Below are 115,734 nucleotides of genomic sequence, written 5' to 3'. Positions count from 1 at the left end.
GGGTGCCAACAATTTCGGCCATGACTGTATATATATATATTTACTCTTCCCAGCTATCTGGTCCGTGTTCTCTGATTATTTTTATTTTGGTCCTTGAAGAAATTCAAATTTTTATGGTAAAGTAAGCATAGAAAATAGAAGCTGAATAATAGTAATAATAGTAATAATAATAATAATAACAGCAAACACACAACTATTTTGCATTCCAATTAGAATGTAGGGACTACTGGCTATAGTATGTATCTCTAATCATCTCAGCAATTATTTCCAAATCAGGGCTTTCCTATTAGTGGTAAAAGTAAACAAAGATGGGTCTGAATACTTTGAAATTTCTTACAGGCCTAGATTGTAAGCTCTAACGAGCAGGGCCCTCTGTTTCCTCTTGTACCAAATTATATTGTAACTGTAATGTCTACCTTCATTTTGTAAAGCGCTGCGCAAACTGTTAGAGCTATATAAATTCTATATAATAATAATAACACAGGCCTTAAGAAGGATGTTGCCTGTCAGGACCCAGATCTGAACCCACAACCTCTGCTGCATTCGACTGAGCTACCTGAGATCTGGACAGCATCCTGTCTGAAACCTTGGTAATTTTATCTTGTACCTTGTTTCTGGGGAAACTTGAAATGTTTGCTCCTCCCATGAACTTCCATTTTAAACCATGTCTGTGCACTTCCTGTTTGGCAGATTACCGTTCTCTTTCTAGTCATTATCCTGCTCCTTTGCCTACCTGCAGCTGTCCTTATCTCCTCTACCATTCGATTCCGACCTTTGGCTTGTTTCTTGACTACAATTCTGCTTGTTCCCAACCTGCAACCACTTGTTACCAATCTATGGCTTGATTCCTGTCTACACTTCTGCTTGATCCTTACCTGCTATATCTGCTGCTGGACCCCAGCTTGCTGACCTTCTGGTGGGGCAATCCCAAGGATGCTACCCGGTATTAACATGCAGCAAAATCCATCTCCACCACCAAGAGCTCTGATGAATACCAATTAGTACTTAGACCCTGCACCTCGGGTGAGCCCGTGGCACCTGTGAGGGTAACATGCTTGTTTACTTATCCAGCTAGTGGGTGGGATCCTCCTTACTGCTATAGCTACCAGTCTCTAAGCATGAGCTTTGACCATGACACCAATCCTTCTTCATTCAGAATCAAAGATATCCCAGAATCCAAGTATATACAAAACAAAACCAAACAGCATAGATCAAAAATCTTTATTGAGTTACATATATGTTACAAATAAATATCTCATGCATGACAAAGGATTCATAGAACACAATGAGCTAGCTAAAGAAATGGCACAGCAAAGGCTGAAGCTCCATACTTTAATGAATTCTCGGACTGAGCTCTTTCATAGAGGACACGTCACTGCCATTATTTCTCATAAAAGCGTAAGTTTAGGTAAAAAATTTTTTACAAAATCAGTATAAGGGATGTTACCTACATTAATGTGAAGTGTCTTTTGTGCTGGTGCCAGCTGTCATTGAGGAAATAATCTGGAGTCATCAAGAAAGCCAACTATGCCTATCCCCCAACAACCTAACAACTCCAAGTCACTGTCATTGTCACAATATGCAGTCTTTCATTGCTGCACATGGCTCCAGAGGGATAAACATGATTAGAGCTGCAGTTGGTTGAGTATGTACTGTAAAATTGTGCAGAATATGGAAACTGGTGGGAAATTAACATAGTTTTTTTTTATTTTATTTTTTTTTTTATTGCACTGCACTACTGAGGAGTTAACCTAGCTAGCAGTCTGATTATGTCAGTATTTCTGTGCTCAAAGCTGTACATTGTTTTCAATGGAAATACGTTGTTTTTTTTATTGTAGGCCTGTAATTTTTAGGAATAACTCACTGAAATCTGTCCGAACAAGAGTCTAGTAAACATCCCGGGTATGATAAAATTTGAAACACAAAATCATAAATTATAATTTAATAAATAATCATAAAAAATAATAATATAATAATAATAAATTTAATTCAATAATGTAATCAAACCAAAAACACTGAAATTTGAAATATAGCGCCAAGTTCGCACATCACTGAGCTCAGTCGCAGAATCGTTTTCAGTGTCTGATGAGGAATTTCCCCCACGAATAATTAACACTCAATTCTGCAAGTGGTTCTGATTTACTATCGTTGTTCTCTAGCCGGTGACAGATCCCTCTGGGTCGTGGCGGTGCGAGTGCGCATGTGCGGGAGCGTGCGGGTGTGCATGCACAGAAGCACGGAACTGTGCGCATGCGCAGTAGAGTCCATGTCACCGCTAGGTTAGTTAAACCTGCTAAATTTAGGCTATTTAAACCGGCAATACAGTACAATCAATACCTTCTGGTCTACAACATCCCTGCACTTATTACCTGATCCTGTTGCCTGTATTCTGAGCTGACCTGACTAAGAAAGAACTCCGCCTGCACCGACCTCGGCTATCCCTGACCATCCGCTTGCCTGCTCCCTTGTACTTGATCTGCTTGCTTAATACTGACCCGGCTTGTCTGACTCTGCTGCATCTACTTACCTGTACCTGCACCTGGCTTGCATCCTGACGACTGCCACACTTACTTGCCGCTGCACCCACGGTCCTGCATCTGGCTTGCATCCTGACGGTTGCCATACTTACCTGCTGTTGCACCCACGGTCCTGCATCTGGCTTGCATCCTGACGGTTGCCATACATACCTGACTCTGCACCCACGGTCCTGCACCTGGCCTGCATCCTGGTCACTGCCATACCTGCCTGCTGCCGCATCCACGCTCCGGTGTCCAGTCACAGTCTGCATCCTGATTGCCGCCAAACCTGCCTGCTGCTGCACCCACAATCCTGCATCCACACCTGGCCTGCATCCGGATCTCCTGGGTCTTCAGCTACCTGCCACCAGCTCCAGATCCACCCGGCACTCGTGACACTCATGGCTTGGCACCCTCTGTTCCCACTATCAGGGGCTCTGAGCAGGAGTCATAAGAGGACGCCTTCTCTCCACGTCAGGCTCCCGAACCAGGTATGTGACAGTACCAGAAGGCCATGTCGGAGCCTGAGAGAGGGGCCTTTCCTCTGGAAGAAATCTGCCAGCATATTGCAGCACTGACACAAGCCGTCAAGGGCCTCCAAGAAGGGTACAACCGTCTGGAGGACCATTTCCAGGCCCTATCTGCACCTGCACCCTCTGCTAGCACCACAGCGACACCCTCTCCAACTGTCGCTCCAGGATCCATGGCGAGCCTTACTGTGATGATGTTGCCCTCTGAGCCTAGGGTACCTACAACCAAAAGATTTTCTGGCGACCGCCACAAATTCAGGGCCTTCCACAATGCCTGTGAACTTTATTTTGCATTGCAACCCCGCACCTTTTCCCTAGAGGCAACCAAGGTGGTATTTGTGATCTCACTTCTCCAGAGCGAACTGCAAGTATGGGCCCACCATTTGCTGGAGAAGGAAGATGCCAAACTGTCTTCCTTAAGCCGTTTCTTTGAAGCTATGGCACAGCTCTATGATGATCCTTAGAGATCTGCGTCTGTGGAAGCCGCACTACACTCTCTTCAGCAGGGTCGCAGGGCAGCTGGGGACTATGTAACTGAATTCCGGCGCTGGAGCACCGGTACCAATTGGAACAACGCTGCCCTATGATATCAGTTTCGCTTAGGTTTTGCCGAACCCCTGAAAGATGAGTTAGATCGAGTCAGAGTAACATACACATTGGAGGAAGTTCACCCCACATGGATGCTGCCCAGGGTACCACCTCCAACAAGCATGGCATCAACCAGCCCTGCCACACCCAACTCTGACGGATCTGAGCCTATGCAAATAGGGTTGCTACAAACCACACTCACTCCGGAGGAACGACAACGCCGCCGACAGGACAACCTATGCCTCTATTGTGGAGAACCAGGCCACTATGTACGGAACTGCCCTGCAAAATCGCGTAAGTCTCTTACCACCCTGCCTGCTAAAATACCCACTGTCAATCCTGCTCATCTCACCATTTCCGTCTCATTCCAGCTTTTGGAAAGAACCTTGCCAATACCCGCTATCATTGATTCTGGGGCCTGCAGTTGCTTTATTGATGCAACCTTCACTCAGCAACACCAGATACCCTTAAAAGCCAAAATTCAGAGACTGACAGTATATCTGGCCGACGGATCTAACATCAAATCTGGGGCAGTCACACAGGAAACAATTCCACTCCCTGTGATAATATCTCCATCTGGTCACAAGGAACTACTATACCTGGATGTTATCGCATCACCACTGTTTCCAGCCATCTTGGGGATCCCTTGGTTACAGGCTCACAACCCCAGTGTAAATTGAGTATCTGGTGAAGTGGATTTTTAATTGATCTATTGCCATGAGCACTGCTTTCCCCAAGGTCCTACCCCATCCAGGCCCCTGTTGTGCATAGAAAGTGATACCGAAGTAGGCCAAATGGTTCCAGCAGCATACCACGACTTCCTAGATGTCTTCAGTAAACGTGGTGCAGACAGCCTTTCACCTCACAAGCCCTACGACTGCCCAATTGAACTTCTACCTGGAGCTGAGATTCCTTTTGGTCGGATCTTTCCGCTATCAGAACATGAGTTGGAGGCATTAAAGAACCACATTGAGGAAAATGCTCAAAAAGTGGTTCATCTGCCCTTCCACCTCACCAGCAGGGGCAGGAATCTTCTTTGTAGAAAAGAAGGATCACTCCCTCCGTCCATGTAATTTCACGGTGAAGAATAAATATCCTCTGCCACTAGTTCCAGAACTCTTCCAGAGGCTCAGATCTGCGACCGTGTTCACTAAATTAGACTTAAGAGGAGCCTACAATCTCGTAAGGATCAGAGAAGGAGATGAGTGGAAGACAGACTTCCGTACCAGGTTTGGGCACTATGAATATTTAGTTATGCCCTTCGGACTGTGCAATGCTCCTGCAACCTTCCAGCATCTAGTGAATGACATCTTCAGGGATTTCCTAGACATATTCGTGATTGGGTATCTCAAAGACATCCTGATCTTTTCTACATCCATCGAGCTTTACCGGGGTCATGTGCAGAAGGTGTAACAAACTAGCTCATCAGAGCTGGAAGCAGAGTTCTTCTTTTTCTTGTTCCTTCTGTTATTTGAGGTATTCCTGGATCATTCCTCACATCCCCCCTTTCCAGTCCTTAGAGACCAACGTTATCTCCTAACAGATGGTGGGGGTCAGCCCAGGAGAAACATTCCTGGTGGGGGAAACTGTCACCTACGTCTGATAAGGCCGCATTTCTCAGAGGGCTGGGAAGCATTGACCCAAAACTGCGTAAGCCAACACATTATCAAACTGACCAGAGTAATTGCACATTCCTCAGGTCAACCGTATGTTTCATGTCATGTATTATGAAGCTGTAGTTTAATTCAGTTTCCCACTGACCACTCCCAAAACATGTAGTAAGAGCCCCCTCCCCTTTGAGAGGGACTTTTCAGAAGAGACAAGTGAGTTAGAGCTTGACTCACACAGAGATCTCCCAGCAACATCGTAACAAAAGGAGATCAAGAACTCACCCTGCTCTACAACTTGGATCTGCAAACCCAGGCATATGGGCAAGTAACTTAACCCTGTAATCTTCTTCCTAATTATCTCCTTGCTCTGTCTTTATATACATATATATATATTTTTGTGATATCTCTTTGTAAATATTTTATCGCACCTGTTTTGACCCTTTTAGTAATAAACCTTTCTTTCTGAAAGTGTTAAACTGTTTCTAAGTGCTTACTTGCAATTCACGAATCCCTGCCTTTGAAGAGACACTACTGTTTGGTATATCTCTGTATAACAGGTCTGCGGGCCGTGCTATATAGATCAATATTTCAATCATTATAGTGTATATTTGATAACGGGAGTTTCCCAGTCTCCGACAAAAGTGGTAGTGGCAGTAGAGGGTTAGTTGCGTAATTAACCCAACCCAGTAACAAGCGCATTTAGGCTGCAGGCACCGATTGTAGTCCATTAGCTGGGCAATCGCTGTGCTGGGTGCAGCTGAGTGTGGCCTTGTTACGCGCGTCACACCGCGGTTTTAGATCGGCCGGTCCTTCGGTCACGAGTTTGGTGAGAAGGTCTGGGGTCTGACGCCGTGGGCGTGACTGTTAGTCGCAGTCATGCGATTGTTGCCTGTTGGTGGCGGCGACCGTGGATCCCTGACAGAAGGTCCTTGGTCGCCTGCGACCCTATGCTAAACCTGAGAAATGTGAATTTGAACGTCAGAGTATCCAGTTCCTAGGACTAATTATATCCACTGAAGGCTTCAAAATGGACCCCCAGAAAGCTTCTGCCATTCTGCACTGGCCTTCACCATCTGATAAAAGGGAGTACAGCACTTCATAGGCTTCACCAATTTTTATAGGAGGTTCATCAAGGGATTCTCAGCCACCATCACTCCTATCAGTCAATTAACCAAACAGGGAGTCTGATTCCGTTGGACACCAGAAGCCCAAAATGCTTTTGATTAATTGAAAGGACTCTTTACCTCAGCGTACATATTAAGCCATCCGGATCCAGCACTACCCTTCGTGGTAGAAGTAGATGCCTCGGAGAGTGCTGTTGGGGCCGTTCTATCCCAACGGCAAGGTCTGAAACTCCTGCTTCATCCTGTTGCTTTCTTTTCCAGAAAATTATCCCTAGTGGAGAGAAATTACGATTTAGGGGACCGAGAATTACTGGCCATCAAATTAGCCTTGGAGGAATGGAGGTACCTTTTAGAGAGAGCAGCACATCCTATTCTAATCTACACCGATCACAAGAATCTGGAGTACCTGAAGACAGCAAAATGTCTAAAATCCTGACAAGCCAGGTGGGCACTCTTCTTTTCCATCTTCAGCTTCCACATCACCTATAAACCAGGCTCCAAGAACGTCAAATCTGATGCCCTGTCTAGGATGCTTGATGGCCCAAAGGATCTTCCTACCCCTGATACAGTGATCTCAACAGGTAACTTCTGCCTCTTACAACCAGACCTTTTTCGCAGATCCAACAGGCATCTTTTGGGGCTCCATCCCCTCCAGGAATAACCCTGTGCTCTAGAGAAGAGTTATTATTGTCAGGAAACAGAATCTTTTGCACCAGAAACTACCCGACTGGCAATTGTAGGACTGTGTCATGATCATCCGCTGGCAGGACATTTCGGGGTCACAAGACCTTAGACCTGAGTGGGAGAAGGATTGCAAGGCTTACGGAAACTCCTGTCCCACATGTATATGGAAGAAGGGTAATAGGAGCAAGACCTGGGGATTATTGAGGCCTCTACCAGTTCCTGACCATCCTTGGAGGATGATATCAATGGATTTCATTATAGAGCTGCCACCATCAGAAGGATGTTCAGCTTGTTATAGTGGATCGGTTTTCCAAGATGGCCCACTTTATTGCCATGAAAGGAGTACCATCTGCAGCAGAGACAGCCCAAATCTTTATAAAAGGTGGTGAGGCTCCATGGTGTTCCAGGGAACATTGTTTCAGATCGAGGGGTGTAATTCACTTCAAAATTTTGGAAAGCTCTTTGTGAGAAGTTGAAAGTGGGACTCTCACTTTCTTCTGCCTATCACCCGCAGACTAATGGCCAGACAGAGAGAACCAACCAGACCTTGGAGCAGTACATTCTTTGTTTCACATCCTTTTCTCAAGATGACTGGGTATCACTTTTACCCTTGGCGGAATTTGCCTATAATAATTCAAAACACTCGGCCACAAAACAGTCTCCCTTCTTCTCTAACTATGGATTTCACCCTGCATTCATTTCCAATCTAGTACCTGAATCAGTGATCCCAGCAGTCCAGGATACCTTTGAATTCCTTCAGCAGAATAACAAGATACTACGGGAAACAATCTCAAAAGCCCAGCTGCATAATAAGAAGTTCTTCGACAGAGAGAAGAAAGGGGACCTGGTCCTGGAACCTGGAGAAGAGGTATAGTTGTCAACAGCTAATCTAAGGTTAACCTGTCCCTCAAGGAAGTTAGGCCCCAAATTTGTGGTTCCTTTTCCTGTAAAGAGGAGAATTAATGATGTAGCATACAAGCTCATACTACCAGAATCAGTAAACGTCCATCCCGTATTCCATGTATCATTGCTCAAGACTGCAGTCTCTAACCCCTTCCCAGGTCGAGAATTGGGGCCAGCTGAACCAGTGATCATTGACGTCGAACAAGAATATGAGGTTGAAACTATTGCTGACTGCAGGAAATGGGGGAAACCAATTCCAATATCTAATTAAATGGAAAGGTTATGGACCTGAAGACAATTCATGGGAACCAGAGTCTAACATCCACGCTAAAGATTTAATCGTGGCATTCAAGCGCAGGCATCCAGAGAAGATGGCCTAGTTGGGCATCCGGAGGGAGTGCCCTTAGGGAGGGGGCTCTGTCAGGTACCCTGTCGCCATGCAGCTTTGTGACAGCGACAGATCCCTCTTGGTCACGGCGGTGCAAGTGCGCATGCGCAGGAGTGTGTTGACGCGCATGCGAAGAAGCATGGAAGTGCGCGCATGCGCAGTAGAGTCCATGTCGCCGCTAGGTGGGCTATTTAAACCTGCAATACAGTACAATCAATACCTTCTGGTCTACAACATCCCTGTACTTATTACCTGATCCTGTTGCCTGTATTCTGAGCTGATAAATATAATGTGAAAATGATATAAATATAATGTGAAAACAAAAACACCCTTTCACCTACACTAATTCCAAATTGGAAAAAACTTTCAACCCCCTGAAAGCTTAAACTCAAATCAATAGATCCAAACAGGAATCTACCCTCTTTCAATAAATAATCCAGCTATATGTGCAACAACAAAATTTTCCCCATATAATTTCTACAAAATCATAAAGTCCAGTGTCTCTGTGATTTAAATCCAATAATATAAAGTCCAGTGTCTCAGTAAAGAAGAAAAAATAATAAAATTCAAAAAGTGTATTTCTTGCAGTGTTGATTGTTGTGAAAAACCTCAAAAATAAAGAAACTCACAATAGTGCATGTTAGGAATGGACTGGCCAGCAATGGTGGGACTCACCTGCCTTTTGATCTGCAGTACCAGGGCTGGCCAGCGGGTGCTCCCAGCAATCAGAGACTCAACCTTTCAGCCAGCTAACACCTGGAACTGATGATGCTGGGGTATTTAAGGGATGGCCAGACCCACAGACTCTGCCTTGGTGTTGTGTTTGTCCTGGGCCCTGTATCTGTCCTGCATCCTGTTTCTGTCCCTCTGCCTGACCCTCTGTACTACGCTGCTTGTTACCTGTTTTGATCTCTGGCTTGTGACCCTGACCATCCCTCTGCCTGACCCTCTGTACTACGCTGCTTGTTACCTGTTTTGATCTCTGGCTTGTGACCCTGACCATCCCTCTGCCTGACCCTCTGTACTACGCTGCTTGCTACCTGCTGAACCTGGCCTGTGACCCCGACCATTCTCTGCTTGCTCCCCCTGTACCTACCTGCCCAATTGATATTGACCCGGCCTGCCTGACGACGCTTGCTTGTATGTACTGTTATCTGTGGGTGGTTTGGTTTGTTTGCACTGTATTATGTTTAGTATTGCACTGCGTTTATGTTTGTATGGTTAGTGTTAATAAATTGTATTGTTTATCACATATCTGAAGTCTGCGTTTCCCTGCATCAGTCACACACCTCTGGTCATACCTGGGAGCCCTGACATTACACCAAGGACAATCCTGACCAGAAGTGGCTGCACAGGGAAGCCATCTTGGCTTGTTGATGGGAAGGATGGATCTTGATGAGGTTGAATATTTATATCTGCTAGTGTTTGATGACAGGGAGTATGCTTATCAAACCCTGAAGGAGTATCCCCGGGATGAACTGCTAGAATGTATACGGCTCGCTCATGTTCTAGTAGATCAGGGCACAGAGTTCTCTGAGGTGCAGCCTTTGATTGAGGTTTGTGCTGAGTTGGTTTCATCTGGTTCCCCCGAATGCAGGGATGAATTTTTGCCACCATTTAGTGCAGACCAGGTAGAGTCCCTGGTGTGGTTATTAGAGGATGATGTGGGTTACTTTCTGGAGCGTTATTCCACATGTTCACCACAGACACTAAGAGATTGTATAAACGCAGTGCAGTCATTGACCAGACAGGCTTTGTGTAAGCTCAGCTTTGTTCAACCCATACTGCAGACATGGACAGACTTGTTGCACCCAGCCTCAGTCAGCTTACAAAATCCCAGTCCTGCTTCTAATCTATTTCCTCAAAACTCTATTCCTGCATTCCCAACAGCTCCTCCTGCCCTGCTATCTACCGCATGTCAGTACCCTGTTCCCACTCGCTGCACCTATCCTGCCTTTAACCCTGTAAAAGAGCCCTCTGTAGCAACCGCTCCCTCTCCTGTTCCATCCTCCAGTTCTTCTCTGTCTCCAGCTGCTCCATTCGTTTGCAGACCTGCGTTTACTTGCAGTGCTCCAGTAGTTAAAACCAGAAAAAAGCGAAAATTCTTTCCAACCAATACCATCCTGCCAGTATCCAAACCGGTGAGCCTGCCTTCCGTGGTTCAGCCTGAAGCCTCTACTCAGCCTGAAGCCTCTACTCAGCCTGAAGCCTCTACTCAGCCTGAAGCCTCTACTCAGCCTGATGCCTCTACTCAGCCTGATGCCTCTACTCAGCCTGAAGCCTCTACTCAGCCTGAAGCCTCTACTCAGCCTGAAGCCTCTACTCAGCCTGAAGCCTCTACTCAGCCTGATGCCTCTACTCAGCCTGAAGCCTCTACTCAGCCTGATGCCTCTACTCAGCCTGATGCCTCTCTTCAGCCTGATGCCGGTACGCAGCCTGATGCCTCTCTTCAGCCTGATGCCTGTATGCAGCCTGATGCCTCTCTTCAGCCTGATGCCTCTACTCGGCCTGAAGCCTCTACTCGGCCTGAAGCCTCTACTCGGCCTGATGCCTCTACTCGGCCTGAAGCCTCTACTCGGCCTGATGCCTCTACTCGGCCTGAAGCCTCTACTCGGCCTGAAGCCTCTACTCGGCCTGATGCCTCTACTCGGCCTGATGCCTCTACTCGGCCTGAAGCCTCTACTCGGCCTGAAGCCTCTACTCAGCCGGACGCCGGCATTCAGCCTGATGCCTCTACCCAGCATGATGAACTGATCCAGCCTGACGATCCTATTAGGCCAGTTGACTCGATGCCCGCTGTTGATCCAGATGATCCGGTACCTGATCCGGTGCCTGCTGTCGAGCCAAATGACCTGATGCCTGGTGACCCAGTGCCCGCTGTCATACCTGGTGACCCGATGCCCGCTGTCGAGCCAGACAATCCGGTACCTGATGACCCGGTGCTCACTGTCGTGCCTGTTGACTCGGAGCCCACTGCCTTGCCAGATGACGCGGTGCCCGCTGTCAAGCCAAATGACCTGATGCCTGGTGACCCAGTGCCCGCTGTCCAGCCAGACGATCCAATGTCTGACCCAGTGCCCACGGTCATACCAGTTGACTCGGAGCCCACTGCCTTGCCAGATGACGCGGTGCCCGCTGTCGAGCCAAATGACCTGATGCCTGGTGACCCGATGCCCGCTGTCCAGCCAGACGATCCAATGTCTGACCCAGTGCCAGCGGTCATCCCAGTTGACTCGGAGCCCACGGTTGTGCCTGGTGACTCGGTGCCCGCCACCCCGCCTGGGGGCCTGAGACCTGTCGTTCCGCCTGGGGGTCCGGCGCCCGCCGCTCCGCTTGAGGGCCCGAGACCTGTCGCTCCTCCTGGGGGTCCGGCGCCCGCCGCTCCGCCTGAGGGCCCGAGACCTGTCGCTCCGCCTGGGGGTCCGGCGCCCGCCGCTCCGCCTGAGGGCCCGAGACCTGTCGCTCCACCTGGGGGTCCGGCGCCCGCCGCTCCGCCTGAGGGCCCGAGACCTGTCGCTCCATCTGGGGGTCCGGCGCCCGCCGCTCCGCCTGAGGGCCCGAGACCTGTCGCTCCTCCTGGGGGTCCGGCGCCCGCCGCTCCGCCTGAGGGCCCGAGACCTGTCGCTCCGCCTGGGGGTCCGGCGCCCGCCGCTCCGCCTGAGGGCCCGAGACCTGTCGCTCCATCTGGGGGCCCGACGCCTGCTGCTCCGCCCGGGGGCCCGGTGCCTGCTGCTCCGCCCGGGGGCCCGGTGCCTGCTGCTCCGCCCGGGGGCCCGGTGCCTGCTGCTCCGCCCGGGGGCCCGGTGCCTGCTGCTCCGCCCGGGGGCCCGATGCATGTCGCCCCGCCCGGGGGCCCGGTGCCTGCTGCCCCGCCCGGGGGCCCGATGCCTGTCGCCCCGCCCGGGGGCCCGAGACCTGTCGCTCCATCTGGGGGTCCGGCGCCCGCCGCTCCGCCTGAGGGCCCGAGACCTGTCGCTCTGCCTGGGGGTCCGGAGCCCGCCGCTCCGCCTGAGGGCCCGAGACCTGTCGCTCCATCTGGGGGTCCGGCGCCCGCCGCTCCGCCTGAGGGCCCGAGACCTGTCGCTCCGCCTGGGGGTCCGGCGCCCGCTGCTCCGCCTGGGGGCACGATGCCTGTCGCCCCGCCTGGGGGCACGATGCCTGTCGCCCCGCCTGGGGGCACTATGCCTGTCGCCCCGCCTGGGGGCACGATGCCTGTCGCCCCGCCTGGGGGCCCGATGCCTGTCGCCCCTCCTGGGGGCCCGGCGCCCGCCGCCCCACCCGGGGGCCCGACGCCTGCTGCTCCGCCCGGGGGCCCGACGCCTGCTGCTCCGCCCGGGGGCCCGGTGCCTGCTGCCCCGCCCGGGGGCCCGATGCCTGTCGCCCCGCCCGGGGGCCCGATGCCTGTCGCCCCGCCCGGGGGCCCGGTGCCTGTCGCCCCGCCCGGGGGCCCGGTGCCTGTCGCCCCGCCCGGGGGCCCGGTGCCTGCTGCTCCGCCCGGGGGCCCGGTGCCTGCTGCCCCGCCCGGGGGCCCGGTCGCCCCGCCCGGGGGCCCGGTGCCTGCTGCTCCGCCCAGGGGCCCGGTGCCTGCTGCTCCGCCCAGGGGCCCGGTGCCTGCTGCTCCGCCCGGGGGCCCGATGCATGTCGCTCCGCCCGGGGGCCCGATGCCTGCTGCTCCGCCCGGGGGCCCGGTGCCTGCTGCTCCGCCCGGGGGCCCGGTGCCTGCTGCTCCGCCCGGTGGCCCGCTGCCTGCTGCTTCGCCTGGTAAACCGATGTGCCTCTGCCCGGAGTCCTGCCCGATGTGCCTCTGCCCGGAGTCCTGCCCGATGTGCCTCTGCCCGGAGTCCTGCCCGATGTGCCTCTGCCCGGAGTCCTGCCCGATGTGCCTCTGCCCGATGTGCCTCTGCCCGGAGTCCTGCCCGATGTGCCTCTGCCCGATGTGCCTCTGCCCGGTGTGCCTCTGCCCGGTGTGCCTCTGCCCGGTGTGCCTCTGCCCGGTGTGCCTCTGCTCGATGTGCCTCTGCCCGGAGTCCTGCCCGATGTGCCTCTGCCCGATGTGCCTCTGCCCGGAGTCCTGCCCGATGTGCCTCTGCCCGATGTGCCTCTGCCTGGTGTGCCTCTGCCCGGTGTGCCTCTGCCCGGTGTGCCTCTGCCCGGTGTGTCTCTGCTCGATGTGCCTCTGCCCGGAGTCCAGCCCGGTGTGCCTCTGCCCGGAGTCCAGCCCAGTGTGCCGCTGCCCGGAGTCCTGCCCGGTGTGCCAGTCTTTGATATCCCGCCAGTTACCAGACCCGGGCGGTGGAACATTTTGCCCAGCTAGGACTGTTTGGAGCGTCCTGAGGCCGCTCCTTGGGGGGGGGGGGTACTGTTAGGAATGGACTGGCCAGCAATGGTGGGACTCACCTGCCTTTTGATCTGCAGTACCAGGGCTGGCCAGCGGGTGCTCCCAGCAATCAGAGACTCAACCTTTCAGCCAGCTAACACCTGGAACTGATGATGCTGGGGTATTTAAGGGATGGCCAGACCCACAGACTCTGCCTTGGTGTTGTGTTTGTCCTGGGCCCTGTATCTGTCCTGCATCCTGTTTCTGTCCCTCTGCCTGACCCTCTGTACTACGCTGCTTGTTACCTGTTTTGATCTCTGGCTTGTGACCCTGACCATCCCTCTGCCTGACCCTCTGTACTACGCTGCTTGCTACCTGCTGAACCTGGCCTGTGACCCCGACCATTCTCTGCTTGCTCCCCCTGTACCTACCTGCCCAATTGATATTGACCCGGCCTGCCTGACGACGCTTGCTTGTATGTACTGTTATCTGTGGGTGGTTTGGTTTGGTTTGTTTGCACTGTATTATGTTTAGTATTGCACTGCGTTTATGTTTGTATGGTTAGTGTTAATAAATTGTATTGTTTATCACATATCTGAAGTCTGCGTTTCCCTGCATCAGTCAGACACCTCTGACTCTGACTGGGCCACTCCAGAAGGCGTATTCTGTGCTGTTGCAGCCATTGTTTTGTTGAATTACTTGTATGCTTTGGGTCATTGTCCTGTTGCATCACCCATCCTCTGCAGAGCTTCAGTTGGCGGACAGATGGTCGTACATTTTCCTGCAAAATGTCTTGATAAACTCTGGAATTCATTTTCCCATCAATGACAACAATCCGTCCAGGCCCTGAGGCAGCAAAGCAGCCCCAAACCATGATGCTCCCTCCGCCATGTTTTACAGTGGGGATGAGGTTTTGATGTTGGTGTTCTGGGCCTTTTTTTCTCCACACATAGTGTTGTGTGTTCTTCCCAAACAACTCAATCTTGGTTTCATCTGTCCACAGTATATTTTGCCAGTAGTGCTGTGGAACATCCAGGTGCTCTTTTGCAAACTTCAAACGTGCTGCAATATTCTTTTTGGACAGCAATGGCTTCCTCCGTGGTGTCCTCCCATGTACTCCATTCTTGTTTAATGGTTTCCTTATTGTAGATGTGTCAACAAAAATGTTAGCATGTGCAAGAGATTTCTGTAGGTCTTTCTGTAGAGCTGACACTCTGGGATTCTTCTTTACCTCATGCAGCATTCTGCGTTGTACTCTTGCAGTCATTTTTACAGGACGACCACGCCTAGGGAGAGTAGCAACAGTGCTAAACTTTCTCCATTTGTAGACAGTCTGTCTTACCGTGGACACATGAACATCAAGGCTTTTGGAGATACTTTTGTAACCCTTTCCAGCTTCATGCAAGTCAACAATTCTTGATCGTAGGTCTTCTGAGAGCTCTTTTCTGCGAGGCATGGTTCACATCAGACAGTGCTTCTTGAAACCAGTAAACCCAAAACAGGTGTGTGTTTTTTAAGGGCAGGACAGCTGTCAGCAACACATCCAATATCATCACACTGATTGGAGTCAAGGTTGGCTCACTCCTGGCTCCAATTAGCTCCGGGAGAAGTCATTAAGCTAGGGCCTCACATACTTTTTCCTCCCTGCACTGTGAATGTTTGCATGTTATGTGCAATTAAACCATGGCAACATCTAATGTTTGTGTAGTATTATGTTCAGCAGACTGTGTTCTTCTATTGTTGTGACTTAGATGACGTTCAGAGCACATTTTATGCCCAATTCGTGCAAAACTCCACGTAATCCGAAGGGGTTCACATACTTTTTCTTGCAACTGTACTTACCTGTACCTGCACCTGGCTTGCATCCTGACGGCTGCCATACTTACCTGCTGCTGCACCCATGGTCCTGCATCTGGCTTGCATCCTGACGGTTGCCATACTTACTTGACGCTGCACTCACGGTCCTGAACCTGGCCTGCATCCTGGTCACTGCCATACCTGCCTGCTTCCACATCGACGCTCCAGTGTCCAGTCCCAGTCTGCATCCCGATTGCCGCCATACCTGCCTGCTGCTGCACCTACGTTCCTGCATCCGCACCTGGCCTGCATCAGGATCTCCTGGGTCTTCAGCTACCTGCCGCCAGCTCCAGATCCATTTGGCACTCATGCCACTCTTGGCTCGGCGCCCTCTGTTCCCACTATCAGGGGCTCTGAGCGAGAGTCATCAGAGGACGCCTTCTCTCCACGTCAGGCTTCCCAACCAGGTACGTGACAGTATGTGAAATGGTTTGATACATTAACGTAATACTATCAGATTTTAGTGTATTGAGTGAATGTCACATTTTTTAATTTTTTAACTTTCCGTCAGCTCCGCCCGCCCCCCCCCATACGTACTGATGCTCGCAGGGAATGGAATCCGAAAGACGGATGCCGGTATCGGCTAGAGGACATGGCCAGCGACGCTGCAGCGGGGACATCGCAGGACCGCAGGACGAGGTATGTGCTCGAGGGATCGCTGGACAAGCACTGCAGTGTAATCCTTAGTGTAGCTCAGGGTTATCACTTCTGGTACTGAAAGTTAACCCCGAGCTACACTCGAGAATACCGTCGGGGTCATTGAATGTAAAGGTGCAATCCTAAAGCTAGCAGGATAACAATTATTGTTGTTACCTACTGTATAGATAGTAATGAAACTATTGAGGTGCAGAGGTTTTTAAAATGCAATTTTTTGGGGAAAATATATTTTTTGAATTTGAACGTACAAAAACACAATATAATATCCAATTGTTTGCTAAAATATAAAAATATGATGTTACGCCGAGTAAATAGATACCATACATATCATGCTTTAAAATTGAGCATGTCCGTGCAATGGCGACAGACTGCATAAATCTTATTATTCATTGGCGATGCTTTGAAAGTCTTTACAGGGGCCCACTTTAGATTTACACAGGAGGTCTGGTACTAGAATTGCTGCCCTTGATCTGATGTTCACAATGATGCCTCACATGTAGGGGGAGATCGCTGTTTGTGTGCCTGCTGGTATGAAGCATACATTTACCTTTGTGCATAAGCACAGGGAGACAGGGTGCTTTGATTTTTTTTTTTCAATTAATTTATTTATGTTAGTTTTACACTGTTTAATATTTTTTTTTATATAAATATTCCTTGTGATAACAATAGGCATTTTTTACTAAAAGATCTGGGGTCTATTAAACCCCAGATCTCCCTTCTGCCCTTCACAGCATCTAATCACACCTACATTGGTGTGATAGGATGTTTTCCCAATTTAAAAATGGTGCTGTTTACAACCGGTGAATCTGGGAGTGATGAATGCTCATCACTTCTGGTTTCCTATCCATAGAGATGATCAGAGCCGTGCTGGTCTTTGATAACCTCTATGGTCAGCTGGCTGGACAGTCAGGTCTCCCAGGGGTAAAGGAGAGCCTGAGAGAGCTGCAGAAGGAAGTTGGAAGGGGGGATGTTACCTCCTGTTGCAGTGGCTAATTAGCTGCTAGGATTGCTTTTACAACAAAGTGATTACCAGATGGAAAAAAAAGGTACTGGGACAATGCTTGCAGCTGCAGGCATCACCCTGGTATAACCACTTGAAGTCCAACAATGTACAGGTGGATTCTTATACATAAGAATCATATTCCCCCTTATAGATATTGTTCCTAGATAATGAGGTAGCCAAGAAAAAAAATATATAATGCAAAATATACTTAAAAAACTAGAAGTAGAATTAGACCCTAGTAGCTAAAACATATACAATATAGCTCAGGGTGTATTATTGTAACTCTGTACAAACCTACTATAACGTAGACAACATCTATACCAGAAATCCAATAGGTGATGAAAAAAAAGGTTTGGCAAATGCCAAACAAACTAATGAACCAGTGTTCCATCCATCAATGCATTCCTCGAGGAATGGGACCCACATGGTTAGTTGTTTTATTTTACATAAATCATCATGGTGTAAATATATAATTACTAACTCCAAAATAAAGACACAAAACCTTGGATGTGCATATAGCAAATTGTGCAATTGTGAAAACTCATACCAAAGTTGTAAAATCAGTGCAAACCTCAAATGTTTGTAATATATTTCTTGTTTCCATCCTGGCAAACTTTGAGCATCTAAAAATGTGGATGAAAAAAATCAGGATGAACAGGTACAAGCCAAGCACAGATAAAGGGGAAAAAATATATGAAAATGAATATAAAAATAAAACAAAATAAAATATAATTAAAAAAACACATGGCTCACTGAAGGAAAAGATCTCCAACAACAGGACCCAGACCTAGGGTCAGCATCATTTAGCCTAATGGAACTCCTATACCATAGGGGCTTATGTAGCCAACCAACCTGCTCCATCGCCCGTTGCAAGTGACATCACTTCCAAAACACAGAGAAGAGAGGAAACAGTTGTCCGAGCTCCCATGCGTTGCTATTGCCTGTATCCTGCATTGACTACTCGTGTACCGACCCCGGCTTCGTTCTCTGGCTGTGCTTGTTTTCCACCTGTCCTGACGTCGGCTAGTCTATTGGATTTCTCTTTTGTCTCCTCCCATTGTACTCTGCTCTCTGCGGTCTCCTCATTCTCAGCTGGGCGTACCAGGGGGCTGCGACCTGGTCCTAGCTTACTGCAAGTCCAACCCCACCATCTGGCTCTGGTGAAGAAGCAGGCTGGGGCTTAGACTCCGTTCCCTGGGGAACCCCAAGTTGACTACCTACAAGGGCTCACTACCACAGGTGCTGACAGTTTGCTCAGGCCATGAGCTCCTCGGAGACACTGCAGGCTCTCCTGGAACAACTTCAGTGTTTGGCACAGAGTTTCAGCAGACCTATCAAGAACAAATTATGCACTGTCTGCAGGAACTCTCCTCTCAGATGGATCAGCTGCAGGTTGTGTCCACTTCCTCACCCTCTGTTTCAGCTCCTATCCCGGCTCCTGCTCTGGTTCCTGCTGCTTTAACCCCCACTGCTCCCCCAGTGGAACACAGTCCTTCGAGACTAGTCTATCGGATTTCTGTTTTGTCTCCTCCCATTGTACTCTGCTCTCGCAAGCGGTCTCCTCATCCTCTGCTGGGCATACCCAGAGGCCGCGACCTGGACTCCCAGCTTGCTGCAAGTCCATCCCCACCATCAGGAGCTCTGGCGAAAAATCAGCCTGGGGCTTAGATTCCTTGCCCTGGGGAACCCCAAGTTGACTACCTATAAGCGCTCACTACCACAGGTGCTGACAGTCTGCATACTTAGGTGCTTTATTTTATACACCTGTGGCCATGGAGGTGATTGGAACACCTGAATACAATGTTTTAGGGGGGTGTCCCAATACTTTTGGCAATATAATGTATATGAATAAACTGTGAAACATTTGCCATGTTGTTTTTAATCTACCTAGCATATGTCATAGGTTTTGTATGAAAGTATACTTTACATATTCCAGTTATGGTAGGAAAGGAAATAAAAAGGACACACAGGTTGGAGGTTTGTTTATCTATGCCTTGTTCCATGCCAGAAAAGGTTAATAATTCATATTTCCACCAAGGGACTACATACTGTGTTCTGTGAATGGAAGATTTAAATTATTCCACAGAGAATGTACAATGTAAAATATAGACTTGAAAGAATCTATGTATATATAAAAACCCTCAGTCCATGAACATGTAGGGCTACTGCAAATATCGGTCTTCAAGTATCTATCTATCTATCCATCTCTCTTTATCTATCTATTATCTATCTATCTATTATCTATCTATCTATCTATTATCTATCTATCTATCTATCTATCTATCTATCTATCTATCTATTATCTATCTATCTATCTATCTATCTATCTATCTATCTATTATCTATCTATCTATCTATCTATTATCTATCTATCTATCAATCTATCTATCTATCTATTATCTATCTATCTATCTATCTATCTATTATCTATCTATCTATCTATCTATCTATCTATTATCTATCTATCTATCTATCTATCTATCTATCTATTATCTATCTATCTATCTATCTATTATCTATCTATCTATCTATCTATCTATCTATCTATCTATCTATCTATCTATCTATCTATCTATCTATTATCTATCTATCTATTATCTATCTATCTATCTATCTATATATCTATTATCTATCTATCTATTATCTATCTATCTATCTATCTACTATCTACTATCTATCTACCTACCTATCTATTTTTCTGTGTAAGCTCAACTCACCTGCAGATTTACTCACTTTACTTTTTCTAGAATAATATTAAGAGGACAGAATAGATATCTGAAAAGGATACACAACCAAACAGGCAAGTTTAAAAATTTGCTAAATCATTATTCACACACTTCTAGATCAATGTTCCATCACATTGTATGTGCTGTAGGATATTATAAGTTGATATATATATACTCGGTTTAAGAACACCTCGGTTAAAGTAATTTTCGGTTTACAAATGAAAATCCACTGAAAATAATGCCTCGGTTTACAAATTTTGTATGAATTTTTTTCGCAGTACGAAGTGTATGTCGGTGCTGATTTTTAAATGCAATTGCTGGCTCTTTTTTTTTTTCTTCACTATAGCTCACAGAATTAGCTGTCACTTTTCCCAAAGTTAACGGAAATGTTTCTTTTAAGAAACTAAAAAGAAACATTGTTTGCCCCCCCCCCCCTTTCCTGACCTGCCAGGCTGCATGCTCTGAATTTGGTCTGGTATGGATTTTGGGGAGGACCCCCACGCCATTTTGTTTTAAATGTTGACGTGGGAGTTCCCCTCAAAATCCATACCAGACACGAAAGGCTTGGTATGGATGGGAAGGGTGACCCCACACAGTTTTTAAAATTATTTTTTTAATTGCTGGCAATTCTTTTACATTCAGCTGTCAGTGGGGAACCCTGCTGACAGCTGAAATATTAACACATGGTTGTCACTACTAAAATGTTGCATGACTTGATAAAATAACTCATGCAGTATTTATTAGTGCTTACTTTTTTCTGATCTCCGGAACAGATTAATTGGTTTTCAATGCATTCCTATGGGAAACGGCATAAGAAAAGTCCTGCAGAACGAATTAAATTCTTAAACCAAGGTATTACTGTATATATATATATATATATATATATACACTGTATGTGGTGTATTCTCATGTTATTGAGTTGGCCAGCATAGAACTGAGCTAGATGTATTTTACACAACAAAAGGATAACCTAGGACTCTTTGCTATGTTCATTTTATGCAAGATCACCTTGGCACTTTGGGGCCAACTTGTTACATTTCAAAGGAGGTCATTTGCAAACTCACAAGGGTGATAAAATGCAGATTGCTCAGTCAGACTTGAAAGGACTTGGCCAGCATCTACTGTCTAATAATATGAAAGGGGTATTAAGTATGGTGAATAGCATTCTTCAAAGGGTAACTTGTTTATCTAATTAATAGTAAAATAATGTAGTTTAGGAAATATCTAGACAACGTTTATTAGAATTATGACCATGGATGCCCCATACTATGGGAGATATCACCGCAAAGGCACTTCAGCCATGGTCGGTGATCTCTCCTCTCTCCTAAAGTCGGACGCTGGGGGGTTCATATGATCTCCCCAACGCCCTCAGGATAGGAAGGTATAAGAATCTTCCATATTCAGAGTAGTTAGAATAGCAGTTAAAAGGTGGTTGGGATCAGGTTTAAGCACAGTTAAGAAAAGCCTGGATTTCTACTTTAAAGCACTCTAAGAATTAGAAAACATCTACCCTTGCAATCTCACGTGGAAGAAAAATATGTTTTAAATATATTTTTAAAATATTCTTCCCAAATATATTGACATATATTTGATATACTACAATTTTAGCGATATTCAATATATTAACAAAAAATTATATATATATATATATATATATATATACTGTATGTTGAAATTTGTTTTTTATTTATTAAAAAATATATGAAAAATATTTTTAAAGATACATTTTCAAATATACTGTATGTCTTCGAAAATACATTTAATCTACATTTTTGGAATGCATTAACAAACATATGTAAAATATATGTTAAAATGACTTTTTTATGTTAACAAAATCTGGACTATACTTTAATATAATTTTAAATATATGCTTTTAGAAAATGTATTTAAATTAAAAAAAATTTAGAATACATGTTACAATATATTAGCGTAGGCCAATTTACTGTGAATATATGTCACATATATATATTTTTTTCTAAATATATTGGAAATATATTTCTCTTCTGCTAGGGTTAACTGTCTAGGAGGTACAGGAACAGGCAGGATTACTTATCCCATACCCAGTTTTTACCAGCTCCAGTGCTCTCCTCTTCTCCTTGAAGCTGCGGTCTGTGGGTGGTCTTTCGGCATATTCACATACAATGCGGGGCTATTAGCCAAGTATTAACCTAAATATTTAAGTAATCAAGCATGGCCAGGAGTTCCCTAGAGAGGAAGGACTGATGAAGGGACCCTACTATGATACAGAATAGGGCACGTATTTATTCTTATTCTTGTAACCCTGGACATAGAATAATTTAACTCTTGCACTGCAAGGGGAGCTGAATGCAAGAGAAGATTTTTTTTCTAATTCTTGGGATTGGGCTTTACCTGTTTTATTCCGATTACAGGATGTAGCATTTTTTGGAATAAACTAAAAGCATGTTAAAATATTCTTTATCACCCTTTTACTTTTATACAAACAGATGGACACAGGGGACGAATGGGCAGCAACGGTAAGTAGATAGTACATTGTTAATGGGTGATGGGCCATCAGCACAAAAGCAAGAGGGTGGTATCAGAGTGTGGGGGAGATAATGATCTACATTGTAACATAGGAGATCCCAATCATTCTAAAGAATAACCCATTCATAGAAGGACTAGGATACGCACCCGCTGTTTCATAACACATTTTGGAATTCTTTAAAGTAACCCTGTAACAAAGTAAGGAAATTCAAAACTGGCCTAAGATGAAAAATTGGGTACACGGTACCTTCAGCAAAGAAATTAAGTGCAAAGTTCCAGTGTTCTTGTAAATGATGATCTTGGCTTTACCACCTCTGGCCTCCCAAGGCCCCCTATCTTTCAATAAAATAAATCTAAAACCAACCTTTTTACTTTCTAGCTTGGAAAGAGTGTTGAAGCCCAATTGAACCCTGGATGAAATGCCCAACTTGAAAATGTTCCCCTGCAGTGGGGTTGTGCCAACACTGCAAGGGTTATCAGCTTATTTAGGTCTAGGGGTCATCAAAAAGAAGATTTACTTACCTCATTCTCTGCTTCCCTGTGCTCCTAAAATGGTTTTGCAGTGTCTTCACTGCCATGCTCCAGTTGTTTAAGATCCAGACATCATCAAGACCACTGCAAGGTCTAAAAGCATTGCACTGGATGTGGTGATGTAGAGGGACAGTCCATCACTGGAGTAGAGAAGATCCCCATCTGCTGAGATAGCGGAGGATCTGGTAAGAATAAATATGCAAGTAACCCCTGAAGCCTCACTTCAAGGGAGATAATTTCTATCATGTATGCACAATCTTTAATTTGCAATTGTAGAGTATTTGCATTAAGAAAATAAATCTGATTTTGCTTTAAGGCCGAACTCACACCTGAATGTTTTGTAGCTTGAAGTTCCTCAACACTCAACATCTAAAATATTTCAATGGTGACTATCCACATATGAACACACTTGCACCTGTAGATCGACACCTGATACTCCAGAAGTTACACAAAATAACTTTAACACAGAATGAGCATTTTTGGTCCCATACATTTGAACGCTTAAAAATGCATAATTAGAGCACTTTCATGTGTTTTTTTCGGATGTTTCAGAAGCTACAAAAGACATGTAAAAGCTTAAAATGGCTCAACAAAAATACACCTGAAGACTCCTGAAATTCACTTTGTTCAGGTGTGAATAAGCCTAATGCAGCATGTATGGTACAATAGTATGTTTTATTTTTATATGTGTTACCACATATACCTCTCCCTGTCCCTCTCATCTTCCTCTCCCTCTCCCTCTCCCTCTCATCTTCCTCCCCTTCTCTCTCTTCCTCTTCCTCTCCTCTCCTCTCCCTCTCCCCACCATCTCCCTCCCTCTCCTATCCTCTCCCTCTTCTCTCTCCTTCACTCCCTCTCCTCTACCTTTCCCTCCCCCTCTCCCTCTTCTCTCCTCTCCCTCTTCTCTCCCTCTCTCTCCTTTGCTCCCTCTCCTCTTCGTCTCCCTCTCATCTTCCTCTCTCTCTTCCATTCCTCTCCCTCTCCCCATCCCTCTCCCTCTCCTCCCCCACTCCCCCTCCTCTCCCTCTTTCTCTCCTCTCCTCCTTTTCCTCTCCCTCTCGTCTTCCTCTCACTTTCCCTCTTCTCTCCCTCTCCTCTCCCCCTCCTCTTCCTTTCCCTCTCTTTTTCCTCATCTCCTTCTCTCCCTTTCACTCTCCCTCCCCTCTCCTCTCCTCTCCTCTCCTCTCTTCTTCTTCTCCCTCTCTCTCTCTCCCTTCCCCTCCTCTCCCTCTCTCTCTCTCTCTCTCTCTCTCTCTCCTTCTTCCTCTCTCCCTCCTCTTCCTCCCCCTCTCTCCCTCCTCTTCCTCTCCCTCTTGCTCTCTTCTCTCTCTCCCTCTGCTCTCCTCTCTTGTATACTGTTTTTTATTTGCCTACAGCACATGCAATGAACAGGACACATACTTCAGAAATAAAAATCCTTGGGTTTGGAAACCTTCAAGATTTTAGGTATTTTATATTCTTTATATTCTTAATCATCTACCTGGTGACCATAACTGGAAATGCTGTTATCATTTTATTGGTGTCAACTAATTATCGCCTTCAATCACCAATGTTCATCTTCTTGGGTAACTTGTCCTTCTCTGATGTCCTTCTAACCACAAACATTGTTCCTAGCATGCTCCAAGTAACATTATTGGGGGTTAGCACTGTGCCCCTTAGAAGTTGTATTGCACAGTATTTAGTGTATGGAGGTTCAGCATGCATGGAGTGTCTTCTGCTCACGGTTATGTCTTATGACCGATATCTGGCCATATGTAAGCCCTTGCACTACACCACAATTATGGATCTTAAGCTTTGTTTATATCTGGTTTTATGTTCCTGGTTATTGGGATTTACTTCAACACTCATCCCAGTATTGATCATGCAAACCTTGTGGTTCTGTGGTCCCGATGTGATTGACCATTTTTTCTGTGATTTTCTTCCTCTCTTGAAATTATCTTGCTCAGATGTATCTGTAGCAAAGTATGTGGTGTTTGCCCTATCCAGTCTAGTGACAGTTCTACCATTTGGGTTCATCACCTTCACATATGTTTGTATTTTTTTGACCATCTTGAGGATTACTTCGGTCACTGGAAAACAGAAAACCTTCTCTACTTGTAGTTCCCACCTTACCGTTGTATGCACTTATTATGGGGCACTGTTTGCCATGTATGTAGTACCCTCAGGACAGCAATCTTTGGCCATGAAAAAGGTGGTTTCACTGTTGTACACTGTGGTCACCCCACTACTGAACCCCATAATCTACAGCTTGAGAAACCAAGAGATCAAGTTGGCCATACAGAAATACCTATCAGTCTGCAAGACAAGCTATATAAATTGAATAAGGTTAACCATTTGACCTCCGGAAGGTTTTATCCCCTTCATGACCAGGGCATTTCTTTGCTATTCAGCCTTGCGCTACTTTAATTGGTAATTTCTCAGTCATGCAACACTGTACCCAAATTAAATTTATTAATCGTTTTTACACAAATAGAGCTTTCTTTTGATGGTATTTTTATAACCACTGGTTTTTTTTATTGTTTATTATACAAATTAAAAAATACTGAAAGTGTTGGGAAAAAATATTTTCTACTTTTCGTTATAAACATATCCAATTAAAAAAATGAATTTCTTCATAAATTTAGGCCAAAATGTAATGCTCCATGTATTTGCTAAAAAAGAAAATCCCAATAAGTGTGTATTAATTGGTTTGTGTGAAAGTTAGAGGGTCTACAAACTATGGAATTTATACTGGAATTTGCACAGCCATGATGCTATACTGGTAAGGTCAGTGACCAATGACTTATAGTGGGCCTGTGGTAGTGTAGTGTAAAATCTAGCACTAGATGATGCTGGCTGGGAGGTACACTAACTGACTCACTGGCATCAATGGTGACACTAATACAATAATCAGTGCTAATATTATACACTGTCACTGTACCAGGGACACTGGCTGGGAAGGCGTTAACATCAATCATGGGGTTAAATCAGAACTCCACCCAACAGGGGAAGTTCCGTTTGTCTGCCCCGCCCCCCCTCACTGCCACATTTGGCACTTTTTGAGGGGGAGGAGGGAGCAGGTATCTGGTTTTGACAGGTACCCGCTCCCAGTTCCAGGTCAGATCGCTCAGGCAATCTGAGCTGGAAGTAATTGTAGCTGCTGAATTTACATTTTTTGGGGGGGAGAGCCCAGAGCGTCACATTAAGTGTGTCTTACAATGTGTCATGTATATAATGATTGCTGCTTTTACTTTACTATCTGGCTGATTTTTATTCTGCTTTTTCAGAATGATTTGCAGGTGTGAAAGTGACGACATTTTTGTGATGAAAACGGAACTGATGTAACATTCTTTTGCTTCGCTGTGTGATGAGACACTTAGCTAACAGGCAGTGGTGGACTGACAACTCATGGGGCCCCCGGGCAGTAAGGGATCATGCGGCCCCTGTGTCCTCACCCACACTCAAACCACACCCAAAAAAGCCTATGAAAGGTACCAGGGGCATCTCATGGGGCCCCCTACCAACCCTGGGCCCTAGAGCAGTGCCCGAGTTCCCAAATGGTCAGTCCGCCCCTGCTAACAGGTGAGAAGCCTCACTTTGATCATTCATGGCCAGGGGCGGACTGACAACTCACGGGGCCCCCGGGCAATAGGGGATCATGGGGCCCCTGTGTCCTTGCCCAAACTCAATAAAGCCTATGAAAAAGGTACCAGGGGCATCTCATGGGGCCCCCTACTGACCCCGGGCCCTCAGGCAGTGCCCGTGTTTCCATTGGTCAGTCCGCCCCTGTTCATGGCATCCACTGTTAGTAATACGGAGTCATGTCAGAGCTTACTGAGCTTCAAAGAGGGAAAACTGTTGGTGCTGTTTAGCTGGTGCTTCTGTGACTGAAGTTGCCAATTTATTTGCCGTGCCATGAGGTACTGTATCAAAGTTTCTGACGGCATATACATTTTCCAGGAAAATGTCGTTTGATAAGCATAGGCACGGTCGATATGGTCAGCTGACCAAAAGAGACAATTTTGCACAGGATTAAGATCCAGAATATGGAAACAACTGCTGCAAAAGTGACTGCAGATCTCATTCTCAATCTTCACAGGACTCATGGGACTGAGATTGAGCTCTGCATTCACTTTTACATCAGTTGTCTACATGACTTCCAATTTTAATGCAAAACACGTCATCACTTTCACACCTGCAAATCATGTAGTGCTTCCATTTTTTGTATAACCCCTGTACATTCAGTCTTAGCTGATGCTTGGTCATACTATGGGTCAGCTTTCTAGGCATTATATCGGATACACTTGGACTCTTAACAATACAACTGTAATCAGATACAATTAGGTCCCTCCAGTAGACCCAAACACACAACATCCCGTCATTTCCACACAAGAAACACAACAAAATATACACAATACAAAAATGTGACATGAATACTATATGGAGGAGAGAGGAGCCGAATCTGGGAAGTCATGCCACCACCATCTTGCTAGCGGAGCGGTGAGCTGGATCAGGGGTGAACTGACCATTTGGAAACTCAGGCACTTCCCAAGGAGTCAGTAGGGGGCCCCATGAGATGCCCCTGGTACATTTTTTTTTTTTCTTCATAGGCTTTTTTGAATTTGGGCAAGGACACAGGGGCCCCATGATCCCCTATTGCCCGGGGGCCCCATGAGTTGTCAGTCCGCCCCTGACTGTACCCAAACACTTTTTGTATCATTTTTTCTCACTAATAAAGCTTTCTTTTGGTAGTAATTAATCACTGAGTTTTTAAATTTTTTTGCAATATAAACAAAAAAAGAGCAACAATTTTGAAAATAAACACGTTTCTATTATTCTATGCCCCTGGTACCTTTTTCATAGGCTTTTTTAAGTTTGGACATGGACACAGGGGCCCCATGATCCCCTATTGCCCGGGGGGCCCCATGAGTTGTCAGTCCGCCCCTGGGCTGGATGTGAACTGATTTTATGTGAGTTTTGTCTTTTACATCTGTATGTGTTATATGGAGAGCAGTATGTGTTGGCCTTGTTGTTTCATGAGACCTTCCCTGCTTGATGTGTGAGCAAAAACGAGTTCGAGAGAAGTTAGGAGGAAGACTTGAATCTGAATTAGAAGAGCTGAAAGAGCAAGAAAAAAAAAAGAAAGAAAAAAATAGTGAAGCGCTTATATCACATAAAAAATAAATAAATAAAATTAAAGTGCATTCAAAAAAATTAATAATATAAATTTCGTATTCTCATGTGACAAATCTATGTAGTACACACTAATGTACACAGTAATGAAACAAATAGTGCAACCAAATGTATTTATACTTTAGTGAATTAACACACACTGTGAAAAAACCTATTATGCAGTGCATATAATTAGAAACTCCAATGTACAAAATAAGAGTGAATAAAATAGTGAATAAAAACTCATATAATATATCGATTATCCACATAAAATAGTGCCTTATTCACACACACTATATATACATCATGAGTGAAAAAGAAAAAATGCCCATGCATGTGACTCTGTGCTTTTTTGAAAAACACACGTGTTCTCCACTTCTAGGCGCAAATTAAATCCACCAAATGGCAGCAATGCCTGCTCACCTCCCCTCCTTGACCCACACAGGGCCCCAAAGCTGTTTCCACCTCAGTGGTATATCTCCTCTGGCAGACTCCTTATTCCATCTCCTCTCTTTTTTTTTTTCCCAAAAAACAAAGTTTATTGAAAACAAGATACAAGTGATCACACGAAAATGTACAGATGAAGTGTACATAGGACATACAGCAAAGCATGTATCATACAAAGGTAAATGAGGTCCAACGCAAAACCAAACAGTGTGGATGAACTAGGCCACGACAGGGTTGTGCCTGTAATATTTAGGTAGGCTTGTCAAGTGCTAAAAAGAAAGAGACGTTTGGCCTCCTACCATATTGTCTTGCGGTAAAAATCTGTAGGGGGAAGACGAGCAAATACGATACCTAAGTAGAAGTCAATACTACAGAATACGATGATGGAATTGTGCGAATGTAGGAGTAATTGTCGTGGGAACCGCTGACGAATTGCGGGAGGTGATGCTGACCACCTACTCAATGTTCTATTGGAAAAATTGTCCGAGACGTGTGTAAGCATATGAAAAGAAAAGACAAGAGAGGGCGAGAAAAAAGGGAAAGAAAGAAAGAGAGAGAGAAAAAAAAAAAAAGAAGGAGGGGAGGGGGGGGAGGGAAGGGGGGAGGGAGGAAGGGAAGCAAATATGGAGGGTAAAATAAGAGAGGGGACAACTGTCAAAAATATCTTATCCTCAATACAAACAGTAACGGGAGTGGGTGGAACATACGCTTTCATCGGCGTCGAAAGAATGCGCATGTAACACAGGGGGGAGTATGATAGCACCCTCAGGTCAAATACTACTAAATGACACTATCGAGAAGTCCATATCAGGTTCAGACAGGCTGGTCCATGAGGGATCGATACTCCGGGGTAGTCAGAAAATGGGTCCAACAGGCCCATACGTGAGAGAATTTCGTAGGAGTGTCGAGAGCAGTCGCAACCAGTTCTTCCATGTCCGCCGTTTTACCCACTCGGGTGAGCCATTCACGTATAGAGGGAGAGCGAGTGGAGCCCCACAGAACCGGAATACAGAGTCTGGCTGCGTTGATCATGTGCATGGCTAATGATTTAAAGTACTGAGCCCTGGGAAGGGAAGAATGATGGAGGAGGAATTGAGCAGGAGAGAGAGCTAAGGGTAAGGTACTTATAGACACTACTAACCTGTGGACCTCCTGCCAAAATGGTTGAAGAATCGGGCAAGACCACCAAATGTGAAGAAAGGACCCATCCGGAGTCCCGCATCTCCAGCAGCTGTTGGGGAAGGCGGGGTTAAAATGATGAATTCTTGAAGGAGTTCGGTACCATCTAGAGGCTATTTTGTAGCTGTTTTCTTGTGTCGAGACATTGAGGGAACATTTATGAAAGTATTGGAAGACCAGGTCCCAGTCTGAGTCCGACAGCTCAGCATTAAGATCTCTCCTCCAAGCCCGACATGCGGGGAGGGAGTCATAAGACCGGCTCTCCACTAGAAGTGGGTAGATCTCCGAGATCAGATGTTTCCGCGGTTCAGCCTTCGCGCATGCAGATTCAAATGGGGTAAGAGAGCGATGCCAGTTATGAGGGGGTTTATGAGAGAGCAGATAATGTCTGATCTGGAAATATACCCAGAAAGGGAATTCGCGAATACCCAGGCTTTCCATCTCCTCTCTTAATTCTCCACTCCAGAATTGTCCTCTTGATTTACCACAACCTATGGATAAATCTGCATGCACTGGGGAATCCAATATGGCCGCGGCGTCCGGACGTTGCGTCACCGGAAATGACGAAACGAAGCGTTGCGTCACGTGCGTCGTGACTTCATCAGGGTTACCGCCCCCCGGCGACTCTCCTACACAAGAGGGGGGATAAGTCAAGAATCTTAGGAAAATAATGAAGAAAAAAGTGGGCGAAAACAAACAGGCGCACCAGCACTTGTGAATGACAAGGAGTTCTTTAAAACCCCGCCCATTTCCACCTACTGTGAGTTCTAAGGAATTGACATAACTCCCTCTTTTTGTGTGAGCAAAAACGAGTTCGAGAGAAGTTAGGAGGAAGACTTGAATCTGAATTGGAAGAGCTGAAAGAGCAAAAGATACGCTCCAGGTGAGTGCCGAATCTGCATAACCCCTCCGCAGACACGCAGGTGCTGGCCTGATCCATGATCACAGATGCAATGGAAAAGCAGAATGGTTGGCCGCCCAAACTGCAATGTGGTGGATGAAATCCTTTATTGGAATCCTTTACATGCAATATGATAAGAACATAACAGCTCCAAGACAGGACAGAGGAGTAGTAGACGCGTTTCACATGAAAGCATGCTTAGTCATTAGTAATGACTAAGTACGAGTTGGTGTGAAACGCGTCTACTACTCCTCTGTCCTGTCTTGGAGCTGTTATGTTCTTATCATATTGCATGTAAAGGATTCCAATAAAGGATTTCATCCACCACATTGCAGTTTGGGCGGCCAACCATTCTGCTTTTCCACTGAATTGGAAGAGGCTGTTAACCCCGCTTCCCAAGTGTCCTATAGCAGAAGTACTGCTACAGGGGGGGAAGGGTGGCAGGGCGTTTATGTATATATACCGTATTTTTCGCCGTATAAGACGCACTTTTTCTTCCCCAAAACTGGGGGGGGGGAGTTGGTGCGTCTTATACGACGAATAGAGAGAGAATCCGTGAGGCGCGGCCACGGCCGTAGGAAAGGCCGTGGCTTTGGCCTATCTCTGGAGCGGTCGGCCATCTTAGTACACCCGGCGGTGCGCACTGACGTCATCACCCCCTCTGCTCGTGGATCCTACCATAGCACGGATCTACAACAACAGGTGAGGAGCGGGGCAATGCAATGTTACTGGCTATTATTACTAATGTGGGGGCAATGTTACTGGCTATTATTACTAATGTGGGGGCAATGTTACTGGCTATTATTACTAATGTGGGGGCAATGTTACTGGCTATTATTACTATGTTGGGGGCAATGTTACTGGCTATTATTACTATGTTGGGGGCAATGTTACTGGCTATTATTACTAATGTGGGGGCAATGTTACTGGTTATTATTACTAATGTGGGGGCAATGTTACTGGCTATTATTACTATGTTGGGGGCAATGTTACTGGCTATTATTACTAATGTGGGGGCAATGTTACTGGCTATTATTACTAATGTGGGGGCAATGTTACTGGCTAATATTACTAATGTGGGGGCAATGTTACTGGCTATTATTACTATGTTGGGGGCAATGTTACTGGCTATTATTACTAGTGTGGGGGCAATGTTACTGGCTATTATTACTAATGTGGGGGCAATGTTACTGGCTATTATTACTAATGTGGGGGCAATGTTACTGGCTATTATTACTAATGTGTGGGCAATGTTACTGGCTATTATTACTAATGTGGGGGCAATGTTACTGGCTATTATTACTAATGTGGGGGCAATGTTACTGGCTATTATTACTAATGTGGGGGCAATGTTACTGGCTATTATTACTATGTTGGGGGCAATGTTACTGGCTATTATTACTATGTTGGGGGCAATGTTACTGGCTATTATTACTAGTGTGGGGGCAATGTTACTGGCTATTATTACTAATGTGGGGGCAATGTTACTGGCTATTATTACTATGTTGGGGGCAATGTTACTGGCTATTATTACTAGTGTGGGGGCAATGTTACTGGCTATTATTACTAATGTGGGGGCAATGTTACTGGCTATTATTACTATGTTGGGGGCAATGTTACTAGCTATTATTACTAATGTGGGGGCAATGTTACTGGCTATTATTACTAATGTGGGGGCAATGTTACTGGCTATTATTACTAATGTGGGGGCAATGTTACTGGCTATTATTACTAATGTGGGGGCAATGTTACTGGCTATTATTACTAATGTGTGGGTAATGTTACTGGCTATTATTACTAATGTGGGGGCAATGTTACTGGCTATTATTACTATGTTGGGGGCAATGTTACTGGCTATTATTACTAATGTGGGGGCAATGTTACTGGCTATTATTACTATGTTGGGGGCAATGTTACTGGCTATTATTACTATGTTGGGGGCAATGTTACTGGCTATTATTACTATGTTGGGGGCAATGTTACTGGCTATTATTACTAATGTGGGGGCAATGTTACTGGCTATTATTACTATGTTGGGGGCAATGTTACTGGCTATTATTACTAATGTGGGGGCAATGTTACTGGCTATTATTACTAATGTGGGGGCAATGTTGTACTGGAACAGTGATGGTGATGACGAGTGGGGGGCAACGGTGGAAATTACGTGATGAGTGGGCAGTATTGGGTTCAGAATCTTTTTTTTCTAGATTTTCCTCCTTTAAAATTGGGTGCGTCTTATATTCCGGAGCGTCTTATATGGCGAAAAATACGGTATATATATATGGGGCCGTTCTACTCGCACCACCATTGGCAGCTACAGATGTCAATTACGGGGTTCTGGCTGGAGATTCCCCGGTGGCAACCGGCGATCGCCCAGTATCACTGACAGGGGAGATTTCTGTGTGTAAACAACACAGGTCTCTCTCCTGCCAGCATGTCTCCCTAGTAAAACACACACAACAAATACAGTAATACACACGCAGCACACAGTTAACCCTTTGATCGCCCCAGATGTTAATCCCTTCCTGCCCAGTGTCATTAGTACAGTGTCGGTGCTTTTTATTAGCACTGATCACTGTAGTCGTATCACTGGGGATTTCAGTGGAAGTTAGTCAATTCCACCCCAATGTCAGAATGCCCACCGCAGTCCCGCAGTCCCTCAATAAGTCGCTGATCACCGCCATTACTAGTATAAAAAATAAATAAATTACATTTCCAGTATATATACCGCCATTTGTAAATACAATAACTTTCACATAAGCCAATTAATTTACACGTATTGGGATTTTTTTTATCAAAGACATGGAGCAGAATACATTTTGGCCTAAATTTATGACATGTTTTTACTAGTTATGCTTTACAGCAAAAAGTCAAAAAAATATAATTTTTTTTTTCAAAATGGTCAGCCTTTTTTTGTTGATAGCATAACAAATTAAAAAAACACAGAGGTGATTAAATACCACCAAAAGAAAGATATATGGGAAAAAAGGACATACAGTTAATTTATGTACAGTGTTGCATGACAGCGCAATTGTCAGTTAAAGTAACGCAGCGCCTTATCGCAAAAAATGGCCTGGTCAGGAAGGGGGGTAAATGGTTAATATGCAGATGAGTGCTACTGACTTAATTTGAAGATGAACTGGTCTTTCACCTGGTGTGGTGGCGGTGTACTGAACAGTGAAAAGAAGAGGATACTCACAGTGTCACTTATTAACACCAATAGGTGCAGGGGCGGACTGGCAACTCATGGGGGCCCCGGGCAATAGGGGATCATGGGGCCCCTGTGTCCTTGCCCAAACTCAAAAAAGCCTATGAAAAAGGTACCAGGGGCATCTCATTGGGCCCTCTACTGACCCCGGCCCTCGGGCAGTACCCCAGTTTCCAAATGGTCAGTCCGCCCCTTCTATGAACACAACTTCTGTTATAGATCTCTTCTCCTTAGATGTGTAGCATTTCTGAGCAAGTGCCACAGAGCTTGTACCGGTCTCCACCAACCTAGCAGTCCTTTCACGTCGCCTCACTCTCAGTGACTATGATCCATATGTTGCCATTGGATACAAGAAGCACATTACTTGCTTGTTCTCCTCCTGAGGCCTCATTACTCCACTTGTGACTGCCAGGCTATGTCCCCAGGTACTCCATGCTGTGATTGAGGAATCGATCACCAGTCAAAGGGCCAAGCATTAAACTTCTTCACTACCTGAGTTTCCATCTTCCATGCCATGTCACCAGCTTCCTGGCTGGTTGGCTGCTTAAGCACTAGACACAAGTATGGTAGTCAGTAACAACCTCCTTAGGACAGTTTCTCTGCTTTTTAGACCTCTATACTGTAACTTCTCTAGCTTCTCTCGCCCCGTTGAATAAGCCCTTTTCTTTGATACGCCATGCATGCACCCCTTTAATGACTTCAGACCAGGCAGTTAAATGGAACAACAAAGTTATTTTACTAAAGTAGTTTAATGTAATGCAGAAGCAGGTCTCAAAGATATCTCTAACACAGATTCCTGACAAGTGCCCCTGTTGCAGTGCCCAAAGAGGTAGTCATACCTTCATTAGGTAGTCAAATCTTTCAAAAGTCCTTTGCAAGGCAAGAGTCCATTATTGGAAGTAAATCCATAATTTGGTGTCAATAATACATAACTGTCTAATAAATCCTTGACTGGCAGCAGAAGTCTATATAAGTCCATGCCCCCTGGAACCCCAACTACGTTCCTACAAGGAGTGGTACCCCAGCAGAGTTCCAGCTTACATCTTAGCAGTTCAGTCCCCAAAAAGCTGCTGATCTAGATTCAGTTCCTTTTTATACATTTTGCCCAGGAGAGTGCGTCACTCAGAGAAGCCTAGGAAAACCTGGCCAGCAGAGCTAACCCTTACCTCCCAAGCCGCAGCATTCACTAAGCAGTGCAATTTACACAGTAGAAATTACATTTAACCCCAAAATACTGAACGTACCCAACACTGAAATACAAGCCTCTTGCAGTCCATTTTTATCATGAAATGTCTCATGCCCCGGTCGGTGACGTCACAAGGGGGCGGGTCACCCGGTGGCCCCGCCCTTTAGATATTTAAGAACTGTCAGGCCAGAGGAGCTGTAAGACGGTGGGAGACAGCGGCGATGACGGGCATGGTGCTTGACGTTGGATCTACTCCTGAGGCCTTTTTCTTTTCTCTTCTTTTAACCTCCCTGGCGGTATTCCCGAGTGTAGCTCGGGGTAAAGTTTCAGTACCACAAGCGGTAACCCCGAGCTACACTCGGGAATACACTGCAGCGTTGCTCCGGGATCCCTCCAGCACTTACCTTGTCCTGCGCTCCCGCGATGTCCCCCCTGCAGTGTCCCCTGTAATGTCCTCCGGCTGATGCCGGCATCTGTCATCTGTGTTCCGTCCCCTGCGAGCGTCGAGACGTACGGGGGACGGGACGGCGGGAAATTTGAAAATGACAAAAAGTGACATTCACTAAATACACTAAAATCACATAGTATAACATTCCTGTATCAAACCATTTCACATACATTTTGTCCCGAGTGCTTTGTCCGGCGCCCTGCCTGCATTTTTACTGTTCTTTCTGCCTGGAAACTGAGAAACGTCCATGGCGTCCAAAAAGCGTCCCTTTAGGTCAAAATCGGTTTTAGACCGGCTAGAGAACAGCGATAGTAAATCAGAACCACTTGCAGAATTGAGTGATAATGATTCGTGGGGGAAATCCTCATCAGACACTGAAAACGATTCTGCGACTGAGCTCAGCGATGTGCGAATTTGGCGCTATATTTCACATTTCAGTGTTTTTGGTTTGATTATATTATTGAATTACATTTATTATTATATTATTTTTTGATTATTTATTAAATTATAATTTATGATTTCGTGTTTCAAATTTTATCATCCCCGGGATGTTTACTAGACTCTTGTTCGGACAGATTTCAGTGAGTTATTCCTAAGAATTACAGGCCTACAATAAAAAAAAATACATGTTTCCATGCAAAAAAATGTACCGCTTTGAGCACAGAAATACTGACATAATCAGACCGCTAGGGAGGTTAATAAAAGCATTTTTCAAAGACTGTCTCCTGCCTTTTTTTCCACTACATTTTTTGTTTTTGTGAATCGGTAGCCGTACCATGTACCCCATACATGGTAGAGGCCAAGAACTGGGGGCCTCCTTGTTAAACCGCACCCCCCCCAACAACCACTTGCCAGGGTTGTGGGGAAGAGGTACTTGTCCCCATGAACATGAGGACAAGGTGCTTTGGGGGGGAGCTCTCTTGCCCCAAAGCACCCCTATATTGAGGACATGTAGCCTGGTATGGTTCAGGAGGGGGGGGGCACGTTTCCTGAATTATCAGGCTGCATGCTGCATGCATGATCAGGGTCTGGTAAGGATTTGGGTGGGTGGGGGGCACTCCATTTTTTAAAAAATTGTTGATGTGGGGGCTTTCCCTAGAAACCCATACCAGACCCGAAGGGCTTGGTATGGATAAAGGGGGGACCAGCAAATCTTTTTTTTTACATTCAGCTGTCAGTGGGGAACCTCGCTGACAGCTGAAACATTAACACATAGTTTTCACTGCTAAAATAACGCACGACTTGGAAAAATAACTCATGCTGTATTTTAGTAGCATTTTTTAGTGAATGCAAATGTTTACAAAAAAACTGTGTGGTATCTTACTGCATACTGGGTAAGATACCACTTGGTATATTGTGCCCTATGTATCATCTAGAAGAGAGTTTATACTTTTCTATATATGGTTGTTTGGCTAAACTGTGGTTTATTCCTTTTTTTATTCCTTTTTTTAGGGGTTATGCACCCCAAAACATTTCAATATACGATAATAAACATTTCTGTGTTTTATGATTTTGTTCTTATGAGTTTTTTTCTGAGAGGAAGAACCTCAGTTCCATTAACCACTCCCAGTCCGGACACTTTCACCCCCTTCCTGTCCGGACACTTTCCCCCCTTCCTGTCCGGACACTGTCACCCCCTTCCTGTCCGGACACTTTCACCCCCTTCTAGTCCGGACACTTTCACCCCCTTCCAGTCCGGACACTTTCACCCCCTTCCAGTCCGGACACTTTCCCCCCCTTCCAGTCCGGACACTTTCACCCCCTTCCTGTCCGGACACTTTCACCCCCTTCCAGTCCGGACACTGTCACCCCCTTCCAGTCCGGACACTTTCACCCCCTTCCTGTCCGGACACTTTCACCCCCTTCCTGTCCGGACACTTTCACCCCTTCCAGTCCGGACACTGTCACCCCCTTCCAGTCCGGACACTTTCCCCCCCTTCCAGTCCGGACACTGTCACCCCCTTCCAGTCCGGACACTTTCACCCCCTTCCTGTCCGGACACTTTCACCCCCTTCCAGTCCAGACACTTTCACCCCCTTCCTGTCCGGACACTTTCACCCCCTTCCAGTCCGGACACTGTCACCCCCTTCCAGTCCGGACACTTTCACCCCCTTCCAGTCCGGACACTTTCACCCCCTTCCTGTCCGGACACTTTCACCCCCTTCCAGTCCGGACACTTTCACCCCCTTCCAGTCCGAACACTTTCACCCCCTTCCAGTCCGGACACTTTCCCCCCCTTCCAGTCCGGACACTTTCACCCCTTCCTGTCCGGACACTGTCACCCCCTTCCTGTCCGGACACTTTCACCCCCTTCCAGTCCGGACACTTTCCCCCCTTCCAGTCCGGACACTGTCACCCCCTTCCTGTCTAGACACTGTCCCCCCCTTCCAGTCCGGACACTTTCACCCCCTTCCAGTCCGGACACTTTCACCCCCTTCCAGTCCGGACACTTTCCCCCTTTCCTGTCTGGACACTTTCACCCCCTTCCAGTCCGGACATTTCCCCCCCCTTCCAGTCCGGACACTGTCACCCCCTTCCTGTCCGGACACTTTCCCCCCCTTCCAGTCTGGACACTTTCCCCCCCTTCCAGTCCGGACACTTTCACCCCCTTCCAGTCCGGACACTTTCCCCCCCTTCCAGTCCGGACACTTTCACCCCCTTCCAGTCCGGACACTGTCACCCCCTTCCTGTCTGGACACTTTCACCCCCTTCCAGTCCGGACATTTTCCCCCCCTTCCAGTCCGGACACTGTCACCCCCTTCCTGTCCGGACACTTTCCCCCCCTTCCTGTCCGGACACTTTCCCCCCCTTCCAGTCTGGACACTTTCCCCCCCTTCCAGTCCGGACACTTTCACCCCCTTCCAGTCCGGACACTTTCCCCCCCTTCCAGTCCGGACACTTTCACCCCCTTCCAGTCCGGACACTGTCACCCCCTTCCTGTCCGGACACTTTCACCCCCTTCCAGTCCGGACACTTTCCCCCCCTTCCAGTCCGGACACTTTCACCCCCTTCCAGTCCGGACACTGTCACCCCCTTCCTGTCCGGACACTTTCACCCCCTTCCAGTCCGGACACTTTCCCCCCCTTCCAGTCCGGACACTTTCACCCCCTTCCAGTCCGGACACTGTCACCCCCTTCCTGTCTGGACACTTTCACCCCCTTCCTGCCCAGGCCAATTTTCAGCTTTCAGCACTGTCACGCTTTGAATGACAATTGCGCGGTCATGCAACACTGTACCCATATGAATTTTTTAGCATATTTTTGAGACAGATAAAGCTTTATTTTGGTGGTATTTATTCACCACTGGGATTATTTTTTAAATGAAAAAGTCCAAAAATTTAGAAAAAAAGTGTTTTTCATATAAAATGTTGCAAATAAATAATATTTCATCATAAATCTTGTCCAAAATGTATTCAGTTATCTTTTTAGTAAAAAAAAAATAACCCAAATTAGTTTATAACCAAAAATTATAATTTTTAAAACATTTTTTTACATTTTAATTTTTTTTTTTATATTATTAATTTTTAATTTAACATACTGTCACCCTAGCAGTACAGTGTCACCATTGTGACACTGTCCTACTTGTGGGGGTGATGAAGATTTTTTTTTTTTTTACACTGATTGCTTTTACACCCATAAAGGCTGTAAGAGGAATCATTTCTCCTTCTCTCTGGCTGCATTCTTGCAGTTATTGAGAAATACTGAGTGAGCTGTGATTGGTCACAGCTTGTCACATGGTACAAGGCTGTTGTGAATAGCCCTGTACCATGTGACCTCTGTGATCATTCACAGATTTCACACGTAGTAAGCAATGATGTGGGAAGTGACATCTTGCTTACTACTCTGCATGTGATCACTGATTGGCCAATCAGTGATCACATGATCAGGACCTCGCACAGAAGTCCCGTACGGCGATTGGAGGACACAGCGGGCACTGGAATGCGGTGCTGCACGCTCCCAGGGAGCGCTCCCAGTCCCATACGACGATCGGTGTTCCACTGTGTCTGGAGCTTGAAAATGCGGGTGCCGTTTATGAACGGCAACCCGCCCCTGGAGTGCCACCATGCTGCCATTTATAAACAGCGGCCGGACGGGAAGTGGTTAAAATCCCAGCAATGCTTTTTGTTTTCAGCAATGCAATGCTGTACACAGGGGCGGACTGACAACTCATGGGGCCCCCGGGCAATAGGGGATCATGGGGCCCCTGTGTCCTTGCCCAAACTCAAAAAAGCCTATGAAAAAGGTACCAGGGGCATCTCATGGGGTCCCCTACTGAACCCAGGCCCTCAGGCAGTGCCCGAGTTTCCAAATGGTCAGTCCGCCCCTGGCTGTGCATAAAACCGCAGGGTTGCACAGAGATATAGAAAATTGCAGACAAATTGCATTTTTCCACACCGCTCTGCCCCGCAGCTGACAGTTGCAAAGACGTGCAAACAGGACACAAAGAAAACCACAGTGTCTTGTATGCCCTTGCAGAGAACCGCTCTCCACTTCGGTGTGAATGCTCCATAGAAAAAACAGAGCTGTGGTGGTAGTAATATAAAACCCCCCACTAGGGGGAGTACCTTTATTGGAATAAGCAATGGAACATAAATACACTTGAGCCTGTGTCTTGGAGGAAGTACCTGGGTCAGGTGGACGGCCCGTCCGCCGGGGGTGATGTGCAGTGGTGATGAAGGAAGTTAAGCCTGTCAGATGCAGGGACCACGTGATCGCAGCGTCCCGGGATGATGTCACAGCAATAGCCAAGAGATGGAGGAGAAGCCCAGCGTGCTGCCGCAAGCAGGGGAGGTATGGCCGGTTTCCAAGACAACATGTTTCGTACACATGTGCTTTCTTAAGTCCTGGAAAGGGAGAGGTGTGAACCCATCTTTACATATCACAAGACTTTTTATCAAGCACACGTTGTAGCCTCCCTAGTAGCCTGATTATGTCAGTATTTCTGTGCTCAAAGCGGTACATTTTTTTGCATGGAAATATGTTGGTTTTTTATTGTAGGCCTGTAATTCTTAGGAATAACTCACTGAAATCTGTCTGAACAAGAGTCTAGTAAACATCCCGGGGAGGATAAAACTTGAAACATGAAATCATAAATTATAATTTATTAAATAATCATAAAAAATAATATAATAATAATAATAATAAATTTAATTCAATAATATAATCAAACCAAAAACACTGAAATGTGAAATAGAGCGCCAAGTTCGCACATCGCTGAGCAAAGTCACAGAATCGTTTTCAGTGTCTGATGAGGAATTTCCCCCACGAATCATTATCACTCAATTCTGCAAGTGGTTCTGATTTACTATCGCTGTTCTCTAGCCGGTCTAAAACCACTTTTGACCTAAAGGGACACTTTTTGGACGCCATGGACGTTTCTCAGTTTCCAGGCAGAAAGAACAGTAAAAATGCAGGCAGGGCGCTGGACAAAGCACTCGGGACAAAATGTATGTGAAATGGGTTGATACAGGAATGGAATACTATGTGATTTTAGTGTATTTAGTGAATGTCACATTTTGACATTTTTCAATTTCCCGCCAGTTCCATCCCCCGTACTTCCTGACGTTGCAGGGGACTGAACCCGGATGACAGATGCCGGCATCGGCCGGAGGACATTACAGGGGACACTGCAGGGGGGACATCGCGGGAGCGCAGGACAAGGTAAGTGAAGAAGAGATCCCGGAGCACCGCTGCAGTGTATTCCTGAGTGTAGCTCGGGGTTACCGCTTGTGGTGCTGAAACTTTACCCCGAGCTACACTCGGGAATACCGCCAGGGAGGATAAAAAATGTATAATCTTTTGGGGTTCTAAGTAAATTTCTGGCAACAAAATTCAGATTTTTACATGTATGTGAGAAGTTTCAGAATTGGCTAGTTAGGTAAGTAGTTAAAAGCCCCTACAGGTCATCACATTATAGGTACCCATGAATATGGACCACATAATTATTGCTCTCATTCTGGCATGCGTGGAGATATTTAACTAGTTGCCGACCGCAGATAGCCGAATGACGGCTGCACTGCGGCCGGCCAGTTCTGAGTGGACGTCATATGACGTCCCACCAGAACGCGCTCTCCTGCACGCCCCATTGGGCACGCACCCGGCGATCTCCGTGATCGTTGTGTCCTACGGACACAGCTGATCACGAGATGTGGTAAAAGGCCAATCATACCGGCCTTTTACCACGTGATCAGCGGTGTCCAATGACACGCTGATCACAGGGAAATGCAAGTGCCGGTTCTCGGCTGCACTTTCCTCACGCTGTCAGATCGTGAGGAAAGTACTGCCGAGAACCGGCAGTTGTCAGAGTGAGGATCGGCACCGATCATCAGGGCACTGATGATCAGTGCCCTGATGATCGGAGCCCAGCAGTGCCACCCACAAGTTCCGCCCACTTGTGCCCAGCAGTGCCACCCACAAGTTCCGCCCACCTGTGCCCAGCAGTGCGCCCACTAGCTCCGCCCACCTGTGCCCAGCAGTGCACCCACCTGTGCCCAGCAGTGCACCCACCTGTGCCCAGCAGTGCACCCACCTGTGCCACTCTGCAGTGTCACACACCTGTGCCCAGAAGTGCCACCTACCTGTGCCCAGCAGTGTCACCCACCTGTGCCCACCCACCCACCTGTGCCCACCAGTGCCACCCACCTGTGCCCACCAGTGCCACCCACCTGTGCCCACCCACCAGTGCTGCCCACCAGTGCCACCCACCAGTGCAGCCCAGCAGTGCTGCCAGTCAGTGCCACCAGTCAGTGCCCAGCGGTTGTGCCAGTCAGTGCCGCCAGTCAGTGCCCAGCAGTGATGCCAGTCAGTGCCGTCTATCAGTACCCATCATCAGTGTCACCTATCAGTGCCGCCTATCAGTGCTGCATATTAGTGTCGCCTATCCGTGACACCTCATTAATGCTGCCTATCAGTGCCGCCTATCTGTGCCACCTCATTAGTACTGCCTATCAGTGCCCTTTAGTGCTGCCTATCAGTGCCCATCAGTGCCGCCTATCAGTGCCCATCAGTGCTGCCTCATCAACGCACATCAGTGAAGGAGAAAAATTACCTGTTTGAAAAATTTTATAATAGAAACAAAGAAACTTTTTTTTTTTTTTTCAAATTTTTTGCACTTTTTTAATTTATAGCGCAAAATGTAAAGCGCCCAGTGGTGATTAAATACCACCAAAAGAAAGCTCTATTTGTGAGAAAAAAAGATCAAAATTTCATATGGGTACAATGTTGTATGACCGCGCAATTGTCAAAGTGCGGCAGCGCTGAAAGCTGAAAATTGGCCTGGTAAATAAGGGGGTATAAGTGCCCGGTAGGCAAGTTAACATGTGTAGTGCAAATTACATTTTTGTGCATAGGCTCCCCCAGCAGATGTATTAGCGTTCCTACATGCACATGTGTGGGGACAGGATAGGCTTAACTTCTTTTGGGGTGGGTTTCTAAATGCTTGGGTGTAACTTTCTTTACGCTTTTTTCACTGAAATATTATTTATATCACATTGGGCTTTAGAAGCCCCTTTTATAATATAATTACTTTGTGACAGGATCTTTTTAATGAAACATTAGCATATATTAGATGTCTCACTTGCCTTCCATTGAAACTAATGGAGCACAGATCATACTCCATTAGCTTCTTCCCTGTTTGCAGCAGCTGGAAAACATGACACTAGAAAGCAGAAGTGATGTCATACACATTATTCCCTGGTTCTTTGCAACTAGGGGAGATCACAAATGGATCAAGCTTGGATCTCACCTCCACCCAATGACACCAGCAATTTAAATCCCGGGCCAGCAGGTGGGACTGCGGAGACTGAGAAGCATTGCAGGGGGATTGCACAGGAGGGCACATGTTAACCACCCAATCACTTTCATTAGAAAGCCAACAGTCAGCTTGTGGAGTGTGCGTAACACCCCCCCCCCCCCCCACCGCCACCACCACCACCACCACCACCATTGCCGCCTATGTGTGACAAATAAATTCTAAAAAATTCTCTTTGAAAATTCTAATCCCCTACTCAGGAAAAGAACCATGTAGCAAGCATATGGCACCGCTCAAGGCTGGACAGGACATGATCACCCCGCTGGCAAGGAAGAGGGGAACAGCATCCCAAGTTATCCAGAAACTAGGCAGTGTGCAGAGAAAGAGGATGGGCGCCACTCATACCCGTCCCAAGGAGTCCTATAAATACACTGTGGTGCAAATGGCCTCAGCTGTCACTCCGGCCACGCCCTCTGATGCATCTCCTGAGGCCAAGCCCCCTATGGGTGGGGCAAAACACATCAGAGGGTGTGGCAGGAAAAATTGGTTTTAACCAATAATTGCTGATCTCACTGATATGCGCTTCAAACATCCAACAGAAATCTATAAACAAATAAGTGCAGTGCAATATTGACGATACAAATCTTTTAATACATAGTGCTTATTAATTTGTGCTTTCATAGCGTAAATACCTTTGAAGAGGACACAGGTAAATGTGATGAAATGCGTCGGAGTGAAGCATTGTGATGTCCTCGCGTCAGCCCGGAAGTGACCAGTAGGGGGTTACCCAGTAAGCTGAGGCCAATCCAAAAGCTTTAAGGGGACATCCCATGATTTTTTTCTTTTTTATTAAGACAAATTTTAAGGTGAAGCACCATGATGTTTATCCTTATGTTCTTGACCTGAGGAGCCATTTTAGATGATGATTCTTGGTGTAATAAATTTAACCACTTCCTGTCCGGCCATTGTATATAAACGGCCGGACGGTGACAGTGCAGGGGCGGGGGCTGTTTATAAATGGCCTCCCCGCCCCCTGCTTGTGCACGCTCCCTGGGAGCGCGCAGCACCGCGATCCGGTGCCCACTGTGTCCTCCGGACACAGTGGAACACCAATCGTTGGACGGGACCTCTGTGCGAGGTCCCGATCATGTGATCACTGATTGGCCAATCTGTGATCACATGCAGAGTAGTAAGCAAGATGTCACTTGTGACATCATTGCTTACTACGTGTGAAATCTGTGAATGATCACAGAGGTCACATGGTACAGGGCTATTCACAACAGCCTTGTACCATGTGACAAGCTGTGACCAATCACAGCTCACTCAGTAGTTCTCAATGGCTGCAAGAATGCAGCCAGAGAGAAGGAGAAATGATTGCTTTTACAGCCTTTATGGGTGTAAAAGCAATCAGTGTAAAAAAAAAAAAAATAATTCTTCATCACCCCCCACAAGTAGTACAGTGTCACCATGGTGACAGTATGTAAAAAAAAAAAAAAAAAAATACATAATGTAAAAAAATAAAAAAACATTTAAAAAAAATATAATTTTGGTTATAAACTAATTTGGGTTATTTTTTTTTTTACTAAAAAGATAAACGGAATAAATGTTGGCCAAGATTTATGATGAAATACTATTTATTTGCAAAATTTTATAAGAAAAGCACTTTTTTTCTAAATTTTTGGACTTTTTAATTTACATAGCAAAACAAATAAAAATCCCAGCAGTGCGAAAATACCACCAAAATAAAACTTTATCTGTCTCAAAAAATGCTAAAAAATTCATATGTGTACAGTGTTGCATGACCGCGCAATTGTCATTCAAAGTGTGATAGCACTGAATTCTGAAAATTGGCCTGGACAGGAAGGGGTGAAAGTGTCCGCACTGGAAGTGGTTAACTGAAGAGAAATTGGAGGTGGATGATAAATCTGGTGATAATATTGCTAATGCCCCCTGAATAGGGAAAAGCGCATAGCGACCTATTTCATCCATAGGTCTGTGGATCCTGATGAGTGCATTGGGTGAATGGTGGTGGCAATCACTTGGATGGTAAAAAATTCTCACTGAATGCACAAAGGGATTTTTGGACTTTTCACATTTGACCACAAAGACTCTTGGAATAGAAGGATGATGATATACTGTATTATTACAGTTTTATTCATTTATTCAAGGTTTCAAATAGATAAGATAAAAAAATACATTATTTAATTTTATCAAACAATCAAGTTTACAGTGAGAGGCATATAAATAAAAGCTGCGGTTCAATCAAGCCACACTAGGCTTGTCTACATTTGTCAGTAAATGTACTTATCTGCTCGGTAAATCCATCTGAAACCAAAGCAGTTCATAACATTGTCTGTTCTCTATATACAGTGGGGATGGAAAGTTTGGGCACCCCAGCTAAAAATTTGTATTAATGTGCATAAAGAAGCCAAGGAAAGATGGAAAAATCTCCAAAAGGCATCAAATTACAGATTAGACATTCTTATAATATGTCAACAAAAGTTAGATTTTATTTCCATCATTTACACTTTCAAAATAACAGAAAACAAAAAAATGGCGTCTTCAAAAGTTTGGGCACCCTGCAGAGTTAATATCTTGTACTGCCCCCTTTGGCAAGTATCACAGCTTGTAAACACTTTTTGTAGCCAGCCAAGAGTCTTTCAATTCTTGTTTGAGGTATCTTTGCCCATTCTTCCTTACAAAAGTCTTCCAGTTCTTTGAGATTTCTGGGCTGTCTGTCACGCACGGCTCTTTTAAGGTCTATCCATAGATTTTCAATTATGTTGAGGTCAGGAGATTGTGAAGGCCATGGCAAAACCTTCAGTTTACGCCTCTTGATGTAATCCCCCGTGGATTTCATGGTGTGTTTAGGATTATTATCCATTTGTAGAAGCCATCCTTTCTTTAACTTCAGCTTTTTCACAGATGGCATCAAGTTACCATCCAAAATTTGCTGAAATTTTATTGAATCCATTTTTCCTTCTACTCCTCAGATGTTCCCTGTGCCACTGGCTGTAACACAACCCCAAAGCATGATTGATCCAACCCCATGCTTAACAGTTGGACAGAGGTTCTTTTCATTAAATTCTGTGCCCCTTCTTTTCCAAACATACCTTTGCTCATTCCGGCCAAAAGTTCCATTTTAACCTCATCGGTCCACAGAACTTGTTTCCAAAATGCATCAGGCTTGTCTATATGTTCATTTGCAAAGTTCAAACGATGATTTTTGTGGTGAGGACGTAGAAGAGGTTTTCTTCTGATGACTCTTCCATGAAGACCATATTTGTACAAGTATCTCTTTATAGTGGAATAGTGTACCACAACTCCAGTGTCTGCCAGATCTTTCTGGAGGGATCGTGCAGTCAAACGTGGGTTTTGAATTGTTTTTCTCACAATCCTGCGAGCTGTTCTGTCTGATATTTTTCTTCATCTTCCAGATCTTGCTTTAACTTCCACTGTTCCTGATGACTGCCATTTCTTAATTACATTCCGAACAGAGGATATTGACATCTGAAAACGCTTTGCTATCTTCTTATAGCCTTCTCCAGCTTTGTGAGCGTCAACTATTTTCAGTTTCAGTTTTCTAGACAACTGCTTAGAAGAACCCATGGTGCTGATTGTTGGGGCAAGGTCAGATGAGTCTGGGCATTTAAAACCTTTGAGATTGACATCACCTGGTCTTCCCAGACGATGATTGAGAACAATCCATGGCACTGGCAGGTCTCAGCTTTGCAAAGGGAGCAGTGCATGCTATAAATTCTGCAGGGTGCCCAAACTTTTGCAGACGCCATTTTTTTGTTTTCTGTTATTTTGAAAGTGTAAATGATGGAAATAAAATCTAACTTTTGTTGACATATTATAAGAATGTATAATCTGTGCCTTTGATGCCTTTTGGAGATTTTTCCATCTTTCCTTGGCTTCTTTAAGCACATTAATACAAATTTTTAGCTGGGGTGCCCAAACCTTCGATCCCCACTGTAGCTGGTGTTACCTACACCTGGACTTCCCACTGAAGAATGTGCTCTAAACATTATTAAAACACGCCAGTGATTGTTAATGAGGACATATAAATGAAAGCATCAAGTCTACCTCATTTTTAATAATGACCTTTATAGGGTGGATATTTTCAGGTTCTCGGTGGCAAGAGGTCATCTGCCAAACATCAAGAATGATAACTGGTAGCTTAGAGAACATAGCCCTCATCAAAGTGTCCAGCTGCAATGATAACCAGTCACTTCCATGGTCAAACCGGTAGCCAGTGTTGGCTGATTTGATGAGGATCTTTGTTTCGGGGCTGCGCTCTAACAGCCGAACTACTGCTTCTCGAATGTGATGTAACCTATGGATATACACTCCAACAGGGTAAGTGAGGAAGTGGCTCCAGCATGTTAATACGATGATCATCCCATTCCGCTTCCCCAATCTATCCAACTCTGAAGCAATGTAGCGTAGTTCTGGTACTCCAGTACGTTCCATACGTAAAGGTTTTTGGTGGGCTCTCCACTGGACCAAATAATTAAATTCTGCATCTGTGGCTAGAAGCGGACCTGGGTTGTGAGTCACATGAAGACTGATCTCCTTCAGAGCTAAGATTTTGGAAATAAAATGCATGGTAAAATTAACAAGTGAATCACAATTATGAGAATGGCTGAAGTGTATCTCTAGGCAAAATTTTTTTTTGTTGTTTGTTGGCCCAGTTTGGGAAATGTTTTCACCACTCAACACAAGGAAAGAAAGTAAGGGTAAATCTCTCTAACAGGCACACAACTGAAGTAAAAAGACTTCGGGGTCAATTTGCTAAAGATTACCTCATGCGATATTACTGTCACGTGACTCATTTGCTTAAATTATTGCATGTGGTAACAAAATGTCCAATTCACAAAAAAAAAAAAATGATTCTATGGTATTTAACGCCAAAATAAAAAATTTAAAAAAACCATGTGGTAAGCTATTAAGTCCAATTCACAGGACAGAAATGTCACTGGAACACCAAGGATATCCAATATGGGTCAAAAAAGGCTTTACTGAAGGTTTACATAGTTACCGCAAGGCAACATTTCGGAGACTCGAAGGACCCCTTCATCAGGTGTGCTGGTTACATTTCTCTCTGTTGACTCGGCTTGATTCCAGTTGAAGGTTGCTGCAGCACCCACCCAGGGGCGGACTGACCATTTGGAAACTCGGGCACTGCCCGAGGGCTGGGGTCAGTAGGGAGCCACATGAGATGCCCCTGGTACCTTTTTCATAGGCTTTTTTGAGCTTGGGCAAGGACACAGGGGCGCCATGATCCCCTATTGCCCGGGGGCCCCAATAGTTGTCAGTCCGCCTGCACCCACCTATGCATACAGCCATCTTTAGTAGGAACGTGTGTGTTGGGATTAAGCGTCTTCATTATTTCCAATTCACAAACACAACAGGAAGTAAAAAAAGATGCAATATTTATCACCAGGGTTTTGGTAGCGGTATTTTTTCTGATGCAGCAAGGGAGTCCCCCCAGGGGTCTGGTATGGATACTAAGGGGAACACCATGCCAACATTTTTTTAAAAAATGGCCTGCCCCCCCCCCCCCCAGATCCATACCAGACCCAAAATCCCTTAGGATTGTGAGGGGACCCGCATGCCATTTTGTATTTTATTTTGCTTTTTTCATCATTTGTATTTGCTGACATGTTTTGTTTTAATTCAGCTGTCAACGGGACACGCACTGACAGCTGATAAGGTATCAGTTGTTAGGGACACAGCGGCTGACTTCCTTAACAGCCAGCTACTGTGCAATATATTACCGCAATAAATTATCTGGCAATGACAGCAATACAGATATTTTGCCGCAATAGTTATTTACCGCAAAATGTTTTGTGAATTGCACATTTGCAAAAAAATACGTTATTTTACCGCATTTTTTCAGTCATTATTTAACTCTGAGTGAATTGATCCCATAGTTTGTAGTGTAGGGAAAGGCATGAACCAACGCTAGCACATTACTGAATGTGTCCCCATTGGAGATTTGCCATTATTTCCTTTCACAATGAAAACATTGTCACCAGGTGTCAAGACCTGGATTTGAACCCTGGACCTCTGCTCTATCTGGCCGCAACCTGCTGAGCCATCTGAGATGCTGGACATTTCCCCTATCCTAACCATTCGACAATCTTGCCTTGTACCTTGTTTCTTGTAAACCTTGACCTCTTTGCTCCTCCCATGAACTAATTGGGCCATGTGTTTGCACTTTATGTTTGCCAGATTGTTGTGTTCTCTCCAGCTGATATCTTAATCCTTCGCATACCTGCAGCCAGGGGCGGACTGACAACTCATGGGGCCCCCGGGCAATAGGGGATCATGGAGCCCCTGTGTCCTTGCCCAAACTCAAAAAAGCCAATGAAAAAGGTACCAGGGGCATCTCATGGGGCCCCCTAGTGCCCGAGTTTCCAAATGGTCAGTCCACCCCTACCTGCAGCTGTTCTTGTCTTCACTACTATACGTTACCGACCTTTGGCTTGTTCCTCGCTTATACTTCCACTTGATCCCAACCTGCAACCACTTGTTACTGAACTGTGGCTTGTTTGCTGACTATATTTCTGCTTGATTCCTGTTATTGTTACCCAACTTGCTCACCTCCTGGTGGGATGATCCTGAGGACTGTGACCTGGTATCAACACACAGCAAAACCTATCTCCACCATCAGGAGGTCTGGTGAATACGGGTTAGTGCTTAGACCCCGCACCTCAGGTGAGCTCACATTATCCACCAGAGTGACCTGCTTGTGTACTTATTCCCCTGGTCGGTGGGAGCCTCTCTACTGCTACATCTCCAAGCCTGACCCCTGACTGTGACACTAGGATAGGCATCAAAGGGAAATCTCCCCAACAGGACACTAATAATAAAAAAAAACCTGATAGGGGTTCTACTTGTTCCCTGTTTTGTAACATACTTGGTATGAAATCCACAAGGTATTCCCACCACTGTCGCAGTGTAGAGTCTCCAAACATGTAGACTATCTTCCCAGCAAGGCATTTTGCTGCTGTAGTATGATCATCAAACTGTTTATTGGAGCAAACCAGAGACTTCCAGACATCTTTGTAATAGAAGCCTGAGGGGTTTGGATTCTTTAGTCCAGCAATACATGCAACATTTGCACCTGGAGAAAAATAATGAAAACCTTTCTCATGATGTCATTAATATCAAGTATTTATTTTTAATTATGAATGATTATTACCTTTAATTATATTCTAGTACAAATGTACAACTGAACTCAACAATAGGAGATCAAGCCATAAGTAGACTTCTGAAGACGTATTAACCCTTTTGCTGCCATAGGTGTTTTTGCATTTGTTGCACACGTTTAAAAAAATATTTTAGGCCTGGAAATTATACCCCCCCTCCAAACATTATCTATTTTTTGAAAGCAGACATCCTAGACAATACAATAGTGGTAGTTCTAACTTTTTATGATACACAATAGTACCACAAATTTTCAGTAAAAAACACACTAAAGTGAATAAAAAATGAGGTTGTGCTGAGTAAATAGATACCCAACATGCCAAACCTTAAATTTGTGTGTGCCTATGAAATGGCGACAAGCACACATATTTTCTATAGGTGATGCTTCAAAAGCCACATGCAGGTCATCAGTTCAGTGTTACAGATGGGGTCTTGTTCTACAATTATTGCTCTCACTCCGGAATGCACGGTGATATGTTACATGTGTATGTCAATCAATGTTTTCACACGTAGGCACCTGGACACGTGCGTTTACATTCGTAGATTTTGTGGGGGGGGGGGGTGTTATGTGCTTGGGTCTAATGTTATTTTTTGCAATTAAAAAAAAAAAAAAAGAAGATCTACCTTTTTATTTCATCAAATAGGGGACACAAAGTCCCCTATGTGATGATTTTTAGGTGACGGGTTCTCTTTATTGAGACATGCAGGGTCTGAAAGACCCCAATGTCTCCTCTGGTCTCCACTAGAGGTATTGCAATACATGTATCCCTGGCTATTCTAACCGGGGAAAGTGACAACTGTGACCTGGAGGTGGCGTCATACACGTTGCTTTCCGGATCACAAGAAGAAGGGGAGGAGATCGGACATTCTTCTGCTCTCCTCTCTCCCCTCCACCCTCCTGGGGGGGGACTGATATTGGGGGGCTGTGGAAGCCATCGAGCAGCAGAGCAGCTGCCCAACTGTTTCCACCTGACAGGCAAGAGTCTGCTTTTCATTTTTATACACAAACCAGATGGTTGCAGTTACTGGGTTGTGTATAAAACCCCTGCTGTCAGGTGCGTACCACATGTAGACCTGGCGGTGAAAAAGTTAAATGATTATAATATTTCTACTTGTTTAGTTTATATAAACGGTTTATATTTCCCCATTATTTAGCTTTGCATACTTTTATGTCTCATTCTTTAGCTTGAGTCAGGTTGTGAAAAGCCACCTGAAGTGACAGTTACTACTCCATACCTCTACCCTGTGTTATCCAGCTTCTGAACGTGCAACACATGAAACCAGCTATCTTTAACCTCCCTAGCGGTCTGATTATGTTCATATTTCTGTGCTGAAAGCGGTAAATTTTTTTGCATGGAAATATGTCGTTTTTTTATTGTAAGCCTGTAATTCTTAGGAATAACTCACTGAAATCTGTCCGAACAAGAGTCTAGTAAACATCCCGGGGATGATAAAATTTGAAACACAAAATCATAAATTATAATTTAATAAATAATCATAAAAAATCATAATATAATAATAATAAATGTAATTCAATAATATAATCAAACCAAAAACACTGAAATGTGAAATAGAGCGCCAAGTTCGCACATCGCTGAGCTCAGTCGCAGAATCGTTTTCAGTGTCTGATGACGAATTTCCCCCACGAATCATTATCACTCAATTCTGCAAGTGGTTCTGATTTACTATCGCTGTTCTCTAGCCGGTCTAAAACCGCTTTTGACCTAAAGGGACGCTTTTTGGACGCCATGGACGTTTCTCAGTTTCCAGGCAGAAAGAACAGTAAAAATGCAGGCAGGGTGCCGGACAAAGCACTCGGGACAAAATGTATGTGAAATGGTTTGATACAGGAATGTTATACTATGTGATTTTAGTGTATTTAGTGAATGTCACTTTTTAAAATTTTCAAATCTCCCGCCGGTACCGTCCCCCGTACATCACGACGCTCACAGGGACCGGAACCCGGAAGACGGATGCCGGCATCGGCCGGAGGAGATGGCCGGGGACACTGCAGGGAGGACATCGCGAGAGCGCAGGACAAGGTAAGTGCTGGAGGGATCCCTGAGCAACGCTGCAGTGTATTCCCGAGTGTAGCTCGGGGTTACCGCTTTTGGTACTGAAACTTTACCCCGAGCTACACTCTGGAATACCGCCAGGGGGGTTAACCAACTGGATATAAATTCAAAATACCTACCATCTTGGTCTAATGAGAGCACCTCAGTGGCCAATAAGGGTACTTTTGAATTGGGAGATGGTGGGTCTATAGGGCTCAGAGTGCAATTCCAGAATGTCAAAGCTTTAGATCAGGGTTTCTCAACCAGGGTTCCATGGAATCCTAAGGTTCCTTCAGAGGTTGCTTCCACTGACACCAATGATCTCTTTAGCTATCTGTAAGGGGGTAATTCTTCTCAGTGACCACAAGTGTAGGGAGCGTTCTTCCCACTGACCATCAGACTAATATACCATGAGTTGTAGATATAGTATATTTTAGCAGGGGCTCCCTGAGACCAGAAAGTTATTTCAAGGGTTTCTCACCTACCATTTGTGACATTCTTCAGAGGTAAGACGTTAAGTGACCCAAGATTTGATGGGATTTCTTGGTCAATCAATGACCTGTGAGGGCCAAAAAAAGTGCTTAAATTATGAAATCTGGGTATTCATTCATTATTAATGCTATCTTATGAATAGTAGAAAAAACCTTCTGCGCTGCTATAGGTATAGATAGGACTATTGATAAAAGCTGCAAACACCTAGACCTAGACACCACTAGTGCAAGGAAACAAATAAAATGGTGTTGCGCTAATATCAATAGTACTAAGGACACAATAATTTGAAGAGTTGGGAGACAAAAAAAATATAACCCCAAAACAGAGGAGATAAGTATAAAGGCCTGAATCCAGACCTAATTAGGTGCAATATGAACTGTGACAAAGACAACGTGAGTAATAATCAACAAGTGTACATAAATAATACATAAAAATGTAAAGGCCTGAACCCCGACCAAACTAAGTGCAATATAGATTGTGATGAAATAGAAAGTGAACAATATTCACCAACAGGGCCGGAATCACCATTTAACCAATCGAGCACTGCCCGAGGACCCAGGGTCAGTAGGGGGCCCCATGAGATGCCCCTGGTACCTTTCATAGGCTTTTTTGGGTGTGGTTTGAGTGTGGGTGAGGACACAGGGGTCCCATGATTTCCTATTGCCCGGGGGCCCCATGAGTTGTAAGTCCGCCCCTGGTCACCAAGTGAACATAAGTAATGTATTCAACATAATAGGACTAACACGTCCTAAATAAAAGTGCACAAAAAGCACCGTGCAAAGAAAACTGTGCCAAAATCAAATGGCAAAAATACGTGCAAAACTAATCAAACAAGGTGCATGAAACTACAAATGCATCATAAATAATACATAAAAATGTAAAGGCCTGAACCCAGACCAAACTACGAATCACTGGATAGTGATGAAAACAACATGCACAATAATCAACAAGTGACCATTTAACCAATCGAGCACTGCCCGAGGACCCAGGGTCAGTAGGAGGCCCCATGAGATGCCCCTCGTACCTTTCATAGGCTTTTTTGGGTGTGGTTTGAGTGTGGGTGAGGACACAGGGGTCCCATGATTTCCTATTGCCCGGGGGCCCCATGAGTTGTAAGTCCGCCCCTGGTCACCAAGTGAACATAAATAATGTATTCAACATAATAGGACTAACACGTCCTAAATAAAAGTGCACAAAAAGCGCCGTGCAAAAAAAAACTGTGATAAAATCAAAAAGCAAAGAAATATATGTGCAAAACTAATCGTACAAGATGCATGAAACTAAAAATGCCCCTTATAATCAGGATTGATGCCAGTGAAAAATGCACAGTGGAAATAAACGTGCGTCAATCAGCACAAAAAATAATGAAAGCAACGTGACATATAACAAATAATGAGTGACCATCAAAATAAACATAAGTGATCATCAAATCGGCATAACGTCCATGGAAATAGACTGCCAACTCCAATGAACAAAATTTTCAAACAAATTTTAACACAAAGTTAACCTGAGTAAATACAATCTGCAGTTTTGGAAAAAAACTGTCCAAACCTGCCGTGCCCTATGTAAAAAAATAACTGACCCCTAAATCCCCTGTTGCATAACCCAAGTTCAACTAAGCTTGAGGTCAGGAACTGATGGCTGGATATTCTCCTGCAGGATTTTCAGGTAGAGCACAGAATTCAAGGTTCCATCAGTTATGGCAAATCGTCCAGATCCTGAAGCTGCAAAGCAGCCTCAGACCATCAACAGGTTTGACTGTTGGTGGGGGGGGGTACTGTACTGGGCTGAGTGGGGGCTGATCAAAGAGTGTGCCACTCCAGATATCACACAATTTTTTTTAGGGAAAAGTAAACCCCCCTTCTGGTAATAACACATGCCCTCCTGCCTCCTCTTGATATTGAACGATGACCCCTTCTTCAAGAGCCCCCCACTTCAGATAATCATAGATAACCTCCTCCTCCTGTAAAGACAGGTGACTCCCCCTCCTGGTAATGACACTAATCCCCCCAACCGGGGGGATAACTCCCTCCTCCACCAGGTAATGACAAGTGACCCCACTCCCAACTAGGTGATGAGAGACGCCCCCTTCCCCCAAACAGGTAATGACAGATGAACCCCCTACACCAGGTAATGACAGTGGACTCCCCTTTCCCAGCTGGTAATGACAGAAACCCCCTCCCCCACCAGTTAATGACAAATGACAATCTTCCCCACCAGGTGATGACAGATAAGCCCCTTTCCCACCAGGTGATGAAAGATGACCCTCACCTTCAGGTGCCCTCCTCCTACTAACGACACACTATTGGGGCCCCTGAGACCCCTGATGCTACGCCCATGGGTGCGCTATACTGTAAATGTAAAAAATATCGAAACCGGAGTTGGACTTTAATTAAACCTTACTACAGTAGATGGTGGACTAAAATACTCAATGATGCAAGAGCATTGTTGCAATACAAAGTGAAGATAGAAAAGCAAACAAAAAAATTACATTGAGAAGAATGGTTGCTCTTCTTGGCTTTGGATTTTGCGGTTTCCTCCCGAGGAATGGTCCCGGTAGGAGTCACATGGGAGCACTTTTGGCCGCTGACACACCCACTTTTCTTGATTCCGCTGATCATAATATTCACAGACTTCCTTCCCAGGTAGATCAAAATTGCACTCAACCACTTCATGAGTTCCATTTTTCTCAAAGTAGCCCTTAAAGAACACCTGTAGGCCAAAAACTATACATTCAGTTCTAACAAACTGTTAATGAGGATTTCCAGGAAAAATGGAAGAATAACTCCAGTATCTGACATGCCTATTATGATGGCAAAATAAAAAGTATACCTACCTACTGCAACTCCCTACAAAAATGAAACTTCCATTCAGCTGTCGTATACATCTTTTAGTATTGGAGAATTAACAATTAAATGCAGTCATGTATTATGATTATTCAGTGATGCCATAATTCACCAGCAGATGGAGCTATAGCATTTTTGTTGCAGAGTATGCTAAATTACACCCAAACATAGTATATATATATATATATATATATATATATATATATATATATATATACACACACACACAGTTGCAAGAAAAAGTATGTGAACCCCTTGGGATTACATGGAGTTTTGCATGAATTGGGCATGCAATGTGCTCTGAACGTCATCTAAGTCACAACAATAGAAGAACACAGTCTGCTGAACATAATACTACACAAACATTAGATGCTGCCATGGTTTAATTGCACACAACATGTAAACATTCACAGTGCAGGGAGGAAAAAGTATGTGAACTTTTGGACTTAATAACTGGTTGACCCTCCTTTGGCAGCAATAACCTCAACCAAACGTTTCCTGTAGTTGCAGATCAGACCTGCACAACGATCTGGAGTCATTTTGGACCACTCCTCTTCACAAAACTGTTTCAGTGTAGCAATATTCTTGGGATGTCTGGTGTGAATCGCTCTCTTAAGGTCATGCCACAGCATTTCAATCGGGTTGAGGTCAGGACTCTGACTGGGCCACTCCAGAAGGCGTATTCTGTGCTGTTGCAGCCATTGTTTTGTTGAATTACTTGTATGCTTTGGGTCATTGTCCTGTTGCATCACCCATCCTCTGCGGAGCTTCAGTTGGCGGACAGATGGTCGTACGTTTTCCTGCAAAATGTCTTGATAAACTCTGGAATTCATTTTCCCATCAATGACAACAATCCGTCCAGGCCCTGAGGCAGCAAAGCAGCCCCAAACCATGATGCTCCCTCCGCCATGTTTCACAGTGGGGATGAGGTTTTGATGTTGGTGTGCTGTGCCTTTTTTTCTCCACACATAGTGTTGTGTGTTCTTCCCAAACAACTCAATCTAGGTTTCATCTGTCCACAGTATATTTTGCCAGTAGTGCTGTGGAACATCCAGGTGCTCTTTTGCAAACTTCAAACGTGCTGCAATATTCTTTTTGGACAGCAATGGCTTCCTCCGTGGTGTCCTCCCATGTACTCCATTCTTGTTTAATGTTTTCCTTATTGTAGATGTGTCAACAAAAATGTTAGCATGTGCCAGAGATTTCTGTAGGTCTTTAGCTGACACTCTGGGATTCTTCTTTACCTCATGCAGCATTCTGCGCTGTGCTCTTGCAGTCATTTTTACAGGATGACCACACCTAGGGAGAGTAGCAACAGTGCTAAACTTTCTCCATTTGTAGACAGTCTGTCTTACTGTGGACACATGAACATCAAGGCTTTTGGAGATACTTTTGTAACCCTTTCCAGCTTCATGCAAGTCAACAATTCTTGATCGTAGGTCTTCTAAGAGCTCTTTTCTGTGAGGCATGGTTCACATCAGACAGTGCTTCTCGAAACCAGTAAACCCAACACAGGTGTGTGTTTTTTAAGGGCAGGACAGCTGTCAGCAACACATCCAATATCATCACACTGATTGGAGTCAAGGTTGGCTCACTCCTGGCTCCAATTAGCTCTGGGAGAAGTCATTAAGCTAGGGCCTCACATACTTTTTCCTCCCTGCACTGTGAATGTTTACATGTTATGTGCAATTAAACCATGGCAACATCTAATGTTTGTGTAGTATTATGTTCAGCAGGCTGTGTTCTTCTATTGTTGTGACTTAGATGACGTTCAGAGCACATTTTATGCCCAATTCACGCAAAACTCCACGTAATCCCAAGGGGTTCACATACTTTTTTCTTGCAACTGTGTATATATATATATATATATATATATTACACACCAAGTGGAAATCCGACAAACTGTGGTTCATTAAGTTATCCATAGGTGATGCTTAAAAGTCTTTACAGGTTGGCAGTTTACAGTTTCACATGTGTTGTGTGCATGTATGCATTGAGGACCTACGTGTGCATTCTCCTTTGCACGGGGAGCAGGAGCACACTAACATTTTTTAATTGTATTAATTATTTTACTCAAATTTAAGGATTTTTTTTTTTACACTATCCCTTTATTTTATTTTTTTACTTTATTACTAACACAAGGGATAGACAACATCCCTTGTGATAGCCTGGGTCATGACAGGTCCTCTTTTTTGGAAAGATCTAGGGATATCTCTTCTCTGACCTCCAAAGCAACCGAACAAATGAGGTCAGCTTGATCGGCTGTTTTACAAGCTGGTAACGGCAAACTGAACCTGGAAGTGATGAAATCCCTCTGATAAATTCCACTTTCTGACATCACACAGTTGTAGGAACAATGTCAGTTCCTGTCACTATGCGCAGAGAAGCTGATGCCGCCAGTCAGACTGGTCCTGTTCTCCCCAAATGGGAACTCCTTCTGCAGCCTGTAAATGTGATCTAGCTGCTGTATAGCCATGTGTATCACTTTTACATAAAAGAAAATGTTACTTAAAGCGGAGTAATGCCCCTGCCCCCCCAAAACCCCCCCCCATAAAAGTCAGGGCACTTACCTGCCCATGCATCCAGAGGTGTCCTCACCCCAAGCCAATTCTTCAATCAGCTGTCGGGTGCTGGTGCTGCCATCTTGATCAAGGTCTCCTGCTGTGCATGTGCAACGCGTGTTAGTCTTTGTGAATGGGCTGCTGTCTGGAAACTTGGAAGTGTCCCAGAGGGGTGTGGAGGGGGGGTGCCACAGTGAACTGAGCTGGAAGTTGGAGAGGGTACCTGTCCAAACCAGGTACCTGCTTCCCCCAAAAGGTGCCAAATGTGGCAGTGGAGGGGGGGAGGAAGCAGAAAAGTGGAGCCTCCACTTTTGGGTGGAACTCTGCTTTAAAGGATGTGTGCATTTTCAATGTTGCCTTCAAAGCCAGATGAAGAGATCCTCTGCCAGTTGTACATTATTTTTTGTTTTCCATTGTTACATGTTCCCTATGGCAGTGCTCAGTTTCTCATACCTTTATTCACAGTACTTTGCCTTTAAGTCCTAAAAGTGGCCAGAATTTATCAACATGAACCTGCTCCCATAGACTTCAATGGGCTGCTATCAAATTATTACTATTAATATTAATAATAATGTTGTTCAAGATTACATAGCAATAACAGTTTGCACAGTGCTTTACAGAATAGGATTCAGTCAGGGGCGGACTGACCATTTGGGAACTCGGGCACTGCCCGAGGGCCCGAGGTCAGTAAGGGGCCCCATGAGATGCCCCTGGTACCTTTTTATAGGCTTTTTTGGATGTGGTTTGGAGTGTGGGTGAGGACACAGGGGCCCCATGATCCCCTATTGCCCGGGGGCCCCATGAGTTGTCAGTCTGTCCCTGGATTCAATACAAGAAGGTCAGGAGGGCTCTGCTTGTGAAAGGTCACAATCCAAAAGGGAGGGTCAAGAGATACAAAAGGTATTAACTGTGGTGGATGAGCTGATGCAGAAAATAAAAGTTACATTTGTTAGGTGGATGTGGGAAAGGCTTTCTTATAGAGATGAGTTTTCAGGGACCATCAAAGGATAGACAGTGTAGGACATAGGTAGAGGAGGAGGTCTTGTGAGGCCCACAGAGGACAATTAGACTGATGGTATGAGATGAGGTTAGTGATGTAACTCAGGGCAGAGTTATGGATGGCTTTGTATGTTATTAGTAAGTTAGAAGTTTGGGTTCATCAGACTTCAAGGGGGATTCTTCAACCTAAACTCAGGCAGTTTTACTTATCTCTTAATATTAGCTAATGGTTTTCTCTGAACCTAGCTTCAGACTAAATATTTCCTGTTTGAGACTTTGAACGAAAGCTGAAACTTTTGCCCATTCAGCCCCCTATTCAGTCGGAGCCAAAAATTATAGAGAGAAAGTGGTATTTCTAATGCTTTTATATATGTCAGCTTGCCGATGTCACTAGTTCCTAAGGTGTCCCTAGGAATCCATGAGGTCACTGGGAGTCAGTGCCACTTAAGCAAAGGGGCAGAGATAGTAGTGATATCACTGCTCAAATATGGCCACCAGTTAATGATGTCAGCACCATCCTCCTCTTGAAGTCATTCAGCTAGGGGTAACATCGGGATCAATTGTGTGCACTGGGTCATCAAGTTTTTTTTATTTTGGCAGCAGGAGTAATGACTGATGATGGGTTTTACAATGACAGATATTTTTGGGGATTTTTAATTTCTTAAAAAAGATTTGCCAAATGTTTGGATGTCCTGAATTCCAGGTTGCAATTCTTTTTTTGTTTTTGTGGATGTACCCCATACTTATTTACGTGGGGAAGGCGGTATGTGGGGGTCCTCTTATTTTTTAAAGGGAGCATCCAGATTCTGAAGGGCCCCCACCTGCATACCCTGACAGCCACTGACCAGGGTTGTAGAGATGAGTCCCTTGTCCTCTTGGTAAACAAAGTCCTTTACCCCATCCCCCACTCCTATGTTGAAGGCATAGTGATGCTGCCAGTAACTGGGAATTCTAAATAAATAGAAAGTAAGGATGTAAAGGATGTGAGGAATAAAGAATGAGAGGTGGGGGGGAAGGGCGGGGGGAAGGGGTGGGGGGGAAGAGGGCGGTAGGGACACAGAATCGCCCCTCCACTGGATAAAGGTGTGAAAGGCACAGCTTTACTGGGAGTTGGACAGCTGGTTGAGGTAGGAATCAGTATAGACAAAGTATTTCCAGGGTCTCCAGATTTCAGTACAAGACTCTTCCATGTTACGCAATGTGGTTGTAAGGTCCTCCATATCTCTCAGGTCATTTACTCTAGCAAACCAGAGAGCCTTTGTAGGAGGGTCAGCACTCCTCCAACAAATCGGAACACAGGCTTTATCAGCATTTAAGAGTTGGAATGTTAGGGAGGTTTTGTATTTTTTTATAGGTCTCTCCATTAAGTGCAACAGACAGGCCACCAGTTAGTCATGCGAGTTGTTTAATGACAGCAGTTGTATCCTGCCAGAACAACTGAATTCCTGGACAAGTCCAGAAAATGTGGAGCATGTTCCCGCCCTCTATGCCACAGCACCAGCATGAGTAGGGAATCAGGGAAGAGATATGGTGAAGCAGGGATGGGACCCTGTACCATCTGGTGAGAATTTTGAAGCTAGTCTTTTGGATCCTTGTGGCGATAGAGGACTTTGGGCTAAATGGAGAATTTCTGGTCTCTGACTAGGAGTAAAACTCATGCCTAGATCGGATTCCCACTTTATGAGAAAGGAGGGTATGTAGTTCTCTCCAGGATGTGTCAGGATGGTATAAAACAGGGAAGGAGAATGATGTACTGGTTACCCTCTATGGCACAGTGATTCAAATCCAGCAAGCGGGTAGTTAATACCTAAAGTAATGGAGCGCCGGCGGAGAAAGTAGCACAGCTGTCCACCCCAGAAATCTAGGGGAGGGTCAGCAAGTTGGGTAAGATCTCTAGCAATCAAAATCCCCTCTTAGGTTAGAAAATCAAATATATTGGTGTAGCCTTGGGTTTTGAGGTGATGAAATTGTCCTCATGGAGGTCAGGAGTGAAATCAGGGTTGCCCAGAATAGAGATCATGGGTGAAGGGGGCAGGGAAACTGTGGTGGTGCAAAACATTTTAGGTGAAACCCAGAGGGTACTGCCAAGGGTAGGGTGCATGCATAGCTCCTTCGGAAGAGGGGATGCAATCCAAGGCCAGCCCAAGGCTTTGCCCTGGGAGTCCTCCAACTCCATGGAGACCCAGAGTTTTGCTTCTCCAGGGCAGTGCCAGACGATTATCCTGGCAAGATGTGTGGCCCTATAATAAGTTTGAATATCGGGAAGGCTAGACCTCCAGAGGACTTAGGCAAGGATAGGCTCTATAATTTCTGGTGTGGTCTCTTGTGAAACCAGATGAAGTTCTGAAACTGGGAGCAGATATTCCAGTAGAAGAAAGGCAACAAACACATGGAAGGGGCTTGCAGCAAATAAAAAATTTGAGGAAGCACAGTAATTTTGACAGCACTGCAGTGACCAAACCACATCAGCGTTAGAGAGTGCCAATCCAATAAGTCTTCTTTAAGCTTGAGAAGAAGTGTTTTGAAATTTGCAGAATAAAGAGGTCTGGGGTAATGTTCATACCGAGATACCTGATCGCAGCAGAGGCCCATCCGAATGGAAAAGAGGGTTTCAGGCTACAAATTGTGTTTGGATCCGTAGAGACATTGAGGGTGGGAAACCAGATTGATTCTAAAGTATGACAGTGCCCCGTATACCTTCAGGGACTTCAAAAGATTTTGTAACAAAAAAGATCAAGTTGTCAGCAAAGGCCACCACCCTTTGCATTTGAACATGAACATGCATGAACTTTCGGTAGCCAGCTATGTTGGGATCGGCGTGGACCATGCAAATTATTACAACAAAGGATTTTGTATTGTATGCTGGCTTGTACCATCATGCATAGGCAAGGTCTTCAAACTGTGATGCATACACCACAGGGTTGATGTTTTTTTCCCACCCAAGCAGCATAGTGAGGAAAATTTGGATTGTCTGCATTATTCCGCCAACTGCAAAATCTATTTAGCTAAAATTACTCCTCTTATCCCTGTAAGCAATATGTTTTGGTAAATTCTGCTAATTTCTGGAGAACTTTTTCATTATTATCTTAATCAACCATGTTGCGTTTACATTTATCCAATCAATTGTATTACCTTGTCTGGTCGAGTATCCCTCTGCTGATGTAAAATTGCGATAGCTTCACTGGAATGCATGAGTTTCACAGAGATCTTCGTTTCTCCAGGCCACTGAAAAATAAACCTTGCCGTATAGGAACCATTATAATGATCTGTAACAGAGCCACTCACTCCAGCTTTCAGACTCAAAGAGTGAAACTTCACATGAAAGAAATCCCCTCCATAGTTCTTTGTCCTACCTTTGTGGTCCTTAGCTATAATTAAAACCTCCAGTGATTCACCAATCACATAAGTAGCCCGAGGATTGATTATAAAATATTCAGAAGTCTTTGGGTGGGTGGAAAATTCCAGGGATACATTGGTTGGAGCCAGAGGCCATTCAATCATCTTCAGCAGATTGCTGAGCTCTTCACTTTGAGGGCTGGTCAGATGAAATGTTGGTGTAGACGTAGTCGCCAATGTAGCTGGAGAACTGTTTGCATTGGAATAGTCTCTCCACAATATGTTGGAAATTACCTGAATGAAGCATTGATGAATTGTTAATGTCCATAATAATTGGTGCTATCCATAAAGTCAAAGAACGGGTACACTGTATGATTATCTAATGGTGTATTTCGTATATCAAATTCATTTGGATAGTTTAAAGCCCAACTCTGGGCTTAGACCCCCTAGTTGTTCCTACCTAGGTTTTGGATTTTTTTCTACTTACCTTTTCAGAATCTTCAATCATGTGATGCTCTGGGCTGTCTTCTCTCACCTCGGGAGGTCCTCCATTGATGTATAGAGCAGCACTGACACAATGATGATCAGTGTCTTTTACCCCCTTCCTGACCAGGGCAATTTTCAGCTTTCAGCGCTATCACACTTTGAATGACAATTGCGCGGTCATGCAACACTGTACCCAAATTAATTTTTTACCATTTTTTTGAGACAGATAAAGCTTTATTTTGGTGGTATTTATTCACCGCTGGGATTTTTATTTTTTTGCTATGTAAATGAAAATGTCCAAAAATTTTGAAAAATAAATAAATAAATCTTTGCCAAAATTTATTCTGTTATCTTTTTAGTAAAAAAAAAAAAATCCAAAGTTTATAACCAAAAATTATAATTTTTAAACATTTTTCTTTACATTTTTATTTTTTTATATTATTATTTTTTTATTTTTTTTTACATACTGTCACCCTAGCAGTACAGTGTCACCATGGTGACACTGTACTACTTGTGGGGGGTGATGAAGATTTTTTTTTTTTTTTTTTTTACACTGATTGCTTTTACACCCATATAGGATGTAAAAGCAATCATTTCTCTTTCTCTCTCTCTGCATTCTTGCACTCATTGAGAAGTACTGAGTGAGCTGTGATTGGTCACAGCTTGTCACATGGTACAAGGCTGTTGTGAATAGCCTTGTACCATGTGACCTCTGTGATCATTCACAGATTTCACACGTAGTAAGCAATGATGTCACAAGTGACATCTTGCTTACTACTTTGCATGTGATCACTGATTGGCCAATCAGTGATCACATGATCGGGACCTCGTACAGAGGTTCCGTCCGACGATCGGTGTTTCACTGTGTCCGGAGGACACAGCGGGCACCGGATCGCGGTGCTGCGCGCTCCGAGGGAGCGCGCACAAGCAGAGTGCGGAGAGGCCGTTTATAAATGGCCCCCCGACCCTGTACTGCCACCGTCCGGCCGTTTATATGCAACGGCCGGTTGGGAAGTGGTTAAACAACGATTAATTAATGGGGCCACAGTGAAACCCCCTTAGGGGAGGGGTCATAAGAACCATTCATTATTAATATGTCTTCTTAATTGAATTTAAACTGTGTCATTGAACTTGGAAAAGGAGAACATCTTGTGGTGGAGTAGAAATAATGCTGCAGAGGACAGCTCTGGATTAATGGCGAGTGTTGCAGTCTCAGCTGCTTTTTTATTTTATTTTTTTTAAATGCAAAAAAATTAATTTAAAATAATCAATAAAATTGCCCACAGTCAGGCTTTAAAGAAGTTAACTACCTCCTTCCCATAACCCTTTTAAACATAGCAACGAAATGATGGGGGTATGGGACTGTGTAACTGGATATTTAAAAAATGTTGTTTATGGTATATTGATAACTATCATATCATGTTACTTGAGCTCTTAAAAAAAATGCATGCAAGAACTACTACTCATTAAATTAATATTTTACTATTAATGCTCTAAGTTGAGCTTAGTCTGCATCAACAACTCGATATATGTCACGTTTTGAATGCAACAAAATCTACAAAAGGGCTCTTGAAACAATTAAAAACATCTGAAGATAGTGGACTTGCCATAAACAATGTATGATATATATACTGTAACTTGAATGTCTTTATTTCATTCCATTTACATGAGATCACATTAAAAGGTTCAAAAGGTGTTTTCCAAACCAACAAACAATCAAAAGACATTTCTTTTTGCAAAGAAGGCAAGCAAGTAATTATAATGAACCTACTCAAAAATATCTGATGGTCTGTTTCAATGTGAAAGTATTAACCACTTGCCCTCCTGAGGGTTTACCCCCCTTAATGACCACGCCTCTTTTTGCTACTTGGCACTGCACTAATTCAACTGATAATTGCGCGGTCATGCAATGCTGCACCCAAACGAAATTTACGTCCTTTTTTTCACACAAATAGAGCTTTCTTTCGGTGGTATTAGATCATCTGTGCGCTTTTTATTTTTCACGCTATAAACAAAAAAAGGCCAAAAATTTTGAAGAAAAACAATATTTTTTACTTTCAGCTATAAACAATATATAGTAAACTCAAAGTTGGTTTTAAATTTAGGCCAAAATGTATTCTGCTCCATGTTTTTGGTAAAAAAAATCCCAATAAGTGTATATTTATTGCTTTGTGTGATAGTTATAGCGTCTACAAACTATGGTATAAATACTGCAATTTACGCCATTTTTCTGCTATACAGCGCTGCGCTAGTTTAACGGACAATTGTGCGGTCATGCAATACGGTACATAAATGAAATTTACATCCTTTTTTCCCCCACAAATTGAGCTTTCTTTCAGTGGTATTTGATCACCTGTGCGGTTTTTATTTTTTGCGCTATAAAAAAAAGGCTGACAATTTTGAGGAAAAAAAAACAATATTTTGGACTTTTTGCTATAAAACATGTCCAGTAAAAAAAAAAAAATGCAAAAATCAAATTTAGTCATAAATTTTTGCCAAAATGCATTCTGTGACATGTCTTTGCTAAAAAAAATCCCAATACGTGTAAATTAATTGGTTTACATGAAAGTTATAGCGTTTACAAATGGCGGGAAAGATACTGGGATTTTTAATTTTTATTTATACTAATAATGGCGCCGATCAGTGACTTTTGGCGGCAATCAGCGCCATATGGCGGTGACCAGCGGCTTATGGCAGGACTGCGGGACAGCGGCGGACATTTTGACACTGGGGGGGAACTGACTTGGGGTCACTGACATCCCCAGTGACACCAGTACAGTGATCAGTGAAAAAAAAACACTGAAACTGTACTAATGTCACTGGGGAGGAAGGGGTTAACATTTTTAGAATTTGCAGTGTAAGGGGAGTGTTTTACTAGGGGGCCGGGGTGTGTACTGGAGGGGGGGGGGGAGGGGAGCTGATCGAGGGAGAGAAACTCTGCAGCTTCTCACGAGCTGTCAGAGAACTGACACAGAACAGGGCTGTGTGTAAACAATGCAGCCCTGCTCTGTGTTAGCGATCACCGGCAATCGCGGGAAAACGGACGGTAAAAACCGGCCGTGACCCGTCGACTGACACCCACTGCTGACACCCACGGGACAGGTAGGGCGGGCGCACGCCCCCTACCTGTTTTGAAGGCAGCCGTTTTAAAACGTGCTTTTGCCTACGAGCGCCGCCCTGCCGCCGTTTAATTGCGGTGGCTGGGCGGCAAGTGGTTAAAGCAGTATTAAACAAAAACCGAAAAATATATTATGCTGCAAAGTACCAATCATTAGATGTGATGGCTGCATTCAGTTTCTTTTTTGTAGGCTTTCTTCTATTTTCACCTGGTGATCTGGCCAGTGTAGTGCTACCCCCAAAGGAGCCGCTGGCAACAAAATAATTGTAACTAGTAACAGCAATGAGTGGGTAAGAGAACCTCTCACCCAGTCTTTATGAGATCACTAGAGAAGCGCCAGGCATCCTGTAGTGGGGGGGCCCTTTTTTTTTCTAATAAATGTTTATTGAAGTTTTTCAAAGTAAATACAACAATACAATCTTGAAATACAAACTATCAGCCAACACTATTTGTAAAACAAGGAGTACAAAGGCCTGTATAACATCTATAATGTTAGAAATAGGCACGTAAGGTATACCATGGCAGTAAAGAAGGTTGAGCCTTACAGTAAATCAATTCCCTAGGAATGGAAGCTTGGGTACAGTAGCCTGAACAGGAGTACTTCTTTATCTAATAGTATACTGTAGAAGGATAACCATGTTGGCTAGGTAAAACTTATGGAATCCACGGAAAGTCGGGGAGGAGGATAAGTGGAGGGTAGGTTGGTGACTTGGCGTTTACCCAGTGTATTGGTTAGTTGAGCTTTGAGATACCAATCTGTGTAGCGGAAGGGTTCCATGTGAGCGGCTAATTCAGCAGGTGAGAAGGAATGCTCCATGTAGGGTCTCCATCTTGAGATGAGATGACAAGTGGACTTAAAGTTTTGGGTGATGGTGTCAAGCTTTTCCAAGTTGAAAAGGTTAGTTAGCACCTGTGTCACTGCCTTGAGAGATCGGGGATTTGGATGAATCCAGGCTTGCATGAGGGCTTTGCGGGCCACCAATAGGCAAACATGTATCCACTGGGGGGAAGTGAAGGGTGTGTTGATTTTGTAGGCTCTTCATAGCTAAAGAGACAGATCATGGGTTCTTTGCAGACAGAGATGTTGTAAAGTTGATTGATGTATTGAAGGATTTGGTCCCAGAAAGATGAAACACGAGCACATTCCCACAAGCGATGGAACAAGGTCAGTTGGTTGTGATCACACCAAGGGCATGGTGAGTGGGCAGCTACTGCCCAGTTCATGAAGAAAGGATAATAGGCCTGGTAGATGATTTTGAATTGAGTTTCGTGTCATGTTTCAGAGTACTAGCAAAATAATTTTCCAGTATCCCAATCATAGTTTTTCTGGAGTATCGTCCGTGCAAAGTATGGGGGTCCGAGGTTTAAATGGAGTAAGGCGGTATTTTGCAGATTGGTGAGAGACAAGGTGAGGGCAGATGTCTGAGATGGAATAGCGGTCTTGTTGAAGCAATATCTCTATGAAGGAGCGTTGGAAGGGATCCTCTTTAGGTGAATAGAAGGACCTTACCAGCTGATGATGGTGGAAGATATGGGATCCTGGCAGATGAGCAGCTAAAACAGAGAAGGGTTTAGAGGATCAATGGGTATCATCAAAGTCTGATATGACATTAAGAAGTCCATTACATGACCAATGGGTAAATGCTGTGTGTTCACTAGCAGGAGGGAACATAGGGTTTCCAAGTATAGACAAGTAACAAGATATATTTGACGGTAAACCAAGAAGCTTTTGCATTTCCATCCAAGCCAATATGGTGTCTCTGATCAAAGGGTTCGACCGGAGAGATACAGTTAGAGATTTGAGCTTGGAGTACAGAATGGCAGAGAGATGTAGCAGAAACACCAGGGCTTCCTCCAAACAGTTGTTGGAGTAATGTGATTTCATGATAATCCAATTGAGACCCTGGTGAAGGAGGCAGGACAAATTGTAGAATCTAATATTCGGCAGGCGTGCACCACCCCCACTTCTGGGGAGACTTAGATGTTGTAATGCAATGCATGTTTTTTTTGCGTTGCTATAGAAAGGCCTGTAGGGCCGTATGAATCTTCTGTAAATCGGAATGCTTTAACAAAATAGGAAGTGTTTGTAAAGGGTACAGCAATCTTGCAAATGACGGGGTGCAGCGCTAGTAAAATACTTAAATATCAAATAATTACAGATATACAGTAAATATAAAGTGACAAGGTGCAAATACAAAAGCCACTGGATGATGGCCAAAGGTGCTAGAAGGTGTTGACTCAGTTAAAAGTCCACAAAGAAAAAGTGTTGATAAGATCTCAAATGATCTCAGAATATCCGGTGATCAGGGCCGTGGATCAGGTGATAAATGATAATGAGATTGCGTACTCATTAGATGCGCAAAAATATTAGTAAGCCACTGGTCTTCAGGATATCATCAAAATGGGTCTGGTCAGATCTGGTGGGCTAAACCAGTGGGAAGCCATATCTGGATTCATACCGACTCCTCTTAAGTATCTCTGGCCAATCATATGCTGGGCATTGGGGTAACCCAGTTGGGCGTAGAAATGGGTGACATGGAATGATTAATTAAGTTGTGCCTCACCATCTCTTAATACTGCCAATAAGATGGCGCCGCACTGTTGGTGACTCTCTGTTGATTAGAGATCGCAATCGCGATCCACGACAAAATGGCGCCGATCACTTGCGCATGCGCGGTGGTCCAGTAAGATGGCGCCGACGATCTGCACATGCTCCGGTAGCCGACAAAATGGCGGGCGCATTAAGCAGGATTGTCATTCACAAATATAAATAGCACCTAAGTGGATGTCCTGCTTGCTAGCCCTTATCCCTATGAATACGTGCATCGCACGAAACGCGTCAGTGGGCAGCAGCAACAGGGCATCTAACCACCGCTGGTGGACACCCTGGAATGTATGGTCAGTAACTTCTTTTGAAAATCTTTTTATGTACCCCACACCAACCAACCCTGAATAAAGGTACCTTAAGCAGTATCACGCTATGTGGTCTCTCATTGGGCACTCTGTGTGAGTGCTATCATTCGCAGTGCCCATCTGGAGGAACCATGACCCTGGTGGTGATACCTGGTAGCAGTTTCTGGTAACCTTGCCTCTGTGGAACCGGGATGGTGATCTGTGGGTAACCCGATCCGAGATTTGATGACCGATCTATGGCCTGGTGACGCAGGATTATATATTGTGTATTTTAAACACACATCTGGTGAGTGCGTTTTTCACCTATTTGTGTGGTTTGCACCTATTGTCACACCTTGGATCAGGACGTCCACTCACCTGGAATTAGGATCTCTCCATGATCCGCACCATCATATTGAACTTTTTAATATTTATTGATCACCATCAGAGTGACATCACGCATGCGTATAAGTTTGCACTAGCATATTGTGTGTATTAATCGTGTACTATTATTTAGCGCTGCACCATTTTATCTGGATATACATGTATTATTGGAGGTTTTCTTTTGGTTACCTTTTCGGTGTATCAGCTGCTTATTAACTTTGTTGTGTATACATATTTATACACATTTCCACTTTTGTTTTAAGGTAGCGCTCACTAAACATCTTTTACTACATAGATGTTATTAGGTCATCTGGGGTTGGGCATCCAGGACACAGATCTGCTGAAGAACGCCACCAGGAATAGTAGTATTTCAGCCTATATATCCAGGTTATGCAATCCAGATACACCAGGGGGAGCCAGCAGTCTAGATGTCATCCAGGATCCAAGGCTCAGAAACACAGATGAATATCAGATGGGCGCAATCTCTCAGAGGGTGCCAGTAATTAACCTGTCATCCCAGGGGATCCTTTAAGAGGTGGGCTCAAAGAAAAAAGAGCCCAAGCACAAATAGTTCCATAGTGCAACACCGTTTTTATTCAGAATTTGTATAAAAAGATAATAGTGACACTTACACTTTAAATTTCTGTTGGCATCTGGCCAGATGAGAGATCCACGTGGCTGAGTCACTGAGAGCAACTCCCTGACATGTTTCGTGCGATGGCACGTTATCAAAGGAAGCTGACTGCTCTCAGTGACAGCTCTTATGTAGTGTGGGCGGCGCATGCTCATTAGATGATCGTGACCTCATCGTCTGATACTCGCACATGTGCAGATCGTCCGTGTGGTGGCCATTTTGAAGACCAAAAATGCATTGACTTCTATGGGGGATTTTTCTCAGTGGGAAAGGACATGTGAACTCAATCAGTACAGAATCTATGTATTGAGCCACTAATTCTCACGTGTTTAGATGGTTAAATAAACACGTATATTCTAGTTTAAATAGCAGAGATTGTCTAGATCTCTTCCTTTGATTCCCAAAGTTGATTATGTCCCCTCATTTATTTATTATAAATTTTACTCAGTATGTTTAATGAAGTGGTGGAACTACAAGTCTCAATTAGCTAGAGATCTCCATAGTATGCGCAGACCACAAATATAATTAGTCATCAGGCATTGAATACTTAATATTACACATTAAAAACAGACTGTATATATGAAAAAACAGTATATGCCTATAAAATGATAATGAATTACAGTTGCAAGAAAAAGTATGTGAACCCCTTGGGATTACGTGGAGTTTTGCATGAATTGGGCATAAAATGTGCTCTGAACGTCATCTAAGTCACAACAATAGAAGAACACAGTCTGCTGAACATAATACTACACAAACATTAGATGTTGCCATGGTTTAATTGCACATAACATGTAAACATTCACAGTGCAGTGAGAAAAAAGTATGTGAACCTTTGGACTTAATAACTGGTTGACCCTCCTTTGGCAGCAATAACCTCAACCAAACGTTTCCTGTAGTTGCAGATCAGACCTGCACAACGATCTGGAGTCATTTTGGACCACTCCTCTTCACAAAACTGTTTCAGTGTAGCAATATTCTTGGGATGTCTGGTGTGAATCGCTCTCTTAAGGTCATGCAACAGCATTTCAATCGGGTTGAGGTCAGGACTCTGACTGGGCCACCCCAGAAGGCATATTCTGTGCTGTTGCAGCCATTGTTTTGTTGAATTACTTGTATGCTTTGGATCATTGTCCTGTTGCATCACCCATCCTCTGCGGAGCTTCAGTTGGCGGACAGATGGTCGTACGTTTTCCTGCAAAATGTCTTGATAAACTCTGGAATTCATTTTCTCATCAATGACAACAATCCGTCCAGGCCCTGAGGCAGCAAAGCAACCCCAAACCATGATGCTCCCTCCGCCATGTTTTACAGTGGGGATGAGGTTTTGATGTTGGTGTGCTGTGCCTTTTTTTCTCCACACATAGTGTTGAGTGTTCTTCACAAACAACCCAATCTTGGTTTCATCTGTCCACAGTATATTTTGCCAGTAGTGCTGTGGAACATCCAGGTGCTCTTTTGCAAACTTCAAATGTGCTGCAATCTTCTTTTTGGACAGCAATGGCTTCCTCCGTGGTGTCCTCCCATGTACTCCATTCTTGTTTAATGTTTTCCTTCTTGTAGATGTGTCAACAAAAATGTTAGCATGTGCCAGAGATTTCTGTAGGTCTTTAGCTGACACTCTGGGATTCTTCTTAACCTCATGCAGCATTCTGCGCTGTGCTCTTGCAGTCATTTTTACAGGACGACCACGCCTAGGGAGAGTAGCAACAGTGCTAAACTTTCTCCATTTGTAGACAGTCTGTCTTACCATGGACACATGAACATCAAGGCTTTTGGAGATACTTTTGTAACCCTTTCCAGCTTCATGCAAGTCAACAATTCTTGATCGCAGGTCTTCTGAGAGCTCTTTTCTGCGAGGCATGGTTCACATCAGACAGTGCTTCTTGAAACCAGTAAACCCAAAACAGGTGTGTGTTTTTTAAGGGCAGGACAGCTGTCAGCAACACATCCAATATCATCACACTGATTGGAGTCAAGGTTGGCTCACTCCTGGCTTCAATTAGCTCTGGGAGAAGTCATTAAGCTAGGGCCTCACATACTTTTTCCTCCCTGCACTGTGAATGTTTACATGTTATGTGCAATTAAACCATGGCGACATCTAATGTTTGTGTAGTATTATGTTCAGCAGACTGTGTTCTTCTATTGTTGTGACTTAGATGACGTTCAGAGCACATTTTATGCCCAATTCATGCAAAACTCCACGTAATCCCAAGGGGTTCACATACTTTTTCTTGCAACTGTATATGTATATAAAATATTAATAATCCATAAAAATACACAAATAATTAATCCAAATTATATCTGTATGAATAGAATAGGATTATAAAAGATAGAGGCTGCTTTTAGCCTCTGAAATAGTTCAGGGACTAAGGGAAGGGGATACCAATTTTTTACTGTGACTTTATTCAGGTCCCTATAATCCGCACAGGGTCTCAGGGACTGGTCTTTCTTCTCTACAAAAAAGATTCCAGCCGGTGAAGTGGAGGGGCGAATAAATAAACAGACTGTCATCAATATACTCCTTTAATGTGCCCAACTCGAGTTCCGACAGCGGGAAGATTCGGCCAAAGGGGATCTTGAATCCCGGGAGCAGGTCAATGGGGCAGTCATAAGCCCAGTGCGGAGGGAGAATATCTGCATCTCATGGGCTGAAAACGTCAAGGAAATGGTGGTAGGTGGGAGGCACAGTTTGTGCTAGGTCTGTATCAGTATTCACACACAACAGGGTTGGGGGGCTTAGTGATGGCTTTGGGAGGCAAAAAAACTATATTTTGGACTTTTTGCTATTAACCCCCCTGGCGGTATCCTGAGTGTAGCTCGGGGTAAAGTTTCAGTACCACAAGCGATAACCCCGAGCTACACTCGGGAATACACTGCAGCGTTGCTCCGGCATCTGTTCTTCACTTACCTTGTCCTGCGCTCCCGCGATGTCCCCCCTGCAGTGTCCCCGGCAATGTAATCCGGCGGATGCCGGCATCTGTCATCTAGGTTCCATCCCCTGCAAGCGTCGGGACGTAAGGGGGACGGAACGGCGGGAAATTTGAAAATGACCAAAAGTGCCATTCACTAAATACACTACAATCACATAGTATAACATTCCTGTATCAAACCATTTCACATACATTTTGTCCCGAGTGCTTTGTCCGGCGTCCTGCCTGCATTATTACTGTTCTTTCTGCCTGGAAACTGAGAAACGTCCATGACGTCCAAAAAGCGTCCCTTTAGGTCAAAATCGGTTTTAGACCGGCTAGAGAACAGCGATAGTAAATCAGAACCACTTGCAGAATTGAGTGATAATGATTCGTGGGGGAAATTCCTCATCAGACACTGAAAACGATTCTGTGACTGAGCTCAGTGATGTGCGAACTTGGCGCTATATTTCACATTTCAGTGTTTTTGGTTTGATTATATTATTGAATTCAATTTATTATTATTATATTATTATTTTTTATGATTATTCATTATATTATAATTTATGATTTCGTGTTTCAAACTTTATCATCTCCGGGATGTTTACCAAACTCTTGTTCGGACAGATTTCAGTGAGTTATTCCTAAATATTACAGCCTACAATAAAAAAACTATATATTTCCATGCAAAAAAATGTACCGCTTTGAGCACAGAAATATGGACATAATCAGACCGCTAGGGAGGTTAAACATGTCCCAGTACAAAAATTTTAAAAATCACATTTCATCATAAATTTCAGCCAAAATGTATTCTGCTCCGTGTCTTTGCTAAAAAAAAATCCAAATACGTGTAAATTCATTAGTTTACATGAGAGTTATAGTGTTTACAAATGATGGTATAGATAACGGGATTTTTTTTTTCCCGACTAGTAATGGCGGCAATCAGCGACCTTTAGTGGTGGACATTCTGACACAGGTGGAATACAGTGATCAGTGCTAAAAAAAAAAAGCACTGACACTGTACTAATGGCACTGGGCAGGAAGGGGTTATTGTGAGGGGCGATCAAAGGGTTTACTGTGTGCAGTAAGTGTTTTATTAGGCGGAGGGAGGTGTGTTCTTCACTGTAAGCACACTGATCAGTGTGCCTGAGCTGACAGGGAGGAAGATTGTTTGTAAACAAAACAATCTTCCTCCCTGTCGGAGATGCTCAGTAATCACCGGGCGATGGCGGGTAATTACCAGATGGGACCCAGTGATTAACATCCAGGGCCACGAATGGCTCGCACGTGCCCCCTACCCAGAAATGCGAAATCACGTATATATATAAGTGATTCTGTACACAGGTGCCATCCTCTAGCAGTATATCTGCAATAAGACGGTCCTTAAGAGGTTAAAGTGTTCCTAAAGCCTTGATGTTTTATACATTAATGTATTGTCTCCATTAAGATAAAAACCTTCTGTGTTGCAGGATCCCCCAGCTCCCCTCCCCCCCTTATTCTTACCTGAGCCCAATCTGATCCAGCGATGTGGACAAGAGCTGTAGCTCTCGCCGCTGTCTCCCTCCTCACGGAGGATTGATAGCAGGAGGAGACATTGGCTTCAACTGCTGTAAATCAAATAATGTGACAAGGGAGAATGGGGCTGGGTTGAGCAGCCTGGTCTGTGTCAGTAGACACAGACAGGGTGGTTTGGGAGCGAACCCACTTGGGTGCCCCCATGGAAAAGGGCTTTCCATGGGGACACTTGCCAAAGAGAGGTACCCTGGAGTGCTGGGGGAGACCCCTCAAGAGTAGGACCGGGGCCGCTCTGTTCAAAACTATTACACAGAGCAGGCAAGTATGACACATTTGTCATTTTAATTTAAAAAATGAAGATTTAATGCAGTGGTTCTCAACCTTCCTAATGCCGTGACCCTTTAATACAGTTCCTCATGTTGTGGTGACCCCCAACCATAAAATTATTTACCCAGTAATTATAATTCATGAGTGTCGTTTTACCTCCAATACTGCTGCTTTCAACACAGTAGCTGCTTTTAACAGAGTAGCTGCTTTCAACACAGCAGCTGCTTTCTACACGGTAGCTGCTCTTTACACATCGGAAATATGTGTTTTATGATGGTCTTAGGGGACCCCTGTGAAAGGGTCATTCGACCCCCAAAGGGGTCGCGACCCACAGGTTGAGAACCACTGGTTTAATGTTACTTTAATATACTAAGACCAGTACACAAACAGTACAACCACCATTACTGGAATTGTGAGAAGTGCCACAAAATACAACATACAACGAATGTGCAGCTGACAGTTCAATACCCCCTCCCCCATATAAAGTACAAACACCACACCACGTCACTACAATATATAATACAAAAAACATCACTATGATATATATACATCAAATACATTTACTATACCAGAGCTCATAAACATACAACACAAGCTCTACTCAAAGGATAAGTTCACCTTTGGGAACATGCTACATGCTCCACCTGTTTTTCTTGTTCCAACAATTTTATTAACAATAAACCGGAATGACACGAACAAGGAGACATTGTTAATGAATACTAGGCATTAAAGTGGCAGTAGGACATAATAAAATGAATGAGGGTCAAGGTATTAATGCCTATACATTTCTAACAGAAACAGGTAAATAAAAGTTAACAACAGATCACAATATGGTATCAGCCAATCACAGCAATGTCTCCCAAGTGCATTAAAGAAATAGGGGGAAGTTTGGAGGGGGTCAGACAGGGGTGGAAGGGGAAGAGGAACAACAACCATGACTCCATGAACATTCATCAAGTTTACAACAGCCCCTACGCGTTACGTACGAAGGGCTATTGACAATATCCTTGGCGCACAGTACAGAACTCAAGGGAGAAGGAGTGATTCGTCAAAGGTAGGCGGGAGGAAGCGCTCTACCCAGGGGCTCCATATGCGCAGGAATTTAGGGATCGTGTCAAGAACTGTGGCTTCCACCTTTGCGTGTATCATGGCTTGTGTTATTCTGGTTTTGACGGCCGCGACACTTAGGGTGGGGGATTTCCAAGACTTCGCTATAACCTGCTTAGCCGCTGTCGTAACTTGCATAAGGAGCTTGAATTGCGAGTTGGAGATGCCAGAAGGGCATTGATTGAGTAGGGCTGTTGTTGGGTCGGGTCGTATAGTGATAGTGCTAAATGTAGATATCATGGTGAAAATTTCATCCCAAAAGATTCGGGCTATTGGGCAGTCCCACCACATATGGTAATGTGTTCCTAGATCCGTACAGCCTCTAAAACAATTGGGCGAGTAATTAGGGGTAAATTTAGCGATTCTCGCTGGGACCAAGTACCAGCGGGTTAAGACTTTATAATTAGTTTCCAATGCTACAACGTTCTGCGAAGACGATTTTGTGTTGGCCCAAATGTGGTCCCAATCAGACGGGTCGAATTTCTTACCTAGATCCACTTCCCATTTATGGGTATATAGAGGGGGGGACGTGGTAATCGAAGTAGTGAAGAGTGAGTATAAGCAGGAGATAAGCCCACGTCTATGAGGGTCTTTGCAACACGCTCGTTCAAAGAGAGACATGGTGTCTGGCCGATTGGTTATTGTAGCGTAGGGAGCGTAAAAGTGTTGTAGCTGCAAGTATCTAAATATCTCGGAGGCTGGGAGGCTATGTGTTTCCCGCAGCGAGGCAAAGGATTTAAACTTATTCCTCTGTAGGAAATGATATGTATGAAGCAAATTAGCAGAGGACCAGGCTTTGAATAAACGGGGTGTCTGCCAGGCCGGGGGAAAAGCTGGGTTTCGTAGAAACGAGAGCATAGGATTATGCAGTGATTGGAGGAGATAACGGGTTTTCAGTTTATCCCATAAGGATAAAAAGTGAGAAGTGATGGGGTTGGTTATAGAGCGGCGGTCTATTGGCCTCAACCAGAGTAGGTTAGCTGTGGATAAGGGATCACATTCTATTGATTCAAGTGCAACCCATTGAGGGATTTCAAAGGTTGCATGATATTTAGGTAATTGGGCTAAATGCGCTGCTTGATAATATTTGCCGATGTCGGGTAGGCCTAGACCTCCATTGAGCTTAGGGCGGTATAGGGTGGAGCGGGGTATACGAGGATGAGTATTGCCTCATACATAGGAAAAGATGCGACACTGCAGTGTGCGGAGGTAGTGAGGGGGGACTGGGAGGACTCTAAACAGATATAGAATTTTTGGGAGGATTGACATCTTGATATCTGCTATTCTGCCTAGCCATGCGAGGGGGAGGGAAGACCATTTGGACAGAAGAGCAGAAAGGTGGTTTAGCATCAGAAGATAGTCAGCTGCGTAAAGGTCTGATAACTTGGGAGTCAGTTTGATTCCCAAGAAAGGGATATGACACTGTGACCAAGGGAATGGTAAAATCTGTTTCAGATGCGTCAACTCTATAGGGGGGAGAGAAATGTTGAGTACTGTAGATTTATTAGGGTTTATTATTAGACCAGAAAGCGAGCCAAACGCCTCGAGAAGCAGAAGTAGGGAGGGAGAGGAAGTCAACGGAGACGTGAGAAAAAGCAAGACGTCATCCGCAAAGAGACATAACTTATGGTGTGTGCCCCCTATCTCGAGTCCCCTGACATCCAGGTTAGTTCTAATTAAGAGGGCTAGGGGCTCTATAGCCAGAGCAAAGAGCAAGGGGGACAGAGGGCAGCCCTGTCTCGTGCCTCTGGAGATCGGGAACTGAGCTGACCTGTGCCCCAGATACCTAATTCTGGCCGAAGGCTCTCGATACAGCGAGAAGATCCAGGTTAAGAAGTGTGGGCCAAAACCCCACTGATGCAAAATATAATCGAGGTATGGCCATGAGACTGTATTGAATGCTTTCCGGATATCTAGGGACAAGAAATATGCAGGAATATTACGAGATCTTGCTAAGTTTGCCAAAAGGGATGCACGTCTGATGTTATCTCCCGCTTGTCTAGTTGGGATAAAGCCCACTTGGTCATTATGAATTAGAGAGCCAATATACAGGTTAAGACGTGAAGAAAGGACTTTTGCTAGCAGTTTGATGTCAATGTTAAGGAGAGAGATTGGCCTATAGTTGGACCACTGCGTGTCATCAGAATTCGGCTTTGGGATCATTGAAATGTTCGCTTGCACTGTTTCATGATTGAAGGTTTGGCCAGATAGTAAAGCGATAAAAGCATTAGTGAGGATAGGTGTGAGGAGATGAGCAAATGTTTTATAGTAAGTGGCTGAGAAGCCATCTGGTCCTGGGCGTTTACGTAGCTTTAGACTTTTAATAGCGTCTAAGGTTTTGGCTGGGGAGATGGGTCGTTCAAGTGCCGCTAACTGGCACTCTGAGAGTTTCGGGAAAGAAATGGAAGTTAGAAGGGTATCAGCTTGTGCGGGGTCAAAAGGTGTGGAAGAGGAGTAAAGCTGTGACAAGTGTTTATGGAACGTCCGTAGAATGTGTTCCGGGTTACTAGTGAGGTTGCCAGAGGAGGTGCGTATCCTGATAGGTTTAGTGAGCTGGTCGAGCCTGCGAAGTGAGAGAGCTAGGAATGTGTTGGGTTTATTTGCCCTAGTATAGTATTTGTGCCTAGATCTACGGAGTGAGAGTTCCGCTTGGTCTGTGAGAAAGAGATCTAGGGCCAATCTAGATCGCTCCAGGGCTTCATGGTTGGCAGGCGTAGGAGCCGCCTGGAAGGCTTGATGAGAACGTTCATAGGTTTGCTCCAATAAGAGACGTTGTTGCCTTTTGGTTTTATTTAAGAAGGATGCTTTGCTGATGCAAAACCCTTGCAATACCGGTTTATGCGCTTCCCATAGCAGGAGAGGGGATATATCAGGGGACTGGTTAAGAGAAAAATAGTGTTTAAGGGCTGCTTCTATTTCTAGACAGTGAGCTGGGTTTGCAAGCAGGTTATCATTAATGATCCAAGAGGATTCAGCGGGGGATGGGGCCAACGAGGCCATAGATGTGAACACGGCGCAATGGTCAGACCAGGGGATGGGAATTATTTCAGAAGTCAGAAGCCGGGGGAAAGAGGCGGTGGTGATGAAAATATGATCTATCCTAGTAGAAGGTGTATTGGCGTTTGGTCGTGTTGAGTTCTCGCCATGAGTCTATCAAAGAATAACGTTGTAGTATGGTTTGGAAGGTTTGTTTAGAAGCAGGGATAGGAGATGGTTGAGGAGATTTGTCGAGAAAGGGATATATTACACTGTTAGAGTCTCCGCTAACAATTAAAGTTCCGCGTTTATGATGGTCTATAACCGAGAGTATGTGGGAAAGGAATGGTAAAGGGTCTTGGTTTGGGGCATAGTATGCAACAATGGTGACATCTACGTCAAGGAGTTGCCCTACTAACAGGAGGTAACGACCCTCCGGGTCTTTGATTTCGGTGCATAGCGTGAAAGGTGTTGTGCGATGGAAGGCAATCAGTACCCCCCTACGTTTGGCGGTGGCAGAGGCTGTATAGACCTGAGGATATCGAGGACCAAAAAACTTAGGAGTGGAGTTGTGAGTGAAGTGTGTTTCCTGTAGACAGACCACGTGAGCTTTAAGTGTAGCAAAGGTTCGGAAAGCCTTATTACGTTTCTGCGGGATATTGAGGCCCTGAACATTCAGGGTAAGGACATTTAACGAGCCCATGGGGAAAGCGCATAGTGGTTTGGATAGCATGGCACCACCGCCCGGGGTGGAGCCTGACGATTACTGCGGGGGATGAGATTGTTGCGGAGTATGTTGTGCAAAGTCATGGAGTCATGTTGGAGGGAGGGAAGAGGGGTACGGTAGGAGAGAGGTAACAGGAAGGAAGGGGTGTAGAAGGCCATTTAAGGCCTAAAACGTGGGCTCCCAAGGACACCCTGGATCAGGGTGATCTAGGGAGCAATAGTAGCCCAAGTGTTATTAAATAACCAATAACACAGGGGCTAGGGTGGAGTGTGCAGGTACGCGGACTGTGAGGATGACAGCAATGTGATTACTAAATGATGGCAAGGTCCCGGTAGAAAAAACAGGTATATAAAAAAAAACATTCGAGAAAATCAGGGCATCCCAGACTCAGACAGCACTAGTAGTGCTAGTGAAACCTCATGGGTGCAGGGGTGCGACATCGCATGCCGTCAAAGCCTAGGCTCCCAGATATAAACTAAAATGGAACCCAGGAGGGGGGGCGCAGAACAATCCCCATGTTGTGGGGCAACCAAAATTTAATGGGTAGAGGGAGAAAGAATATTAGCGGTGTTAACCACAATGATAACCAAAAGAGTACACAAGGATAAACGTGGGACATAGTTCAGTCCATGGTATCTTGTGAAGATAGGCCCGGAGACGAAAAACACCCTGTCTTGTGGAAGTTGAATTGACCTTCAGTTGTACGCGCGGGGAAGGACTTCCGCGGCGAGCTGGGTGTGGACCTTCGCTTGGCGCTTTCTGAAGGCATCGCTGGGGGATGTAGTTGCAGGGTCTGCAGGGTGTCTAAAAGGTCCTCCGGAGTCTTGCAGGTGTAATCCTGGGACTGGTGTCGGAATCACACTGCAAAAGGGAAGCTCCACCTATATTGTATAGCGTGTTGTTGAAGTACTTGTAGGTGAGGTTTCATAGCCCTGCGCTTGGAGATAGTTGTGGGGCATAGATCTTGGAATAATTGGTAGGTATGACCTTGGAACTGTAGAGATTCTGCGTTACGGGCAGCTTGTAGAAGTTGCTCCTTGGTACGGAAAAAGTGAAGCTTGGCTATAATGTCACGTGGCGGACCATCAGTGCGTCGTGATGCTAACGCCCTGTGTACTCTATCCAATTCTAATCTGTCGATTGGGATAGTTGGGGCAAGCTCTTGGAACAGAGCTGTTATCGTTGATTGGACATCAACGATTGTTTCTGGAAGGCCGAGGATACGTAGATTTGAGCGCCGTTCTCGGTTTTCAAAGTCCTCTAGTTGTGTCAATAAAGTTGCGTTTTCGTCACGCAGGAGATCAAGGTCATCCATATGTGTCTGAAGTGAGGCGTCAAGACCATCCACCCTCTGTTCTAGGCCCGCAGTGCGTTGTCCTAGTTCACGGATTTCCCTAGATAGCGTGGCAGTGATGTGGTCTGAGGTTTGCTTCAAAGCTTTGTGTAGCATTTTTTCAAAGCGTGATAATATGTCAGGGGGTGTAAGGTCAGGTGTCAAGGCTTGTGCAGGGACATCGGTTTCAGTGTCACACTCACCCTCAGACATGCAGGGATGGCTGGGCTGCGGATCCTGCAGGGCTGCATATGCCCCTGCTGCCTGCTTGCTTCCACGAACTGGGGCGGTGGCCATCTTTGTGGAGGCCTTTGCCAGGGCCTCCTTGATGGTTTTGGTTGATGGGGGGACCTGGTGTCGGGGTGCCCCCTTAACCATATTGCAGCTTTTAATGGGGGGGGGCTGTTATTCTAATCCCAGCCCCCCTGCTCTCTCTCCTCTGCCTCCGTGTAGCGTGGGCAGCGGTGGGCGGGCCTATGGACGGCTCACTGCGGGGACAGAGTCCCCTGTCGGATTTCTCCGACTTGCTGCGGAGGATCCGCCTCAGACCAGGGCAGATCGGACCCCGGGAGGATTGCCATGGGGACTGGGTCCCCTCCTTGTGTATTGCGGGCCGGGACCCGCTGCTTCCAGGCACTGTCACCCGACGGGGAGACGGAGCCTCATCGGGACATGTCCGTCCCGCCGGCCGCGCATGCGCACTCATCGCTCCACCTGTTTTTAGGGGTGACATGTAACATGTTCACATAGCCACAGCCACCTCCCATTGTTCCCCCTCCCTCTGACAGATAATACAGAGAGAAGTCTCCCCATACTATAAGTCAAGTTTGAGACCAGCAGGGCCGTGTGGGGCTCCACCCTTATTAATTCACAGACTTCCATGAATGAATGAACTGCAAGTGCCGACAGCCTTAGCAGCTGTTGGCTTGTGGTTTTCAATGAACTACCATAGAGCTGTGGAGCGTCATGGTAGTTCAATGAAGCTTCCTGCCAGTATATCTGCTTGGCTGTACCTCCTGTACATCCCATACATCCAATACATCCTGTACATCCCTTACACCCTGTACACCCCGTACATCCCATACATCCCGTACATCTCATACACCCGTACATCCCGTATACCCCATATACCCCATACATCCCATACATCCCATACATCCTGTACACCCAGTACATCCCGTACACCCCGCACGTGCTGTACACCTCATACATGTTGTACACCCCGTACATCTTGTACACCCTGTACATGCCATACACCCCGTACATGCCATACACCCTGTACATCCCGCACACCCCATACATCTTGTACACCCCACACACCCCATACATCCCATACACTCTGTACATCCCATACATCCTGTACACCCCGTACATCCTGTACGGCAATCAGATATTCTGACAAGTCTGCAGGAGACCTGCATGCATCTATTTGTTTCTATTTTATTTTATTCTTTTATTTTCTATTTTATTCTCCTCTATTCTGTTTCACTCTATTTTTTATTCTATTTTATTCCATCCTGTTTTATTCTATTCTATTCTAAATTCAGATTTTGGAAGACGGCTATAATTACTCTATTTTATTATTTTCTATTCCTTTCTATTCTTTTTTTCTATTTTATTCGTTTTGAAATTCGAATTTCAGACGACAGCTATATTCTAACACTAATACACAAAGTCTTTGAAGGAAATCACCAATATGTTTATATTTGGAATTTGTTTTTCAATTAGATTTTGTGTTCGAATTCATTTCAAATTCGATTTGAATTTGATTCTAATTTGGATAATTTGTTATTTCGGATGAAACTTTGTTTTGTTTTTTCGGATTTGTTTAAAATTATTACTATTGTAATTCAGAAATTTAGATACATTCAAATCTCTCGATCATGCAAAATTCCATCTGAATTTCGATTCACAACAAAATTTGATTTTAATTTGGATAATTTGTTATTTCGCATGAAACTTTGTTTAGTTTTTTTGGATTTGTTTTGCTTGAGGTGATTGTAGCCGTATTAGTGCATTTGCGACAGAAACAATTGAGTACTGTCCGTGATACTTTTTTTATTTGCACTAACATACAATTTTGAGGACAAGCTTTCGGGGTATGTCCCCTTCTTCAAGGTCTAAGCAGTACTATTAAAAATCACAAAGTTTAAGCAGAATGTTAGAATGGATTGAGAGAAAAAAAAAAAGAAAAAAAAAAAAGGGCTACAGATAAGATACATCAAAAGTGAGGGGGGGAGGGGGGATACAACACTCACACAGAGGGGGTCAAGTTTTAGCTAATAGATAGTCATAAAGCTGTAAACTAATCAGTAGGAAACTTCCTTCTGATTATGATGCCACAAATAATGGAAGCAAACCCTGCAATAAGAAACGCTGCAAGCTGTGCAACCAAATCAATCCATCAAAAAGTGTCAGACACTCAAAAGGAATCTTCAATATTTCCGGATCATACAGCTGCACCTCCAGTAATGTTGTATACCTTATCCAGTGCAGAAAATGCAGCAAAGGATCTTATGTTGGTGAAACAGGACAGAGGTTGCAAACACGGATGAATTTACACAGACATACCATCAAGGAACATAAAGAAGATGACCTCTGCACACCTGTAGGACACCATTTCTCACAACCAGGCCACAATATGGAAGACCTCAATATTTTAGTTCTGAAAGGAAAATTTAAATCCATCCAGGAAAGAAAAACATTTGAACTAAGAATGATAATTCTATTTGACACTAAAGATAACGGTCTTAATTTGGACATGGGATTCCTCAACCACTATCCGACAGCTTTATGACTATCTATTAGCTAAAACTTGACCCCCTCTGTGTGAGTGTTGTATCCCCCCCTCCCCCCTCACTTTTGATGTATCTTATCTGTAGCCCTTTTTTTTTTTTTTTTTTTTTTCTCTCAATCCATTCTAACATTCTGCTTAAACTTTGTGATTTTTAATAGTACTGCTTAGACCTTGAAGAAGGGGACATTCCCCGAAAGCTTGTCCTCAAAATTGTATGTTTGGATTTGTTTAAAATCATTACTATTGTAATTCAGAAATTCAGATACATCCAAATCTCCGGATAATGAAAAGTTCATCTGAATTTCGATTCACAACAATACGAACCGCACATGTCTACTTTTAACACGGAAACCTGAGATTTCAGAAACAGCATCAAGAACCCAATTCTATTTGAGAGTAAGATGTATAGAGAAATTTAGACTTACCCCCATAAAACAGGCGATGCCCAATACACTGAGAAAGACACCGTGTTTCCTCATATTCTTCAAGGGAGGAGCACAAGTATTATCAGTCCATGTGAATCGTTTCTATGACAGCTTTGTAGGACTTTGTCCTGTTCCTGTTGTAATAAAGCAGAGAACACAATGACGTAAAAATTGTGATCAGCAATCCCAGCAGCATACCAGTACAAGAAGGTTTCAGTGCAATAAATGATACAAAGCATAAATGCCATTTCCAATTAGGTCCAAAAAGGCAGGAGAACTCAGGAATCTTGGGTCCTCCTCCTCCTGACGTCACGGCCGGTCATGCATTCCACGGTGGCTCCAGCGTCACTTTCGGTCCTGTCAAGCCTGTCAGGACTTTCTACAGCGGTGGTTACCGCGGTCTCTATCTCCTGGACCCGGTCTGTCTCACCTGGACCCGGTCTATATCTCCCACACCACCACCGGTGGACTCACGGCTCCGAATTTGAGGCCTGTTTCATTTCATAAGCGCACTGTTCATCTATAAATGTGAGTGCATTACTGATGATTTTTAACCACTTGAGCTCCTGAGGATTTACCCCCCTTAATGACCAGGCCTCTTTTTGCTACTCGGCGCTGCACTAATTCAACTGATAATTGCGCGGTCATGCAATGCTGCACCCAAACAAAATTTACGTCCTTTTTTTCACACAAATAGAGATTTCTTTCGGTGGTATTTGATCACCTGTGCGCTTTTTATTTTTCACGCTATAAACAAAAAAAGGCCAAAAATTTTGAAGAAAAACAATATTTTTTACTTTCAGCTATAAAAAATATATAGTAAACTCAAAGTTGGTTATAAATTTAGGCCAAAATGTATTCTGCTCCATGTTTTTGGTAAAAAAAAAATCCCAATAAGTGTATATTGATTGCTTTGTGTGGAAGTTATAGCGTCTACAAACTATGGTATAGATACTGCAATTTACGCCATTTTTCTGCTATACAGCGCTGCGCTAGTTTAACGGACAATTGCGCGGTCATGCAATACGGTACATAAATTAAATTTACATCTTTTTTTTCCCCACAAATTGAGCTCTCTTTTGGTGGTATTTGATCGCCTGTGCGGTTTTTATTTTTTTACCGGCTATGTCCCGGCAATCGGCGGCAATCAGTGACAGAGAGCACAGCTGCAGTAGCTGTGCTTTCTGTCACTTCCCTGACAGCTCGAGGACAAGCTGATCAGGACAGAAGAGTTTCTCTCTCCCGATCAGCCTGTCCCCATCCAGCACACCCCCCCGCCCCCTAGTAAAACACTCCCCCTCACACAGATAACCCTTCCCTGAAAAATAAAGTTAACCCCTTCCTCCCCATTGCCATTAGTACAGTGTCAGTGTTTTTTTTTTTTGCACTGATCACTGTACTGGTGTCACTGGGGATGTCTGTGACCCCAAATCAGTACCCCCCAATGTCAGAATGTCCGCCGCAGTCCCGCCATAAGTCGCTGGTCACTGCCATAAGTCCCTGATCGCCGCCATAATTCACTGATCGCTGCCATTATTAGTATAAAAAAACCTAAAAATCCCAGTATCTTTCCCGCCATTTGTAAACGCTATAACTTTCACATAAACCAATTAATTTACACGTATTGGGGTTTTTTGTAGCAAAGACATGTCGCAGAATGCATTTTGGCAGAAATTTATGACTACATTTTATTTTTACATTTTTTTTTACTGGACATGTTTTATAGCAAAAAGTCCAAAATATTGTTTTTTTTCCTCAAAATTCTCAGCCTTTTTTTTATAGCGCAAAAAATAAAAACCGCACAGGTGATCTAATACCACCAAAAGAAAGCTCAATTTGTGGGAAAAAAAGGATGTAAATTTAATTTATGTACCGTATTGCATGACCGCGCAATTGTCCGTTAAACTAGCGCAGCGCTGTATAGCAAAAAAATGGCGTAAATTCCATTATCTATCCCATAGTTTGTAGACGCTATAACTTTCACACAAAGCAATCAATATACACTTATTGGGATTTTTTTTACCAAAAACATGGAGCAGAATACATTTTGGCCAAAATTTATAACCAACTTTGAGTTTACTATATATTTTTTTATAGCTAAAAGTAAAAAATATTGTTTTTCTTCAAAATTTTTGGCCTTTTTTTGTTTATAGCATGAAAAATAAAAAGCGCACAGGTGATCAAATACCACCGAAAGAAAGCTCTATTTGTGTGAAAAAAAGGACGTAAATTTTGTTTGGGTGCAGCATTGCATGACCGCGCAATTATCAGTTGAAGTAGTGCAGTGCCGAGTAGCAAAAAGAGGCCTGGTCATTAAGGGGGGTAAATCCTCAGGAGGGCAAGGGGTTAAAGTTGTAGCGTTTACAAATGGCGGTATAGATACTGGGATTTTTTTTTTCTTTTTACTAGTCAGAGACTTATAGCAGGACTGAGGTGGGCATTCTGACACTGGGGGGGGGGGGGGGACTGACGTGGTGTCACTGACATCCCCTGTGACACCAATACAGTGATCTGTGCTAATAAAAAGCACTGACACTGTGCTAATGACACTGAGCAGGAAGGGGTTAACGTCTGGGGCGATATGTGTTCTGTGTGTGTTTTACTATGAGACTGTCTGTGCTTCCCACTGTAAGTACACTGCTTTGTATGGCTCTGCTATGCAGAGCCATACAAAGCAGTGTGCTGGAGCTGACAGGGGAGAGAACTGTATTGTTTAAGTCAGAAATGTTCGGCGATCACCGAGTGCCGGCGAGTAGTCACTGGCCAGGACCTGGTGATTGACAGCCGGGGCCTCGAATGCAAAATCACGTATATATACACGTGATTGTGCGCACCCCTGCCGCCCCGTAACAGTATTTCTGCTATAGGGAGGTGGAAAAGTGGTTGACACTGAAACCTGATATTTCAAAAACGACATCAAGAAATGAGTTCTATTTGCCTGGAAGATATACAGTGTTATATTGAAATTTAGACTTACCCCCTAAAAAACAGGCGATGCCCAAAGCAGAGAAAGTCGACTGATTTCCTCGTTTTCGTTGAGTTTGGAAGTGTTAGCAGTCCATAACAGACGTATCTAGGGCGGCTTTGTAGGACAAACAGTATAGCTCTTTGCCCTGTTGTGATACAACGGAGAATACGATGATGTCGAAAAAATGCCTTCAACGTTCCCAGGAGAAAGACAGAGCAATAAAGTTCCAGTGCAATAAATAGTGCAACATTAATGTTTAGCTAGCAAAAGCTACGTACAGAATGCCAAGTATATCCAACTGTTTCTTGTACTATAGTATGTGTTATGCAGGCCCAGGGGTGGACTGACCATTTGGGAACTTGGGCACTGTCCGAGGGCACAGAGTCAGTAGGGGGCCTCATGAGATGCCCCTGGTACCTTCCATAGGCTTTTTTGGGTGTGGTTTGAGTGTGGGCGAGGACACAGGGGCCCCATGATCCCCTATTGACCTCCTACTCTCTAGCTCCCTTGTCTCCTCCTCCCATGCTTGTTTCCAGGACTTCTCCAGAGCTTCCCCCATCCTCTGGAACTCCATACCCCAATCCATCAAACTATCGCCCACTCTGCTCACTTTTAGGCGATCTCTGAAAACCTATCTCTTCAGGGAAGCCTACTCTGCCCTCAGCTAATACTGAAATCCTCTACTCTTCCAACCACTCCATCCCCCCCAGTTATTACCTCTTGTACCACTATCCCCTCCCTCCTAGATTGTAAGCTCCAAGGATCAGGTCCCTCCTTTTCCTCTTGTATTGAATTGTATTGTTACTGTATTGTCTCCCACCATAATGTAAAGCACTGAGCAAACTGTTGGTGCTATATAAATCCTGTATAATAATATATAAATCCTGTATTATAATAATAAAACCATGGTATATATACTGGAATTTGCACAGGTATGATTCTATACTGGTAATGGCCAGTGATCAGAAACTTATAATGGGACTGTGACAGTGTGGGGGGCAATCTGGTGCTAACAGACCCTTGCTGGGAGGCAGGGGCGGACTGACCATTCGGGAACACAGGCACTGGCCGAAGGCCCGAGGTCAGAAGGGGGCCCCATGAGATGCCCCTGGTACCTTTCATAGGCTTTTTTGGGTGTGGTTTGAGTGTGGGCAAGTACACAGGGGCCCCATGATCCCCTATTGCCTGGGGGCCCCATGAGTTGTCAGTCCACCCCTGTACATGGGTCGAATTCTGAACAAATTTTCTTTAGAAAATCAGAAATTTTGTGCGTTTTGTAATGTGATGGCGCCACCATTGATTTCAAAATTCAACCAACCAAGCCTTTAATTTCTCCTTATATTGCTACAGAAAAGAATTTTCGTGGCCAAGAATTTTCTTTTCTTTCCAGGTCACAGCTTTATATTTCTCGCACAATTCTCCCATCGATTCGAAATTTGTTAGTTTTTCAAAAAATTATCAACATGCCCAATCACTCAAATTCGATGGTCGCACAAAAATCGGCCATTTCTGTGACCCACTAATGGTTCGAATTTCAAAAGATTTTCAAAAGAAAATTATTTTGGAATTCGACCCGTGTATGGCTGGCTTTAGATCTGTGCAGGGGCGGACTGACCGTTTGGAAACTCGGGCACTGCCCAAGGGCCCAGGGTCAGTAGGGGGCCTCATGAGATGCCCCTGGTACCTTTTTCATAGGCTTTTTTGAGTTTGGGCAAGGACACAGGGGCCCCATGATCCTCTATTTCCCGGGGGCCCCATGAGTTGTCAGTCCGCCCCTGGATCCTGGTTACCAGATGATCTACATATGTAAACTTGTTGGACGTACCCAAACCTGCTTACCTGCTTCACTCTTGGCAGTCTTGTAGGCTTCCCGGCCAGATAATTCTGCTAGGTCCTCGAATCCATGAGACCATTCTGTAGACTACACTGTATCCGAACAATGCAAACCAGCCCCAAACTTAGAATGGGCATCATTGTACTCGCCTTTCCTCCACTGACACGACGTCTGCAAGGTTCATCATTAGACATGTGCAGTTCGTTCTGTTCCTAATCAAAATCCAGATGAAATTTTCGTTATTAAATTCAATTAAAAATTGTGTTTCATTATTTTAGATTTGTTTAAATTTGTTACTATTTTCATTCAGAAACTCGGATACATCCACATCTCTTAACCACTCCCAGTCCGGACACTTTCACCCCCTTCCAGGCCGGACACTTTCACCCCCTTCCAGTCCGGACACTTTCACCCCCTTCCAGTCCGGACACTTTCACCCCCTTCCAGTCCGGACACTTTCACCCCCTTCCAGTCCGGACGCTTTCCCCCCCCTTCCAGTCCGGACGCTTTCCCCCCCTTCCAGTCCGGACACTTTCCCCCCCTTCCAGTCCGGACGCTTTCCCCCCCTTTCAGTCCGAACACTTTCCCCCCCTTCCAGTCCGGACACTTTCCCCCCCTTCCAGTCTGGACACTTTCTCCCCCTTCCAGTCCTGACACTTTCCCCCTCTTCCAGTCCGGACACTTTCCCCCCCTTCCAGTCCGGACACTTTCCCCCCCTTCCAGTCCAGACACTTTCCCCCCCTTCCAGTCCGGACGCTTTCCCCCCCTTCCAGTCCGAACGCTTTCCCCCCCCTTCCAGTCCGGACACTTTCACCCCCTTCCTGTCCAGTCCAATTTTCAGCTTTCAGCGCTATCACACTTTGAATGACAATTGTGCGGTCATGCAACACTGTACCCATTTAGCATTTTTTTGAGACAGATAAAACTTTATTTTGGTGGTATTTATTCACCACTGGGAATTTTATTTTTTTGCTATATAAATGAAAAAGTCCAAACATTTTGAAAAAAAGTTTTTCTTATACAATTTTGCAAATAAATAATCTTTCTTCATAAATCTTGGCCAAAATGTATTCCCTTATCTTTTTAGTAAAAAAAAAATAACCCAAATTAGTCTATAACCAAAAATTTAACTTTTTTTGTTTTTTGTTTATAGCACAAAAAATTAAAAAACGCAGAGGTGATCAAATACCACCGAAAGAAAGCTCTATTTGTGGGGAAAAAAGGACATAACTTTCATTTATGTACAGAGTTGCATGACGGCACAATTGTCAGGTAAAGTAACGCAGCGCCATATAGCAAAAAATGGCCTGGTCAGGAAGGGGGGTAAATCCTCAAGTGAATTTGAAATGAATTTCAAACCACAGGCAGGAAAGCAGGTACCCAAGCATCATCTGTACTTGCTTAGCTGCCTTGGAGGGCAGGGGAAACATCAGGCCCCTGATGTTTCCATAAGGTTCCTTTCACAAGGCAGGTCCAATCACATCCTCTTGACCAGGGGCGGACTGACAACTCATGGGGCCCCCGGGCAATAGGGGATCATGGGGCCCCTGTGTCCTTGCCCAAACTCAAAAAAGCCTATGAAAAAGGTACCAGGGGCATCTCATGGGGCCCCCTACTGACTCCGGGCCCTCGGGCAGTTTTCAAATGGTCAGTCCGCCCCTGCTCTTGACGGTTTTTCAGGTGGACCTGATTGGAAGGCCCGTTCACCCCTATGAACAGGAGGGGCATAAATGAACTTGTGTCTGTTTATACCTGCCAACCTCCAGGTCTGATCCCATCCGCTAAAAGAAAATGGAAGGGGATCTGTCCTCTTCTATTTAGGTAGAAGAGATAGGAGGGTAGTCGTGTGTGGTCCAGGGGCGGACTGACCATTTGGAAACTCTGGCACTGCCCGAGGGCCCGGGGTCAGTAGAGGGCGCCATGAGATGCCCCTGGTACCTTTTTCATGGGCTTTTTTGAGTTTGGGAAAGGACACAGGGGCCCCATTATCCCCTATTGCCCGGGGGCCCCATGAGTTGTCAGTCTGCCCCTGGTGCGGTCCTTCTGATCAGAAGTAGCTGTCACCTGCCCAAAGCTAACGCAAAAGGACTTGTTAGACCCCTTGTGACAGCAATAAAGTTAAGCAAAAAAAATTTAAAACGTTAAAAAAAAAGAAAGAAAATTAAAAAAAAAATTTACAAGCACCCCGTCTGCTCACTCATGCAAGCAAATGCAAACACACATGTAGTTCTGGCATGCATATGTAAATAGCACACACACACAGGTACGTGTACAGGGCTACCGTTAGAAATCACGGGCCCCATAAAGCCTACCTGACAGCCCCCCTCCCCCCCAAGTGCTGTGGCCTGTACAGTGTGAATCACAGATTTAATGACTGTTTCTGCGTACAGGCAAGCCTATGTTATGCTATGAGAACACAGCTGCAGGTCCTAATTTGACAGGTGTGTGGATGCAGGTGTATTTCCCCCAAACCCTTAGATTTCCCCCACTTACCTGCACCTACACACTTGTCAAATTAGGACCTGCTGCTGTGTTCCCAGAGCTGCTGCATCCTCATAGAGTAACAAGCCGTGCCGTAAAACCTCTCATTCACACTGTGTAGGCCAGAGAACCCGTGTGAATGAGTCCTTCATTTTTTAAAATAATTTTTTACAATTTTTATTTTTTACAGCTCTGTCGGGGGTATGCTTGGGTGAAATATCAGGGGTCTAAACAAACCCCTGCCATCTCACCTTAGAGACAGTGCAAGGAATTGAGGACACAGATTCTTCCATTCCTTTCTCTATAAGCCTCAGCTACACTACAGGTGAATGAACATGAAACAGAGGCTCCTGTTCATTCATAAACAGAAAATTAAACAGCAGCAAAGCACCGAAAGGCGTCCAATATATATCTTCTTTGGGCGCTTTGGGGGAGGAGAGACCACACAAGCCCATAGTGCTGTATAAAGCTCCTTTCACACGGGCAGACTCTGGCAGTGGATCCACCTGCTCAGAGGGGTATCTGTCCGCTGATCCCCGCTGAGCAGGCGGATGACAGGTTTTGGTCGGTTCCGCTGCTGCAGAGTGGACGCAGACATTGCCCGCTGGTATGGGATGGTCAGATGGAAATGGACCACCTTTCCGTTTCCACCCGATTGTCATCTAATCCGATCCACTGGACAGATGGGGAATGGATTCCCATCCATCTGTTTTTGGCGTACAGGATCAGATCGGATGCTGGCGAGTCCGCTGACATCCGCCTGTCCATAGAAGTCTATGGATGGACCAATCGGGTCCTCCTAAAAAACAGCCCATTGTCCTCTATGGGCAGTTGGATGTAAACAGACCGCCTGTGTGTTTGCATCCGACTGTCATCGTATCTGATCCAATTTGCTAGACGGAAGGGGAATGGATCCCCATCTGTCTGTTTTTAGCATATTGAATTGGATGCAGGTGAGTGTAAATGGACAGGGGGCCAATAGAGGGTCTGATTGGTTCCGCCTAAAAAACAGCCCATTCTCCTCTATGGGCAGTTGGATGTAAACAGACTGCCTGTCCGTTTGCTCCCAACTGTCATCCTATCTGATCCAATCTGCTAGACAGAAGGGGAACGGATCCCCCATCAGTCTGTGTTTAGCATATTGGATTGGATGCAGGTGAGTGTAAATGGACAGGGGGCCAATAGAGGACAATGGAGGGTCTGATCAGAACCACCAAAAAACCAGCCCATTCTCCTCTATGGGCAGTTGGATGTAAACAGACCGCCTGTCCGTTTGCACCCAACTGTCATCCTATCTGATCCAATCTGCTAGACAGAAGGAGAACAGATCCCTTATCAGTCTGTTTTTAGTATATTGGATTGGATGCAGGTGAGTGTAAATGGACAGGGGGCCAATAGAGGACAATGGAGGGTCTGATCGGAACCACCAAAAAACCAGCCCATTCTCCTCTATAGGCAGTTGGATGTAAACAGACCGCCTGTCCGTTTGCACCCGACTGTCATCCTATCTGATCCAATCTGCTAGACAGAAGGGGAACGGATCCCCCAATCAGTCTGTGTTTAGTATATTGGATTGGAGTGTAAATGGACAGGGGGCCAATAGAGGACAATAGAGGGTCTGATCGGGCCCACCTGAAAAACAGACAGGTAGACCCAATAAGTCCATCTGTGTGAAAGGGACATAAAAGGTTAAAAAGCCTTTTTAAAACTCCAATAGTTCTTCTCACAATCAAGAGCATTAGCAGAGCACTGTATCAAAGCATATATGTCTGTGCCGGGGTTCCAAACCAAGACTCCGGGAGGGGGAAAGGATCAGTGGACAGCCTCTGGACTGCTGCCATACACTCAGCTGGATGGAAGAAGAAACAGCCGCCGGGATCCTCTGCTCCAACCGGACCGGTACTCAAGTTGACGCCATCACAGGAGTCTGAGAACAGGACTTCCTCTTCTTCAGCTGTGAATGGAGGATCCAGGCGGCTGTTTCTTTTTCTGCCCGGCTGAATGTATGACAGAGATCCAAAACTTTTCAATTTTCTATATCGTACGGTGGTCTTGCATGGTCTCTCCCCCCCACTCCTTGTGTCCTGTTCTCTGCGGGGGCCCGGTCACCCAAGGTGAACCAGACACGAGCAGGACAGGGAGGATGATCGGTGCGGCAGAGTAGGGAAAATACCAGAATGATGATCTGTGTGTCTATCCTTCCAGCAGCTGATCTTCCTCTCCCCCCCACGGCTTTCAGCTGCTGGAAGGATAGGGTGATTGTTGGTGGATTTCCAGTGGCCGGAGGATGCTCGCCCCCCTTCGGAGAGACAGATGGACTGACAGGAAGGCTGCGAAGTGAGGGAGGCTCTGCCCGGGGAAGAGAAGCAGAGGCCACAGCGGGCGAGTCTTGATGGTGTGAAACGCCCATTCAAGAGTACAGATCCATCCCAGTACCCAGAGAGGGAATCTCCTGTATATCCAGGAAGCAACACCCACCCAACCCTTAAGGGGACCTCTAGCTGATCTGGATCTTCATTAAGCCCTGGAATTATCTGATGTGCCACCTGCCCTCAGAGGGAGGATAAACCACCACCTGGTCCATCTTGAGGACATCTGGATATATATTTACATGAGCATTTGAATTGCGCGTCTGGTGAGTGCGCAATTTTTCTACAACCATTTGCACAAGCACCGGATGACCATTGAAGCAGGCACCTTCAGAGCACTATAATCACTTTTGAACTTTTTATTATTTATTTAATTATTCATGAACGTCATTCATTGCATTTGATAAGTTGCTTCCGTACAAGATTATTTATTAAGATGATTAATTTCCATTTTCTAGTATTGCACTGTTATTTACTATTTTTATTGAGGTTCTATTTTGGTTACCTTTTGTGCATAGCTGCTCCCTTGTAGCGCTCTCATATGTTATACCTTTTTGAAGTCAGACCTGTTCTCCTGTGATTGTTTTTTCTAGGTCAGTGACTCAAAAAAAAGTCAAAGCCTGCAGATGACCATATAAACCAGATGGTTAAAAGTGGCTTTTTGAAGTTACAATTAAAAAGAAATATTGAGATAAAAAGGAAGTGACTTATTTTATTTTTTGACACACTAGTCAACAGTTTTAAAACACCCTCATTGTTCCAGTTTTTATTGAAGTTTAAACAGTTCAAGTCCAGTGAATACCCTGAAATGGTACAAAGGTAAGCTGTAAATTGCCGGAGGTGGAAAAAAAAGTCTAGGTTAGCAAAAACTGAAAAAAAAAATTACTTTTTAGACAGGTGCACTCTGGAAATTTTCATTTTGTTTCATTTCGGTTGCATTCGTTCACTGAAGAATTTAATTTCGTCATATTCATTATGTTGAACCGATTCACTGTCGACTGTCGTACATTCGTTGGTCAGAATGGATTCGAAAAATGTTGCCGTTATTCAGGATTATTGCTGTATATTCAATATATTATCATTTTGGACATATCCAAATCAGAAGGATTTGATATTTTTGGATGCTAGTCTAACCCACCAAGTGAAATGGCGGGGGGGGGGGGGGGCACGTTTAGAACTTTTTTTTACGGGCACTTTAAAAATTTTTAATGACTTGTATTGCTGTCAGAAGGAATGTAAACATCCCCTGTAACAGCAATAGACATGTGAGAGGTATTTTTTATGGAGGGATCTGGGGTCCCTCTGCATTCAAGATTGGTGTTTTTGAATGCTTTCAGATCTTTCACATGAGGAAAGTACTGCTGATAACCAGCAAGTGTGAATGGAGACATCTACACTGGTAATCAGGGCACTGATTATAAGTGCAGCCCCAAAACTGCCCATCAGTGTTGCCAATCTGTGCCCTTCAGTGCTGCCAATCTGTGCCCGTCAGTGCTGCCAATCTGTGCCCGTCAGTGCTGCCAATCTGTGCCCGTCAGTGCTGCCAATCTATGACTGTCAGTGCTGCCAATCTGTGCCCGTCAGTGTTGCCAATCTATGACCATCAGTGCCACCAATCTGTGCCTGTCAGTGCTGCCAATCTATGACTGTCAGTGCTGCCAATCTGTGCCCATCAGTGCTGCGAATCTATGCCTTTCAGTGCTGCCAATCTGTGCCCATCAGTGCTGCCAATCTGTGCCCATTAGTGCTGCCAATCTATGACCATCAGTGCTGCCTATCAGTGCCCATTGTTGTCACCTATCAGTACCCATCATTGTCGCCTATCAGTGCAACATATCAGTGCAGCCTCATTTTTGCCTACTTATCAATGTCCGCTAGTGCAGCCTATCAGTGCCACCTCATCAGTGCCCATCAGTGCAGCCTCATCAACACACATCAGTGAAGGAGAATAATTACCTATAAACAGTGAAAAAAGTACACATAAACAGCGCTATGTCAAAACACAATGTCCAATTGATATAAAAGGATAAAGGAAAGAACCAAACTTCCACCAAAAAATTATATAATAAAATTATAATGTGAAAAGTGTCTCTTTAAGATAAAGTGATCCACCATCCATGTAATCCTGCAGTGATTAACACCCCATTGGATTCAACACTCACTAGAAGCTGGTGAGTAAACAGCAGTGGAAAATTAGTAGGAATTAAATCAATCTCCTTAATAATAAATGGTTGTAAAATCTTGAACTTAATAATCAGCCAGCAGTCCAAAAGGACCTCCAATCAATCGATATTTAGTATCTCATACTCCGATCTCCTCCTCATTCAGATTGAGAAATATCAACAAGAAATATCAACACCCCCTATGAATATGTGCTATTGCACGAAACGTGTTAGGGAGGAGCTACAGCATCAGGACGCCATCCCACCGGCACCACGTTGGTCCTGGCGGCCATCTTGGAATACCACTACTGGTCAGTGTGATTTGTTTACTTCAGTTTGGTTGCAATATATTACCCCCTTTATAAACGATATCACGCTATTTGCCTCCTCTTTTTGGGGCTCCTCGGGAGCTTTAACCATCCACAGAGCAGGAGCACCAATACTGGCAGCGGATGTCGGAGAGTGAGGGATACCAGGCCTGACCAGACTCTGAAGGGATCTCCAGTTCTCTGAGATTGATATCTCTAAGTGCGCAGATTGATTGCGTATTTGGTGAGTGCGCAATCGTTATACCTTGGGATTCATCGCTATCCTATTTGGATCAGATTAATGGATCCTGAAGATCGTCATGATCTCCCACGCACCTTAATGTTGGACTTTCATCTGGCACTTTGCACATTATTAGTCACTGCATAGTGACACATTAGAGCACTGTTCTATCACTTGATTTATTGATGTGCTTTATTATGTTTTATTCATCTTATAGCTGGTTTATTTGAGGTGTTTACATGCATTAATGACACGTTTCTCATGCTATTTTTAAGTTATTTATTCATTGGATTTTGACATTTTTGGGTTCCACCCATTTTATCATATCATTTACCCTGGTTATTTTAGTGCTACACCCTGCATTGTTAATATATGCCAATGCTGGGCATATATTTGTTCAACTTCCTTATACTGAACATGAAAATCCGATACAAAACCGCACTGATGTTTATTATCACCTCTATTCACTTGTTTGTTTATCAAACACTGTTCCCTAGGTAAAGTCAGGTCCATAAATATTGGGACATCGACACAATTTTAACATTTTTGGCTCTATACACCACCACAATGGATTTGAAATGAAACAAACAAGATGTGCTTTAACTGCAGACTGACAGCTTTAATTTGAGGGTATTTACATCCAAATCAGGTGAATGGTGTAGGAATTACAACAGTTTGCATATGTGCCTCCCACTTGTTAAGGGACCAAAAGTAATGGGACAGAATAATAATCATAAATCAAACTTTCACTTTTTAATACTTGGTTGCAAATCCTTTGCAGTCAATTACAGCCTGAAGTCTGGAACGCAGAGACATCACCAGACGCTGGGTCTCATCCCTGGTGACGGTCTGCCAGGCCTCTACTGCAACTGTCTTCAGTTCCTGCTTGTTCTTGGGGCATTTTCCCTTCAGCTTGGTCTTCAGCAAGTGAAATGCATGCTCAATCGGATTCAGGTCAGGTGATTGACTTGGCCATTGCATAACATTCCACTTCTTTCCCTTAAAAAACTCTTTGGTTGCTTTTGCAGTCTGCTTTGGGTCATTGTCCATCTGCACTTTGAAGCGTCCAATGAGTTCTGAAGCATTTGGCTGAATATGAGCAGATAATATTCCTGAAACACTTCAGAATTCATCCGGCTGCTTTTGTCAGCAGTCACATCATCAATAAATACAAGAGAAGCAGTTCCATTGGCAGCCATACATGCCCACGCCATGACACTACCACCACCATGCTTCACTGATGAGGTGGTATGCTTAGGATCATTAGCAGTTCCTTTCCTTCTCCATACTCTTCTCTTCCCATCACTCTGGTACAAGTTGATCTTGGTCTCATCTGTCCATAGGATGTTGTTCCAGAACTGTGAAGGCTTTTTTACATGTCGTTTGGCAAACTCTAATCTGGCCTTCCTGTTTTTGAGGCTCCCCAATGGTTTACATCTTGTGGTGAACCCTCTGTATTCACTCTTGTGAAGTCTTCTCTTGATTGGTGACTTTGACACACATACACCTACCTCCTGGAGAGTGTTCTTGATCTGGCCAACTGTTGTGAAGGGTGTTTTCTTCACCAGGGAAAGAATTCTTCGCTCATCCACCACAGTTGTTTTCCGTGGTCTTCCGGGTCTTTTGGTGTTGCTGAGCCCACCGGTGCATTCCTTCTTTTTAAGAATGTTCCAAACAGTTGTTTTGGCCACGCCTAATGTTTTTGCTATCTCTCTGCTGGGTTTGTTTTGTTTTTTCAGTCTAATGATGGCTTGCTTCACTGATAGTGACAGCTCTTTGGATCTCATCTTGAGAGTTGACAGCAACAGATTCCAAATGCAAATAGCACACTTGAAATGAACTCTGGACCTTTTATCGGCTCATTGTAATTGGGATAATGAGGGAATAACACACACCTGGCCAAGGAACAGCTGAGAAGCCAATTGTCCCATTACTTTTGGTCCCTTAACAAGTGGGAGGCACATATTCAAACTGTTGTAATTCCTACACCGTTCACCTGATTTGGATGTAAATACTCAAATTAAAGCTGACAGTCTGCAGTTAAAGCACATCTTGTTCGTTTCATTTCAAATCCATTGTGGTGGTGTATAGAGCCAAAAATGTTAGAATTGTGTCCATGTCCCAATATTTATGGACTTGACTGTATATTCCGTATCTCCTCAATAGTCTCATGGAGGGTTTCCCTTTCATATCCATTTTCAACAAACATCCACAATTAGCTTTGATTGATTTATAAAGTCACTTTCTTCATGACGGTTTCTTCTTATACGCATTATTTGACCTTTTGGTATGTTTTTAACCCACAAAGGATGATGCCCAGTATGACAGGGTAAATAACTGTTGCAATCTGTTGGTTTGAAATACGTTTTGGAAAATAAAGAGTCATTCTTCCTAAATATAATTAGATCCAAAAAAATGAATTCATCTCTATTGTACTGACAATCTAATTTGATGTGTTTTGGAATATGATTTAACTTATCCAAAAACTGAATCAGTTCTACCTCAGGACCTGCCCAGATGAAGAACAGGTCATCAATAAATATTTTGTATAGCAGAATCTGGTTACGGCCATGGTTGAAGACATATCTGTGTCACGATCAGGGGTCAGGCTCGAAGACCAATTGTTATAGCAGTGGAAAGGCTCACCTGAAGCCAGCAGGATAGGTACACAGGCAGGTCATTGTGGAGGAGCAGTGGGCTCACCCGACGTGTGGAGTCTGGAGGTGGTAGCATTATAGGTAACGCTGAAAGAGCGTTGTGACAGGTAGGATGAGAGCCAGGAGAGAGCAGAATCTCTGAGGCTGAGGGAGTGTAGTTTTTTGAGGAGGAGGGGGTGGTCGACTGTGTCGAAGGCCGCAGAGAGGTCCAAAGAGTAGGAGCACTGAATAGTGGCCATTAGCTTTGGCAGTTAGCAGGTCGTTGGAGAGTTTGAGTAAGGCAGTTTCGGTGGAGTGTAGGGGACGGAAGCCGGACTGTAGGGGATCGAGGAGGTTGTTGTCGTTGAGGTGAGAGCATAGGCGGGTGTAGACTAGGCGCTCGGGGAGTTTAGATGTAAATGGGAGCAAGGAGATGGGTCTGAGGTTGTTCGGGTCATTGGGGTCCAGGGAGGGCTTTTTAAGTATGGGGGTGATGTGTGCACGTTTCAGAGGGGAGGGGAAAGTGCCGGAGGAGAGGGAGAGATTGAAGATGTGGGTGAGGGAGCGTAGGATGGATATGCACCTAATTTACAAATTAAGGCTGATATCAAAGCCTTTTTTTTCCCTTCTGGGATAAAGGTTTTACATAAAATTAATACAAGCTGACCCTCTAACTGCCATTTTTGCTTGATGGCTTGGTATGTTAAAGCCTCAGCGTCTCTCTAAGCTCTCTCCCTCCAATTAAATCCTATGACAAGAGAGAGGGGGGCAGGGCTGAGCCCCGCTGTCTTTGTGTATAGAGGCAGACAGTGGGGCTTGGTAGCGAGCCTTCATGAGTGCCCCCATAGGAGTCAAAGAGGAAAAAAGATTTAATATCCAAATGTGAAAAGGCTTCTTCACAGTAAAAACTGTAAAAATGTGGAATAGACTCCCTCAAGAGTTGGTTCTGGCCAGCTCAGTGGATTTTTTTCAGAAAGGCCTGGACTCTTCTCTAAATGTGCATAATTTAACTGGATACTAATATGTATAGATAAAGTTGACCCAGAGAACATTCAATTGCCTCTTGGGGGATCAGGAACAATTTTTTTCCCCTGTTGGAGGAAATTGCATCATGCTTTGCTGGGGATTTCTTTTTTTCCTTACTCTGGATGAACTGTGAGTATTGGAAAATGTATATGGAGGTTTTCTATTTAAGTGTGTGTGTGTGTGTTTCTCTGCTGGTTGAACTGGATGGACTGGTGTATTTCTTCAACCAGATTATCTATGTAACTATGCTGTCTCTGAGCCAATGAGGAGGGAGAGAGCCAGGAATGCTGCTGCTCTAGTGCACATCGCTGGATCGCGATCATGCTCAGGTAAGTATAAGAGAGGGCTGAGGAAGCTGCATGCAGCAGGTTTTTAAAAAACTTTCAGCCTTTGGAACTGCTTTAATGTGAGCTCCTAAGGAAAAAAAATGAGGGCATTGCCCTTAATGAATTGATTTTATATGGTCAGGAGTTGAAGATAATGTCTTAATCTTGGCTTCATTACCTTTTGAGTCACCAACCTAAAACAAACCCATATGGTGGGAGTTCATATTTTCAGATTCTAATAGGTACATTGTAGATCCAAATAGTTACATTGTAGACCCCCATACCCTACATTTTCAACATGGCTCCAAACCACCTCCGCTCATCATTTAAGATATGTTAGGGTGCTGACTCTTATAGCCTGTCTCCTCTTCCACAAAAGTGTCAAACTAAGTGAGAGTCGCACTCCATCTGAAATTCTTTGTATAGTTTTATTCCACGAAAACCGAACAAGTGGGGTCAGTGTATACTTTCATTTATGTCATAACATGTCTTACATACTGAGCTCCTCAGAGCTGCTAGAATTTCTTGATTCCTTACCTTTTGATTCATTACCTTTTGAGTCACCAACCTAAAACAAACCCATATGGTGGGAGTTCATATTTTCAGATTCTAATAGGTACATTGTAGATCCAAATAGTTACATTGTAGACCCCCATACCCTACATTTTCAACATGGCTCCAAACCACCTCTGCTCATCATTCAAGATATGTTAGGGTGCTGACTCTTATAGCCTGTCTCCTCTTCCACAAAAGTGTAAAACTAAGTGAGAGTCGCACTCCATCTGAAATTCTTTGTATAGTTTTATTCCATGAAAACCGAACAAGTTGGGTCAGTGTATACTTTCATTTATGTCATAACATGTCTTACATACTGAGCTCCTCAGAGCTGCTAGAATTTCTTGATTCCTTAAACTATATATAATTGGGTTAAAAAGTGGGGTCACAATTATATATAGTAAAGAAAGAACTTTGCTCACACTTGGAGAATGGCCTGTTGATGGAAAGAGGTACACACTGATTAGAGTCCCATAATACATACATACAGCAGCCAGGTGGGAACTACAAGTGGAGAAGGCTTTCTGTCGCTTGTTGTGTGATGATAACCTCAAGATGGCAAAGGATATGAAGACATAGGTGACAAAAATGAAAATAAATGGCAAGACAATGACAGGCACTGAAAATATGAAGGCCTGAGTTTTTACTGTAGTTGTGTCTGAGCAAGAAAGCTGTAATATGGGCGACAGATCACAGAAGAAGTGGTCTATTACATTAGGGCCACAGAATTTCAAGTTGGAAACCAGAATGGCAATAAGCAAAGTTACCATGAGGCCAGTTATCCAAGACCATACTACCAAGTTAATTCGCAGTTTGAAGTCCATGATGGCGTTGTATCTCAATGGGTTACAAATGGCCAAGTATCGATCAAAAGACATTACGGTGAGAAGAAAACATTCAGAATTTGTTGAAGCTGAGAAGATGTAAAACTGAGTCAAACACGCAGCAAATGACATCGAGTCACCATCTTTCAGGATGACTGAAAGCATTTTGGGCACAATGTTGGTGGTGGAAATGACTTCAGAAGAAGACAGAAGGCTGAGGAAGAAATACATAGGAGTGTGCAGTCGGCGATGAACTGACACCAATACTACAATCACAACATTCCCTGTTAATGTCACAACGTAGATCAAAAGGAAAATAGTGAAAAGTAAAACCTTCAGATGATAAGCATTCGGAAAACCTAGAAGCAGAATTTCTGCAATTCTTGTCTGATTTTGATCATACATATTAGTAGAAAAATGGTTTCATAGGTCCTGGAAAAGAAAGCAGTTATTGTTGACTAATGAATCTATGGTCATATTGTAAGTACGTACTTGGTTTTGTTGCACGCTCCCTCTAAATGTGTCCTCTGTCATTCTGGTAAAAGTTACCATTGCTTTGCTGCTTACTTACTGTCAGGGCTCCGGGTATGACCAGAGGTATGTGAACTGACGCGGGGAAACGCAGGCTTCAGATATGTTATAAATTATATAATTTATTAATACTAACAATACATAAACGCAGTGCAATACTAAAACATAACACAGTGCAAACGAACCAAACCAAATCACCCACAGATAACAATACATACAATGCAAGCGTAGTCAGGCAGGTCGGGTCAATAACAATCAGGCAGGTAGGAACAGGAGGAGCAGGCAGAGAGTAGTCAGGTCACGAGCCGGGTACAGCAACTAACGGGCAGGTAGGTACAGAGGGTCAGGCAGAGAATGGTCGGGGTCACAAGCCAGGGATCAAACAGGAGAAGTCAGCAGAGGTCCGGATCAGGCAGGGTCGGCAGCGAGTCAGTCAGGCAGGAGCAGGAACAGGAACAGGAATGCAGGTAACAAGATACAGGGGCCCATAGAAAAACACACACCAAGGCACAGACTGCAGGTCTGGCCATCCCTTAAATACACCTGCAATCAGCCTCAGGTGTTTTGGCTGACTGCAGGGTTGAGTCTCTGATTGCTGAGAGCACCCGCTGGCCAGCCCTGGTACTGCAGCCCACAAGGCAGGTGAGTCCCACCATTATTGGCAAGTCCATTCCTGACACTTACTCTGCTGATGATTTAGTAAACTATTACAGACATGTAATAGTATATAACTTCAATTGAGTATATAAAACATTTGGTGCCCAACCTGTTGCATGTGGGCTGCATACAGCCCTTTGGGAATTACTGTATGTCAGTCAGGGCCTCTGTAGACAGTAATCTGTGTTTTCTTTAGCTAGGTTTTCAGGCCAGGTAAGGACACATGTTCTTAAAATGGTATTAAAGTCAATTTATTTTTCTAAATCAGATAAAATCAACATAGCCTACTTGTGTTGTAAAGCGCTGAGCAAACTGTTGGCGCTATATAAATCCTGTATAATAATAATATTTATGTATTTGATTTTAATTTCCACTTTGAGTTTTCTTTTTCATAGGTCCCTTGGCTGCAGCCCTATATTCCCATTTTCTCTTTGCTCCCTCTGCTGCCTGCGTAAGACTCCACAACACGCATGATCCTGCTTTGTACTAAAACTCTACCTGCAGCCACTCAGAGCTCCTGTCACGGTCAAGGGTAAGGCTTGAAGATCAGTAGCTACAGCAATAGAGAGACTCTCACTGACCATCTGGATAAGTACAGAAGCAGGTCACCATAGCAGGTGCTGCAGGCCTACCTGAGGTGTGGGGTGTAAGCACTGAGCTGTTGTAGCACCCTTTAGTGGTGCCAGAGAGTTAGGAAAGTGTAATGGCTCACTCAGTAGTTGAAGTGAGTATGTCTGAGTAGAAAAAAGCTCATGTTAGGCTGGGTGACTCAGCAGATTGGGCCTCTATCACCTTCCTCTGGTTCTGGAGGTCCAAAGGAAGCTTCCAGAAGCTAGTGGGTGGAGGGGTTGACCTGGATCTGCATGTTCATGGGAGTCTGAACAATACCAGGCAAGAGGTCCTGGCAGTGTGGGAAGACCAGCCCATAAATATGGAAGAGTCAGACAGCAAGGGGAGTCTTATAGAAGATGAACTACTGAAGATGCTGCTGTGTAACTGGGGAGGGGACCCCAGGGACGGAAGGTTCTGCCTCCAGGCTGGAGGCTGTAGGAAGGAAGGAAAGGAAGATGACCGAGGGAGCTCTACTGTCTTACAGTTCATCAGGGATGGACAGCCTGCAAGTGGGGAAAGAAACTGGCTCAGTGAGAGGCCTGAATGCAGTTTATCCAAGGCTACAGGATACAAGGACAGTATGAGTACCTCTACACCCCTGTGGCCTACAAGAGAGAGGGCTGTTAGGCACAATACTTAACCAGTTCTCCCAGGGACAGTTCTGAATGCCTGTCTTGGAATCTCTTGCTCCAGGATACTCTTCAAGGATAGTCGGGTGAAGGGGCATATGCTAGCAGGGGTCTGAAGCATTTTTACTTAGAGGGGCCAAGATACCTCTCACAAAGACTGTGCTATTGATTTTTCAAGAGACTGTGCCACTCCGGCTGGAGTAGAAAGTCAAGGATTTTATGCTTTTGTACAGAATTAGGAAGTTGGGCATCCCATATACCCCTAGACCCTATCCAAGTTGTTTACCCCCAAATTAAACAAAAAAAAAATAAACAAGCTCATGGACTGGTTACTGACTCTGGCAGTTGGAAAATGTGTGTTGCCTGGCTGTGCAGGGTAAAGGGGACCTGATACTCAGCAGCTTCGGTGGGGGTGACCACTACACTGTATTCACCATAACTCCTGATAGCAGATATAGGTTTTGCTGCATGTTAGTGCCAGGTCACGGTCCTCAGTATAGCCCCTCCGGGAGGTGAGCAAGCTGATGTGCAGTAGCAGTTATCGCAGGTATGGATTAAGCAGAAGCAATGGCTTAGACAGGGTGCTGTTCAGCATCTCAGGTGGCTCAGTAAGAAGAACTACTGATGGATGCAGTAGAGGTCATGGTTTGAGACCCTAGTCATGACAGTTCCTCACACACAGCCAGAGCGAGTGGGACACTGTCAATCACCACTGTGTCTCTCTCATTCTGGTTTGACTCCGGAAAATTAAATAGGACCTGGTGACAATGATAGAATGGGACTATAGTTGCATGGTCAGGAGACAATTAAAAAAGCAAGCTATGAAGAATAAAAAAGAGAATGCATGCAAATTGTGTTATTTTTATCTGATTGAGAAAACAATTTACCTAAATACCAGACTTAGAATTAGACTTGATCCTAATAGTTAAAGTAATATTAAAGGCAATTAAAGGCAAAAAAACAAACAAACAAACAAACAAACAAACATCATACTCACCTGTTCTTTGCAGTGGTTGTGCAGCCTCGATCCTCCTTTTCTTGGGTCTCCACCGGTAATTCTGGCCCCTCCCTCCTGCCAAGTGCCCCAAGAGGAAGCAGTTTGCTATGGGGGCAACCAAGCAGGCTTGCTGTTGAGTAACTGCTCCTGTGTGTCCATTCACACAAAGAGCCAGTGGCCCCCTCTCTCCTCATTGGCGCACAGGCTGCGATTGACAGCAGTGGGAGCCAATGGCTCCCACTGCTGCCTCAGCCAATGAGGAGGAAGAGTCCCCAGAGAGTCGAGGCTCTTGTGCACATCGCTGAATCACAATGGGGCTCAGGTAAGCATTAGGGGGTGCTGCTGCACACAGGTTTTAACCTTTATACATAGCATGCATGAAGGTAAAAAACCTTTAACCTTTACAACCACTTTATTTGTTTTTCTTCTTTCACACCTTCTTACTTTTTTTTCTGTACTGTCCATGCCTTTGCTTTTTTTATGTCTATTTTCTCTGATCCTTTTAAAGACTGATCTTGCTGAAAGATATATCAATATATACTATATTGCCAAAAGAATTGGGCCAGCCCTCCAAATCATTGGATTCAGGCGTTCCAATCCCCTCCATGGCCAAAGGTGTATAAATCAAGCACCTAGGCATGCAGACTGTTTCTAAAAACATTTGTGAAAAAATGGGTCACTCTCAGGAGCTCAATGAATTCAAGCGTGGTCCCGTGATAGACCGTGTAAAATGACAGGGCGGGATCAGCGCATGCTGAAGCGCACAGTGCACAGAAGTCGCCAACTGTCTGCAGAGTCAATAGCTTAATACCTCCAAACTTGGTGTGACCTTCAGATGAGCCCAACAACAGTAGAGAGCTTCATGGAATGGGTTTCCATGGCCGAGCAGCTGCATCCAAGCCTTACATCACCAAGTGCAATGCAAAGGATGCAGTGGTGTAAAGTACACCGCCACTGGACTCTAGAGCAGTGGAGACGTGTTCTCTGGAGTGACCAATCATGCTTCTCTGTCTGGCAATCCAATAGACGTGTCTGGGTTTGGCGGTTTCCAGGAGAACGGTACTTGCCTGACCGTATTGTGCCAAGTGTAAAGTTTGGTGGAGGGCGGATTATGGTGTGGGGTTGATTACACTGTTCAACAGGTAAAAAGTTTTGGGCATAAAATTAGCTAATCTTACATAATTTTGGGGTGCTGAAAACGAAAATGACCCTAAAATATGTTGATTGGCTCTAGTTTCCATGATATATTCACCCATCTAATGACGTAAGCCATTCAAAATTATGATGCAACTTCAGCTGCATATTGCGCAATTGATACTGGTGACCAATAGAAAATTGCATGTATACTGAGATGATGCAATATTAGCCTTTAATTGCATCACTTCACTGCATAAAAGCTGCAGTATCTGTAGCTGATTGTAGTTGGACAGCGTCTTTACATTTCGTTTTATGCTTATATAGGCTACTCAGTAATGCCTCGAACTAGCAAGTGATGTTCGTACGTCTTTCTACCGTCATCGTCAGAAAGATCTGATCCCATTCTTCGTCCAGGAAGGTGATATTGCTGTATGTAACAATGTTCATGGTTTAATCTCAGCCATCGGTGTATGCTATGATCCCGATGAGTGGAGGCTGTTCATTGATGCTTCAAAGGCGAGTCTTAAAGCTGTTTTGCTCCATAATGGCAATCAGCTGCCGTCAGTTCTAGTTGCTTACGCAGTTTCAATGAAAGAAACGTATGAAAACTTGAAAGAGCTTTTAAGGTGCATCAACTATGATGAACATCAATGGTCGATTTGTGGTGACCTGAAGGTGATTGCTATCCTACTTGGACTTCAAGGTGGATATACTAAGTACTGCTGCTTCCTCTGTGAGTGGGACAGTCGTGCGAGAGAAATGCACTATGCCAAAAGAGACTGGCCATTACGCCAGTCATTGCAGCCTGGAGAAAAAAATGTTAACTATCCAGCACTTGTAGACAGCAATAAGATCTTATTACCTCCATTACACATCAAGTTGGGATTCATGAAAAACTTTGTTAAGGCAATGGACAAGAATAAAGCAGGTTTCAAGTACCTGATTAGCAAATTTCCAGCACTTAGTGCTGCAAAAATAAATGAAGGAGTCTTTGTTGGGCCACAGATTCGTAAACTTATTCATGATGATGAGTTTCTTTCTCTGTTGCGTGGAAAGGAAAAGGCTGCCTGGACAGCATTTGTATCAGTCACATCAAATTTTCTTGGAAACAATAAAACACCAGACTACAAGAAAGTGGTAGAAAAACTCATCCAGACTTACAGAAATCTGGGTTGCAATATGTCTCTAAAAATTCATTTTCTACATTCGCATCTGGATTTTTTGCCACCAAACTGTGGAGCAGTGAGTGATGAACACGGAGAGCGCTTCCATCAAGACATTGCAGCTATGGGAAGAAGATATCAAGGTAAATGGAGCCCATCAATGCTTGCTGACTATTGCTGGACAGTTGTAAGAGATAGCCCTTTCCTCGAATACAAGAGAAAAGCCAAGAGAAGCAAAACCAACACAAACTGAAGACAAAACTAGTGAGAATCCTAAGTATTAAAATGATTCAACTTAGCTTATGGCTATAATTTTTCTTGGTAATCCTATGCAATATATTATGCCATTTAGGCTTTGTTATGTAGTCAATATCACTTGCTTTATATTTGTGGAAAGACATCTATCTATATAATTATTGTGCATTATGTAGTCATTACGCCTATAGTAGAAAACTTTCCGTTTACAGAAAAACTAGAGCCAATTGACAAATTTCATTGTTATATTTGAACTCAGAATGTGAAATTCATTAAGAAATGGATCCTTTTGTTTCCAAAATTGGCAAAAAATAAAAATTTGTTGAACAGTGTTTTCAGGGGTTGGACTTGGCCCTTTAGTTCCAGTGAAGGAAACTCTTAAGGTGTCAGCATACCAAGGCATTTTGGACAATGTCATGCTCCCAATTTTCTGGGAACAGTTTGCGGATGGCCCCTTCCTGTTCCAACATGACTGCGCACCACTGCACAAAGCAAGGTTCATAAAGACATGGATGAGTGAGTTTGGGGTGGAGGAACTTGACTGGCCTGCACAGAGTTCTGACCTCAACCCCATAGAACACCTTTGGGATGAATTAGAGCGGAGACTGTGAGTCAGACCTCCTCCCCCGACATCAGTGCCTGACCTGACAAATGTGCTTCTGGAAGAATGGTCCAACTTTCCCATAGACACCCTCCTAAACCTTGTGGATGGCCTTCCCAGAAGAGTTGAAGCTGTTATAGCTGCAAAGGGCGGGGCCAACTCAATATTGAACCCTACGGACTAAGAATGGGAGACCATTAACGTTCATGTGAATGTAAAGGCAGGCGGCCCAATACTTTTGGCAATATAGTGTATGTGTAAAAGTGATTTTTAAGGGGGCTGTAGAGAACACAAATGTGGAAGCATTTATTTGTAAGTTGCCTAAACAGAACAGAAGTGACCTCTGGAAGGTCCATGACTGTGTCTACACATTTTGATTATCTCCTGAAGCATTTCCTCAGTCTTCAACAACTTATATACACTGTCTGCATGAATAAAAATATGAATTTTAGTCTTCTATATCTGACTGGAGTTCAGCTTTAAAGTGTTACTAAACCCACACCAGTAAAATCAGTCTGTATATGCAGTAAAGCATGATTGTTATACTGTGGAACCTAAGGGGTTAATCCTCTGCATTGTTTAAAAAGTCTGTTTGATCCCGTCTTCTCTGCCCCTCCTCTTGTTCAAATGACCAAGCTGATAAGACAGACTGAACCCATAGCCCTTCTGCACATCCTCAGTTTAGTGTGTGTTGCTAGAGAGGTTTTTTTTTTCTTGGGAGAGCGCATGTGATCAGCACAGAGCCAATCAGCACTGTCCGGTGGTCAGGGGTTTTGTATCCTCCTAGAGCAGAACGAGAACTCCTCCTACAAGCTTTAACCAGTGCTTAACTGAAGTCACAAGACTGCTCTAACTGCTGATGAGAAAAGATATTTAGAAGTTTATATTTACTAAAATAATTGTATTTCCATGTTCTGTGTGAGACCGGATATAGTGAATGCAGGGTCCGGGGAGAGCGGATATAGTGAATGCAGGGTCCGGGGAGAGCGGATATAGTGAATGCAGGGTCCGGGGAGAGCGGATATAGTGAATGCAGGGTTCGGGGAGAGCGGACATAGTGAATGCAGGGTCCGGGGAGAGCGGACATAGTGAATGCAGGGTCCGGGGAGAGCGGATATAGTGAATGCAGGGTCCGGGGACAGCGGATTAGTGAATGCAGGGTCCAGGGAGAGCGGATATAGTGAATGCAGTGTCCGGGGAGAGCGGATATAGAGAATGCAGGGTCCGGGGAGAGCGGATATAGTAAATGCAGTGTCCGGGGAGAGCGGATATAGTGAATGCAGAGTCCGGGGAGAGCGGATATAGTGAATGCAGGGTCCGGGGAGAGCAGATATAGTGAATGCAGTGTCCGGGGAGAGCGGATATAGTGAATGCAGGGTCCAGGGAGATCGGATATAGTGAATGCAGGGTCCGGGAAGACCAGATATAGTGAATGCAGGGTCCGGGAAGACCAGATATAGTGAATGCAGGGTCCGGGGAGAGCGGATATAGTGAATGCGGGGTCCGGGGAGACCGTATATAGTGAATGCGGGGTCCGGGGAGACCGGATATAGTGAATGCGGGGTCCGGGGAGACCGGATATAGTGAATGCGGGGTCCAGGGAGACCGGATATAGTGAATGCAGGGTCCGGGAAGACCGGATATAGTGAATGCAGGGTCCGGGGAGAGCAGATATAGTGAATGCAGGGTCTGGGGAGACCAGACATAGTGAATGCAGGGTCCGGGGAGAGCAGATATAGTGAATGCAGGGTCCGGGGAGATCAGACACAGTGAATGCAGGGTCCTGCATTTAGTAACACTTTATACAACATGCTAAAGTGACCTCTCAAGCTATATTATTGCATGGGAAGGAAACTTTAGAACTCTTGCAGATTAATACATTATGCCCTATTATATCATCTAATCTTGTATGCAATTAAAAACGTAAAAATGAAATCATGACTATACCCTTAGCGAATGTTCCAAAGCATCTCCTTGATAATACTGGCTGTGCAGGTCAAGAATATTTCTCATCTGCAGACATGAGCAACATTGCTGAAAGAATCCAAATCCTACACTTATTTATATAGTAAACATGTATAGAGTGATTAGAGCAATTCCCAAAAGAAAAACAAGTGGGAATAGTAAATTGAAAGTGCTTATAAATAGATCGTATGTTTTTATTGAGACATCACATCATAAGCCTTGAGTAGAACAGAAATTTAAAGCTAAATTCCAATAGGTAGGTAAATACATAAATGAAATACACATATGGAACGGTTTCACCTGCTTTGTAGTTCTACCCCATTGTGATAGCAATAAGGTCACATTAAAAGTAAGACATTATTCTTTATGACCCTGCAGGATAAAAATGGAGTGGAAGGGTTCCTGTATATGCCACCCCCGCCGCACCTCCTATCCAAGTGTAACACAGAATGTAGCAGGGAGGCCACATGGGCCCCCTGGAAAATTGGGGCTGGGTTTCCACTGCGACCCCTGATGCTACACCAGTGGATGGAGGGTAGGCAAAACCCACCTGCTTCCCCCCCCCCCCCCCGCAAACAGTGGGGCAAAAAAGTATTTAGTCAGCCACCAATTGTGCAAGTTCTTCCACTTACAAAGATGAGAGAGGCCTGTAATTGGCATCATAGGGAGACCTCAACTATGAGAGACAAAATGAGAAAACAAATCCAGATAATCACATTGGCTGATCTGGAAAGAATTTATTTGCAAATTATGGTGGAAAATAAGTATTTGGTCAATATGAAACGTTCATCTCAATACTTTGTTATATATCCTTTGTTGGCAATGACAGAGGTCAAACGTTTCCTGTAAGTCTTCACAAGGTTGGCACACACTGTTGCTGGTATGTTGGCCCATCCTCCATGCAGATCTCCTCCTCCATGCAGATCTCCTCTAGAGCAGTGATGTTTTGTGGCTGTCGCTGGGCAACTCGGACTTTCAACTCCCTCCAAAGGTTTTCTATGGGGTTGAGATCTGGAGACTGGCTAGGCCACTCCAGGACCTTGAAATGCTTCTTACGAAACCACTATTTCGTTGCCCGGGCGGTATGTTTGGGATCATTGTCATGCTGGAAGACCCAGCCACGTTTCATCTTCAATGCCCTTGCTGATGGAAGGAGGTTTGCACTCAAAATCTCACGATACATGGCCCCATTCATTCTGTCCTGTACATGGATCAGTCGTCCTGGTCCCTTTGCGGTGAAACAGCCCCAAAGCATGATGTTGCCACCCCCATGCTTCACAGTAGGTATGGTGTTCTTTGGATGCAACTCAGCATTCTCTCTCCTCCAAACATGACGAGTTGTGTTTCTACCAAACAGTTCTATTTTGGTTTCATCTGACCATATGACATTCTCCCAATCCTCTTCTGGATCATCCAAATGCTCTCTAGCAAACTTCAGACGGGCCCGGACATGTACTGGCTTAAGCAGGGGGACACGTCTGGCACTGCAGGATCTGAGTCCCTGGCGGCTTAGTGTGTTACTGATGGTAGCCTTTGTTACGTTGGTCTCAGCTCTCTGCAGGTCATTCACTAGGTCCCCCGTGTGGTCCTGGGATTTTTGCTCACCGTTCTTGTGATCATTTTGACCCCACGGGGTGAGATCTTGCGTGGAGCCCCAGATCTAGGGAGATTATCAGTGGTCTTGTATGTCTTCCATTTTCTAATTATTGCTCCCACAGTTGATTTGTTCACACCAAGCTGCTTGCCTATTGCAGATTCAGTCTTCCCAGCCTGGTGCAGGTCTACAATTTTGTTTCTGGTGTCCTTCGACAGCTCCTTAGTCTTCACCATAGTGGAGTTTGGAGTGTGACTGTTTGAGGTTGTGGACAGGTGTCTTTTATACTGATAACAAGTTCAAACAGGTGCCATTGATACAGGTAATGAGTGCAGGACAGAGGAGCCTCTTAAAGAAGAAGGTACAGGTCTATGAGAGCCAGAAATCTTGCTTGTTTGTAGGTGACCAAATACTTATTTTCCACCATAATTTGCAAATAAATTCTTTCCAAATCAGCCAATGTGATTGTCTGGATTTGTTTTCTCATTTTGTCTCTCATAGTTGAGGTCTACCTATGATTCCAATTACAGGCCTCTCTCATCTTTTTAAGTGGGAGAACTTGCACAATTGGTGGTGACTAAATACTTTTTTGCCCCCCTGTAATTGAGCCCCTTTAAGGCTGCTTTCACAATGATATGCTGAGGTTTAGCAGCACTGCAGGTGCTGCGGCTTTCTTGCAGATTTGCTGCACTTCTGTGATATCTTGCAGACGTGGTGCACTTTCTGAAAGCACAGCAAAACTCATGCATTCAGTTTGAGGTCAAGGGCCACATCAGAGGGCTCTGAGGACCACGGGTTGAGCACCTCTGTTTTACATAATTGTGCAACCACAGTCACAGTGCTGCAAATAAAATATGTGAGGGAGTTAAAACCAGACTCCCAGTGCTGTGAATAAAAGTGACCTATTCTCAAACAGCTTATCAAAATTCAAATAATGTGAAAACAAAAAAAAAAGAAATGAACAAGAATTTATACCAGGTTCCCAATATTTAGCATAAATGTGCAAACACAATCTCAGTGTTGTAAATAAAAGATGTAAATGAGTTGAAACCAGACTCCCAGTGCTGTAAATAAAACTTGCAATATTAAGTAGTGACAATACGGTGGTATACAATAAAGATGACCCACAAATAAATAAATAATCCAGTGCACACTGTTCAAAAAAAACACCATTATGTTTGGGAGTTGCTACCAAACTCTCAGTGCTACAAATAAGAACCAGGTTAAATGGGTGCGGGGCCGCACTGGATGCCTTTGCTGTCATTTTGTTTTCACTGTGCCTTTAAGGAAGGTGAGTTCCCTCTAGGCATACCTGCCCTTAACCTATTCATTAAAGCACGGCTCCACCCAAAAGGGGAAGTTCCACTTTTTTGCACCCTCCACTGCCACATTTGGCACTTTTTTGGGGGAGGGGGTTGTGCGGGTATCTGGTTTTGACAGGTGCCCGGTCCCACTTCCAGCTCAGTTAGCCGCAGCAAACTGAGCTGAAAGTTTGGCTCCTCCTTCCCCCCCACAGTCTTCTGGGACACTTCACAGGCCCCTGAAGACTACGGGACCAATCAAGGAGCAGCGCGACTTACACATGCATAGTGGAAAACCGGTTTTAACCACTTGCCGCCCAGCCACTGTATATATAAGGCGGCAGGGCGGCACTCGCAGGCAAAACCACGTTTTAAAAGGTGTGTTTTGTAAACAAATAGGGGGCGCGCGCAAGGCGCGCCGTCGCCCTATCTGTCCCGCCGATCACCACCTCAGATGTGAGTCGCCGGATCACAGCCGTTCCTTAGCGGCTATGTCCCGGCGATCGGCGTCAAACAGTGACAGAGAGCACAGCTGCAGTAGCTGTGCTGTCTGTCACTTCCCTGTCAGCTCGAGGATGAGCTGATCGAGAAAGAACAGTTTCTCTCTCTCGATCAGCCTTGTCCCGCCCAGTACACACCCCGCCCCCTAGTAAAACACTCCCCCTCACACCTATAACCCTTCCCTGCAAAATAAAGTTAACCCCTTCCTCCCCATTGCCATTAGTACAGTGTCAATGGTTTTTTTTTTTTGCACTGATCACTGTATTAGTGTTTTTGGGGATGTCAGTGACCCCAAGTCAGTACCCCCCCAATGTCAGAATGTCCGCCGCAGTCCTGCCATAAGTCACTGGTCGCTGCCATAAGTCACTGATTGCCGCCATAATTAGCTGATCGCCGCCATTATTAGTATAAAAAAACTCCAAAAAATCCCAGTATCTTTCCCGCCATTTGTAAATGCTATAACTTTCACATAAACCAATTAATTTAAACGTATTGGGTTTTTTTTTTTTAGCAAAGACATGTCGCAGAATACATTTTGGCAGAAATTTATGACTAAATTTGATTTTTACATTTTTTTTTTACTGGACATGTTTTATAGCAAAAAGTCCAAAATATTGTTTTTTTTTCCTCAGAATGGTCAGCCTTTTTTTTATAGCGCAAAAAATAAAAACCGCACAGGCGATCAAATACCACCGAAAGAAAGCTCAATTTCTGGGGAAAAAAAGGATGTAAATTTCACTTATGTACCATATTGCATGACCGCGCAATTGTCCATTAAACTAGCGCAGCGCTGTATAGCAGAAAAATGGCGTAAATTGCAGTATCTATACCATAGTTTGTAGACGCTATAACTTCCACACAAAGCAATCAATATACACTTATTGGGATTTTTTTTACCAAAAACATGGAGCAGAATACATTTTGGCCTAAATATATAACCAACTTTGAGTTTACTATATATTTTTTATAGCTGAAAGTAAAAAATATTGTTTTTCTTCAAAATTGTTTGCCTTTTTTTGTTTATAGCGTGAAAAATAAAAAGTGCACAGGTGATCAAATACCACCAAAAGAAAGCTCTATTTGTGTGAAAAAAAGGACATCAATTTCGTTTGGGTGCAGCATTGCATGACCGTGCAATTATCAGTTGAATTATTGCAGCCCCGAGTAGCAAAAAGAGGCCTGGTCATTAAGGGGGGTAAATCCTCCGGAGCTCAAGTGGTTAAAATGTTTTTGGGGAAATCTTCCAAAGCCTCTGAGAATGAAAAAGTATTGGAATTTGTTTGAAAGTTTGTTGGATACACGGGGGGATGGGAAACACAGAACAGCTAAAATATATAGAGTTCTCACAGAATTAGACACAAACACCAAACCAATGCACATAGTGAAATGGGAAAAAGATATGGGGGTGGTGTTAGATGAGGAAAAACAGAAAAAAAATAAATAGAGTGGTTAAAGTGGTTAAAGCCGCAAGACTTCCGGTGCCCCTTACTAGCAATGCCAGGGCTGGCACCCCGGAGGACAATGAAGAAGTGGCCAGGGTGACAATGGTGCTCAAGCCCTGGACAGGTAAGTGTCCTTATATTAAAAGTCAGCAGCTAAAGTATTTGCAGTTGCTGGCTTTTAACTTTTTTGGGGGGAGCCTTGAACTCCTCTTTAATAAATCTCCTTCCACTGTGGAGGCTCTGGAAATTGTAGAGCTAGGACTGCAGTATACAGA

General features: G+C 44.6%; 3 protein-coding genes across 3 annotated transcripts; 1 reads left to right on the top strand and 2 right to left on the bottom strand.

The window, feature by feature from the left end:
• Positions 1–24,473: 24,473 nt before the first annotated feature.
• Positions 24,474–25,293, top strand: LOC149452562 (olfactory receptor 11A1-like). The gene has a single exon (XM_089689207.1). The coding sequence runs from the start codon at positions 24,489–24,491 to the stop codon at positions 25,257–25,259; it is 771 nt and encodes a 256-aa protein (XP_089545333.1). The 5' UTR covers positions 24,474–24,488; the 3' UTR covers positions 25,260–25,293.
• Positions 25,294–47,140: 21,847 nt separating this feature from the next.
• LOC149452561 (NXPE family member 3-like) lies at positions 47,141–84,473 on the bottom strand. Its single transcript, XM_089689347.1, has 6 exons — positions 84,345–84,473; positions 62,511–63,008; positions 55,464–55,684; positions 52,966–53,039; positions 50,137–50,343; positions 47,141–47,794 (listed from the first exon to the last, which is right to left on the bottom strand). Exons 1-6 carry the CDS (start codon positions 84,396–84,398, stop codon positions 47,262–47,264), a joined length of 1,587 nt encoding a protein of 528 aa, XP_089545473.1. The 5' UTR covers positions 84,399–84,473; the 3' UTR covers positions 47,141–47,261.
• A 17,052-nt stretch (positions 84,474–101,525) lies between these two features.
• Positions 101,526–102,479, bottom strand: LOC149452560 (olfactory receptor 11L1-like). The gene has a single exon (XM_089689206.1). The coding sequence runs from the start codon at positions 102,477–102,479 to the stop codon at positions 101,526–101,528; it is 954 nt and encodes a 317-aa protein (XP_089545332.1).
• Positions 102,480–115,734: the final 13,255 nt, after the last annotated feature.

This window comes from Staurois parvus, unplaced genomic scaffold (assembly GCF_062004578.1).
Source record: "Staurois parvus isolate SC_StPar_1 unplaced genomic scaffold, SC_StPar_1.0 ptg000470l, whole genome shotgun sequence".
NCBI lineage: Eukaryota > Metazoa > Chordata > Amphibia > Anura > Ranidae > Staurois > Staurois parvus.
Note: the sequence above shows the minus strand (reverse complement) of the source record. Positions and strands in the feature narration are given on the sequence as shown.

Bases quoted from the DNA above. Each gene is read 5' to 3' on its own strand.
- LOC149452562 (XM_089689207.1), top strand. From the start codon at position 24,489: ATGTTCATCTTCTTGGGTAACTTGTCCTTCTCTGATGTCCTTCTAACC.
- LOC149452561 (XM_089689347.1), bottom strand. From the start codon at position 84,398: ATGAGGAAACACGGTGTCTTTCTCAGTGTATTGGGCATCGCCTGTTTT. The intron at 63,009-84,344 runs GTAAGTCTAAAT...TGCTTCATTCAG, and splicing joins GCATCGCCTGTTTTATGGGG to GTAATTTCCAACATATTGTG. The intron at 47,795-50,136 runs GTATGTTACAAA...CCAAAATCTTAG, and splicing joins CCTTGTGGATTTCATACCAA to CTCTGAAGGAGATCAGTCTT.
- LOC149452560 (XM_089689206.1), bottom strand. From the start codon at position 102,479: ATGTATGATCAAAATCAGACAAGAATTGCAGAAATTCTGCTTCTAGGT.